This window comes from Erythrolamprus reginae, chromosome 5 (genome assembly GCF_031021105.1).
Source record: "Erythrolamprus reginae isolate rEryReg1 chromosome 5, rEryReg1.hap1, whole genome shotgun sequence".
Taxonomy (NCBI): domain Eukaryota; kingdom Metazoa; phylum Chordata; class Lepidosauria; order Squamata; family Dipsadidae; genus Erythrolamprus; species Erythrolamprus reginae.
In genome coordinates this window covers 18,202,971-18,347,149 of record NC_091954.1, presented here as the reverse complement: position 1 = coordinate 18,347,149, position 144,179 = coordinate 18,202,971, and the positions used below count along the sequence as shown (strand labels likewise).

The 144,179-nt window shown below is 40.5% G+C and overlaps 3 protein-coding genes across 5 annotated transcripts in view; 2 read left to right on the top strand and 1 right to left on the bottom strand.

Moving 5' to 3' along the window:
* Positions 1–24,779, top strand: part of PBLD (phenazine biosynthesis like protein domain containing) — a 25,366-nt gene extending 587 nt beyond the window's left edge. Inside the window, exons 2-9 of one of the 3 annotated variants that reach the window (XM_070753945.1) lie at positions 5,549–5,648; positions 15,213–15,308; positions 15,401–15,510; positions 16,150–16,179; positions 17,013–17,101; positions 18,223–18,401; positions 20,878–20,940; positions 23,840–24,779. In XM_070753945.1, the coding sequence (XP_070610046.1) occupies positions 5,549–5,648; positions 15,213–15,308; positions 15,401–15,510; positions 16,150–16,179; positions 17,013–17,101; positions 18,223–18,401; positions 20,878–20,940; positions 23,840–23,952 (780 nt within the window). In that variant the 3' untranslated portion in view covers positions 23,953–24,779. The remainder of the gene's footprint in view (positions 1–5,548; positions 5,649–15,212; positions 15,309–15,400; positions 15,511–16,149; positions 16,180–17,012; positions 17,102–18,222; positions 18,402–20,877; positions 20,941–23,839) is intronic. The other 2 variants (XM_070753947.1, XM_070753948.1) reach the window with 2 other exon arrangements.
* Positions 24,780–48,743: 23,964 nt separating this feature from the next.
* ATOH7 (atonal bHLH transcription factor 7) lies at positions 48,744–49,172 on the top strand. The gene has a single exon (XM_070753944.1). It carries the CDS (start codon positions 48,744–48,746, stop codon positions 49,170–49,172), a length of 429 nt encoding a protein of 142 aa, XP_070610045.1.
* Positions 49,173–65,490: 16,318 nt separating this feature from the next.
* On the bottom strand, positions 65,491–143,459 carry MYPN (myopalladin). Its single transcript, XM_070752178.1, has 20 exons — positions 142,609–143,459; positions 137,181–137,356; positions 135,019–135,070; positions 125,152–125,302; positions 123,110–123,181; positions 121,998–122,139; positions 116,153–116,176; positions 106,861–106,977; positions 99,455–99,824; positions 96,442–97,047; positions 92,403–92,547; positions 86,408–86,500; positions 82,915–83,136; positions 81,567–81,716; positions 76,328–76,410; positions 74,147–74,273; positions 72,675–72,882; positions 71,583–71,748; positions 67,607–67,740; positions 65,491–65,660 (listed from the first exon to the last, which is right to left on the bottom strand). The coding sequence occupies exons 1-20, from the start codon at positions 143,457–143,459 to the stop codon at positions 65,491–65,493; spliced, it is 4,059 nt and encodes a 1,352-aa protein (XP_070608279.1).
* Positions 143,460–144,179: the final 720 nt, after the last annotated feature.

Below are 144,179 nucleotides of genomic sequence, written 5' to 3'. Positions count from 1 at the left end.
TATGACGCCACTGTATATAGCCAAATATTTTGTGTGTATTCTGGGAAGGTTTCTGTGGTCTGTGGTTTCTTCCCCAAGCCCCCAAACTTTAACTTTAGACCAGGGCCGGGCTACCAATTTCAGCCCTACCGGAATGTGCCGGGAGCACGCCCATGTGTGAAGATGCATGTGTGTGTGATTTCTGGGAGTTTTTTGCTTCCGGAAATTGGAGACAAGGGCTGCCAGTTGGTCGTGACTGACAAAATAAGGTAAGAGCTGCGCCACCATCCCCTGCAACCTGCCCCGACGCCCTTTGTCCACTGGCTCCCATCTGCCCGCTGCGTTGCCAGCCGCTGCTCCACCACCCCGCTAACCACTAATGCCGCCATGAGCGGCCTGCCCGCTCCACTGCACCACGGCTCTTACCTTCGATCTCTGGTCGATAGGCCATGGTGCGGGGAGCAGGCAGGGCGGCCCCAAGCTCTGTGCTCTCCCACGTGTGCCGAGAGATGCCAGCGGCGCGGGACAGCAGAGAACAGGCCACCCGAGCAGAGCTCGGGCGGGCAGCTGTTACTTGGTGGCTCTAGCTACCGCTCTAGGTGCCACAATGAGATTTGGCTATTGCGTATGTGCAGCAGCTGAAATCTTGCATCGACCTCCTTGCGGCAGTGAGATTTGGGTAAAAGTTGCTGTTTCTTTGCTTCTGCGCATATGCAGAAGCAAAAAAATGGTAATTTTTACTAGAATCGCACTGGCTGCGCGTGCACAGCACGTGCACACCCAGCAGCAATGGAGCAAGCCTATGCGCTGCGTTGCCGCTGGCGGAATGGTGTTCCTGCTGTTCCAGGTAGTAGCCCTCCATTGCTTTAGACTGTCTACAGTTGACCTTACCCCATTCCTAAGGGGTGTGCATAAGCACACCATTGTGCCTACTGTCCCTATCCTACTGTTTTATTGTCCTAATTTATTTGTATCTAATTTGCTAATGTTTATGTTTATACAAATGCCTGCTATCTTGTACATGTTTGACAAACAAATAAAAAAAAAATAAAGGTTTTCAGTTCAAACTGAAATACAGCCTTGTGTTTAGTGTTGCATGATCTGTAACCAAGCTTTATTCATTTGTTTGTTTTGTCAAGTATGTATTGGTGGTATACAAAGATATAACAATATTGACTTTGAAAAAACTAAATTACTTTCCAAAACAGAACACGTATACAAAAGAATAATCATGGAGGCCATAGAGATAGAAAAACACCCCCTTAGCATGAACAAACAAGATGACACGTCCCGCCTACCAGAGATTTGGAAACCAGCCTTAAACAAAAAAACATCATAATCATCACCATGTCAATCCTTCAACTAAATGTGATTCCACCAACCAATCAAATCATTAAAACATAGCCACCCAATCTATTTGCTACATTCAAACCAAATCTCCACCCCCACCACTATTTATAAGGAACAAATGGCAGTTGCAAACAAACTATATTTACAGCAGCACGAAGCTTACAACTTCAGCCTGATGATGGTGAATGTGATTTCACCGAAACGTCACATAGACACTCAAAATATTACACGGGGCAAAACCCGAACACAGAACAATCTACATATAACAATATTTATATATACGATACTAGTAAAAGAGAAACATTTGGACAGGGGACGCAAGGCACCCTGGTGCACTTATGCACGCCCCTTGCAAAGGTAGAACTGGATTTTTTCAGATGTTTATGCAGATTTGTTTCTTTTGAGCCAAAAAGTTTGCCTCAACTTTGTATGAATAGTGAGTTGATTTATACAAAATTGAGAGAATAAAGACCACAGTGTTATATTTCAAAGTCAGCACAAGGTGGCGATGGTTAAAAACATACTGTACATTGTGGTTGCCAGGATATTTCTTTTGTTTTGCTGGGCTTCCAAAATAGAAAATTACAGTAGGTTGATAAATTCATGAAGATGATGCTTAGATGCCCATGTATCACTTCTAAGGTCCATGCCTCAACTGTTCAGAATTCAATTTTTTAGCAGATTTATTTTTGTTTGTCAACAAGAATAAAATACAAAACAGAAAAACAAACATCCAACCCTAACAATAAAAACAAAAAGGAAAAGTAATGTGTTAAAAAAATGGGGAGAAAAATGGGAGTTGAGCAACCTCTCTCTTTACAGCCAGTTTTTGCAGTGCAACATGACGGAGATTGTTTTATATTTAAACATTTGCTTATTTACGTTGATTGCATTTGGTAAGTTCAATAAATTTGGTTGAAACTGTCCATCTACCCAGAAGCAAAAGAAAGAAAAAAGAAGCTGGAGAACGGAAAAATTTGGGCATAACAAATATATTGTGTTTGATCACACTATCTATCTATCTATCTATCTATCTATCTATCTATCTATCTATCTATCTATCTATCTATCTATCTATCTATCTATCTATCTATCTATCTATCTAATCTATCCATCCATCCATCCATCCATCCATCCATCCATCCATCCATCCATCCATCCATCCATCCATCTATCTATCTATCTAATTTATCTATCTAATATAATGCCCTGCTCTGTGGACTCATGGCAGCTTACAAAATTTCGATAAAAAAGATACAATATATAAAACATTTCTAAGCCAATTAATAGAATAGTTAATTTAAAAAAATATCTTAAAAACTAAACATTTAAAATCGAATATTTAAAATATGCATACTATCACATCCAACACATTCACTGGGCAGAGGCTGGGGTCTAGGGACCCCAAGCTTGATGACATAAGTGCCGTTTTCAGATTCTTACGAAAGGCAAGGTGGGGGCACTGCGAATCTATTATTATTATTATTATTATTATTATTATTATTATTATTATTATTATTATTATTATTTATTGGATTGATATGCCGCCCCTCTCCGAAAACCCGGGGCGGCTAACAGCAATCATAAACAGTATACAATAATAATCCAATACTAAAAGCGAATTAAAAACCCCTTAATATAAAAAACCAAACATACAAACATACCATGCGTACAATTGTAAAGGCCTAGGGGGAGAAGGAATCTTAATTCCCCCATGCCTGGCGGCAGAGGTGGGTTTTAAGTAGCTTACGAAAGGCAAGGAGGGTGGGGGCAATTCTAATCTCTGGGGGGAGTTGGTTCCAGAGGGCCGGGGCCGCCACAGAGAAGGCTCTTCTCCTGGGTCCCGCCAAATGACATTGTTTAGTCGACGGGACCCAGAGAAGGCCAACTCTGTGGGACCTAACCGGTCGCTGGGATTCGTGCGGGAGAAGGCGGTCCCTGAATCTCTGGGGGGAGTTGATTCCAGAGGGCCGGCCCCCCTACAGAGAAGGCTCTTTTCCTAGGACCCGCAAAATGACACTAGCCATAGCAGCCCATTTGTTCCTAGCTAACATTTGGTAGCAATGATGTGTGTGTGTGTGTGTGTGTGTGTGTGTGTGTGTGTGTGAGAGAGAGAGAGAGAGAGAGAGAGAGAGACCATGTGTTCTCAACATTTCAGATGTACCCTAAATATCTCCTGAAATATAGTCTAAAGCTTATTTTGACACAATGTGTTTCCACTTTGGATAGTGGCAAGCAAATACTTGCTAGAGAGAATTAGGGGGAATCACCATGGCGTATGCCCCCCAAAACATGCATTGAATCTATTTCTCATAATTCCCAGAATTCTCCAGCCATGCTCCTTAAAGTTGCCAAGTTTGTGAAACATTGTTCTAGACCTGTCTCACATTTAACTATAGGGACTCTTGTAGTCCCATCCTAGGATTTAGTTCTAGGTCAGTTAAATTTTTGCCAAAGCTAACTATTCTTATAAAGTTGAGTCCAGGCTCGATGTTGGGAGTTCTTCTCTCCCACCAACTCTAAATGTATTTATACTCACTTAGGAGGCCATATACAATATAGATAACATTGTGAGGCATTGTGAGGCATACAAATCTAATAAATCATATCAAATTGTATATCACCCTCTGCAGGGGCCTCTTACAAAATAAAAAGGTTAATTATCTATATACAGTGATCCCTCGATTTTCGCGATCTCGATCTTCGCGAAACGCTATATCGCGATTTTTCCCACCCGATGACGTCACTCTCTTCCTTTCTCATCTTTCTTTCTCTCTCTCTTTATCTTGCTTCTTCCTCTCTCACTCTCTTCCTCCCTCTCTCATCTCTTTCTTTCCTTCTCTCTCTTTCTCTATCTCTCCCCCTCTTGCTCTCGAGCTGCGGGCGGGCGGGGCGAGCGGCGGGCGGGCAGCAGCGAGGAGCCAAAGATTGGGGTTTCCCCTTTGCGTGGGTGGCGGGGAAGACCCAGGGAAGGTTTCTTTGGCCGTCCAGCAGCTGATCTGCTCGGCAGCGCCGCAGCAGCGAGGAGCCGAAGATCGGGGTTTCCCCTTTGCGTGGGCGGCGGGGAAACCCCGATCTTCGGCTCCTCGCTGCTGCGGTGCTGCCGGGCAGATCAGCTGCTGGGCGGCCGAAGAAACCTTCCCTGGGTCTTCCCCACCGCCCACGCAAAGGGGAAACCCCGATCTTCGGCTCCTCGCTGCTGCGGCGCTGCCGAGCAGATCAGCTGCTGGGCGGCCGAAGAAACCTTCCCTGGGTCTTCCCCGCCGCCCACGCAAAGGGGAAACCCCGATCTTCGGCTCCTCGCTGCTGCGGCGCTGCCGAGCAGATCAGCTGCTGGGCGGCCGAAGAAACCTTCCCTGGGTCTTCCCCGCCGCCCACGCAAAGGGGAAACCCCGATCTTTGGCTCCTCGCTGCTGCGGCGCTGCCAAGCAGATCAGCTGCTGGGCGGCCGAAGAAACCTTCCCTGGGTCTTCCCCGCCGCCCACGCAAACTCCACCATCTGCGCATGCGCGGCCATGGAAAAAGGGCGCGCATGCGCAGATGGTGTTTTTACTTCCGCACCACTATATCGTGAAAAATCGAGTATCGCGAGGGGTCTTGGAACGTAACCCTCGCGATACTCGAGGGATCACTGTACACCATCAGGATAGACATAACCAGCTGAGGCTTCATCTAATGGTAGCAACATTTACCTCCAGTCCTGACCAGGATTAAAAACTGGGACCATGGGGAGGAGTAGCAGCTTCAACTACTCGCCGCGGCCACACAATGACAAGTGTGCAGCAGCCTGAGTAGGAACCTTCCTGGCTGTGGATGTGAGGCAGCCAGCTATTGGTTCATCACTAGTGGTCGGAATGAATCCTAGAAGGTGATTGGTCAGTGAGCATTCCCTGTGCCTCCACTCTTCTTGTCGCTGATAGCTGGAGGGATTGTAAGGGGAATGTTTATGTTCGGATGGAGACAGCTGGCGATGGGCCAGATAAATGGCCGCCGCGGGCCGTATCCGGCACGCGGGCAGTAGTTTGGGGAGCCATGTTTAAATTCCCCACGACACACCTGACCATGTCTCGCGGCACACTGGTTGAAAAACACTAGTTTGCAAGACACATTTAACACAAAATATGTATATTAAAAAATGTGAAACATATGCTTTCTGCAAAAGACATGGTATGCATTTATAGATCGCTGTTTACAGTAAATTGGTGGCTGTTCATTTTAGGAACTGGAAGAAGGCTGCCATCAAAAAATTGCTGCAGAAATGAACCTCTCAGAAACCGCATTCATCAGAAAACTGCACCCAACAGATGACTTCACCAAAAGTAAATAATAATACTGTATGTGTATTTAAATATAGATTTTGCTGAAAAATGAATTCTTAGAGGCACTTGTTAGATCGGAATAATGAGCAAGACACGATCTGGCCTGATTCGTTTTATAAGGAATCAGCCCGCGTTACCAAGTAGCAAACAGAATGGATACAGTTAAGATGTAGTGAAAAAGTAAGAAGGCGCATAGCCTGATTTCCTTATTTAAAGGGCTTGCTTAGTGTAGGCGCGGCTTTGACAGCCGTTTGGATTTTCCCGCCCGCTGGTTAGCCAATCAGCGGCTGGGTATGCAAATGAACTGGTTTAAATGAATATTAGCATACATCTATTTACATACACCATTTCCATGGATACATAACAGCACTTTTGATAAATTTGGTGTTACTGTGATAGATTATGAAATGAAGGTGAAGATCTACACTATAGCTAAATGGCATCGACAGGAGGTGCGAGAAATTGCAGATGGTGGATACAGCTATCGAGTTAAATCAAATCAGTCAAAATTTGTTTAATTTATGATATGGCATCATAGTCCCAGGTTTGTTGTTATGGGGAAAATAAGAGGGATATTAGCAACAGTGTTTTGCTCCTGGTTCGGCCCGATTCTGCAAACTGGTAGTGCCAGTGGTGGGAGGCACTGCCCACCCACCCAGGATGCTCCGCCCACCTACCCAGGAGGCTCCACCCACCTGCCTGGGATGCTTCTGCACATGTGCAAAAGTGTTGCATGCGAGTGAGCGCACGCGCGAAACGGTAGCAATAGGTTTTAGAACCCACTACTGACATTAAGCAGTGAAGCACTACTGACACACAATCTTGAACAACAAAAACCATGATCTTGACGAAACAATGAATCAGATAAACTTCCACGAGGCTAAATCAGAACGCTGCTCTTTTTATCTGTAGCCCTAATTACAGCAGCCCCACCCAACCACAGGTGGCCTCACTTATCTCCTGTAATAATCCTTCGGTTGTTCTCTCCTATGCATCAGTCTACGCATGCGTGGGTCTGTCATATGTTCTTGTTCAGAGTCCAGGGACGATAAGGATGATTGATCTCCTCCTGGGCTGTCTGCCAAACTCCCCTCTTCCCTGCTAAGTTCTATGGTTAATTTGTCCATTTCTGTGCAATCTTCTTGATTGTCAATTTTTTGATGGGTTTATTAGGGTTCCTCCAGCATTGTGCTAACTCAATCCTAGCAGCTCTTGTGATGTGCAAAATCATATACTTAGTACTTTTATCGTATTGCCTTTTAAATATACCTAATAAAAAGGTTCTGGGGTATAGATTCTACTGTTATTCCTATTATTTCCTGTAACCAATGGGGGTCTTTTCTCATATACCATGTAGGGAAGTTACAGGCAGGGGGCATCTCTTGGAAATGCCTTTCCTATTGACATAATTAACTCATCAAGTCCGCTCAGGGGAGAAATTATTCTCTGGATGGCCAAGTGATAATCAGCAGCAATTCTTCACATCTAGACATTCCATAGTGTCATCCCCAAACCCCCAACACTTTACCCTTAGATTATCTATGGTTGAACTATCCAGATTCCTAAGAGGTCATTCCTAAGAGGTCAGTAAGGGGCGAGTACAAGTGCACTAGAGTGCCTTCCGTCCCCTGTCCTATTACTCTCCTATATCTCCTATACCTTTCTTCTATTCCTATATCTCTTCTTCTATTCTTTCATTGATACGTTCTATTACTATACCTTCTTTTCTATTATTTCTTATATATATTTTACTATGAGTATCTCCTCTATAACCTTCATCATGTATTTTTCTATGTGTGTGTATGTGTGTGTATATATATATATATATATATATATATATATATATATATATATATGTAGATTGTTCTGAGTTCGTGTTTTGCCCCGTGTAATATTTTGAGTGTCTATGCGACGTTTCGGTGAAATCACATTCACCATCATCAGGCTGAAGTTTTAAGCTTCGTGCTGCTGTAAATATGGATATTTAAATATCCATATTTACAGCAGCATGAAGCTTAAAACTTCAGCCTGATGATGGTGAATGTGATTTCACCGAAACGTCGCATAGACACTCAAAATATTACATGGGGCAAAACCCGAACTCAGAACAATCTACATACATATACCCGTGAAAATCTACGAAAACATATTGCCCTGTGTAATGTTTTGCATGTCTATGCGACGTTTCGGCGAAATCACATTCACCATCTTCAGGCTGTAGTTCCAATCTTTGTGTTGTTTTAAATGGAATGTTAGCAACTGACATTTCTTCCTAGTATGTAGTGTGGGGGTGGAGATTTGCTTTGAATGTAGCAAATAGATTGGGTGACCACGTTTCAGTGATCTGATTGGTTGGTGTAATCATAGTTATTAGAAGGAATGACATGGAGATTTTTTTGAGGTGTTTTGTTTAAGGCTGATTTCCAAATATAAAATTCTAAAATCATAATTATTAGAAGGATTGACATGCTGATTATTATGAAGTGTTTATTTTGTTTAAGGCTGGTTTCCAAATCTCTGGCAGGCGGGAGGTATCATCTCTTTTATTTAGACAAAGGGGTCTCCTCTCAATTTCGATAGCTTCTAGAGAAATTCTTCTATATAAATTCTCTGTTTTGTGGAGTAATTTAGTTTTTTCAAAGTCAATTTCGTGCCCTGTTTTTTTAATGTGCTGGACAAGGGAGGAGGTCTTTTCTTGTTTTTTGACTGCATTCACATGTTCTGCTATGCGTTGGCTCACTCTTCGATTAGTTTGTCCAATGTATGTGGCTGCACATGTTTTGCAAGGGATTTCATAGATTCCTTGGTATTCCAATTGGATTTTATCTTTGGGGCTCCTTAGGATATTAGATATTTTTTGGTTAGTGCAAAATGAGGTTTTGATGTTATGTTTGTGCAGAATTTTACTAATTTTATCCGTGGTGCCTTTGATGTAAGGAAGGATGGTGGTGCCATTGTCCTGTTCTTGATCTTGTTTTTTGGGGGGTGTCTCTTTATTGATTAGGTTTGTTATTGTTTTCTCTTTGAATCCATTAGAAATTAGTACATCTTTGAGTTTGTTCAATTCAGTTTTTAAGTGCTCATGGTCAGCTAAGCGTTTGGTTCTGGTGATGAGAGTTTTGGCCACTGAGGTGATTTGTGCGGGCTGGTGGTGTGAGTGTGCATTTAGATAACGGTTGGTATGGGTTTTCTTTTGGTAGATAGTATGTCCTAGGCTGCCATAACATATCAGACAGGATACTCACCACTACAGAAACCAATATTCTTTCAAAAGGATTTAATTTTGCAATAACTCCAAGACGCATACCAACTGAAAACATCATATGTGGAATTGAAACAACTTTAAATAAAATCAACCCAGATACTGCTAACAAAATCAGACTTAAAGTCACTAATATTCTCTGCTCTAGTAAACCTCCTAAAAGCAACATACAACAGGAAGAAAGAGATGCACTTATCAATCTGAAGAAAAACCAGGAAATAATAATCCTCCCAGCCGATAAAGGAAACTCCACTATAGTGATGAATACAGCAGACTACAAAGAAAAAATGACAAATCTACTACAAAACCCGGCCTACAAACTCCTAAGCACAGATCCTACCACCTACCTAAAAAAACCCACCAAATCTAAAATCAAGGCCTCTCCCATCAGCGAAGAAATCCAGCAAAAAATCATCCCCAGAGAAAAATCTTCCATATGTCCAAAACTCTATGGCCTTCCAAAAATACACAAAGAAGGAATACCTCTCAGACCAATAGTCAGTTCTATAGGCTCCCCTCTACAAAACCTTGCCAAATTTTTAGCCAAATACCTTCAACCATATACAGAAACTATTACCTCATATGTTCAAAATTCATTCCACTTTATACAAATAATTAAAAAACAAAACCTACAACCCGATGACCTACTTGTAAGTTTCGATGTCGTGTCCCTGTTCACACAAATACCTATTAAAGAAGCCTTGACAGCTATCCAGGACAAACACAAACCACCCAAATATATCCTAGACCTTACCAACCACTGCCTGACCAATACATACTTCATCTATAATGAACAAAGATATAAACAAATAGAGGGAGCCCCCATGGGATCACCTCTATCACCTGTCATAGCCAACCTCTATATGGAATATTTCGAAAATAATGCTTTAGAGCAAGCCAAATACAAACCCAAACTTTGGCTGAGATATGTTGATGATACCTTTGTAATTTGGCCACATGGTAAAGAAAAACTAGACAATTTCCTCACACATCTCAACAGCCTACACCCCAAAATACAGTTTACTATGGAAACAGAAATCAATGATCAACTTCCCTTTCTAGATGTACTGGTCTATAAAAAACCCAATGGCAGCCTAGGACATACTATCTACCAAAAGAAAACCCATACCAACCGTTATCTAAATGCACACTCACCCCCCCCCCCCGCACAAATCACCTCAGTGGCCAAAACTCTCATCACCAGAACCAAACGCTTAGCTGACCATGAGCACTTAAAAACTGAATTGAACAAACTCAAAGATGTACTAATTTCTAATGGATTCAAAGAGAAAACAATAACAAATCTAATCAATAAAGAGACACCCCCCAAAAAACAAGATCAAGAACAGGACAATGGCACCACCATCCTTCCTTACATCAAAGGCACCACGGATAAAATTAGTAAAATTCTGCACAAACATAACATCAAAACCTCATTTTGCACTAACCAAAAAATATCTAATATCCTAAGGAGCCCCAAAGATAAAATCCAATTGGAATACCAAGGAATCTATGAAATCCCTTGCAAAACATGTGCAGCCACATACATTGGACAAACTAACCGAAGAGTGAGCCAACGCATAGCAGAACATGTGAATGCAGTCAAAAAACAAGAAAAGACCTCCTCCCTTGTCCAGCACATTAAAAAAACAGGGCACGAAATTGACTTTGAAAAAACTAAATTACTCCACAAAACAGAGAATTTATATAGAAGAATTTCTCTAGAAGCTATTGAAATTGAGAGGAGACCCCTTTGTCTAAATAAAAGAGATGATACCTCCCGCCTGCCAGAGATTTGGAAACCAGCCTTAAACAAAATAAACACTTCATAATAATCAGCATGTCAATCCTTCTAATAATTATGATTTTAGAATTTTATATTTGGAAATCAGCCTTAAACAAAACACCTCAAAAAAATCTCCATGTCATTCCTTCTAATAACTATGATTACACCAACCAATCAGATCACTGAAACGTGGTCACCCAATCTATTTGCTACATTCAAAGCAAATCTCCACCCCCACACTACATACTAGGAAGAAATGTCAGTTGCTAACATTCCATTTAAAACAACACAAAGATTGGAACTACAGCCTGAAGATGGTGAATGTGATTTCGCCGAAACGTCGCATAGACATGCAAAACATTACACAGGGCAAAACCCGAACTCAGAACAATCTACATACATATACCCGTGAAAATTTACGAAAACAAATATATATATATATATATATATATATATATATATATATATATATATATACACATACATATACATATACACACACACACACACACACATATATATATATGTGTGTGTGTGTGTGTGTGTGTGTTTTTATGTCGGATCACCCTGGTATATATATATGTCACATGTTTTTTTTGCTGAATTTGAAAATTAAGGGAGACTAGGATAGATCTATTTCGGCCTTATTTTGGCCTCATCAGCTAGCCGTACCCACTGGGACTTGAACCTGCAACCTTTGCCTTGTAAGGCAGAGAATTATCCTCTAGGTTATAGTATCCAATCCCTTAAGCTATATATATATATATATGTGTCACATGTTTTTTTGCTGAATTTGAAAATTAAGGGATGGTCTTGGTATATTCGGGTTTCTTCCCGTGTAGGATTTGGAAATTTCTGGCGACGTTTCAACAAAGAAACCCGAATATACCAAGACCATCATACCTGTACCCGTGAAATTAATATATATACATACACCCACTAAAACCCTCATTGTGTATTGGACAAAATAAATAAATAAAATAGGACTCCCCTTCCTTGAATCAGGTAACCAACCACCTGACCACTGCAGTTTGTAGTTTGGTTGGAAATTCTGCATATTTCTCAAGAGTTACTCATTGGAAAGAATGCTGCGGTAATCAAGGCAGATGGTCTCCAAGTCTGGTCAAGGTCCATTCACCAGATTGTACAATTTACTCCTTCCAACAGCTAACACCTGCAGAGTCAGTAACAAAGGCCCTTCTGAAACTGCAAATCTGCTGTTTTTTTGTGGTATGTGTAAATCCTAATCAAATAATTCTTCTAGTTTTCTCCGCATCACCAGAACCTTGCCCTTATTTAGGCTTAATTTCAGTTTATTCTCCCTCATCTTGCCCATTTTTGTGATATGGCAGTCTTGAAGGATACCAATTGTTTCCTTGGTGTTGGGTGGTAGGAGCATAAGATCCACTGGACTTTACTACAAAACTCCAAATGACCTCCTCCACTCCCCCACAGATTCATATGGGTATTAAATTAAGTAGGAAATCTATACAGATTACAGACCTCGAGGTTCGACTACTGCAACATTCTCTACATGTGGCTACCTTTGAAAAGTGTTCGGAAACTTCAGATCATGCAGAATGCGGCCGCGAGAGCTATCGTGGGGCTTCCCAGATTTGCCCATGTTTCTCCAACACTCAGTGGCCTGCACTGGCTGCTGATCAGTTTCCGGTCACAATTCAAAGTGTTGTTAATGACCTTTAAAGCCCTACATGACATCGGACCAGAATACCTCTGGAACCGCCTTCTATCGCACGAATCCCAGCGGCCGATAAGGTCCCACAGAGTTGGCCTTCTCTGGGTCCCGTCGACCAAACAATGTCATTTGGCAGGCCCCAGGGGAAGACCCTTCTCTGTGGCGGCCCCGGCCCTCTGGAATCAACTCCCCCCAGAGATTAGAACTGCCCCCACCCTCCTTGTCTTTAGCAAATTACTTAAGACCCATCTGTATCGCCAGGCTTGGGGGAACTGAGACATCTCCCCCAGGCTTTTACATTTTATGTATGGTATGCGTGTGTTGCATGGTTTTTAAATGATGGGTTTTTAAACTGTTTTTTAATATTAGATTTGTTTCCATTGTAATATTGTTATTATTATTGTTGTGAGCCGCCCCAAATTTTCGGAGAGGGGCGGCATACAAATCTAATAAATTATTATTATTATTATTATTATTATTATTATTATTATTATTATTAATATCCAGTGAGAGATTTCAGGGCAATGCTGTAGATATCAAACAATGACTTATACAAAACTGAACCTAACCCCAAAGACCTTTCCCCCAAAGCTGAGGTTATATAATGAGTCTGGCTCCTGTTGTGTTATGAGCCACCCAGTCCCAGAGTCACATAGATAAGATGTGCAGTGTATACATTTGATAAATAAAAAAAATGCCATATTTTTCAGAGTATAACACACACCTTAGTTTTGGGAAAGGAAAACTGGGGGTTGGGGAATCTACCTACCAGGTATTCATTCTGGCTAGCGTCCTTAGTCTAGTCATCTTTATTACATTATTTTATCCCTTGATTAGGACTGAAAAAAACCTTTTTTGGAGGGAGTAGTAATGAAAATAAACCTGCAAAGACTTAGGGCTGGAAAAAAACTTCGGAGTAGCAATGATAAAATTCTGCAAGCCGAGAAGATCATTAGCCTCTTGTTAGGGCTGGGAAAAAAAGCTTTGTAAAAGCTATATTTGAAGTATAAGATGCACCCAAATTTTCAGGTTCTTTTAGGGAGTAAAGGGGTGCATCTTATACTCCGAAAAATTTGGTAGACATTTCACTAGTATAGAATGCCTTTTTATGCAGCCCAATTAAATTCTATAAAATTTACCCTTTGAACAAATAACAGATTAAAAAATCCCACTAAGACCAGAACTCTTCCTCTTGGGGATAATTAGGCACAAAACCATCAAAGAAGATAGACAGCTAATATTATACTTAACAACAGCAGCTAGACTTATATATGCTTAAAATTGTAAGCAGGAGATCCCCCCTATGACATTAAACCTGATAACTAAAGTTCACGAGGTGGCAGAGATGAGCAAACTAACACAGGAAGTACAGGACAGAGACGATAGAGAATTCCATTGTACTTGGGACAGGTGGTATGTCTGGATAAATCCCCCCAAAATATTTAAAACTTTTGACACTGCATGAGTATTCAAAAGAAAATGGGGAAAATGGTAACAATTAAACTGTTACCAAACATAACCATCGACATTTATTGAACCACTAATTTGCAGTTTAATATAACCCTAGGAAAGAAGTATAGAGAGATAGAAAACAAGGTAATTTAAGAAGATTAATTTATAATGAAATTAGGAAATTAAATGGGTGTAAATAAATAAGATGTAAACAACAAGGTCTAGCCAAACAGCTGGCGTTTATGTTAAGTTCTGATACCAGTGTAAATTATTGTATAAAGCATTATGCTTTATGATGTGATGTTTCTTGTTTGTATGTTTGTTTATGTTCTTTTTTTCTATTTTAAATGTAAATAACTAATAAAAATATTTGAAAATAAATAAATTCTATAAAATTTACCCTTGATATTGTTGTGGTTGGCTCTGGCCCAGCTCCTGCCCCAGGGAATGGGGAGGTGGATGCAGGGGAAAATTCAACATGTCACAGGCCTGTGTTATTGCCAACAGAATCAGATCAAAGTTTAGTTTCCTTGGACAAAGAAGAAGGTGGGAGTGACTCGGCAGAGGAGGGCTTGGCACACAGCCAAGGCACTCAATCTTCCTTATCTCCTATAGCTTCAGATGATGACATTTTGGATCCACGCAAGCGCAGAATTATGCGTAGAAGAGACCAAGTAAGAACATTTTACAGAAAATAAGGGAGGCCACCTGTGTTTGGGTGGGGCTCCAGTAATTAGGGCTGCTGCTATAAATAGCAGCATGGGGTTTGGCCATTGTGGAAGAATATCTGTTGCAGTTTCGTCAGGAATCTTGTGTGCTGGACTTTGTTGCTTTTTCACGCCTTTGAAACCAAAGCAGAGCAGCGTGTGTGTGTGTCTCCCTTCGTTGGAAGAAGAAGGGGTGTGAAGTTTCTCCCCAGCTGCGGGCTAAGTACTTCATGACTGCTTAAGGGAAATTGTACAGACTACCTGGTTGTTTTGGGAAGAGTGCTCTTTGCAATACAAAAAGAGTGCTTAGTTTATTTTGCCTTTTGTGATAAAGAACATTGTTTTGAATTTTCAAACTTGTGTGTGTCTGAAATTTGTTTCCTTGAATTTTCAGGAGACTCCTATCAGAGAGCCCGACAGAACAGATATTATCCTAAATAGCTTAGAATAGCTCGCTCGAGGATGATCTTTTCCTATATATATCTTGTGGATTACCAGATTATCTTTAGAGGCATTTCCAAATATATGTAGCTTTTTCAGAATGTCCAAAAAGAACTCTGAGTATTCTGTCCCTTGTACCATTTTTGCTTCCTTGTTTAATATTTCTTCTACTGTTGAAATGTCATTTCCAATGGAATGATTTGCGAGCATCCTCTTTCAGGTTCCTGTTTTGGATTAAGATGGTTTACACCTACGAACGAGGTCCCTCTTTGTGGCCATGCTACCCTTGCATCTGCTGCTGTATTATTCCGTAAGAGTAAGTGGCATTTAAGTGTTCAGAGTTTGACCCAATTCCTTTTATTTTTTAAACCCTCTTGACATTTATACATTTCTGATTTTTAAAAACAGAAAATATGAATCCCACCCTCACTTTCAAAACTCTTAGTGGAGAATTAAAGGCCAGGCAAGCAGGAGATGAGATTATTTTGGATTTGCCATTGTACGTCACCTATCCACAGGTTAGCTTTATTTATTTATTTAATAATAATAATAATAATAATAATAATAATAATAATAGTTTATTAGATTTGTATGCCACCCCTCTCCGGAGATTGACTGATTGATTGATTTTATTTTATTTTATTTTTATTTTATTTTATTTTATTTTATTTTATTTTATTTTATTTTATTTATTTTATTTTATTTTATTTTATTTTATTTTATTTTATTTTATTTTATTTTATTTTATTTTATTTTATTTTATTTTATTTTATTTTATTTTATTTTATTTTATTTATTCATTCATTCATTCATTCATTCATTCATTCATTTATTTATTTATTTATTTATAATGCCGCCCTTCTCCTTAGACTCAGGGCAGCTTACAACATGTTAGCCAGAGCCAGCATATTGCCCCCACAATCCGGGTCCTCATTTTACCCACCTCGGAAGGATGGAAGGCTGAGTCAACCTTGAGCCGGTGATGAGATTTGAACCGCTGACTTACAGATCTACTGTCCGCTTCAGTGGCTTGCAGTTCAGCACTCTACCTGCTGCGCCACCCCATGGTGGTACCTTTTGAACATTTCCTTTGAACACTTTTTCCTAAGTGAAAAGCACCCATGATTTTCATCTGGTTTTCATTTTTTTAAATCTAGGATTTCCAGGAAGTAGAAGAACTGGTAAAGGTAATTTACACAGCTTCCCCTCCCCCCCAATTATAGACTAGAAGACCCCAAGCTCCCTTCCAACTCTGTTGTTTGTTTGTTTATGTTGTTTGTTTATGTTTTTGTTTATTTAGATTTGTATGCCGCCCCTCTCCGCAGACTCGGGGCGGCTCACAACAAAGTGCAAAAAGACAATTTATAACAAATCTAAATTTCTACTAAAAACATTTAAAAACCCCATTTCTAAACACACATACATACACACATACCATTCATAAATTGTATATGCCCGGGGGAGATGTCTCAGTTCCCCCATGCCTAGCGACACAGGTGGGTCTTAAGGAGCTTGCGAAAGGCAAGGAGAGTAGGGGCAGTTCTAATCTCCGGGGGGAGTTGGTTCCAGAGGGTCGGGGCCGCCACAGAGAAGGCTCTTCCCCTGGGGCCCGCCAACCGACATTGTTTAGTTGACGGGACCCGGAGAAGGCCCACTCTGTGGGACCTAATTGGTCGCTGGGATTCGTGCGGCAGCAGGCGGTCTCGGAGATATTCTGGTCCAGTGCCATGAAGGGCTTTAAAGGTCATAACCAACACTTTGAATTGTGACCGGAAGTCACAATTACTGCCATTAAGTCTCCTGATGTGCTTTGGGATCCTCTGCTTGGTGACTATTGGAGGTTTGGCAAAGAGTGCTTGAATCATGGACTAGAGTTAAGGCAAGTCCAGACTTCGGGGGACAGGGATAAAACTGGTGTTGCCAGATGTAGTAAACCACTAATGAAGACAACCTTGCTATGTGTACATGAGAAAAAATATGGTGGCTCTCTTTGGCTCATTCCATCCCCTTTTATCACTAGGCAGCAGTGGGAGATAGGAACATTCAAGAGGTCCGTTATTCTCCTGACACAAAAAAGCTACTTATCTGTCTCAGTGAGGTATATGAAAGGTATATACATTTCAACTGCACATTTCTTTAAAATAGTTGCGTGTAAATTTGTGCAATCTCCCTTGCTTAGTTGATTTCCTTCATTTTTGGATCCTGCATAAGCTATTGGGAGGAGACATTGCTCTTACCTCTCTCTGTTAATTTTTACTTTGCTCAACTTGCTTCAGCTTGATGCCCTCCACATGTTTGGACTATACCTGATACCTGGTTGGGAATTTTGCTTTCTGGAATTCCTAGTCTATTTAGGGCAGGGGTGTCCAACCTTGGCAATATGAAGACTTGTGAACTTCAATTCCCAGAATTCCCCAGGCAGCCATGCTGGCTGGGGAATTCTGGGAATTGAAGTTCACAAGTCTTCAAGTTCACAAGGAGTTGAAGTTCACAAGTCCACAAGTCATTGGACACCCCTGATTTAATTAATTAATTTTAATTTATTTATTAGATTTGTATGCCGCCCCTCTCCGTAGACTCGGGGCGGCTCACAACAACAATAGAAAACAGTTCATAACAAATCTAATAATTTTAACGATTAAAAAAGAAAACATTAAAATCCCCCTTATTAAAACATACATACACAGAGACATACCATACTTAAATTGTATAGGCCCGGGGGAGATGACTCAATTCCCCCATACCTGATGGCAAAGGTGGGTTTTAAGGAATTTACAAAAGGCAGGGAGGGTGGGGGCAGTTATAATCTCCAGGGGGAGCTGGTTCCAGAGGGTCGGGGCCGCCACAGAGAAGGCTCTTCCCCTGGGGCCTGCCAAACAACATTGTTTAGTCGACGGGACCCGGAGAAGGCCAACTCTGTGGGACCTAATCAGTCGCTGGGATTCGTGCAGCAGAAGGCGGTCTCGGAGGAATCCTGTTTGGGACAATCTTCTTATTATTGGCCTTTCCCCCACTTCTACTAAGCTTCCTATTTGGGTTTCAAATCTATATTTTGCATGGGAAATGTGCCATCAGTCAGAGCTAAAGCTTACAATTACTATTGATATTATAGTAATTTTAAAAATGCAATATTATTCCGTTCAATTGTTCTCATTGGTATTTTTAGTATAGCGTTTTCAAGGCTATAGACATCTGTTCGGAGTCCTTAACTGTGAATGTTTGTCACCAAGGTATGATCTAGAGAAATTAAAAGTGGATGCCCAGCGTCTTTTGTTGGCTGACAAGACCGGAAAAATAAAAGGCGTAATAATCACAGTTAAAGGAGATCATCCTAAAAATCAAGACAGCTATGATTTTTACTCTCGTTACTTTGCACCGTGGAATGGCATTTCTGAAGATCCTGTCACAGGTACGTCTGCATATGGAGGGCTTAACCTATTTTTATTAGATATAGGTAAATATTTCTTATTTACCAACAGTAAAATATGATAGCAGCAGAAGCCCCAAAATAAAATTTCAATTGTAAGTCGAACAAAACATTTTGGGAAGCATAACTTTTCATAAGCAACTTCTACTAAATAATAATAATAATAATAATAATAATAATAATAATAATAATAATATATTGGATTTGTATGCCGCCCCTCTCCGCAGACTCGGGGCGGCTAACAACAATAATAAACACAATATGTACAATCCAATAATAAAAAGAACTAAAAACCCCTATTATAAAACCAAACATACACACAAACATACCATGCATAACTTTTAATGGCCTAGGGGGAAGAGCTATCTCAACTCCCCCATGCCTGGCGGTATAAATGAGTCTTGAGTAGTTTACGAAAGACAGGGAGGGTGGGGGCAGTTCTAATCTCCGGGGGGAGTTGGTTCCAGAGGGCCAGGGCCGCCACACAGAAGGCTCTTCCCCTGGGGCCCGCCAAACGACATTGTTTAGTCGACGGGACCCGGAGAAGGCCAACTCTGTGGGACTTTTATCTGTAAAAAACAGTGCCTCAATAAAGTTAATTTGTCTTAACTGGAATACTGCCTCCAGTTTTAGTAATTAGGATATAAAAAATATGTTGAGACTGTAGAAAAAGTGCAGAGAAGAGCAACAAAGGTGATTGGGGGCTGGAGAATAAAATACACAAAGAATGGGTTACAAGAACTGGATATGTCTAGTCCAGGGGTAGGTAAAGATGGCTCTTCTATGACATGTGGACTTCAACTCCCAGAAATCCTGAGCTAGCATGATTGGCTCAGGAATTCTGGGAGTTGAAGTTCACCAGTCATAGGAGAGGGTCTAGTCTAAAGAGAAGGACTAAGGGTAACATGATAGCAATAGCACTTAGATGTATATACCCAGGCTGGGATTGTCGCTCCTGCTGCTTCTGGTGTGCTGTGTGTACAGTGTCGGATGTGTGGCATATGTGTGTGCCTCCCAGTGAGATTTTGCTTCTGCACACATGCAGGAAGTAAAATCTTGTGCAGGGACGCATGCGCGTGTGAGATTTTGGTAATTATTTAGCTTCTGCTCATGCGCAGGAGCAAACAAATCGCCAAAATCTCATGCACGCTGGGACAAGCGCAACTCAGCTGTGTTTCAGGCCAAATCCTGCTACTGAGCATACGCGGAAGCAAAGTTGCATGGCACACATGCATGCACGCAACATCACAATGCGAACCAATGGCGAAGGTAAGTGGAACCCACCCCTGGATGACACACTTGTAACCCAATACATATTTATGAAACTGTCCTGGAAGCAGATTTGATCCATTGAGAATGGTGGCCAAGGGAGCCTGGCTGGGAAGTGCCCCCCCAGTTTGAGAAGGACGCCCCAAGATGCGGGGGCTTAAGTCGGCATCCTTCAAGGGAGGACGCCGGGTTGCCCAAGGTGGGTGGCTCGAGAAGAGCGTGTGGATCCAGAGATACAAAGTAGGAGGGTGGGCCAGTTTCGAATGGCACCCTCGAAGTATGGGGCATGTGTGGGCATCCCTCGTGGGAGCATGTGTGGTGGCCCAATGCAGACAATACGAGAGGAACCTGCCAGGCCCAAGATGTGTACACTCTGTGGTACATGAGTGAGCATGGCGCCCTTTGGGTTTGGTCATCAGGTGGTCCTGGAGGAGCCGAGGCACCAAGTCTTTTTGGACCTGCAGAGGTACCTGCACGGTGGTGCAGGGGGTGGAGTGGAGTGGAACGAGCTACTTATAAGTTGTCCTCCCCTGCTGTGGCAGTAAGGGTCGGAAATAATTGGAAAAAACAACCGTGTGATCTCCTTTGGGCACCTATTGGAAGGTGATGGGCTGCTCCTCGCCATAATTATAAGGCTGGGCCGGCATGGGTTATGGAGGCGAGATGCCCTTGGGGCTCACTCATTACATGCCCAGAGATGACAACTTGGGTGGGTGGGCCTCCCCCCATGCATGGGTGTGGCAGAGAGCAAGGGAGGGTCAAGTTCAAGTCCAAGTTCAAGGTTAAGGGGACCCTTCCTTGCCCAGCAGGGGGCTTTCACCCTATAGTTGCCCAGGAATGTTTTGGAGAAGCAGTTCCACCCTCTTTCATTTTTACCTCTGCATGTCCTAGATTAAATTAATAAAATGACCCATAAATCCCCGTTCTGTGTCCGTTACTCCGTGTCCACCGCAATGGTAGGATTACAACACAAAATGGGAGACCAACAATTCAGAAATACAGCAAACAACTGAGGGAACATTTTCACTTTATGTATTTTGCTTGTTAGCTGATAGGAAATTTATTTCAGAAATGGCAGCAACTTCTGCTCATGCAATAATTACTACTATTAAAGTTAAGATAAAGTGCTTTGAACACTGATCTGCTATGACATTGTTATCACAGCTACTACGTCTTATTTTTTCTTAAGGGTCTGCTCATGCTGTATTAAGCAGTTACTGGTCACAGCAACTGGGGAAAAACAAACTATGCGGTAGGAATTCCTATGATTTTACAGTTTCCCTTCTTAGGCTTCTGAGTATAATCTGCCAACATTTTATTTACAATATCCTCCTGAACACTTGAACTCACACAAGAACCTTGGTTGTTTCATTGGGTAGCCCGGATACTGTACAGTTGGTACAAATTCAGCCATCTTTCCCTGCCAAATTTAATCAAAACCCAGGCATAATCTTTTCTTCAAGTTTGCCCACCCAATGAAAATACTGTAGCTTTAATTCTAAAATTAAGGAGTACTGCAAATTATTGGTACTTAAATCAGTGGCTATCTACAGGTAGTCCTCAACTTAAACATTTGTTTAGGCACTATTCAAAGTTACAAAAAAAAGTGACTTACAAACATTTTTTGCACGTATTACCACTGCAGCATCCTAATGGTCACATGATCAAAAATTGGATGCTTGGCAACTGATTCGTATTGATGGTGGTTACAGTGTCCTAAGGCCATGCAATCATGTTACTACAGAGCAATGCACACCAAGACAACTAGACACAAGAGAAGTTTCCCCCCCAAACACCATAATTCTACTAAACAAATAATTCCCACAACACTGTCAAACTTTTTACTAAATCTGCACTTCTATTTCTACTTGTTTTTTCTCATCATTCCTATCATCCTTTTCCTCCCACTTAGGACTGTATGACTGTAACTTGTTGCTTGTATCCTAAGATTTTTATTAATATTGATTGTTTTTTCATTGCTTATTTGACCGCTATGACAATCATTAAGTGTTGTACCACATGATTCTTGACAAATGTATCTTTTTCTTTTATGTACACTGAGAGCATATGGACCAAGACAAATTCCTTGTGTGTCCAATCACACTTGGCCAATAAAGAATTCTATTCTATCTACTTTTGGAGACTTTCTGACAAGCAAACTCATATTAATATTGATTGTTTTTTCATTGCTTATTTGACCGCTATGACAATCATTAAGTGTTGTACCACATGATTCTTGACAAATGTATCTTTTTCTTTTATGTACACTGAGAGCATATGGACCAAGACAAATTCCTTGTGTGTCCAATCACACTTGGCCAATAAAGAATTCTATTCTATCTACTTTTGGAGACTTTCTGACAAGCAAACTCAAGGGGATAGGCAGATCACTTTACAGTTGTATTGCTAACTTAACAACTGCAGCGATACACAGCAAGAAAAGTCATCAAATGGGTCAAAACACATCTTGCTTATCAATTTTGGGCTTAGTTGGGGGTTGCACACTGAGGATTGCTTGTATTTTTCTTGTAGTAATTTTTTTTTTGGTTTTGGTAGTTAATGTTGTTAAAATTGTTTCTATATTTCATCTTTCCCAGTCTGGCTTGTGTTTGTATTGTAGATAATTGTGTTCAATTCTCTTATCTATCTGCTCTTATTAATTTGGATAGAGGTTTTGGTAGTTAATGTAGTTAAAATTGTTTCTATATTTCATATTTTCCAGTCTGGCTTGTGTTTGTATTGTAGATAATTGTGTTCAATTCTCTTATCTATCTGCTCTTGTTAATTTGGATAAAGAGTTTAGCACCTTTTATTTGGTAAGGGGCGAGTACAAGTGCACTAGAGTGCCTTCCGTCCCCTGTCCTATTGCTCTCCTATATCTCCTATACCTTATTCTATTCCTATATCTTTTCTTCTATTCTTTCATTGATATGTTCTATTACTATACCTTCTTTTCTATTCTTTCTTAGGTATATTTTACTATGAGTATCTCCTCTATAACCTTCATCATGTATTTTACTATGTGTATATAGATATATACCCACTAAAACCCTCATTGTGTATTGGACAAAATAAATAAATAAAATAAATAAATAAAAATAAAAATAAAAATAAAAATAAATAAAAATAAAAATAAAAATAAAAATAAAAATAAATAAAAATTAAATTAAAATAAAATAAAATAAAAATATAAAATAAATAAATAAAATAAATAAACAAATAAATAAATAAAATAAATAAAATAAATAAAATAAATAAAATAAATAAAATAAATAAAATAAATAAAATAAATAAAATAAATAAAATAAATAAAATAAATAAAATAAATATATAAAATAAATAAAATAAATAAAATAAATAAAATAAATAAAATAAATAAAATAAATAAAATAAATAAAATAAATAAAATAAATAAAATAAATAAAATAAATAAATAAAACAAATAAAACAAATAAAACAAATAAAACAAATAAAACAAATAAAACAAATAAAACAAATAAAACAAATAAAATAAATAAAATAAATAAAATAAATAAAATAAAATAAATAAAATAAAATAAATAAAATAAATAAAATAAATAAAATAAATAAAATAAATAAAACAAATAAAACAAATAAAATAAATAAAATAAATAAAATAAATAAAATAAATAAAATAAATAAAATAAATAAAATAAATAAAATAAATAAAATAAATAAAATAAATAAAATAAATAAAATAAATAAAATAAATAAAATAAAATAAATAAAATAAATAAAATAAATAAAATAAATAAAATAAATAAAATAAATAAAATAAATAAAATAAATAAAATAAATAAAATAAATAAAATAAATAAAATAAATAAAATAAATAAAATAAATAAAATAAATAAAATAAATAAATAAAATAAATAAATTTCCCTAGCTGTTAGCAATATGAACTGCCAGCAGGGTGCAGAAATAAACCACTGTCAGGCTGGCTAGGCTACAGGGATTCCTATAAAGGAGGCATCTCTGTAGCCCAGCCAGCCACTGACAGTGATTTATTTCTCCCGCAGCTAGATTATCCAATCAGCGGTGGCTATGCAAATCTGTGCTCTGTACGTCCGTATTTTAACACAGAAAGAAGCCTATTTCCTGCCTACCTAACTAATTCTGTCATTGTTTAGCATTTCAGTGCTCCAGTCGTGGGGGAGAGTTGAAGATTCTGCTCCGGCAAGATGGACGATTAGACATTGGTGGACAAGCGTGCTTTGTGTTAGAGGGTTTTTTGGCTGTTTGAAAAAAATAATTAAAAGTGCTTAATTACTACACGTTTCTGTTTGTTTGAACCCACTGGTGATACGGATTTTTGTTTCAAAACTACAGAGCTACAGAGCACTGCACACCAAGACAACTAGACACAAGAGCAGTTTCCCCCCTGAACGCCATCACTCTGCTAAACGAATAATTCCCTCAACACTTTTTACTAAGTCTGCACTTCTATTTCTACTAGTTTTTTTCTCATCATTCCTATCATTTGGTGGGCCCCAGGGGAAGAGCCTTCTCTGTGGCAGCCCCGGCCCTCTGGAACCAACTCCCCACGGAGATTAGAACTGCCCCCCACCCTTCCTGTCTTTTGTAAACTACCACTCAAGACTCACTTATACTACCAGGCATGGGGGAGTTGTGACACCTTTCCCCCAGGCTTTTTTATACTTTGTTTTATGTTTGGTATGAATGTGCTGTTTGGTTTTTTAAATAATGATAGGGTTTTATATGTTTTTAATATTAGATTTGTTCCACTGCTATATTGTTTTTATTGCTGTTGTGAGCCATCCCAAGTCTTCGGAGAGGGGCGGCATCCAAATCTAATAAATAATAATAATCATCATCTTTTCCCTCCCACTTAGGACAGTATGACTGTAATTTGTTGCTTGTATCCTAAGATTTTTATTAATATTGATTGTTTCTTCCTTGCTTATTTGACCCCTATGACAATCATTAAGTGTTGTACCACATGATTCTCGACAAATGTCTCTTGTCTTTTTATGTACACGGAGAGCATAGGCCCCAAGACAAATTCCTTGTGTGTCCAATCACACTTGGCCAATAAAGAATTTTATTCTATTCTATTTGTGATTTACATCGAATATTATTGTTGGGCATTCAAATCAATTTTCTGGCAACTTTTCTTGGCCACATTTTCAAAAGTAGGTTGCCATTGGCTTCTTAGGTCCAAGAGAAAGTGGCTGATCCAGAGTTACCCATTTGAGAACCACAGGATTAGAATGTTCTTTAATATAAATATATAGTTATAATATTGTTATATTAGAAGTAATATTCATAATGAATGAATTGGCTGACTGATTTTAATATATTGGGATTTTAATTTGTAATTTTTTAATTAATTAGATTTGTTGTTGCCTTGTTTATATTGTGTCTTGTGAGCCACCCCGAGTCTTCGGAGAAGGGCGGCATACAAATCTAATAAATAATAATAATAATAATAATAATAATAATAATAATAATACTTCTAATTCTTAGAAGTAATTTTCCATGAGGAATCTGGGATTTAATAAGTACTGTGTCAAACCAGTTAAAGAGAAGGACTGTACATAGAATTAAACTTTACTAACTTGCAAAATTGTCTCATTATAATAGAGGTGGAATCTATTTCCTACCTTTCCTACCAGTTCGGAAGTGCACGCTTCTCTTTGGAGGAATTAGAGAGGGAAAGCCAAACCCCTGAGAGTTTATGGCTAGTAAAATGAGTCACTGTTGGAAGCTGTGTGTTTCTGCCTATAATTTAGCTATGTGAAAAGTGTGTAGCAGTAGTAGGTTGCTACCAGTACTCCCCGGAGCTCCATACAGGTAGCGGCTGCCAGATTGCGCAATTTTCTTTTTCTTTTTTAATAAACTTTATTGATTTTCTTAAAATTGACAAACATACAAACACACATTTAACATAAAATTGGGGTTGCAGATACCCCGCTTGTTCAAGAAGTCAAATTGCATTACAAAAAAAGAGAATACATTATTAATATGTTAAGGCAACCTATTACTTTAAGTGAAAAGAAGAAATTTTATATTACCTTATTATGAGAAACAAAACAAAACATAAACTTCATATCTAAGCAAAGTACAAACACAAAAATTAAATCCTAACCATACTACTAATATGCATTTTTAATTCTTCTTTTTGTCTATCCATGTATACGCTTTATTCCAAATCACATAAAATTCAGATTCTTCTTGGTTATTTAACCGTCTTGTCATCATATCCATTTCAGCGCAGTCTAATATTTTCTTAATAACCTCCAGATTGCGCAATTTTCATGCAACTGCTCCAGTGCTGTCTTTGCTGGTCCAGCGGCCAATGCCATCCTTTTTTAAAAAAGAATAATTGGGCTTTTTTGGCTTTCTGTGCATTCTCAGAAACAAAATTTTGTGGGGGGATACTTGCCCATGCACGGAAGCAATTACAGTGGTACCTCGAGATACGAGTTTAATTCGTTCCGGACCTGGGCTCTTAAGTCGAGCAGCTCTTATCTCGAACGACTTTTCCCCATAGGAATTAATGTAAATAATTTTAATTGGTTCCAGCCCTCAAAAAACTCACAAAGTTAGTCTAAATTATGCAGAAAGACAAGTTTTTAATGAAGAAATGTACATGTACATATAAATGAATAATGAAGTTTCTTTCACTTAACTTGTAAACTTTCTTAAACTTTTAAATTTACATATGTTCAACTTCTCTGCCACCCAATCCTGTAGGACAGAGGTCCCCAACCCTTTTTGCACCAGGGACCGGCTTTAAGCGATCAAGAGAGGAATGGGTGAATGAATGGACGGAGGGTGGGAAGGAAGGAAGGAAAGAGGGAAGAGGGAAGGGACAGGAACAGAGGAAGGAAGCAAGGAAACTTATGAAAGGGGAGAGTAAGAGAGGAATGAGTGAAGGGAGGGAGGGAGGGAAGAAGGTGGTAAGGAGAAAGAAAAGAAGAAATAGAGGAAGGGAAGGTAAAAGAGAGAAAGAAAAAGAGCTAACTTCCGCGTTCAGCTTCAGGAGACAGCTGCGAAGCCGCGCGCGTGTTTTAAAAGGTTGCAGCCGGCCTGGGGGTCTCGGGGGGGTGCTGGCAAGCCCCCCAGGCCGGCTGCAAGCCCCCCCCGAGCCCCCCAGGCCGGCTGCAACCTTTTAAAACACGCGCGCCGCTTCGCAGCTGTCTCCTGAAGCCGAACGCGGAAGTTAGCGTTCGGCTTCAGGAGACAGCTCCTTGGCGCTCGTATCTCGAATTTGGGCTTGTAAGTAGAACAAAAATATCTCTCCCCTCCCAGCTCTTATCTCGAGTTGCTCGTAAGTAGAGCAGCTCTTATGTCGGGGTTCCACTGTATTGTGTTTCATTTGTCCAGACCTAACAAATAGATGGTAGCGTATTGTTTCCTGTGGGAATAAATGCTAATAAGCATTTTCCCATCACAATTTTCATCATGAAACCAACATACTTGCTGTTGAATGCAGATTTCTTCTCACCTTCCTAGTGCAAATTTTTATTTTGGCGTAATTTATTTCTTTGTTGCCTCAAATTCTGTTCCAGGCAGCAAAGGTCTTTAGTGGGTCTGGGATGAGTGGAGGGGTTTGGAGATGCCCAACACTGGTGGGAATTCTGAGCCCCAAGTGTGTTTGTAATCAACAGATTAGCTAATCAGCCATGATTTATTAATGATGCATTAGTTATTCCTGATTTTGCATTTCTGCTGGCTAAATGGAGCCTTAAAGAGGTTCTTTTATTAATCATTGTGGTGCTAATTGCAGACACTTACAGAAGGACTGCTAATTAAACATGCAACCTATGCAGAATGAGTTCTTAGCTGCTGAGAATGGCAAGAATAGAAAGTCTTGGTTTCTGAGCTGTGAAACTTTATTCTTCAGAAAATATTACAATACTGATCCAACAAGTCAAGCATGTTATTTACTAAGAGTTCTTACAATGCCACCCCCCCTGCGCCACCTTTCAGCAATGAAAAAACATAATTGCGTTACATGTATTGAATACAAGTAATGACGTTAACCTAAGCAAAATTATAAAAGAATTAAATTGTAAAGGGATAATGAGAATAGAACAAGTATATGAGAAGGACGGAAGAGTTAGTAGAACTCGGCTGGAATGGTGGCTGGGTCAACAGAAATGGCTGCAGATTAACGCAATATGTAAATATTTAAATAAAAGTGAGAATAAAGAAGCCTTTTTGAGAGAAGAAAATTGCTTAGAGAAAATATTAAAAGAAAAGATTAATGATACAAAAGCACAGGCAAGTAATATATACAGAATATTATGGCAAGCAGAAGAGGGAATAATAAAAGGTTTGACAAGATGCTGGCAAAATGATTTACAAATTGATGAAAGAGAAATTAAAGAAATAGTAGAAAATATATATAAAACTAAGAATACAAGAGTTAAAGAGATGAGAAGGAAAATTTTACATAAATGGCATTATACACCAGCACAACTTTCACACTTCCAGAGGAAAGGGAAAGGTAATTGTTGGCATGGTTGCCAAAAGAAAGGAATCTTCATGCATATGTTCTGGGAGTGTGTTGAAGTTCAGAAATTTTGGAAGGAAGTGCAGAATGAAATAAATAAAATGTTAAATATTAAGTGGATAATTACAAAAGAAATAGCGATATTAGTTAAACAAAGAGAATTAAGAGACTTCAAAGAAATAAAAACTGCAGCATTAGAAAGAGCTCAAGCAGTAGTGGTATTGGGTTGGAAAGTGTCTAAAAATGGACATTACAGAACTGGTACTGGTACATGGTGGATCACATTCATTTTGAAATCATGGAAATAAGATTAAACAATTTTGACGAAAATAAATTGGAGAAGCTGATGGTATGATGGAATAAGGTGAAAGATTATATGCTGAGTAGAATTTGTGACGAAAATGTGAAAAATAAACTCCAATCACTCTTTCAATAATAAATGCAAAGTAGAGCTAAGGAAATAAAAGAATATAAACTAGTAATATTTGAACCCCTGCAATTGGTGGTGGTGGTGGCGGAATTGCCAGTCGGGTGATGGGCACATGCACTGTGCACTGTTTTATGTTTGTTTATGTTAATTTCAATGTGCAAAAACCAATAAAAATATATTTTAAAAAAAGAAAAAAGAAAAAACATAATTGCAAATGAGGTGTATATTTTTTCCGGGTTGTCCAGCCTTTGCCCAAAGCCCTGCGCCGGGAAGCCGAAGCAGACCCCAAGTTTGATTTTATGCCCCCCTCCAACCCGCACAACCTCCCCCGGAAGATTCTTTGCAGCAACACAAGCATTCATTGCATGAGTCTGGCCCAGGGGCCGTAGTTTGAGGACCCCTGATTTAATGCAATATCAAAAAATGCAAATAATTTTTCTGTGGACCACCAACATTTTCTTGAGGACCACCTGTGGTCCATGGATCACCGGTTGGTGACCATTGACCTAGGGGATTCCTGAAGTGTGTCTTCTTTGTTGGAGTGCCTAACCTCCAGAACAGCATGCCCCCTAGTGATTGAAATCCCTACAAGGATGAGCCGGGGTGGCGCAGCAGGTAGACTGCTGTACTGCAAGCCACTGAAGCTGACAGTAGATCTGTAGGTCAGCGGTTCAAATCTCATCACCGGCTCAAGGTTGACTCAGCCTTCCATCCTTCCAAGGTGGGTAAAATGAGGACCCGGATTGTGGGGGCAATAGGCTGGCTCTGTTAAAAAGTGTTATTGCTAACATGTTGCAAGCCGCTCTGAGTCTAAGGAGAAGGGCAACATTAAAAAATTGAATAAATAAAATAAATAAATAATAAGGGTTCTGCAAATCTTTGAAGTTGAGGCTTTGAGAGCCATCGTGGGGCTTCCAAGATTTGCCCATGTTTCCTCAACATTCCGTGGCTTGCATTGGCTGCCGATCAGTTTCCGGTCACAATTCAAAGTGTTGGTCATGACCTTTAAAGCCCTACATGGCTTTGGACCAGACTACCTCTGGAACCGCCTGTTACCGCACGAATCCCAGCGACCGATAAGGTCCCACAGAGTTGGCCTCCTCCGGGTCCCGTCGACTAAACAATGTCGTTTGGCAGGCCCCAGGGGAAGAGCCTTCTCTGTGGTGGCCCCGCCCCTCTGGAACCAACTCCCCCCGGAGATTAGAATTGCCCCCACCTTCCCTGTCTTTCGTAAACTACTCAAGACTCATTTATACCTCCAGGCATGGGGGAGTTGAGATATTCCTTCCCCCTAGGCCATTACAAGTTATGCATGATATGTCTGTGTGTATGTTTGGTTTTATAATAAGGGTTTTTAGTTGTTTTATTATTGGATTGTCACATGCTGTTTTTATCATTGTTGTTAGCCGCCCCGAGTCTACGTAGAGGGGCGGCATACAAATCCAATAAATTGTTATTATTAATTATTATTATTATTTGTTCCTAGTGCAGGTTTTGCATTGTGGATTGTGCATCTGCAGAATACAGTGTGACAGCCACTATGTAGGACAGTTTACAGAAGTCTAGTAGCCATTACAGTCCTTGTACTATATGTTGTAGATAATTTTTGTTTCTCCTCTGCAGAAGATTAGCACAGCGTATCCATAAAAACCAGCTATCAACCAGAAGGCAGGATGAAAACTGTTTAATTTCACAGCACATGGTCAGACTTGACTGTAATTTCAACCGGAAATGGTGAGCATCCTAGACCAAGCCAACTCCAAAAATGTTACCAAATTCCTGGAAGCCTGGTACTCAGACAAATTTGCCATCAACAGGCACAGTGAGATAAACAACATTTACATACCTTTCAAAAGAGAATAAAATGTCAAAAAGGAAACACAAAGATCGAAACATTGATAATCAGCAAGATTAACACTAGATCAAATATGTTAAAAAAAATAAACACTACGTCAATCAAACAACCATCAATGCAGATGAACAAACTAACAGAAAACAACCCAATCAAGGAACCACCAAGAACACTCCCCGCAACATTGATAAAGCAAGTCACTAGTGGACAAAAATAGAGAGCAAATCCCATTCCCTTCTAGCACAAATGATGTTACCTGGTTTGGTAATGAAAAGTCTGCAAGAAAATAACCACGTCAATGTGCACCAAGGATCTGCCTCTTTATTTCTGTATCTCTGTATTTCTCTCTCTCTCTCTCTCATCTCTCTCTCTATTTATCATCTATCTATCTATCTATCTATCTCTCTCTCTCTCTCTCTCTCTCTCTCTCTCTATCTATCTATCTATCTATCCATCCATCCATCCATCCATCCATCCATCCATCCATCCATCTATCTATATCTACTGCATCTATCTATAGTATCTACTTACATACCTACCTGTCCATTCATTCAACACCACTCTCTCTCCCCCCCCTTTATCATCAACCATTACTAGGCTAACCCAATCCAACTGTCTCCAAGATAACACCCATGTATGCTTGTCTACACTTCCCATCATCCAGAGCCAGCAAGATACAGTGGTACCTCCACCTAAGAACACCTCTACGTACGAAATTTTCTAGATAAGAACCAGGTGTTCAAGATTTTTTTGCCAGGGAGAAGCCTCCATGGGGCCTCTCTACAAATCTCCTGGGAGGAAACAGGGCCAGAAAAGGCAGGGAGAAGCCTCTGTGGGGCCTTTCTAGGAATCTCCTGGGAGGAAACAGGGCTGGAAAAGGCAGGGAAAAACCTCCATGGAGCCTCTTTAGGAATCTCCTGGGAGGAAACAGGGCCTCCACCCTCCCTGTGTTTTTTCCAATCGCACACATTATTTGCTTTTACATTGATTCCTATGGGAAAAATTGCTTCTTCTTACAAATTTAAGAACCTGGTCACGGAACAAATTAAGTTCGTAAGTAGAGGTACCACTGTAAGTATCTGTGTAGGTAGTTCTAACCACACTCTCACTCTTCTCTTAAAATAAAATGACACAATTAAAATACTAATAAGGATCCATCCAATAATGTTGATAATTAGCCAAGGCCATTTTTGAGAAAGTTAGCTTTTCAGCAAAATAAATAAATAAATAATAACAATTCAAATGAGCACCTGGATTTTTTAAAATAAAATCACTCTGCGGCAGGTCCTAAACCCCAGGAGAGGCTGCAGATGGTTTTACATTTGTAAGACTGACCTCAACAGCTCTTCATTAATCTTAAATCAAGTGATGCTTCAGGAAGCAGCCAGCATTCTGTTCTAGTGCGCTGCAATCTTTGCACATGGCTGTAAACCAGAAAGATAATTAATTAGGGATTTTACCTTCCAGGGTTTTTTTTAACTCTTCCAAACTTTTCAAGACATTGAAAAGATTTGGCTAATGAAGGGACTTATTTCTAGAATGAGAACTTCCTGTAACAGTAAAGCAGGGAGGAGCACCAAATCAGATCCACTAAATCGTTTTTTCTGCCAATGGGATTCCTCCACGTATTTTACCAGGAAATGAAGACAAGCCAGACTCGAAGTGTCCAGCATCTTCCAGTAGTGGGTTCTAAACCCTGTTCACTACCGGTTTGCTTGTGAGTGCACACATGCACTGGGTGGGTCGACAGAGCCTCCAGCTGCTGCTGCTACTGGTTCACAGAATCGGGCTGAACCGGGAGCAACCCATTGCTGGTGCCCTCCTAAACATTACCTGTTGTGTTTAGCTCTGGCCCTGCTCCTGCCCCAAGGACTGTGGATGTGGGGGAGACATCCACATGCTGCAGGCCTGTTTTGCTCCCGGTGGAATCTGCTGATGAAGGCTCCTCTGACCAAGAAGACATGAGTGACAGGGAGGAGGAGAGTGTGGCAGACAGCTCAGAAGGAGATCAATTCTCTAGCTCCTCCTTGGATTCAGAACAAGAGTTAATGATACAGCCACGCATGCGGAGAGCGATGCATAGGCAACAACAACTGAGAGATTATTATCAAAGAAAATGAGGCCACCTGTGGTTGGGTGGGGCTGTGGTAATTAGTGAGGCTGCTATAAATAGCAGCCTGTGGGTTTGGCCATTGTGGAGGATTATCTGATCGTTGTGTTTCATGACTGCTTTACTGGCTTTGACCTTTTGTGTGCTGATTTTTCCCAGCTTTGAAACTAAACCAGGCCAAAGTGTGTTTCACTTTGTGAAAAAAGGAGGACTGTGAATTGCCTCACAGCTGCAAGCTAAGTATCACAGAACTGATAAGGGACTTGTACAAATTACCAGTTTGTTTGGAGACGAGTGCTCTTTGCTATACCAAAAGAGGGCTTAGTTTAAGGGAATTTTCATTATAAAGAACATTGTTTTGAATTTTCAAACGTGTGTGTGTCTGAAATTTGTATCTGTGAATTTTGGGGAGGATTCTACCAGAGAGCCCGACAGAACATAGAGACCAGTGAAACATTGTTCGAATCACCAAATCAACTTTACAGTATGTTTCCCTTATAGCAATTTCACCCAGAATTTTAAATTATGTTGAGGAAGACACCTATATGTATTTTCCTATATACCTGGTGTGCTTTAATAAGAATCCTATGTATCTCAAGTACTTTTATAATGCTTTTATTAATCTTTAAGTTTTACTAAACTTCTAATCATTAGTTCCGCACTGTAAAAGATCATAACTGCATCGTTTGTATTTTACTTTTTATTGTATTTTATTTATTTATTTATTTGTTTGTTTGTTTGCTTATTTACTTACTTACTTACTTATTTATTTATTTATTTATTTAGGTATTTATTTATTTTGTCCAATACAAATTGAAAGTTAAGGAGAATAAAAACGTGTAGTAGTAAATATGAGATATGAGAATAGAATACATCAATGAAGAGTAGAGGAAGGATATATGGATGGGAGAAAAGATATATAAAATATAGGAGAGACAATTGGACAGGGTACACTTAGTGCACTTATGCTTGCCCCTTACTGACCTCTAAGGAATCTGAAGAAGTCAACTGTGGAAAGTCTAAGGGAAAAATGTTGGGGGTTGACACCATGGAATCTGGTAATGAGTTCCATGCTTCAACAACTCGATTGATAAAGTCATATTTTTTACAGTCAAGTTTGGCGCGGTTGATATTAAGTTTGAACCTGTTGCGTGCTCTTGTGTTATTGCGGTTGAAGCTGAAGTAGTTGTTGACAGGCAGGATGTTGCAGCATATGATCTTGTGGGCAATACTTAGATCATGTTTAAGGGGTCGTAGTTCTAAGCTTTCTAGACCCAGGATTGTAAGTCTATTTTCGTAGGGTATTCTGTTTCGAGTGGTGGAGTGAAGGGCTCTTCTGGTGAAGTATCATTGGACCTTTTCTAGGGTGTTGATGTCTGAAATTCGGTGTGGGTTCCAGACAGGTGAACTGTATTCGACGATGGGTCTGGCGAAAGTTTTGTAAGCTCTGGTGAGTAGTGTCAGATTGCCGGAGCAGAAGCTAGATAGGATCAGGTTGACAATTTTAGAAGCCTTTTTGGCGATATTGTTGCAGTGGGCTTTGGCACTTAGGTCATTTGATATTAGTATTCCAAGGTCTTTTACTGCGTGGGGGTTGTTTGTCAGATTTTGTTTATTTAGTTTATATACGAGGTTCGGATTTTTTTTGCCGATGTGGAGAACAGAGCATTTGCTAGATGATATTTGAAGTTGCCAAGTGTTAGACCAATCTTTACTTCCTCTTTCTCTTATCTCTCCCTTAAGCAACTTGCTTACGGAGACATACAGGCGATGGGAATTGGGAAGTGAAACTTAGGAAACATCTGAATGCTGAAGAATCTATATATAACTATCACGTATCACGTATCCCATATGCTGCGTTTGTACTTATTGTCATTATTTCACCATGTAATCATATTTTCTGTTGATTCTACTTTTTTACTTCCCTTTTTGTATGCGCACAAACATGTAACCAATATGATTGGTCCATGCAATGACATGCTTGTTCGTCCCACTTTTCTGAAAAGGTATAAGAATGTAACTAAAAGTGTTAATGGCCGTTCAGATTTTCTTGTGTTGTTTCTGAACCTTGCATGCAATAAACCTGAGTTACTCAATCTCCTTGTGGTCTCCATTCCCTTGACTGGTAACTGTTTTTTGCTGCAACAATGTTAAGGAAACTATGCTTAATTGAGGCAGAATTAAACAGGTACTCAGTGCAGAAAGTGTTTTATGATTCAGAACAAGACCAAATAAAACCATTAAAAACAAAATAATTATACAAAATTTAATCTAAGATGATTGAAATTTAATAAAGAAACCTGAGTGTTTTTCAGAGCTCCAGAGTGTTTCACCAGAACTGCTTAAAAGCTTTTAACTTGGGCTGAATGGCTGCAATTGTGTTTGAATGCAAAGGAAAAAATATTCGAAAATAATGCCGATTAGAAAGGCTGCACTAATCTCTCAGCAACAAAATGCCAGCATCTCTCAATTCAATTCAAACTCTTTATTTCTATTACTGTGTTTCCCTGAAAATAAGGCCCTGACTTATATTTTTTTGAACCGGACTTGGCCTTACTGCCATGCACTCAAAAACCTGATTGGGCTTATTATCAGGGGATGGCTTATTTTGGGGAAAAAAAATATTATTATTATTATTATTATTTAAGATTTAATTTTCAATTCAATTCACAGTCTGGGACTGGTAAAAACTTAACAGTTCAAGTCCTAATGAAGGAACTAAGAACTGTTCAGGTATATAGACGGTTCCGAATAGGATGATTTTTTGCAAAGTCAGGATACTCAAGTTGTTGTTGTTGTTGTTGTTGTTGTTGTTGATGATGATTGCTGTTCTGCTGCTGAAAGTCAAGTAAACATTACATGTCTACTTGCACAGCTTGTCTGCAAATGAAATAGCTCCGATGGACCAATTGTGTAATTCATAAAGCAATCAATTATTATTTAGATAACTGGTTTAATCCACTAGAAGTTTATTAAACATGCCTTTTTGACTTCAGGTCCACCTTTATCTAACTGTTTGCAAATGGGGCACCCTGTTCCTTCCTTCCTTCCTTCCTTCCTTCCTTCCTTCCTTCCTTCCTTCCTTCCTTCTTTCCTTCCTTCTTTCCTTCCTTCCTGCTTGCCTGTCTGCCTGCCTGCCCTTTGTTTTTCTTTTGTCCATCAGAAGACGGCAAAAATATTTGATTGGAGGCATTTATAATACCTTCTGGTTCATCTCAACCCATAATACTAGAAGCCCCTTCGGAGTTAATTCCCATCAGCCGGGCCCTCCCACCACCCAACATATGGGACCCACTTAGAAGCCTCCAGCCAAAGGTGGGGCTTCCCTGCTGAGAAAACCCTAAACGACCAAGCCGTGTCACTAGTGGAGGTCAAAGCAAACAGCCAAACAGCATCTGGCATACTGTGCCAATTGGAAATCAATAAGACATGCTGGGTGGAAGGTTGTAATTTTATGCCTGTTTGCACAAGGAGATAAATTGGAATTAAAAAGTAATAGGTCTGGTGTCATCTGCCAGCACAATACTGTTATGATCACGTGTCTCTGAATGACAAGCCAGGCATTGGGCCAGGGCAGTGCATAGAATGCTAAACTCTAATTCATAGATTAACTTTAGTTTTTGCATGAATCAGAAAGTCCAGTACCTGGAGGTAAATAATAATAGTAGTAGTAGTAGTAATAACAATAACAACAACAACAACAATAATAACAATAACAATAACAAATATAATAATAATAATAATAATAATAATAATAATAATAATAATACAATAGACATGATGCTGTGGCACAGATGATCCACTGGAACTTGTGCCGGAACTACCATTTACCAGTGGCAAAGAATTGGTGAGATTATAAGCCCGAAAAAGTGGTTGAAAATGAGCAAGCAAAACTACTGTGGGACTTCCGACTTCAGACTGACCGAATTCTGAAGCATAACACACCAGACATTGTGATCGTGGAGAAAAAGAAAGTATGGATCATCGCCATCGCAATCCCAGGGGACAGCAGAATTGAGGAGAAGCAGCTAGAGAAATTAGTGAAATACGAAGATCTAAAAATCGAGCTGCAACGACTCTGGCATAAGCCAGTGAAAGTGGTCCCAGTGGTACTTGGCATGCTGGGCGCAGTGCCAAAGGATCTCAGCGGACATTTGAAAACCATCGGAATTGACAAAATCTCCATCTGTCAATTGCAAAAGGCCGCTTTACTGGGATCGGCAAACATAATTCGCCGCTACATGACGCAGTCCTACGTACTTGGGAAGTGCCTGACTGGTGATGAAATACGAAATCCAGCATAGTGATCTCGTTTGCTGTGTTGTACTGACATCATAATAATAATAATAATAATAATAATAATAATAATAATAATAATAATTATTATTATTATTTATTAGATTTCTATGCTGTCCCTCTCCGAAAACCCGGGGTGGCTCACAACAAAGCTGCGACTGATAAAAACACTGACCAGACTAGGTTCGTCAAGTAGATGTATTGAGAACTGGAAGTAAAAATCTGATAAAGCACCATGGATGCAATTTATAGAAATGATAATGAAATTAATTGCTTTCTCTCTTTTCAACTCACCTTATAAGGCTGTTATGCAGAAAGTAGAGGATGGAGCATTGAATGTTGTTCTGCCAGGCTCTCTGGTAGGATCCTCCCGAAAATTCAAGGATACAAATTTCAGACACACACACGTTTGAAAATTCAAAACAATGTTCATTATCACAAAATTCAAAATAAACTGAGCACTCTTTTTGTATTGCAAAGAGCACTCTTCCCAAAACAACCGGGTAGTCTGTACAATTTCCCTTAAGCAGTCTTTAAGTATTTAGCTAGCAGCTGTGAAGAAACTTCACACCCCTTCTTCTTCCACGAAGTGAAACACCCACACACTTTGCTCTGTGTTGGTTTCAAAGACATGAAAAATCAACAAACAAAGTCAAGGCACGATTCCTGAAGAACTTCAATCAGATACTCTTTCACAACGGCCAAACCCACATGCTGCTATTTATAGCAGCAGCCCTAATTACTAGAACCCCACCCAAACACAGGTGGCCTCTCTTATCTCCTGTAATATGTCCTTACTTGGTCTCTTCTATGCATAATTCTGCGCTTGCGTGGGTCCAAGACGTCTTCATCCGAATCAATGGAAGATAATGGGATTGACTGCCTGGGCTGTGTGCCAAGCCCCCCTCTTCCAAGTCACTCCCACCTTCTTCTTCGTCCCTGGAAACTAAACTCTGAACTGACTCTGTCGGCAATAACACAGGCCTATGACATGTTGAAGTTTCCCCTGCATCCACCTCCACATTCCCTGGGGCAGGAGCTGGGCCAGAGCCAACTACAACAGAATGTATTGCCTTGAGCTGTGCAAACTAAAGATGGGATATAAATATAATCATCATCCTCGTCATCATCATCATCATGCATTTTTTCTGCAGGTCTAGAGTCTTTTTTTAGGATCAAAAACACATTTGTGTGATCAAACGCAGCATCCAGGTCTAACTGGGCATGTTTCACATCTGCATTTATTGACAGGTGGTTGCCATCTTTATTAAAGTGGAAGGCGATGTCAGCAATAGTGTGGCGTGCTGCCCAATGGGCTTACTATCGTAGGCACTTCTCACTGTATTGTATGTACTGCAGGGCAGGGATCCCCAACTTCTGGTCTGTGGCCCCATGGAAACAGGGTCGGATAAGTTGTGAGTGAGCCAACCAATACGAGAAATTTCATTTGCACAAATGGTGGGCGTACGTGCACAAAACCATCTTATTCTAACCCGACCTTTGCAGAAACAAGAAACAGATTCCTTGCAAAGAAAACCCCCTCTTTATTTACACTTGTGAATTAACTTCATTCACCCACAAAGTCTAGGCAAGAGCCCTGCAAGGAGTTAACCGAAGCAATAGGCCTGATTGGCTTGCTACGATAATTGCAAGGCTGAGAGCTCCCAGGCGAAAGGCTGCAAATCTAAGGTGACCAGACGTCTCACTTTTTAGGAATTTTCCCCGCGCCCCGCATTGTTTTTAAAAGGTCCTGCCTTTTTTCGGGTGGTCAGTTTGGAGAAGCACGCTCGCTCACTCCCACTCCAGAGTGCCCCGCCACCGCTGCGGCGATACCCCTCGCCCATCCAGCCCTCCTGCTGCTGGGCTTGCTGCAAGCCGGCAAGCTGACCCAAGCTGGCCCAGCGCCCCAAACTGATGGGCCAAACCTGTCCTGACGCTGCAGGACCCACAACTCCCGCTGCAGTCTCCCTCCAACCCTCCAAGGCCTCTAGTGACTCCTACAAGACAGGGGCCCTGCGGATGCTGTCGAAGCCGGCCCCCTGCACCAGCTGTGTCTTCATGGGGAAGAACAGGCAAGCTTTTTTGAGCGTTTTGAGTTTTGTCAATCATCCGTCCGTCCGTCTCCCGCCGATGGTGTCCCACCCTACCTAACTCATGATCTGGTCACTTTATGCAAATCAAACCTCAATTCTGGCAAGGCAGTCTTTGTCGACTGAATCACAATGAACAAAATCTCCAAAAATGTGAACTGCCACGACCACCACTCCCCTTTCCTCCTATTTATTTCCCAGCCAAGGAGGGGCAATTCTGTGTCCATGTTTGTTTTGCTTCCTGAGTCGACTCCTTATCCTCTGTTGTTCACTTCTCCTATCTGCTCTGCACATACATGGATCTGCAACAGGCCCCAGCTGCTCTTCCTCCTCATTCATCTCTGACTCCAAGGCAGCTGTCACTCCGGTGGCCAGCAAATGCTGGATGGCCCTGGCTCTATTTCTGTGTCTGACATTTGTTCTGTCAGGCTCTCTGGTAGAATCCTCCCAAAAATTCACAGGTACAAATTTCAGACACACACACATTTGAAAATTCAAAACAATGTTCTTTATAATGAAAATTCACTTAAACTAAGTCCTCTTTTGGTATAGCAAAGAGCACTCGTCTCCAAACAAACTGGTAATTTGTACAAGTCCCTTATCAGTTCTGTGATACTTAGCTTGCAGCTGTGAGGAAATTCACAGTCCTTCTTCTTTCACAAAGTGAAACACACTTTGCCCTGGTTTAGTTTCAAAGCGGGGAAAAATCAGCACACAAAAAGTCAAAGTCAGTAAAGCAGTCACAAAACACAACGATCAGATAATCCTCCACAATGGCCAAACCCACAGGCTGCTATTTATAGCAGCCTCACTAATTACCACAGCCCCACCCAACCACAGGTGGCTTCATTTTCTTTGATAATAATATCTCAGTTGTTGTTGCCGATGCATCGCTCTCCGCATGAGTGGCTGTATCATTAACTCTTGTACTGAATCCAAGGAGGAGCTAGACAATTGATCTCCTTCTGAGCTGTCTGCCACACTCTCCTCCTCCCTGTCACTCATGTCTTCTTGGTCAGAGGAGCCTTCATCAGCAGATTCAGGGGGCAAAACAGGCCTGCAGCATGTGGATGTCTCCCCCACATCCACAGTCCTTGGGGCAGGAGCAGGGCCAGAGCTAACTACAACAACATTGAGCATCCATCAGAGCCTTTCCCAGGCTCCAGAACTGGCCCAATTTCTTCCCCAGCCTCTTCATCGTATGAGTCAGCCAGCAGATCTGGTGGGCCACACCAACATCCTCTCCCCCGCCACTGCTGCCACTGCTGTTGCCAGTTCCCAGAACCAGAAATGTTGGGGAGTGCTTTTGTAAGGCATAAATCTTGTAATAAATGAAATTTTGTTAACTCCTGTAATGAGTTGGAGTGAAGATGAATAACGTTACAGGCTCAGCTGGAGGGCTATTCTGTAGAATCCTTGAATTCTTGGCAAAGACTTGGTTCTATTTATAGCAGAATGCCATAATTTTCCGGCCCTTAAGGCATTTAAGTGTGTCTTGGAATTATTGTTTAGGAACTTAAAATAGCCAAGCTTTCTCATACATCCGCTTGCATATCAATTCTAAATTTACCATGTTTTAATTCTGTATTTCTCACCAGCTATTGTGATTAGGATCTTCATTTTCCTATGTGTAGATCTCTCCTTTAAAACTTGGGGATTGTAGAATACTTGGGGATTGTAATTGTATTTACTTACTTATTTAATTAATTAACTTCTGTAGCTTCTTGCTCTATCTTATTCTATCCTTCCCCACCCCACCCACCCGCTGTTAGGATTTATTTATTTATTTATTTATTTATTTGTATGCCATCCATCTCCATAGACTCGGGGCGGCTAACAACAATAATAAAACAGCATACGACAAATCTAATATTTAAAATAACTAAAAACACTTATTAAAAGCCAAACATACACACAAACATACCATGCATAAATTGTATAGGCCTGGGGGGAAAGGAATATCTCAATTTCCCCATGCCTGACGACAGAGGTGGGTTTTAAGGAGCTTACAAAAGGCGAGAGGGTGGGGAAAATTCTGATCTCTGGGGGGAGCTGGTTCCAGAGGGTTGGGGCCACCACAGAGAAGGCTCTTCCCCTGGGTCCTGCCAAATGACATTGTTTAGTCGACCGGAGAAGGCCAACTCTGTGGGACTTAACTGGTCGCTGGGATTCATGCGGCAGAAGGCGGTCCCGGAGATATTCTGGTCTGATGTCATGAAGGGCTTTATAGATCATAACCAACACTTTGTATTGTGACTGGAAACTGATCGGCAAGCAATGCAGACTGCGGAGTGTTGGTGTAACATGGGCATAGTTACGGAAGCCCATGATTGCTCTCGCAGCTGGATTCTGCACAATCTGGAGTTTCCGAACACTTTTCAATGGTAGCCCCATGTAGAGAGCGTTACAGTAGTCGAGCCATTACAGTAAAATTAAGATAGCTTTCCCTTCATTTGATTTTTACAACAATAACAAGATGTGTGTGAAGCCCCTGAGTTCTGATCTCCAACCTTCCTGTACCTTAACATTTTCCTTGACACAAAATACAGGCATTTTATGGGATTGTTATCCAGGTAAATGGACAATTGAACTCCATGGCACCATTTTTTTCCAACCTGATGCTTGCCAAACATATTGAAATTCAAATTCCAGCATTTATAGCTAGTGGCATTGGACTAGTATTTCAATTTCAATATTCTGATCAGTCCTTGAAGCACAAATTATCCTCTTCTTTCTTGGTTTCCATAAGTCTTCTTTCTATGATAATTAAAATCTATGTTAACTAATAGATTGCTTCATTTATTTGTGGTTAATAATCATAACAATACATTCATAGCCTATCTTCTCAACACTTTTGAGAAGTGCTAGGATTTGATCCAGCAATTCAGCCTGTGCAGAGTTTCCATGAAAATATTATAAGGATATTGCATTCAGTTTTGGTTGCCACATTATAAAAATATGTTGAGACTCTAGAAAGGGTTCAGAGAAGAGCACAGTGGTGGGTATCAGAGCTGCACTTTTGGAAGCTAGCCAACCCAAGCATCAAACCAGCCCAACCAACTAACCAACCCAACCAGCCAGCCAGCCACAGACCAGTAGATATGAAGTTGAAGTCTTCAATGAAACACAGCAGCAGTAGGAAGTCTTGGAAAAATATATTTACAGTGTTCCCTTGCTTTTCGCGGGGGATACGTTCCGAGACCACCCGTGAAAGTCGAATTTCCGCGAAGTAGAGATGCGGAAGTAAATACACTATTTTTGGCTATGAACAGTATCCCAAGCCTTCCCTTAACACTTTAAACCCCTAAATTGCAATTTTCCATTCCCTTAGCAACCATTCAGATTATTACTCACCATGTTTATTTATTAAAGTTTATTAAAAAAAATATTTATTAAAGGCAGATGAAAGTTTGGCGATGACATATGACGTCATCGGGTGGGAAAAACTGTGGTATAGGGAAAAAACCCGTGAAGTATTTTTTAATTAATATTTTTGAAAAACCGTGGTATAAACTTTTCGTGAAGTTCGAACCCGCGAAAATTGAGGGAATACTGTATTTCTTATTTACACTACTACTGTATACTACTTTATTATACATACATTGCACTAGTATCTCACTAGTATCTCACTACAACTATCTCAAGTACAATAACTCACAGGAACCAATGTATCAATATAGCAACATCAGAGCACACTTCATACAGAGCAGGATCAGATATCAGAGAGAGAGAGAGAGCGAACAAACAGAACAGCACAACAGCGAGCAGAGCTTTTGCATATTTAAAATACTTTCACCTGATGAGGTTGCTGCATGCTTAATTGCCTCAGAATGACTTAGCATTCTCTATGTAGGCCTTTCTTCTGCATTGAGATATTACCTCAGGATATGCTTAATCCTGACAGTGGGCTAGTGCACAGACAGGGGGAATGCCGTGGGGTAGCGAAAATGGAACTCCACCCCAGAGCACCCAATTTGCACTGAAAGATATTGAAAGAAAATGCAGGGTATCCTGCATAAGCCACACCCACAGTGTGGTAGTAAAAACTTTGGTAGCCCTTCACTGGAAGAGCAACACAAATTATTACAGGACCAAAGGCTAAAACATATGACGAATGGCTGCAGGAATTGGGTATGTTTAGTGTAACAAAGAGAAGAGCTAAGGGTGCCATGATAGCAGCCTTCCAATATCTAAGGAGTGTCACATAGAAGAGGGGGTTAACCTATTCTCTAAAGCACCTGAAGGCAGGATAAGAAATAACAGAGGGAAGCTTATCAAAGAGAAATCCAACCTAGAAATTGTTGTGGTTAGCTCTGCCCCAGCTCCTGCCCCAAGGAATATGGAGGTGGATGTGGGGGAAACATCCACATGCCACAGGCCTGTTTTGCTCCCGATAGAATCTCCCGACGAAGGCTCCTCTGATGAAGGAAGCATGAGTAGCAGGGAAAAGGGGAGTTTGGCAGACAGCCCAGGAGGAGATCAATCATCCTTATCGTCCCTGGACTCTGAACAAGAACGTATGACAGACCCACACATGCGTAGAGTGATGCATAGGAGAGAACAACTGAAGGATTATTACAGGAGATAAGTGAGGCCACCTGTGGTTGGGTGGGGCTGCTGTAATTAGGGCTACAGATAAAAAGAGCAGCATGCTGATTTAGCCTCATGGAAGTTTATCTGATTCATTGTTTCGTCAAGATCGTGTTTTTTGCTGTTCAAGTTTGTGTGTGGACTCTCTGGACTTTAGAATTGGACTCAATTTCCCAGTTATTGGGTGAGCAATTGGATTGCATGTCACCTGTGCCTTGTGTGTACCAGAAAATCCCTTTGACATTTAAAAAGGGAGCTGTTTCTGTTTTTCTGCTTATAAAAACTTTTGGGTTTTCCTTTTATCATGTGGTGTGTGTCTTCCTGGACTAATTACCCTTTAATTACGGGCGGTTGAGACACACCGGCAGAACAGAAATAAGGAGAAATTTTTTGACAGAACAATTAATCAATGGCTTGCCTGGAGAAATTGTGGGTGCTCCATCACTGGAGGTTTTAAAGAAGACATTGGACAGCCCAGGCCTTTGATTTGATCAGGGGTTGGATTAGAAGACCTCCAGGGTCCCTTCTTATTCTGACATTTTCCATTTCTTCAGAAATAGTATGGCTTGAAAACTGATTCAAACAAAGGAAAGAGTTAAGTACAGTAAGATTTTTAATTTGATTAGCACATAATTAATTTGATTAGCACACATTTTTAATTTGATTAGCACATCTCAGACATCAACACCCTTGAAAATGTCCAAAGATACTTCACCAGAAGAGCCCTTCACTCCTCCACTCGAAACAGAATACCCTTCGAGACTAGACTTTCAATCCTGGGCCTAGAAAGCCTAGAACTAAGACACCTTAAACAAGATCTAAGTATTGCTCACAAGATCATATGCTGCAATGTCCTGCCTGTCGGCGACTACTTCAGCACAAGAGCACACAACAGATTTAAACTTAATATTAACCCCTCCAAACTTGACTGTAAAAAATATGACTTCAGTAACCGAGTTGTCGAAGCGTGGAACTCATTACCGGACTCCATAGTGTCATCCCCAAACCCCCAACACTTTACCCTTAGACTATCTATGGTTGACCTATCCAGATTCCTAAGAGGTCAGTAAGGGGCGAGTACAAGTGCACTAGAGTGCCTTCTGTCCCCTGTCCTATTGCTCTTCTATATCTCCTATACCTTTCTTCTATTCCTATATCTCTTCTATTCTTTCATTGATATGTTCTATTACTATACAGTGGTCCCTCGACTTGCGCGTTCTCGATTAGCGCGAAACGCTGCAACGCGGTTTTTCAAAAAATATTATTTAAAAAATAAAATATTAAAATATTATTTAAAAAAAATTTTTTTTAAAAAAAATTTTTTTTTTAATTTTTTTTTTTTTATTCTGTTCCCTGAATGGAGACCGCCGGCCGCTCAATCGGGCCGGCAGGGAACAGAATGGAGCCTTCCGCGGCGGGGCTGGTAAGGGGGGGAGCCGAGGGGGGAGCCGAGCCCAGCCCCGTGGCATTCGCTTTCCTCCCGCCGGCAGCTGACTGATCGTGGGCTCCTTCGCAACCTCGGAGAGCTTCCTGGTTTTCGTGAGCTTTCATGCCCCGGAAGCTCTCCGAGGTTGCGAAGGAGCCCACAATCAGTCTCGGCTGCGGGTGGGAGGAAGGCGAATCCCCCGTGGGCTCCGTTACATTTTCCGCTGCCAGCCAGGCCATGCTGGCGGCAGCGGAACAATCGCTGGGTGGAAGGCGTGCTCGGCTCTGCCGCTCCAGCCGCTTTCGGCCGAGCCTCCCTAGCCAAGCGACTGCCTTCCGTCGCAGCGGGGAACATCGGCGCAGGCCGCCGCCACGCCTGGCTCGACTTCCCTGGCTGCTCGGCCGAAAGGGGCTGGAGCGGCAGAGCCGAGCATGCCTTCCGCCCGGGAAGTCCTGCCCCTTCATCCCCACCCCTCGCCCCTGTGGCCGGCTCATCCAGGGGGGCGTGTGTGGACTGGCAAGCGGCAAGCGGGAAGACCAAGGGAAGGTTCCTTCAGCCGCCCAACACCTGATCCGCTCCGCAGCGCGGCAGCAGCAGGAGCCGAAGCTGGGGTTTCCCCTTTGCCTTTACCCCATCTTCGGCTCCTCGCTGCTTCCGCGCTGCGGAGCAGATCAGCTGTTGGGCGGCTGAAGGAATCTTCCCTTGGTCTTCCCCGCCGCCCACACGCAAACTCCACCATCTGCGCATGTGCGGCCATGAAAAAAAATGGCGCACATGCGCAGAAGGTTTTTTACTTCCGCATCCAGTATAACGCGGAAATCGGTTAGCGCGGGAGGTCTTGGAACGTAACCCCCGCGCTAATCGAGAGATCACTGTATCTTCTTTTCTATTCTTTCTTAGATATATTTTACTATGAGTATCTCCTCTATAACCTTCATCATGTATTTTACTATGTGTATATATATATATATATATATACCCACTAAAACCCTCATTGTGTATTGGACAAAATAAATAAATAAATAAAAATAAAATAATACTGATTCAAAAGGAAACAGGGAAGATTGACAGGCGTTTAAACACCAGTTTGAAGCTTCACAAAAATCAACAATTTTATGTCTTTCCGTTTAGACATAACCAACATGCCCAGCCATAGCTACAGATCTCATTGAGAAAATAATATTTATTTATTTATTTATTGGATTTGTATGCCGCCCCTCTTCAGAGACTCGGGGCGGCTAACAGCGGCAATAAAACAGTGTACAATAGTATGATATAATATGGAACCTAGAAGCAATTTTTTTTGGACTGGATAGAAGGCAAATAAATATAACCAGGAACATGTGAGTAATTTTGTGGGAACAAGAACAGTGCCATTCATAAATGGGAAAATGCTGCTGAAATAGGGAGATATTTCAGCCTTCTCTTCCCATTAACAAGCCCATTTAGGAAGCAGAGTATAAAGAGTGGGATAACTACGCCTAACAGGCTGGTCTCAACATCTGTCATGCTGGCGATCACTAATGTTCAATTGAATCCTATTGTTCTCGGATTATTCGACTCCATTCATTGTTATTGTGAAGGCTTAATCAACTGTTTGCAATCACGTGATGTTTTGGAGTCATAACTGGAACAATTGTCCCACAGTTTTAGATCAAAATACTGTGTTAAAAGACTGAATGAAAACATGACTTGCAAACAAATAGTAATAATTTAATTAGTCTTATATTCTTTCACCTTAAACGTACATCACATTTTCAAGTGGGAAAGAAGACCAATATATGCTGTGAAAGAACAAAATCATATATTCTCTTTCTTATTTAGAAAATCACATGCCGTTTGGAGCCAATACTTATCTGTGACAAATAGATAGTTCTTCTTTTTATATGTTGTAAGCCGCCCGAGTCTTCAGAGAGGAGCGGCATATAAATCCAATTAAATAAATAAATGAATTTGGAAAGCAGGCTGACAAATCTCCTTTTAATGCTTTTTGCAATACCATGAAAAGATACTCCGTATGGTTGCGGCCCGAATAGTATTTGCACAGAAATGGAAAGAAAAGACAATACCAAAAGATGCCGAAGTATTTTTAAAAAATTATAGAATGTGCAGAACTAGATATGAATAAATAAACTGAATAAATAAATGTTTGAATAAATAAACTGAAACAGAATTTTACAAAATATGGGACAAAGTATATGATTGGTGGAATTTTAAAAATAGTATTAATTAAACACACAAGAATATATAACTATTCGAAGAATTATAAGATAGAATGAAATAGTATATATTATTATTGTTGTTGTTGTTATTATTATTATTATTATTATTATTATTATTATTATTATTATTATTTATTAGATTTGTATGCCGCCCCTTTCCGTAGAGTCGGGGCGGCTCACAACACAATAAAAACAGTTTATAGTATAACCAACTTAGAAGTGTTTATTTTCTCTTTTTTCTGTATTACTAATACTTTGTTTTTTTTCTTTTTGTATAAGTACACAATATTTTAAAAGAAAGAAATTTAATTAATAGGTTTAATATTAAAAACATAGAGTTTAATTTAATAAGAATGTAATTTACACGTGTGGCCTTTCTGTATTGATCTGATAACAGTTAGGGTTTTTTAAAATATTTTTGTACTAGTTAGATTTCTACGACAAGCGGAGCAATGGTAGTAGCTCTTTAAATGTTTAATGTTGTATGTCTTTGTCTGTCTTTTTGAAAAACAATAAAATATTTTTTTTTAAAAGAAAAGATAGTCTGTAAAACTATTGTTCAGCTATTCTTTGTAAGTAAAAACTCCACTTATCTTCTCTCTTGGCTGCATTAAGCGAGTTGTGAGAATCTGCAGATTCTGATGTTTGTTTTGTTTTCTGCCTCTCTTATGTTCTCCTGGGTTCACGCATAATAGCCCCTTCTCCAACCCACCCCCTTCCCCCAACACCTTATGGCAAGTGAGCAACCCAGCAATGTGTCAGGAACGCTTTTTGCTGAGCTGATTCAATGGGAAAGGAAAATAGACCTTTGCTTCGTTGTGGTGATTTTTGTGGGGTCAGGCCAGACGCTGCTCCAGATGGCAAGTTGTCAAGTCAGACAGGGAGACTTTTCAAGAGACCCAGATTGCAATGTCAGGATTTTCCTGGCCATGCGCATGTGCATCCCGGTTCCCAGGGTGGCAAGGTGGTGGGAGAGAAGCAGACAGCCACCCATCCACCTGCTGCAACCTGTTCAGCTCCTACAGCTGCTTCTATAAAGTCTTCCTTGACTTGTGACTTGGGCTCAGAGCCCTGGAGGAAGATGCAACAGAGCTCTCCTCCTCTGCTGCTCTTTGCTTCAGGTCACCACAGATCTGAGATGATTGCTATGGAAGATTTCTGTTAGAGGTTTCTCCTACCTGGCCTTACCTTCATCATTACCTCCTTGTGGGACAGAGGAGCACCAAAAAACCTCTTTTGAGACAGTGAGCTCTTGACATGCACTGTAATTTTTCTCCCCATTTTAAGTTGCAACCTTTGAAGGCAAAGATGCCGCTTGCTTCTTTTCAAAGCGAGAGGAAATGAAGAAAACCCAGCAAATGCGGGGAGAACTGCAGGTTTTGTCCAAAACAGGGACAACTTCATATCTATTGAATTATGTCATTTGGAGAAGATGGTGCCTTTCGCAATAAATCCATCCTCTTGAAGTTGAGGAAGGTATTATTCTCTTAAAGGTTTATTGTTATTTTTTAAACCACTTCAGCAAAAGCTTCCCCCATGAAACCCTGCAAACCAAACCCTAAGGGGACTCCCAGTGCAGAGGATGACTTTGCCTGCAGCAGTGAGTCGGGCTGTGCAGCGAAAGGCAGCTTTGAAAGGATGGAGAACAACGCCAAGCGCAGGCTGGCTGCCAACGCCAGGGAAAGGAGAAGAATGCAGGGGCTCAACATGGCCTTTGACCACCTCCGCAAAGTGGTCCCCCAGTGGGGGCAAGACAAAAAGCTCTCCAAGTACGAGACTCTTCAGATGGCGCTAAGTTACATCATGGCCCTCACAAGGATCCTGGCTGAAGCCGAGAGGTTCAGCACGCAGAAAGGATGGATTGACCTTCAGGAGGAACATTTCCACGCTTGCGCGGGTCAGAAGGCAGAGACCGAGCCCTCCTACGCTCCCAGACTTTTCCACTTCCAGCCTGATCACTTCTGAAGTTATCAACCAGATCGCAGTGGATCTTGGACAAACTCATTTGCTCCTTCTTGTAAAACCTGGCAACCAGAACTTGAACAGCTGCATCAGGTAATCACCAGTTGTGATAACTCTTGATCTCATTTGATTTCATCTTTGGAACAAATTGATCCAATTCATCTGCTGCCTATTGGGGGAGATAATTTTCCCCTTCTGTGAAATATGTACAATATCTTCAGGTTGCATTATTTTGACGTTATGCAATTTTTTGGGGGTAGTTATACATGTCTGACCTACCACGGCTTCTGTTTTCACAATGATAGGTTGAAGAAAACAAACCTGGATTAATAGTAAGAAAACAGCAACAACAAAATTAATCCAGTTTTATATATGGCATGGACAAATTTGGTTATTGGAGAATGTAATTGACTTTTGAATCAGAATGGTTACATATTCAAATCTCCCATTAATTCTTAAATTGATGGTGTATTTTATTTTGTTTCCTCGGTGATGGTATATTATGCAACAGAAAATAGAAATGATATTCTTTAGTCCTCAAAGAAGTAACTTCCTTAAACTTTGTAAGTTTGTCCTTATAGGTTCTTCTAAACCAAACTGTGCAAGTTTCACTTACCTTACAACTTGCAATTTCTCAGAGTGTAAACCTAGAATGAAAATGATTTCAGTTATAGCCTTTAGAATGTTTAAATATTCTGTGTGCTGCTATGAAGTTTAAACAATGTTACATGGTGATATAAGATGCTTGCGTGAAAATAAAATTTTACAATTTGTGCTTCATAATAAGCCTGATTTTTTAAAACATTGTTTCATTTCTTTTACAGCGTAAAAAGTTCTTTAAAATATAAATAAACACATTTTTCACATACAATACGTCTGTTATTAAAAGTGGTGGGCACCCTATTTTGGGAAGTAGGTATGCTCCACCAGGGAAAAGGTTCTCCCTCTTTCTTTCTTTCTTTCTTTCTTTCTTTCTTTCTTTCTTTCTTTCTTTCTTTCTTTCTTCCTTCCTTTCTTTCTCTCTCTTTCTCTCTCTCTCCCCTCCTCTTTTCTCTCTCTCTCTCTCTCTTTCTCTTTTCCTTTTTCTCTCTCTTTCTTTGTCTCTCTCTCTTTCTTTCTCACTCTCTCTTTTCTTTCTTTCTCTCTCTCTCTCTCTTTCTCTTTCTCTCTCTCGTTCTCTTTTTCTCTCTCCCTCCCTCCCTTCTCTCTCTCTCTCTCCATTTATTTATTTAATTTAACTTCTATGCTGCCCAATCTTGAAGGACATAAAAGAGGAATGCAGGCATTATGGTGTAAACATTGGCCCAGTTTGGCAAACCAGTAATGGTGGCAGTAGGATGCTCCACCCACCTGCCCGGGACACTCCGCCCACCTGCCCGGGATACTTCTGCGCATGCAGAGAAGCATTGCACGCATGCAAACCAGTAGCAACAGGATTTAGAACTCACTACTGCATGTAAATGATTAAAGCCATGAACGAAGACTTAGATGATACAAAACTGAAATCCATCTTCATTCATGGAAACCAACCAGATGATTTTTAAATGGTCACCAACTGGTAGGGCTGTTGTTGTGGATAGATGTTGGAATAGAAGTTGCTGCATTCTCAGACGTAAAGCTTAAACTGAAATCTGAATTAAATCCTTGTCAGGGATATCTGCAGAGATGATAATCCTTTTGCTTTTGCTACAAGAATGGTGGAAGGTCTTAAGCATAAAACGTATCAGGAAAGACTTAATGAACTCAATCTGTATAGTCTGGACTGGAGGACAGAAGGAAAAGGGGGGACAGGATCGAAACATTTAAATATGTCAAAGGGTTAAATAAGGTCCAGGAGGGAAGTGTTTTTAATAGGAAAGTGAACACAAGAACAAGGGGACACAATCTGAAGTTAGTTGGGGGAAAGATCAAAAGCAACATGAGAAAATATTATTTTACTGAAAGAGTAGTAGATCCTTGGAACAAACTTCCAGCAGACGTGGTAGATAAATCCACAGTAACTGAATTTAAACATGCCTGGGATAAACATAGATCCATCCTAACATAAAATACAGGAAATAGTATAAGGACAGACTAGATGGACCATGAGGTCTTTTTCTGCCGACAGACTTCTATGTTTCTATTGGCTGGTTTGCAGCTCTATGATCAGGCCAATTGAATAACAAGCATTGGGTAGGACCATTTAGGATTTCCAGACAAGTCACTTCTATCTTGTTGCTGATGAAAATAGGTATTTATGCTAGTAGACAAGCTCAGCTTGGGGATTCTTTTCCCATGTCCCCTTAAAACCAATAACCACATGCCTGGCTGATTTTCATGGCCATCTATCTGAAGAAATTGATTTCATGGATTTTAGCTTGTGGAATGTGATGGGTATATTTCTGTCTGATGGAATATGAAAGAAAAAATTCATTTCTCTCTTGCTGTCCACAGGCACAGACATTACCAAAAGGCTAACCCAATATTTAAATATTTTAAAAGGAAGAGAAGAAGCTAGCGAAGTGATAGAGAACACACATTTGAAAACCAGAGTAAGAATCCATTTCTTTTTTTAAAAATAGAGTTTATTGAATATATACACATTAAAACAAAATGTTGAGAATTTTATCGTATGATTACATCTTCAAATGCATTTATGTCTTGTAGTACAAAGTGATACAACACAAAATACAGCCCTAACCCTCCCTCTGCCTGTAGCAACAGCGGTTATTTTCAATTTTTAAATATAAACATAAACATAAACATAAACATAAACATAAACATAAACATAAACATAAACATAAACATAAACATAAACATAAACATAAACATAAACATAAACATAAACATAAACATAAACATAAACATAAACATAAACATAAACATAAACATAAACATAAACATAAACATAAACATAAACATAAACATAAACATAAACATAAACATAAACATAAACAAACATAAACATAAACATAAACATAAACAACAACAACAACAACAACAACAATAACAATAACAACAACAACAACAACAACAATAATAATAATAATAATAATAATAATAATAATAATAATTTATTAGATTTGTTTGCCGCCCCTCTCTGCAGACTCGGGGCGGCATAGAAACATAGAAACAAAGAAGACAGACGGCAGAAAAAGACCTCATGGTCCATCTAATCTGCCCTTATACTATTTCCTGTATTTTATCTTACAATGGATATATGTTTATCCCAGGCATGTTTAAATTCAGTTACTGCGGATTTACCAATCACGTCTGCTGGAAGTTTGTTCCAAGAATCTACTACTCTTTCAGTAAAATAATATTTTCTCATGTTGCTTTTGATCTTTCCCCCAACTAACTTCAGATTGTGTCCCCTTGTTCTTGTGTTCACTTTCCTATTAAAAACACTTCCCTCCTGAACCTTATTTAACCCTTTAACATATTTAAATGTTTCGATCATGTTCCCCCTTTTCCTTCTGTCCTCCAGACTATATAGATTGAGTTCATTAAGTCTTTCCTGATACGTTTTATGCTTAAGACCTTCCACCATTCTTGTAGCCCGTCTTTGGACCCGTTCAATTTTTTCAATATCTTTTTGTAGGTGAGGTCTCCAGAACTGAACACAGTATTCCAAATGTGGTCTCATATAATAAAATCTATTATAGGTCTAATTTAACTTTGTTTCTAAGAATCCATTTCATTTGAAACATGATCGTATTTGGTATCATACCCTTGGTTACGACCAACATGTCACTTTATAGCAGGGGTGAGCAACTGTGGCATCTTTAAGACCTGTGATCTTCAACTCCCAGAACTCTTGAGCCAGCCATGCTGAGCCAAGCTGACTTAGGAATTCTGGGAGTCAAAGTCCACAGGTCGTAAAATTGCCTTGGTTCCCCACCCTGCTTTATAGAATAGTCTGTCATGAACAGGGATGGGCCACCATTCCCGGCACCACCGGAACAGGGCCAGAAGTGCGTGTGTGTCCATGTGCACAACGTGGGATCTTGTGCAAGGATGCAAAATTCTGCAGAAGCAAAAAAAGCTGAAAACAACGAAAATCAGGTAAGTTACCGCCGCCGCCTGCCCTGCCAGTTTGCCCGCCCAGTGCTTGCCCTGCCGCGAGCGGTGGCACCTCCGCGAGTAGCCTGAGTGCTCCCTTGCCTGCCTTGCCTTTCTGTCTGATGCTCGTGTGATGGCTTCTCCCTCACCATGCCGAGAAGATTGCATGCAGCATGGGGGGGGGGGGCGCGCAGCCGCGAGCTCCAGCTATGTGGCCTGTTCTGTTCTCTCCCGCTCCGCAGGTATCTCTCTGTACAGCAATGGCATCCTGAATGAATCGTGGTCTTCAGGAACACAATGCTGCTGCTCCCAAAGGCCATGACTCGTTCGAGGCACCATTGCTATGTTGAGAGCATGCCACCAGCGCGGGAGAGCACAAAGCTGGCTACGCGGCAGCAGCCGAAATCTCACACGAACATTATTATTATTATTATTATTTTTATTTATTAGATTTATATGCCGCCCCTCTCCATAGACTCAAGGCGGCTCACAACAATAACAAAGACAATGTAAGAACAAATCTAATGATTAAAAAACACACTAAAACCCCCATTATTAAAAGCAAGCATACACACAAACATTCCATGTATAAACTATATAGGCCCGGGGGAGATGTCTCAGTTCCCCCATGTCTGATGGCAGAGATGGGTCTTAAGAACTTTACGAAAGGCAAGGAGGGTGGGGGCAGTTCTGATCTCCGGGGGGAGCTGGTTCCAGAGGGTTGGGGCAGCCACAGAGAAGGCTCTTCTCCTGGGTCCTGCCAAACGACATCCTTCCGGCAGCGAGATTTGGGCAAAAATTGCCGATGTCTTTGCTTCCAGGCATACGTGGAAGCAAAAAACCGGGTAATTTTTACTGGAATCATGCCGGTTGCACATGCACGCTGTGTGCACGCCCAGTGGCAATGGAAACAGGGTACGCACTCCATTTCCACCACCAGAACAGCGTTCCCCACTGTTCCAGGGCCTGGCCCATCCCTGGTCATGAAGGATTTCAGTTTAGGCTCACTTAAACCAACAGCCCCTTCGTGGATTATTGCCTTGTTGTGGCATAGCTTAATGAAGCTATTAGCTATGCAATGCAGGGCCACTCAAGATGGACAGATCATAGCAGAGAGCTCTGACAAAACTTGATCTACTGGAGAAGGAAATGGTAACCCATTTATGTATGTATGTATGTATGTATGTATGTATGTATTTATTTATTTATTTATTTATTTATTTATTGGATTTGTATGCCGCCCCTCTCCGCAGACTCGGGGCGGCTAACAACAATGATAAAAAACAACATGTAACAATCCAATTTAATAAAACAACTAAAAACCCTTATTATAAAACCCAAACATACACACAAACATACCATACAAAACTTGTAATGGCCTAGGGGAAGGAATATCCTAACTCCCCCATGCCTGGTGACAAAGGTGGGTCTTGAGTAATTTGCGAAAGACAAGGAGGGTGGGGGCCGTTCTAATCTCTGGGGGAAGTTGATTCCAGAGGGCTGGGGCTGCCACCCGCCACAGAGAAGGCTCTTCCCCTGGGGCCCACCAAATGACATTGTTTGGTCGACGGGACCCGGAGAAGGCCAACTCTGGGACCTTTTCGGCCACTGGGATTCGTGAGAAGGCGGTTCCGGATGTATTCTGGCCCAATACCATGTAGGGCTTTAAAGGTAATTACCAACACTTTGAATTGTGACCGGAAACCGATCAGCAGCCAGTGCAGGCCGCGGAGTGTTGCAGAAATGTGGGCGAATCTAGGAAGCCCCACGATGGCTCTCGCGGCCGCATTCTGCACGATCTGAAGTTTCCGAACACTTTTCAAAGGTAGCCCCATGTAGAGAGCGTTGCAGTAATCGAACCTCGAGGTGATGAGGGCATGAGTGACTGTGAGCAATGACTCCCTGTCCAAATAGGGCCACAACTGGTGCACCAGGCGAACCTGGGCAAACGCCCTCCTCACCACAGCCGAAAGATGATGTTCCAATGTCAACTGTGGATCGGGGAGGACGCCCAAGTGGTGGACCCTCTCTGAGGGGGTCAATAGTTCTCTCCCCAGGGTAATGGACGGACAGATGGAAAAGTTTGCCATGAGAACTCCATGAACAGTACCAAGGGTGGGTTCTAACTTTCCTCACTGCTGGTTCACTTCCTCCAATGCCATGTGGGCATGCGCATGTTGCACCCCATGTGGTCGCTCCACATGGTGCATGGTGCGTGTATGCTGGGCGGCAGTGGAGCGAGCCCATGTGCTCCATTTCCACCACCAGAACGGCATTCCCGGCATTCCAGTTTGAGGCCCATCCTGCTTCTGGGCTTCCTCATGTTCTGTCGGACTCTCTGGTAGAATCCTCCCAAAAATTCACAGGTACAAATTTCAAACACACACACCTTTGAAAATTCAAAACAATGTTCTTTATAATGAAAATTCACTTAAACTAAGTCCTATTTTGGTATAGCAAAGAGCACTCGTCTCCAAACAAACTGGTAATTTATACAAGTCCCTTATCAGTTCTGTGATACTTAGCTTGCAGCTGTGAGGCAATTCACAGTCCTTCTTCTTTCACAAAGTGAAACACACTTTGCTCTGGTTTAGTTTCAAAGCGGGGGAAAATCAGCACACAAAAGGTCAAAGTCAGTAAAGCAGTCACGAAACACAACGATCAGATAATCCTCTACGATGGCCAAACCCACAGGCTGCTATTTATAGCAGCCTCACTAATGACCACAGCCCCACCCAACCACAGGTGGCCTCATTTTCTTTGATAATAATCTCTCAGTTGTTGCTGCCTATGCATCGCTCTCCACATGAGTGGCTGTATCATTAACTCTTGTTCTGAATCCAAGGAGGAGCTAGATAATTGATCTCCTTCTCAGCTGTCTGCCACACTCTCCTCCTCCCTGTCACTCATGTCTTCTTGGTCAGAGGAGCCTTCATCAGCAGATTCCACCGGGGGCAAAACAGGCCTGCAGCATGTGGATGTCTCCCCCACATCCACAGTCCTTGGGCAGGAGCAGGGCCAGAGCTAACCACAACACCTCAGCTGCTTGTAGAATCTGGATTATGAAGGTCAGGAAATGTAACTCCTTGTGTGATTCATACTTGCCACGAACCAGAATTTCAGACTGCAAGCAGATCAACTGCATCTAATCTTATAGGCACTGTAGGGGACATGTTGGCTCAATGGTTAAGACGCTGAGCTTGTCGATCAGAAAGGTTGGCAGTTTGGCGGTTCGAATCCTAGCGCCGCATAGTGGAGTGAGTTCCCGTTACTTGCCCCAGGTTCTGCCAACCTATCAGTTCAAAAGCATGTACAAAATGCAAGTAGAAAAATAGGGACCACCTTGGTGGGAAGGTAACAATGTTGCATATGCCTTTGGCATTTAGTCAGGTTGGCCATATGACCACAGAATCATCATCAGTCAGCGCTGGCTCTTTGGCTTAGAAATGGAGATGAACACTGCCACCTAGAGTCAGGAATGACTAGCACGTATGTGTGAGGGGAATCTTTAACCTTTGCCAATGTTGCTGTAAACATAACATGTACAGTAGTACCTCTAGATACAAGTTTAATTCGTTCCAGAACGGAGCTCGTATGTCGAACAACTCGTATCTGGAACAAATGGCTTTAGCCTTTGTTTTTCCCCTCTGAGATAACCAGAAGCAAGGATTCTTGCGCCACCTAGTGGACGCTCGGCTCGTATCCCGAATTTGAGCTCGGGTCTGGAACAGAAATTTCTCTCCCCTCGTGGCTCGTAACTTGGAATACTTGCATGTGGAGCAGCTCGTATCTAGAGGTACTACTGTATTTTGTCAGATACAATAGTGAGTTGCAAGTAAAGAGCAGCAGAAGTTCTGATATGGTGCTTTCAACACTTTGATGAAGAAAACAAACAGACAAATTGGTTTCTCTAATGTCAATTGTTTATTCCAAACAGATGTACTTAAGCTGAGCCGCTCCGAGTCCTCGGAGAGGGGCGGCATACAAATCTAATAAATTATTATTATTATTACTATATTGGGACTTTGAAGCTCAGAAGAGTTGCTCCTGTAACTACAAGGTTGGGTGAGACCTCCACAAAATTCCAGGGATAAAGGTTACAGTGAGAAACTGAAAATAATCTCTGGTGTAGGCAATCACACAACCCTTCTGAGCTATTGCCCCCAAACTTGTTTGGGTACGTCCATATTGTTACCAGAAATTGTGCTAGAGTCCAAGGAATGCTTGAATTTACTATGAAATAACATCAGGAAACTGATTTAAGCTTTGGCTGCTCTGTACAAGATAGAAGGGTACCTTGGACAGAGTCAAGATAATGCAGAGGTACAGTAGTCCCTTGCTATACCGCGCTTCACCTACTGCGGCTTCACTTCATCACGGGTTTCTGAGGAAGCCGATCGGCAGATTTAAACAGCCCGCCGAACTCGATCGGCAGGTTTTTCAAAAAAATAAAAATAAATCTAAAATTGTAAATACAGTACTGTATTTAAATACTGTATCTAAAATAAATACTGTGTGGGAAGGGTTTATAAACAGTTAAAACAATGAAAACTTACCAAACAATTACAATATAAATACTTAAATAAGTACTATCAGTCGATAAATTCCCCATCGCGAATTTCACCTATCGCAGCCAGGTCTGGAACGTAACACCAGCGATAGGTGAGGGACTACTGTAATTCCTCATACTTTACGTTGTTGGGAAAAAGGAGTTACTGATTTGCTAAGGACAGCAACAGAGAAGACAGATAGAGCACCATATTTTTCTGTCTATAAGCCCCCACACCCACCCCATGTATAGGATGCCTCATTTTTCTTACCCAAAATTCAGAAATGAACATTTTGAGCAATTAGAAGATTCGCTTGTGAGGCTAGTTCGCAGAGATAATGTACTGGCCGTTTCGCAACCATGGTTCTCCTCTCGACCCCCTGTGTATAAGTAGCCCCTCCATTTTTTTTAGGTAAACACTTTAAAGAAAAAGTGTTATTTTATACACAGAAAAATACGGTATATATGCTTTTGTGTTTGGATGCAGCTGTTCTTCTTCAAGGAGGCTATGAAGAGACTTTCTTGCAGAATGTCTCCAAATCTACATTCTGTAGCAAATCCAAGTATGAGGCCTTGAGGACAACAAGATGGAAACCATTTTTGGGGTGAGTCACCCTCATTAAGGGAGAACACAGGTATTCCATGCCAACTTCAATAGATGTCATCTGTTTTCATGACTTGCACTCTAAAGACAACTGGAATATATTGGATAACAGTTCCCCAGGGACACAGGCAAAGAGATATTTGTATAATGCCACTCTGAAGCATTTATTCAATGGATGAGGAAAAAACACATTTGCTGAACAGTTTGGCATTTTTTCTTTATATGCATTTAAAATATACTTTAGAACATACCGTTTATTCCCCTCCCTCTTTCCATCAAAGATATGTACCTTATATATTACTAGAATTAAAAACCCATTTTAATGGAAAAATAACAACTTCATATTGGTAGATTTATAAGGCCATTGAGTTGTGCAATACATACTTCATTTACAGGTAGGAAATTTCATTTGATTTTCCTGTTATATTAATTCAACTATTGATTAAAGTGGGCAGGTGAAGTCATTTCCCCCCCCACAGAACAGTGTCTTGTTGTGAATTTACAACAGTTCCTCGTATACAGTGTTCCCTCGATTTTCACTGGTTCGAACTTCGCGGAAAGTCTATACCACGGTTTTTCAAAAATATTAATTAAAAAATACTTTGTGTGTTTTTCCCCTATACCACGGTTTTTCCCGCCCGATGACGTCATATGTCATAGCCAAACTTTCGTCCGCCTTTAATAAATATATTTTTTAAATAAACTTTAATAAATAAACATGGTGAGTAATAATCTAAATGGTTGCTAAGGGAATGGAAAATTGCAATTTAGGGGTTTAAAGTGTTATGGGAAGGCTTGTGATACTGTTCATAGCCAAAAATGGTGTATTTACTTCCGCATCTCTACTTCGCGGAAATACAACTTTCACTGGTGGTCTCGGAACGCATCCCCCGCGAAAAGCGAGGGAACACTGTATATTATACTGTGTCTTTCTGTTACACAAATCAAGAGTTTACAACAATGCGGTTGTGAATCAATTGATCTATTTTTAAAAAAGAATATTTTTACATCAGAAATAAGAAGACAATGGTGCTATCATTTATTATATTTGTGCTTTGCTAACTTATATGAGAAACATGAAGATTCCAAGTGACTTCCCACTATTATTTGTGGTGAATCTATTTTTCAAATTTTCACTAATATTTCCAAAGAATATCCTCCTTGTTACATTTTTGAACTTGTGCTTTCACAGCGATATGCATAGTTTCACTGAAAAAGGATATCTAAGGTCCAGGCTGGTACACTGTAGCCCCTGATTTATAATAATCTCAAAACATGAAAACATTTTCTTTGCTTTGTAGTATCCTCTTATGCAAAAAAAAGTTTTAGAGTCCTTTGGATTCTCTTTTATTGGAATTTGGCAGTTTCAGAAAAGGAACCAGAATCCCAATAATTATGTTAATAGAAAAATGTGGACATGCTTTTCACAGTGTTTCACAACTTTAACATGTGGACTTTAACTCCTAGAATTCCCAATCCAGCATGCCTGCTTGAGGAATTCTGGGAGTTGAAGTCCACCTGTTTTAAGCCACCATGCTTGAGAGGCACTGCTTTGTAGAAGCTCTTGGGCTCTATCCAATCCCGAATGCACTTTCATTCAAGCCATGCATTTCTTGTCCCTGGCTGGAGAATTCTGGGAATTGAAGTCCAAATATCTTCAAGTTGCCAAGGTTGGGAAACACTGCTATAGCGCTCCATCTCTTTGAAGCAGATTGAATGGCTTATGAAAGAGATGATTGGATTATGATAGTGAATATTTCTCCAGGGATCAATGCAAGGGGTGGGTTCTAACTTACCTTGCCACTGCTTTGCTTCCTCTCATGCCGCATGGGTGTGCATGCAAGCATATGCGCAGAAGCAAAAAAAAAATGGCGCCGCCTATGGCTCCAAGAGAACCGGTTTGGAGAGGTGGCCAACTGGCGATTGCTCCCAGTTTGCCGAGCATGGGAAAATTCCCGCTACCAGTTCTATAGAACCGGTCAAATTGGGAGCAACCCATTTCTGATCTATACCCATTTATTCTAGCTTCCCTAGTTTGAAAGCACACATTTATTCACCATCTTTATTAAGTCGGCAGGGATTTAAAAAAGAAAATAGATTTATTTTGCTTTCATGAGTTTTCTTTCTGTATGGAAATTTGTATAGAAACATAGAAGATTGACGGCAGAAAAAGACCTCACGGTCCATCTAGTCTTCCCTTATACTATTTCTTGTATTTTATCTTAGGATGGATATATGTTTATCCCAGGCATGTTTAAATTCAGTTACTGTGGATTTACCGACCACGTCTGCTGGAAGTTTGTTCCAAGCATCTACTACTCTAGGAATGACTTTGGCTGCATAAAACGAAAAGAACTGGTTTCTAGTGCAAAGCTGAGGTTCTAGTTTATGAAATAAATAAAAAAGAGAAATGAAACTGTCTTCTGCAAGAAGAAAACTCTGGAAAGTCTGAAAGATATTGTCTTTCAGCAATATCAATAGCCACAGTGGCGTTCCCTCCCCCCAAAATCTACCTACTCAGTTGATTTTATATCCATTATACATATCAAAGAAGGGCTACTTTCTATATGCTAAATAAGCTGAATTAAAGTTCATCTTGGCTAACTTCTGCTGAGTCCAATGCTGATCAAATTGCATGGAATTGCTATTATGTAAATGTCTATGTTTTTCTGAATATTAAATTTGAAAACACACATGCATATTCTCTGTACTACAGGAGATATACTGTATATGTTTTCACAAACGTCCATCAATACATGACAATTATATGTACCTAATCAGTGATATTCATTAAGTTGTGTCTGATTTTTCTGGCATACTCAATTTTCCATATGAAAGTAGACTATTTTCCCCCCAAAATTTTGGGAAGTGGCATGATTTTAATAAATCCCTATGCCGCTGAAATGCATTATCATTGTCACATAATGCCTTCTATTTTCTCTGCCATTATATTTCTGTTTAATCTACCTGGATACAAGAATATTCAATGTTGTTTGTATGTTGTTTATATGTTGGTTTGTTAAATAAACTCAATAAAAATATTTTTTTTTTAAAGAATAACATTTCTTTTAATACTGAAGGGATTTTTCTTTATATGAACTGTCCAAAGTGATTCTTGATTTTACAATCCTGTTGGGGACGAGGTACTGTTCTCTTGATCAAAGTTTAGAAGAACCTTCTCAGGTTCTGCTCACTTGGGAAGATTCAATTGCCTCTGGAAGAGCATTTGGGATTTTAATGAATGAAACAGCTTGGTCTCAATAGCGCATTAATTTAGAGCTGCATTACTCAACCCTGACAACTTGAAGATGGGTGGATGCCAACTCCGAGAATTCTCCAGCTAGTTGGGGAATTCTGGAAGTTGACATTCACACATCTTCAAGATGCCAAAGTTTAGTAATACAGAGTTTAGATTCCAACTTCATTTATAACAAAGCAGAGAAGATGCTTTCCAGGGGCCTAGGCCTTCCTAGGAACAGGATACTGACCTCTGATAACTAGGAAGAAATGACATTCCCAGGGTCAACAGTTATCAGAAATCTCATACAGATAGTCTTTGACATATAACCACGCACTTAATGACCATTCAAAATTATGACGGTGCTGAAATAATGGTCTTATGGCAGCCCTTACACTTATGATCATCACAGTGTTCCTATGGACGAGTAATGAAAGTTTGGGCATTTGGTAACCAGCAAGTATATATGCGAGTCAACGGAGAGGGGCTGCATATAAGTCCAATTAATAAAATAAAATAAATAAAAATAAATATGCCAGATTAGGTCCCACAGAGTTGGCCTTCTCCGGGTCCCATCGACTAAACAATGTCGTCTGGTGGGTCCCAGGGGAAGAGCCTTCTCTGTGGCGGCCCCGACTCTCTGGAACCAGCTCCCCCCGGAGATTAGAACTGCCCCCACCTCCTTGCCTTCCATAAACTCTTTAAAACTCACCTCTGCCATCAGGCATGGGGGAATTGAGGCATTCCCCCCCTCCCCCAGACCTATACAATTTATGTATGGTATGTCTGTGTGTATGTCTGGTTTAATAATGGGGTTTTTTAATCTTTTAAATTTATTAGATCAGTTGTGAATTGTTTTATTATATGTTGTGAGCTGCCCCGAGTCTACGGAAAGGGGCGGCATACAAATCTAATAAATAAATAAATAGTTCCAGCATCTTGATGTCATGTAAATGCCATTTGTGTCCTCACACATGGCTTCCAACCAGTGGGGAAAGCCACATTTGTTTAATGGCAATTTGTTTCACAACTGTGGCAAAAAGGTAATAAAATCAGCGGTGACTTATTTAATGACCGCATCACTTAGCAACAGATGTACTGGTCCCATGTGTGGTCATTTGTTGAAGTCTACTTGTATTATTTTGATCAGATCACTGATCTTCATTCACATTTATTTTTAAGGCACGTACCTCTTATGATGGTTTCTACAATCTGGAATTCCCCAGCTATGTGAGGATTATAACTTTCAGCATGCTGTAGCCCCAAACACATGGAAGACGCTAGTGAGAAAAACTATTTAAACCAGGTTTCCTCTTTCTGAATGTATGGTGACTACAGCTTCCTAGAAAAATCTCCTTTTCTGCCTCACCCTCAAACACTCCCCAAAAGAAAATAGTTTGGCTATTGTGGAAGGATTGGATAATAGAAAGCTTTAATTAATGCCAGTGAAGTGCTAGTACTAGTGCAAAATTCAAAATATTTTAATCCTGAGTTGGATTTAACTTTGGTTATAGTTTTTCAGAGGATTGAGATTTTGTTTAAAATATATTAAAAGAATATTCACTGCTAATAATACCAGTATTACAAAGGTCTTCAGCAAATCTGATGGAAATAAGTGTATTCTTTCACAGTGAAATTAACATCACATATCTGAATTATAATCTAAGCATAAAAATGCTAATATGTATTTCAAATATTAACGAGTCCTCATTTAGTATATTGAATAAAAGCAGAATGCAATAAAACTGGTTAATTGCACATACTAATTTTTATCATATGGCATATGCTAAAAAATCTCTTTATGGCTGAATAATTATTTCAAATAACAAATAATTATTTGTTTTAAATATGGGAGGTCAATCAATATCCAACATGAATGAAGTTTGATTGTTAAGTTTGGGCTAAATTCCTTTTATTTTAAATAGTGTCATCTATGGAATAATTTTATTCTTGATACAATGACCTCTGGATGCTCAAAATGGGAAAAAAATAGAGATGAGGTTGATGTAAAGGAAGTAGGATTATTTCCAAGTAGGGAAGAAAACGGCTATAATTTAAATCAGAAATCTTCAAACTTGACGACTTTAAGACTTGTGGACTTCAACATAGCTGGCTGGAGAATTCTGGGAGCTGAGGTCCACAAATCTTAAAGTTGTCAAGTTTGAAGACTTGTGATTTAAAGGGAATATCCTAACCCAATTTGATAATAGGGATGTATATACGCAAGTTACATAGAATTCTGAAGATAGGGTAAAAGTCCTGTCTAAAGGCCAAAGGAACAAAAACAACACGCAGGGCATTTTTGTTTTTGTTCAAATGTTGATTTTTAAATATGGAAAAGAAAGAAAATAAGCATGCTTCAAAATGTATATACCATTGGGAGCTGTGGTATGACTATAATATGGGCTTTGTGGTACATAAGCTGCTTTATCACTAATTGCAGTATGATCCTATACATATTCCTCAGAAGTAAGGCTCTTATAGTTGAGTGGACTTACTTTAAGGTAAGTGTATGCCTGCCGCCTAACAACAGGGCCCCTTAACACTAATATTAAGAGCCCTGCTTGGATGCAAGTTTCATGAGTATAAGAAGTACAGTGGTACCTCATGATACGAACCTAATTGGTTCCAGGAGGAGGTTCGTAAGGTGAAAAGTTCGTAAGATGAAACAATGTTTCCCATAGGAATCAATGTAAAAGCAAATAATGCGTGCAAATCCTTCAGGAAAATCCCAAACTTTAGAAGGGAGGCGAACAGAGGGCAGAGAGGAGCAGCTAAAGGGGGCAGGTGGAAGAAGCAAGGCTAGGCTAAAGGGTGAGTGGGAAGGAAGAAAGGCAAGGGGGGCACCCCTCCCTTTTCTTTCTTCAAAAGACACCATTTCAGTGCTTGCAAACAGGCCATTCTCCTAGTTAATTGAATGGAGTCTTTTCCCCACTCCAAGCCACCCCTCCCTTTTCTTTCTTAAAAAGACAGCCCCCTCATTGCTTGCAAACACGCCGTTCTCCTAGTTAATTAAATGGAGTCTTTTCCCCACTCCAAGCCACCCCTCCCTTTTCTTTCTTAAAAAAAGGGGGGGAAGAAACCCCTTCATCTTAGCAGCTGCGGCTTGGGTTTGTAAGGTGAAAATAGTTCGGAAGAAGAGGCAAAAAAATCTTAAACACTGGGTTCGTATCTTGAAAAGTTTGTTAGAAGAGGCGTTCGTAAGATGAGGTACCACTGTATTGTTTAGAAGCAGTTTCTATCTGAAATGCTATGCTTATCTATTTTGGGGTTGGCTAATTATTTCATTGGTATGAATTCTTAGCAAACTGATCAGTCACAGTTTCATTTATTGGCATTGGATCCGTGTTGTTTGACTACCAGCCACCCTTAAAACACTGTATTCAAAATAAGGGATTTAGGGGTGTATATAGAAAATGGTGTCATGTGAGAGTGGTGGAAACCGTAATCTTGATTTTTTTTCAAGCATCTTTCTCTTTCCAGCTGCCCCTGCATTTTGTTACTCCTTCCTTAGATTGATTACACCGCAAATGTCCTTCTTGGTACCTTTCAGATGACTATCCAAATCTTAACCAAGTGCCTGTTTATCTGCCTTAAAATCTCAGCAGGAAAATGGGTGCATCTTTTTTTTTTTTAACTTAACAGCTGAAAACTAGGTCACTTTTCTTCATAACCCGTGGAACAAAAGTAACACAGTACAAAATTTGTCGCAGTATATCCTATACCATAACAGCTGCATGGTATGATGCTGCCTTGAAATCTTGGCACTCAATAACTTTACCGTTCATCAATTATATTAGCTGTAAACCTTAAATGTTCCAGTGTGTCTCTTCCGTTCCTTTTCACAGTTCCAGTTATTTCTTTATTTTCAGGGAAACCTTTTTCCCCCTTACAGTTCATCACTTTCTACCACAGAGTGGGGGGATGAAGAAAAGCGTGCTGGATTCTCAAGAGGGGAGAAGGCAGAGAAAATGTCGAGTCCTTGTCCCATGAGGTGTGTATACCGGGTGCTGCTTGAGCGAAACTTGATTGGCTGAGATATCTGTTGATGCCACTGAGCTGGAGCAAAAAGAAAATGGCATGGATGTAGGATATGACTATTGATCACCTCTTCCCCCCGCCCCCAAGTTTATTTATTGATTTTCACAGAATATGAAAAAGAACGAAATAAATCTGATAATCTGTATCTATTACGTTTTGTATTTGTAAATCATTTTGGAGTATATTCAATTCAATATCACTAAACAATGTCGCTTGGCGGGACCCAGGGGAAGAGCCTTCTCTGTGGTGGCCCCAGCCCTCTGGAACCAACTCCCCCCAGAGATTAGAGTTGCCCCCACCCTCCTTGCCTTTCGTAAGCTACTTAAGACCCACCTCTGCTGTCAGGCATGGGGGAATTGAGATCTTCTTTCCCCCTAGGCCTTTACAATTCTATGCATGGTATGTATGTATGTATGTCTGTTTTTTATATTAATGGGTTTTTAATTGTTTTTAATATTAGATTACTATTGTACACTGTTTTATTTATCCGAGTCTCTGGAGAGGGGTGGCACACAAATCCAATAAATAAATAAATATATGATATCATATATATAAATTAACTGCCTTGGAAATGGTCCTGGGTTGGGCCGAGAGACAAATAAGGAGCTGTGATGTTCCTTCAATACACCAGGGTGATTTGACACAAAAATATGTAACCCTTTCCTGGTGCAGAGCTGAAGAGATTGGATACTGTAGCCTAGAGGATAATTCTCTGCCTTACAAGGCAAAGGTTGCAGGTTCAAGTCCCAGTGGGGTATGGCTAGCTGATGAGGCCAAAATAAGGCCGAAATAGATCTATGCTAGTCTCCCTTAATTTTCAAATTCAGCAAAACAACATGTGACACATACAGATAGAATTGTCGGCTATCAATAAAATTAACTGCCTTGGAAATGGCCCTGGGTTGGGCTGAGAGGCAAATAAGGAGCTGTGATGTTCCTTCAATATACCAGGGTGATTCGACACAAAATATGTAACCCTTCCCTGGTGCAGAGCTGAAGGGATTGGATACTGTAGCCTAGAGGATAATTCTCTGCCTTACAAGGCAAAGGTTTCAGGTTCAAGTCCCAGTGGCTATGGCTAGCTGATGAGGCCAAAATAAGGCCGAAATAGATCTATCCTAGTCTCCCTTAATTTTCAAATTCAGCAAAAACAAACAAACATGTGACATGTGACTCAGAACAATCTACATACATATATATATATATATGTATGTATATGTATGTATATATATATATAAATATATATATACATATATATATATATATATATATATATATATATATATATATATATATATATATATATATATGTAGATTGTTCTGAGTTCGGGTTTTGCCCTGTGTAATATTTTGCATGTTTATGCGACGTTTCGGTGAAATATATATATATATTAATGAGATAATATATTGAATCGAATATACTCCAAAAGTATATTCAAGTAACATTTATGTTAATATCTCTTATTGTATATCAGTAGAAGGTTCGCCATATTTTTAATTACTTCTTTCATCCATTAATACTGCCTTATTGGTACTGTGTAGTTGTTTTTATATACACTAACACTAAACAATGGATGGAAACTAGTCAAGGAGAGAAGCAACCTAGAACTTAGGAGAAATTTCCTAATGGTGAGGACAATTAACCAGCTGGATGTCTTGGTTTTAGATGTTGTGGGTGCCCCATTGCTGGAGGCTTTTGGAAGACACTGGACAGCCACTTTGTGAAATGATATGGAGTCTCCTACTCATGCAGGGGGTTGGACTAGAACACAGAGGTTATTCTCTGTTATTCTAAGTTCTGTGTTCTAATTCAAGAAAAAGTCAAATCTGATAAAGATAGCATTCAAAAGAAAAAAAAACATGTCATAATGCGAAGATAGAAGAGATGTCAAACACAGAATTGAGACTGATCACACATATAGCATATATTTTGTTCATTTACCCCCAAAATTTTGGCCACTTACCATATATGTCAAGTCTAGCAGTGCAAGAGACAATACCGGCTTCATTTTTCGCAGACAAAGTGTACCAACCAGCATCTACTTTTTTGGCAGGCTGAATCAAAAGGCAAACATATCCTGTAGCATCTTGGTGCATACTAAGAAGAAATAAAACGATTTCAGTGTCATTTGTGACATACTGGAAGATTTTAGTGAAATTATTCAAGGAAACAATGGAAACATGATACAGTTTGTCTTACGAACGCCTCTTCTAACAAACTTTTCGAGATACGAACCTGGTGTTTAAGATTTTTTTGCCTCTTCTTCTGAACTATTTTCACCTTACGAATCCAAGCCACCACCGCTGGGATGCCCTGCCTCCAGACTTCCATGTTTTTGCAATGCTGCAATTTCCCTGAGGCTCCCCTCGCTGGGATTCCCTTCATTTTTGCTGGCGCTGCTTTGAATCCCAGTGAGAGGAGCCTCAGGGAAATCGCAGCATTGCAAAAACATGGAAGTCCGGAGGTTGGGTTTCCCAGGGAGGGGAGCCTCAGGGGAATCCCAGCAGTGCAAAAACAGGCGTTTTGTTGGCAATGGAAGTCCGGAGGTGGGGTTTCCCAGGAAGGGGAGCCTTAGGGGAATCCCGGCAGTGCAAAAACGGGCACTTTGGCTGGCAACATAAGTTTGGAGGTGGGGATTCCCAGGGAGGGGAGCCTCAGGGGAATCCCAGCAGGGCAAAAACAGGCATTTCGTTGGCAATGGAAGTCCGGAGGTGGGGTTTCCCAGGGAGGGGAGCCTCAGGGGAATCCCGGCAGTGCAAAAACGGGCACTTTGGCTGGCAACATAAGTTTGGAGGTGGGGATTCCCAGGGAGGGGAGCCTCAGGGGAATCCCAGCAGGGCAAAAACAGGCATTTCATTGGCAATGGAAGTCCGGAGGTGGGGTTTCCCAGGGAGGGGAGCCTCAGGGGAATCCCGGCAGTGCAAAAACGGGCACTTTGGCTGGCAACATAAGTTTGGAGGTGGGGATTCCCAGGGAGGGGAGCCTCAGGGGAATCCCAGCAGGGCAAAAACAGGCATTTCGTTGGCAATGGAAGTCCGGAGGTGGGGTTTCCCAGGGAGGGGAGCCTCAGGGGAATCCCGGCAGTGCAAAAACGGGCACTTCGGCTGGCAACATAAGTTTGCAGGTGGGGATTCCCAGGGAGGGGAGCCTCAGGGAAATCCCGGCAGCACAAAAACAGGCACTTCAGCTGGCAACATAAGTCTGGTGGTGGGGATTCCCAGCACCATAAGGCAAAAGGGGTGAGTTTTGGGATTGCACGCATTATTCACTTTTACATTGATTCCTATGGGAAACCTTGTTTCATCTTATGAACTTTTCAACTTATGAACCTCGTCACGGAAATAATTAAGTTTGTAAGATGAGGTAGCACTGTATTTATATTCCCTCCTGCTTCCTCCCTCCTTCCCTCTCCCCTCTTCTCACTCTTAATTTTTGTGAATATGTGTGCTTATGCATAGAAGGACTTGCTTTTCTCCCTTCCCCCTAGGCTTATAGAATTTATACATGGTATGTTTGTTGGTATGATTGGTCTCTTAAATTGGGTTTTTTTAGATTACTTTTTAATATTAGATTTGTTACATTGTTTTTTATTGTTGTTAGCCGCCCCGAGTCTTCGGAGAGGGGCGGCATACAAATCTAAATAAACTAAACTAAACTAAACTAATCACCTTCGAGTTCTGCAGTGGAAGATCTTAAGGACTCTTGAACTATTTGATCAAGTTCTTGTTTCAAACAAATTTGTTCATTGTGTGCAGTCAATAACCACAGTAATTTTAAGTAACATTGATATACAGTGGTACCTCTACCTTAGAACACCTCTCCTTACGAACTTTTCTAGATAAGAACCAGGTGTTCAAGATTTTTTTGCCTCTTCTCAAGAACCATGTACAAACCCAAGCCTCCGAAACTGTAACCAGAAAAGGCAGGGAGAAGCCTCCGTGGGGCCTCTCTAGGAATCTCCTGGGAAGAAAGAAGGCTGGAAAAGGCAGGAAGAAGCCTCCATGGGGCCTCTCTAGGAATCTTCTGGGAGGAAACAGGGCCTCCACCCTCCCTGTGGTTTCCCCAATCACACACATTATTTGCTTTTACATTGATTCCTATGGGGAAAATTGCCTCTTCTTACAAACCTTTCTACTTAACAACCTGGTCATGGAACTAATTAAGTTCGTAAGTAGAGATACCACTGTATTTTAAAACTTTTTAGTCCACTGTAACTTACAAAATCATGCGTACTTGATTTTTATCTCCCTATAATGTGTTTCCAGTAGGACTTTAAAGTTGATCTGTGGTAATGCATAAAAGCTTTACCTGCTTTGGGGGATTCTGCATTTTGGCAGAGAGATTTTCCCCCCCAGATAAAGGAATATTTATATGCAGTACATACCCTGAAAGCATTGAATTGTGCTTTATAGGAAGAGATATTGGCTACAGAGAAATCATGTTTAAATGTTTCAGAAGTTGGTTGTGAACTGCTTCAAGAGTTATGCATGCTAAAAGGTGCTATATTTATTTATTATTTATTCAGACATAGGTTAGGGCAACCTTCTTGTGATGCTCAGCGGCATTTCTTTCGGGAACAGAGCAGCCTCGAACTCAAGCAATCCATGCCAGTCTCAGCCTCTGCAGGTTGGATTACAGGCTCGATTTCATGAAGGACCACATCAGGGTTGAGTTTGATCTTGCGGGGCCAGGGTGGACATGTCCAGCTCAACATCCCTTGAATTGGAGGCACCTGTGTTGGCCCAAGTGCTCAAGCCAGAGAAAACAGGCTCCTGAGTTCCATTTTTGCCTGCAGTGGCCTCCTGCAACACTCTACCAGTGAAAATGGAGCCTTCGTGGACAATATGGTAAGTTGGTGCAAAAATATTGGTAAAGAAATTGATATAGATACATGGGAAAATGTCTGGACTTCAAATTGGAAAATGACAAAATCAGTTTCCCTTAAAGAAAACCAAATTAAGATGTTTTACAGGTAGCACCTCCCACCAAATACGATAGCAAAAATGTTCCCTAAGACCTCCCCATTATGTTGGAAATGCAAGAAAGAAATAGGGTCCTATTATCATCAATGTTGGACGTGTAGTAAAGTTAAGCTTTATTGGAAGATGATAGAAAGAATAATAAAAGAAATAGTAAAACAGGAGATAGAAATAACCCCGGAATTTTATTTACTGGGCATAACTAATCAGAAATATAAGAAAGAAATTTTACACCTAGTTATTCATATTTTAACTGCGGCCAGGATAATTTATGCGCAAAATTGGAAAGGGGAAAATATCCCCAAAGAAGAAGAAGTTATTAAGAAAATATTAGACTGCGCTGAAATGGATATGATGACAAGACGGTTAAAAGATCAAGAAGAAACAGAATTTTATGAGATATGGAACAAAGTGTATATATGGATAAAAAAAAAAGTAAAAGTAAAAAAATAAGACAATTGTATTAGTAGAAATATGATTTAAGAGTTATGTTAGAATTAGTTTATGTATGAAGATTTACTATTTAAGGTAAAACAAATTTCTTCTTTTCATTTAAAGTAATAAGCTGATTTTAAGTATTTTTGAATGTATTCTTTTTTCTGTATTGAAATTTTACTTCTAGAATAAGCGGGGAAGATACAACCCCACTTTTATGTTAAATGTATGTTTGTCAGTTTTGTCTATTTTAAGAAAATTAATAAAATATATTGAAAAAAAGAAAAAAAAGAAAATGGAGCCTTCGTGATCTCTATTTTTCCTGGCAGAGGCACTGTGGGCTGGTCCTTCACAGTTCCAGGGCAGCCCCATGGGTCAGATCGAAGGACCCTGCAGGCCAGCTCTAGCCTCCGGACTTTGAGTTTAAGAGTCCTGTGCAAAATAAACTAAAACTTTGCGGCCATTAAATCTCACAACTCACATTTTAGACAATCAAAAAACACTTCCCCCAAAACCTGTGCTAACCTCATCCTCTCCCTGCGGGGAGGTATGGTTTCATTGTCCTTCTTCCAGAAAAATATTGGGGGTGGCATCCCAATTACCCTACATTCTAACCGGACAGGATGTCCTTCTGGTACCCCACAGTTCTGTAGTCTCTCTAGTATCACTGGGGCCTTTTTAACTTCTTTTTCTGAAAAAAAGAAGAAAGAAAAGATAGATTTATTGAAGAAGCTCTGGCTCTTGAATTCAATCAAACTCTCCATTCATGGTACACAATATCATTATGAACATTTTCATGTGATTCTATTTTCAGCCTCCAGGGTTCTAGTTAACGAAGTACACAAATGGTCTAATAGGATGGATGAAGAAACATAGAAACATAGAAACATAGAAGACTGACAGCAGAAAAAGACCTCATGATCCATCTAGTCTGCCCTTATACTATTTTCTGTATTTTATCTTAGGGTGGATATATGTTTATCCCAGGCATGTTTAAATTCAGTTACTGTGGATTGATCTACCACGTCTGCTGGAAGTTTGCTCCAAGGATCTACTACTCTTTCCGTAAAATAATATTTTCTCACGTTGCTTTTGATCTTTCCCCCAACTAACTTCAGATTGTGTCCCCTTGTTCTTGTGTTCACTTTCCTATTAAAAACACTTCCCTCCTGGACCTTATTTAACCCTTTAACATATTTAAATGTTTCGATTATGTCCCCCCCCCTTTTCCTTCTGTCCTCCAGACTATACAGATTGAGTTCATTAAGTCTTTCCTGATACGTTTTATGCTTAAGACCTTCGACCATTCTTGTAGCCCGTCTTTGGACCCGTTCAATTTTGTCAATATCTTTTTGTAGGTGAGGTCTCCAGAACTGAACACAGTATTCCAAATGTGGTCTCACCAGCACTCTATATAGAGGGATCATAATCTCCCTCTTCCTGCTTGTTATACCTCTAGCTATGCAGCCAAGCATCCTACTTGCTTTCCCTACCGCCTGACTGCACTGTTCACCCATTTTGAGACTGTCAGAAATCACTACCCCTAAATCCTTTTCTTCTGAAGTTTTTGCTAACACAGAACTGCCAATACAAGAAGAACATCTAATAAAGACTTACCTACAACAGACAGTTCCAAGCTGAAGGAATTTTGTCCTGTTTTGTTGGTGGCTACGCAGGTGTAGATCCCAGCATCATTTTGTCTGAGAGGATCAATAAGTAAAGAATGTACTCCATTTTCTCTGATCAGCATTTTGTGAGTGGCATCTGGTAACACAGGCTTGCCATTCCGAAGCCACATCAGATCTGGGGGTGGTAAGCCACTTACCTAACAGAGGAGAAAACAATTGTTAGCAAGTGACATAATTTTTCATATTGGTGACATCCATTCCAAATTCATTGTTCTTGTAGAACAAATGATGTATGAAAAATTGGAGAAAGTAAATGGTGTTATAGGCCTGCATCAAAGATTGTTAGAATTAGAATTCTTTATTGGCCAAGGAATTTGTCTTTGGTGCATATGCTCTCAACGTACATAAAAGAAAAAGATACATTTGTCAAGAATCATGAGGTACAACACTTAATGATTGTCATAGGGGTCAAATAAGCAATGAGGAAACAATATTAATAAAAACCTTAAGGATAGAAGCAACAAGTTACAGTCATACAGTCATAAATTGGAGGAAATAGGAAATAGGTGATAGGAATGATGAGAAAAAAACTAGTAGTAATAGTAGTGCAGACTTAGTAAATAGTTTGACAGTGTTGAGGGAATTATTTGTTTAGCAGAGTGATGGCGTTTGGGAAAAAACTGTTTTTGTGGATAGTTGTCTTGGTGTGCAATGCTCTGTAGCAACGTTTCGAGGGTAGGAGTTAAAACAGTTTAGGTCCAGGATGCAAGGGGTCAGTAAATATTTTCACCGCCCTCTTTTTGACTTGTGCAGTATACAGGTCCTCAATAGAAGGCAGGTTGGCACCAAATGTTTTTTCTGCAGTTCTGATTATCCTCTGAAATCTGTGTCAGTCTTGTTGGTTTGCAAAACCAAACCAGACAGTTATGGAGGTGCAGATGACAGACTCAATGATTCCTCTATAGAACTGTATCAGCAGCTCCTTGGGCAGTTTGAGCTTCCTGAGTTGGCGCAGAAAGTATGGTGAAACATTATTGGTTGTATAAGCCTAAAATAACCATGGTTTATTAAACAATAGTTGGCTTGGATACAAATGCACCAAATAAACCCCAAGCGTGCTCCATGTGATGTGCAAACTGAATGTCAGAGAAAAACAACACAATTCAAAACTTACATTAATATTAAAACTTTAAAATAAAAAATAAGCACATGCATTATCTAACAGCTGAGACCCATCTTAATGAGAGTCACCAAGAGATGTTTTTCATGATACTGTTTGACATCTGTTGTTAAATTACCAATCACCTTCCTTAACTTGTGTCAAACAAAAGCTAACTGGTTGCACTTGTGTTGTTAGAGAACATGAGCAAATAGTAATTCAAATAATAATGCACTACTCTGCTAGTGTACTCTCTGCACCCCCTATGCTGGTGAATAAAGAAAGCCCCCTGGCCCCAATACCTTGCAATCGAGTCTGCAAAGCCGGCCTTCATGGGCTACCATGTCTCCAGGTGCCTGCAGGAAGTATGGCCGAAAAAACCGTTCCTGCAGAGGCTCCCGATCTCTTTCTGATACACGAGACCTTGCCCTGCATTTGAAACACATCAGAATATTGTATATGTGGACAGAAATAATAATAATAATAATAATAATAATAATAATAATAATAATAATAATAATCCTCCTCCTCCACTGGAACTTGTGCCGGAACTACCATTTACCAGTGGCAAAGAACTGGTGGGATCATAAGCCCGAAAAAGTGGTCGAAATGAGCAAGCAAAACTACTGTGGGACTTCCGACTTCCGACTGACCGAATTCTGAAGCATAACACACCAGACATTGTGATCGTGGAGAAAAAGAAAGTATGGATCATCGACATCGCAATCCCAGGAGACAGCAGAATTGAGGAGAAGCAGCTAGAGAAATTAGTGAAATACGAAGATCTAAAAATCGAGCTGCAACGACTCTCGCATAAGCCAGTGAAAGTGGTCCCAGTGGTACTTGGCACGCTGGGCGCAGTACCAAAGGATCTCAGCGGACATTTGAAAACCATCGGAATTGACAAAATTTCCATCTGTCAATTGCAAAAGGCTGCGTTACTGGGATCGGCAAACATAATTCGCCTCTACATCACGCAGTCCTAGGTGCTTGGGAAGCGCCCGACTGGTGATGAAATACGAAATCCAGCATAGTGATCTTGTTTGCTGTGTTGTACTGACATAATAATAATAATAATAATAATAATAATAATAATAATAATAATAATAATTATTATTATTATTTCTTAGATTTGTATACCGCCCCTCTCCGAAGACTCGGAGCTTTCAAGAAGAGTTTTCAGCTAAGAAAACATAGTCTCCTGAACGTCACAGCTTGGAAGTCCTTAATTTCTAAACACACAACCTGAATTTGCCAAGTAAAACTCATGCTTACCGCACAGAGGTGTACTACAGGTTCTGTGGGCGTGGCTTATTTTCTGGGTGTGGCTTGATGATCATGCGCTGATGGGCATGGCTTCCTGGTCATGTGACTTGGGCGTGGCTTCCTGGTTGTGTCACTCAGTAGGTGTAGCTCACTGGTCATGTGATTGGGTAGGCGTGGCCAACTTGACATCACTCACATAAAAGGTTAGGGTGCCTGGTTTCTCCTCGCCTCAAAGGCCTCAATGAGATACAATTTCCCTGTCTATTTATTTACTACTACTGAACATTCTAAATATACTATTTAATCCTATGTAGTGTTGGGTTCCTCTGCCGTTCTGGTAGCTGTTGTGAGTGCTCCTTGTCCACCTCAGGTCATGCCTGATTCTGAAGAGGATGAACCAGGCCCCTCAGGATATCCTGGGCCAGGGGGGCTGCCAGAGGAAGCTGAGAGCGAGAGTGAGGCAGACGGTGACTGGGGAGAGCCAGAGGGGGCTGATGTGACAATGGGAGAAAAAAAATTTAGATTTTTTTTAAAAAAGAGGGCGGCGTGGTAGCCAGCTTCTCCTGAAGTGCCATCCAAGCGATGGTCTCCACGGTGTCGGGCTCAACCAGCGTAGTGGAGAGGCTATAGATCGTGGGGCCACAGTAGTTCAGGAAGATAGCACGCTTTCTGTCATCAGAAGCGTCTTGCTTGAAGAAATATTCTGAATTTGGACATATAGGTCATCCAAGTGTCTTGATCAGGGTTAAAGAAAGCCAGCGCTTGTGCCATGGAGGAAGCCATCGGGGACGCGTAGGTCGGGCACCCTCGTCGCCACTGTTAAATTGGGAGACTTGAGACCACGGGCTAATAATCAGCTCTTTATTAGCACAGACAAGTAGAAGTGATCAGCTCAACTCTCAGTCTCCAACAGAGAGACTGGCTTGAAACCGTGGCTATTTATACTTTTCGGGAAAGCGGGAAAACTTTGGCAGTTCGTTAAAATTGGCGGCAAGTCCATTTGACTTGTCGCGTCTTAGCCAATCAGCGTTCGTTTTCAAAACGGCTTACAGAGACATAACAGCGTTCACAACTGACACCAACTAAACCAGTTCTTTGACATCATCATGCCGTCATCACCGGTTTGGGCAAACTGGACCAAACTGGGAGGAATCCACCTCTGTTACTGCATAATCTATATTTGAGCATCAGATCCTTTTCTAATTTTATTTTTTTACCTGTGAGACTGGATTGTTGTTGATACTCTACCCCGCAGTGAAGGAGTCTGAATCATCAAACGGCCGGAACAGCTGATTCTTCCCTGCCAGAACATACAAGAGAGAAGAAACATTATTGTTCATTCACCACGCATTGGTCGTTCTTTATTGCTAGATCTCATTGGAGATACATTGTTGTGGTTAGCTCTGGCCCAGCTCCTGCCCAAGGACTGTGGATGTGGGGGAGACATCCACATGCTGCAGGCCTGTTTTGCCCCCGGTGGAATCTGCTGATGAAGGCTCCTCTGACCAAGAAGACATGAGTGACAAGGAGGAGGAGAGTGGGGCAGACAGCTCAGAAGGAGATCAATTATCTAGCTCCTCCTTGGATTCAGAACAAGAGTTAATGATACAGCCACGCATGTGGAGAGCGATGCATAGGCAACAACAACTGAGAGATTATTATCAAAGAAAATGAAGCCACCTGTGGTTGGGTGGGGCTGTGGTAATTAGTGAGGCTGCTATAAATAGCAGCCTGTGGGTTTGGCCATTGTGGAGGATTATCTGATCCTTGTGTTTCGTGACTGCTTTACTGACTTTGACTTTTTGTGTGCTGATTTTTCCCCGCTTTGAAACTAAACCAGAGCAAAGTGTGTGTCACTTTGTGAAAGAAGAAGGACTGTGAATTGCCTCACAGCTGCAAGCTAAGTATCACAGAACTGATAAGGGACTTGTACAAATTACCAGTTTGTTTGGAGACCAGTGCTCTTTGCTATACCAAAAGAGGGCTTAGTTTAAGTGAATTTTCATTATAAAGAACATTGTTTTGAATTTTCAAACGTGTGTGTGTCTGAAATTTGTACCTGTGAATTTTTGGGAGGAGTCTACCAGAGAGCCCGACAGAACATACATAAGGCTGATTTTCTTTTTTAGAAGTAAGACAAAAATCTTATTACCCTTTTACAACTATAAATCTTATACTGCAGTTATTGCCATTGTGGCTAAGATTCAAAATCAACTGATACCAATCAATCCATCAATCATGAAAATGAACTTTCAAAATGCATGCATCCTGTTTTTAAAAAAACTCTTTATTAATTATTTACATTTAAAATATATAACACATGCTGACATATATATATACAAGCTATGGACAAATACAGAAATATAGTACGATATACAGTATACAGTGTCCCCTCGATTTTCGTGGGTTCGAACTTCGCGAAAAGTCTATACCACTGTTTTTCAAAAATATTAATTAAAAAAATACTTCATGGTTTTTTCCCTATACCACGGTTTTTCCCGCCCAATGACATCATATGTCATTGCCAAACTTTCATCCACCTTTAATAATTTTTTTTAAAAATAAACTTTAATAAATAAACATGGTGAGTAATAATCTAAATGGTTGCTAAGGGAATGGGAAATGGTAATTTAGGGGTTTAAAGTGTTAAGGGAAGACTTGTGATACTGTTCATAGCCAAAAATAGTGTATTTACTTCCACATCTCTACTTCGCGGAAATTCGACTTTCGCGGGCAGTCTCAGAACGCATCCCCCGCGAAAGTCGAGGGAACACTGTATATATAATGTTGGCTTTGTTAAAAAGGGCTATTGCTAACATGTTGTAAGCCGCCCTGAGTCTAAGAAGAAGGGCGGCATAAAAATTGAATAAACAAACAAACAAACAAACAAACAAACAAACAAACAAATAAATAATAATGGATATATCTCTATCTTTGTCATATCAAAGAAATAACCATAAAACACACAAACATACAAACGAGACAAGACGTTAACTACTGAGCTGACTATCGTTTTGAACAGCCTATGTATATATTATACTCCTCCCCCTTTTAATGTGCTTATCTATCTATCTATCTATCTATCTATCTATCTATCTATCTATCTATCTATCTATCTATCTATCTATCTATCCATCCATCCATCCATCCATCCATCCATCCATCCATCCATCCATCCATCTATCTATCTATCTATCTATCTATCTGAATGCCACCCCTCTCTGAAGCCTCGTAACTAATTTATTACTTAGATATTTGTTTTATCCATTCTGCACTAACTGTGGTATAAATAAATGTGTTGGTTTAAATTTAACAACAACAAATAGTAGTGTATGTGAATTAGTTATAAGAATTGTAAGATTACATATCATTGTTCCTTTTGATGATTCTTTTCAAGCCGTACAGAGATTTGTAACACTATTTTTTTCAGATATTTGAGATAGCCTTTTTGGCTAAACCATTCATACCACTTGTTCCAAGTTTTATAATATTCCGATTCGTCCTTATCTTTAAGCTCCAGTGACATTTTATTCATTTTGGTCACTTCATATATTTTATTAATGAAATTTAGTATTGTCGGTATCTTATCAGTTTTCCAGAGTTGGGCGTATATTAGTCTTGCAGCAGTCAGTGTATGTATGATCAGATAGCTATCTTCTTTTATCATTTTTTGCAAGAAAATACCTAACAGGAATAATTCTGGTTTAAGAGGGATTTGTTTGTGTATAATTTGTTCCATACCATTTTTAACCTGGACACAGAATTCCTTTACAGCAGGGCATGTCCACCATAGGTGGTAATATGTTCCTGGAACCTTTTTACATTTCCAGCAAATGGGTGAGATGTTAGGATACATTTTGGCCATATGTGCAGGGGGCTAATGCCAACAACAATACATTATATATATATTTTCTTTATATGATGTAGAGATTGTCAATTTATAGTTAATATTCCAGAGCTGACTCCATTCTGAAAGATTTGATTGTGTGGCCAACATTATGTGCCCATGCTATCATATTTTTAAAACTTCATCCTCAACCAGATTGCATTGCAGGAGATATTTATACAGTTTAGAGATTGTCTTCTCTCTGGGGCCCAATAAAATTTTGTCTAACTCATTTGTGTTTTGGAATCCTTGTTTATTTTTATCTTCAATATATTTTGTTCTGATCTGAAAGTATTGCAACCAGTCTATATTGATTCCTTTATCTAATAGGTTTTGTTTTGACATAAGTTGATTTTGATTGTCCAATACTTGATTGTATGTAAATATTTTACTTGGGTCTAGTGCATTGGAGTACGTCACTGCTTCTGATAGCCATCTAGGTATCTGAATGCATAGTTCCCTCTAAGCTGAGCAGTGAGCAATTGCTCACTTAAAAATAATCATCAACTCAGAGTTTTCCAAACCTGCCCAGAAGCCGAGAGGGAAAGAGTGAGAGGAAAGGAGAGAGAGAGGAAGAGAGGAAGACAGAGAAACAGATAGAAAAAAGAGAGAAAGGAAAAGAGAAAGAAAAAGAATGGGAGTAAGGAAGAGAGAAATCAAATCAAAATCTAGTTTGAAACTAGCTCAACTATTTAAGTGGCATTTTGATATTGATAGAGTTGCCCTATCATGAGCTCACTGTTATAGACACACAGTACAGTATTTTATTTTGAAATTCTCTGAGGCAAAACAGGGTGGGTTTTTTATTTATTTGTTTGTTTGTCTGTCTGTCTGTCTGTCTGTCTGTCTGTCTATCTATCTATCTATCTATCTATCTATCTATCTATCTATCTATCTATCTATCTATCTATCTATCTATCTATCTATCTATTATTTCTGTGCCGCCCAGTCCCGAAGGGACTGCTGCTCAGACACTATACTTTTCCGCCCACCCCCCCAAAAAATTATAGGGAACACTGTCTGAATGTAATGTTTTTTTAAAATTTTCTGCCAGGATTCTATTAAGATTTTTCTTATGTAATGCTATTTAAAGTAGGGTTGTGTTTTATTCGTAGGAAGAAATAAAAAGTAATGCCAGCCTGATTGTAGATTAAAGCCTTCTAAAGTTAGCAATCTTCTATTTCTTAAAGTTATCCAGTCCTTCATCTAACTCAAATTTGCCACTAAGTGATGAAATTCCCAATTTGGTAAGCCTAGACTGCCCCTTGTCCTGTGATCTTGCATATATGCAATTTTTATTCTAGCTTTTCTTTGTACCATATGTAGTTTTGTGTGATTTTTAAATAAGTTTTCTAGATCTTCACTTATTTTTTGTACTGTTTAATCGTCATTTTATCTTTCTTTATTCAGCAATTATTTGGAAGTTAATATCAGTCCTAAATGTTTTACTTTTCTGGTTATATCTATACTCAACAAATTTTTCAGTTCCCTATTTTGGTTGTCAGACATATTTTTAGTTAATATCTTCGTTTTAATCTTATTGCTTTTAAGTTCTGTTACCTTTCCGCATTTCCCTATTTTGTCGAATAAAATTGGTCCAGTCTTTAGCGGATTTTCAATTATAAATGCCATATCGTCCACATATGCCTGTACTTTGTATTTCTCTTTTCTCACTTTTAAGCCCCTGATTTCTTTATTGTTTCTGACATTCCATGAGGTTTTCCAGAGTGAGAATAAATATTAAGGGGGCTAGGGGACATCCTTGCCTCACCCCTTTTTAAATATATATTTTATCCATTAGGTCTTTGTTTATTATTACCTTCACTGTTTGCTGGATATAAATTGTGTTAATTAAAGTTGTGAATCTTTCACCAAATTTAATTGTTTGTAGTTGCATTTTAAAATATTGCCAGTTAATTTGGTCAAAGGCTTTTTCTGTGTCTAAAAAATGTATGCCGCCTGTTCTCCTACCTGGGTATCATAATATTCCATAGTATTGAAAATTATTCTAGTATTATTTTTAATTTGATGGTGGGGGAGGAAGCCGTTTTGATCTGGATGTATAAATTTATTAGTTCTTTTTAATTTTGGGGTCATAATTGCTGGCATTGTTTTGTAATCAGTATTGAGTAGTGAAATAGGCCTATAGATTTGGATATAGTGTCTATTTGCTTTCTCTTTGGGGAGTCAGTGATATATAGGCTTCTTTCCAGGATTTGTGGATCTCTCCTTTCTCCAATATTTTATTAAAAAGTTCTAACTTGGTAGATTCTAATTGTTTACGTATTGTTTTGTAAATTTTGAATGGGATGCCATCAGAGCCATGAGATTTATTGTTTTTTTTTTATGGCTGTTCTTAATTCTGTTAATGTAATCTTACCATTTAACATTGTTCTTTCTTCTTCGGAAGTTGCAGGCAAATTACTTTGTTCCAAGTATTCTTTGATCCCTTTATCACCTATGTCCTTTTGTTTGTATAAATCTGAGTAAAATTTTTCAATGATGTTCTATTTATCTGTCTTCATCCTCTTAAATGTAAACAATGTATGCATGGATATAGGAATTTGTACCTGGGGATTTGCAGCCATGAATGTATAGTTTCCATCATCATCATTTGTAGTAGCTTCAATATGTAAATAACAAGTTCCATCACCATCTCGAATCATTTTGAAATGTCCATTCTTCTTTGAAATCTGTTTTCCATCCTTAAACCAGTATACCTGGGGTTTTTAAAGAAAGATCTATTGTAACCTTGTATTTATTACTATAATTCAGTGGTTGGTTGCTACTGGTTCGCCCCGGATAGGGTGAACTGTTATCAGCAGCAGTGGGAGACTCCACCCCTCTGTGCATGTGTAGAAGTGCCATGTATGCGTGCTCCCAGTAGCAAACCAGTAGCGATGGAATTTGAAATTTATCACTGCTGCAATTCTATGAATATTGGCTTAGAAGAAAATCGCATCGAATTAATTGGGATTATTCATTTGATAGTAAAAAGACTGCATGAAACAATGCAGCAATTAGATTCTCAATTCAAGTTTTGAATTTTGGAATAAACTGGCTGCATGACAGACAGACACCATTCTCTGAAACCAAGGGGCAATGCAGTCCATAAATCAGGATTATACATGACCATTTATTTGTGCCACACACAGAGCTCCCTGATCTGCTTGTCCCATGTTTGGGAGTAACTTTAAGGGTGGCAGTGGTATAGTGAAAATGGAGCTCCACCCCAGAACACCCAATTTGCATTGAAAGATGTTGAGACAAAATGCATAAACCACGGCCACATTGTGGTAGTAAAAGTTTTGGTAGCCCATCACTGCCCTCAAGCCTCCAAAATAGGGAATTTGGGGGAGTGTTATTCAAAGCAACCATTCCTTGCTTTCTGCAAATACAGTGGTACCTCTACTTACGAACTTAATTCGTTCCATGACTAGGTTCTTAAGTAGAAAAGTTGTAAGAAGAAGCAATTTTTCCCATAGCAAATAATGTGTACAATTGGGGAAATCACAGGGAGGGTGGAGGCCCTGTTTTCTCCCAGGAGATTTCTAGAGAGGCCCCACAGAGGCTTCTCCTTGCCTTTTCCAGCCCCATTTCCTCCCAGGAGATTCCTAGAGAGGCCCCACAGAGGCTTCTCCTTGCCTTTTCCAGCCCCGTTTCCTCCCAGGAGATTCCTAGAGAGGCCCCATGGAGACTTCTCCCTGTCTTTTCCAGTTACAGTTTTGGAGACTCAGGTTTGTAAGTGGAAAATGGTTCTTGAGAAGAGGCAAAAGTTTGTAAGTAGAGGCGTTCGTACGTAGAGGTACCACTGTACAAATGTCATGGGGGCAAAATTCTTTTTATAGGACTGGATGAAAGCAACTGACATGAGATATTGCCGAGAAGCATTTGTGTCCTGCTCTTCGGAGGCCCTACCTTGGGTATGGGGATACCAACAATTTTGCAAGTGAATGTAGCTGGGTATCCTTCCGGGACACGGAAATGCTTGAGTCTCTTGTCAAAAATTGGAGCAATGCATTTGCCGGTAGGGATCTCGTCATGTTCGATCTCATCGTCTGATTCATCCACCGGGGTACGTTCAAGCCGAAATTCTATTTCGTTCATTAATCTCTGCTCAAAGTTGGAAATTTTATATTCCTGCAAAACAATCGTTGAATCAAGTCTACTTATCTCACTGGAGCCTAATAAATATTTCTCTGTACATAGGGCTTTTTCTCTCCAGGTAATGGCTCCTATATGGCCAAAAACAATAATAAAAATATTTAAATTATTAAGGATTCAACAAATATAAATCATAAGAACAAGCAGTGTGGGGCTAAGTAGGAGGGGAAATCTCTTACTCTATTCATTTGTGCTCCAAACAATAGGAGGAATCCCCTCCTTAAACATTTGTCATACAGTAGGATTCCATCAGAGAATAAACACAACTACAGGACATTTGGCTCTGCTCCGGGGGTAGATTCCACTTACCTTCCCTACTGATTCGCATGCCTTGGAAATGCGAGTTTTGCTACATCACATTGGAGAAGTGACCCTCTGCGCATGTGCAGAAGCCTTTGTGCATGTGCAGAGAGTTCTTTGCCAGCCACTTTCATGGAGAGATAACCGGAGGACCAGTTCGGGGCTGTAGCCAACCAGCCATTGCTGCTGGTCTGGCGAACATGGACAAATTTCTGCCACCAGTTTGGGCCAATTGGTCTGAACCAGCAGCAATCCATCACTGCTCTACTCTCCATCTGTCACAGTATTAAGGGTGCGATTAGAAAAAGGAAGGAGGAGGAATTCTGTCCCCTGACACTGCTGCTTCTCTGTTTACTGTGGTCTAGGAATGATTTCAGATTAGATTTTTAAATAGGGATGCTTCTAGATGCAAGATTATCCAACAATCAACCGACCATTTCAGAGTGCGGAAGAAATTGTGCCTTCTTCTCTTGCCAATAGGCAACACTACTTCTGCAGTAATAGCCTAGATAAAGATTTGGAGATGACTGTAGGTCTCACCCACCATTATTGAAGAGGTTTCCAATCTGGCTACTTTTTGCAATCAAAAAAGCACTTGCTGATTTAAATTTGCTGGACATCTAGTCTCTCTCTCACCATTTTGAAATGAAAACTCATGAAATGGTTATACTACCATGTTTCCACGAAAATAAGACATCCCCTAAAAATAACCCCTCTTCTGAAAATAAACCCTCCTCCCAAAATAAGCCCTCCCTTCAAAATAAGCCCTCCTCAAAAATATTTAAATGCATGCGCAGTCGGTCCCCGCCATTTCCTCTGGCTAGGGTTTGGGAGACAGAGTTGGAAATCCGGTAAGATGGCAAAAGGAGCCCTGTCTTGCTTCATGCCCCAAAATAATAAGACCACCCCAAAAATAAGGCCAAGCGCTTATTTTGGGTTTCAAAAAAATATGAGACAAGGTCTTATTTTCAGGGAAACACGATATAGTTTTATTTCTTAAAACCCATGATCCCTCACAGCACGCGTGAAGTGGCCTTTGCAGCCTCCAGCATTTTGGAATAAATCTTGAAACCAAAAAGCAATTCTCCTTTATTTCAGGACAAACTTGTATCAGAAGTGTAAAAAAAGTGTGAATTTATTATGGTCTGCCCTTTAATCACTTTATTTGATAATAATAATTCAAAACAGGATCCTGATTGAAAGAAAATAGACATCATTATTTTTGTTTTGTTTTTTCAATAAACGAAGAAGCACAGTAGAATTATCAGGCTGAAGATACACCAATATTGCAAAATAGGAATTCAAGAAACTTAAATGACTTAAAAAAATAATGGTATTTCAAAACAATAGATGAAATATTTAAAGAAATATTTAATTCTGAGCAACAATGAGACAATTACATCACTATTTACACAGATTTTAGTGCAAACACTGATGTTTTTGAAAGCATATAAAAGGGTTGCTTTTTGTCCAAGGTCACAAAGACCCTATAGGTGGAAAATAACAACAAGCAACTTCACTCAAGCATGATAACAAGAACAATACACAATCTGAGTATTGTATTGGCAGTTCTATGGTAGCAAAAACTTCAGAAGAGAAGGATTTAGGGGTAGTGATTTCTGACAGTCTCAAAATGGGTGAACAGTGCAGTCAGGCGGTAGGGAAAGCAAGTAGAATGCTTGGCTGCATAGCTAGAGGTATAACAATCAGGAAGAGGGAGATTGTGAGCCTGCTATATAGAGCACTGGTGAGACCACATTTGAAATACTGTGTTCAGTTCTGGAGACCTCACTTATAAAACGATATTGATAAAATTGAATAAGTCCAAAGATGGGTTACAAAAATGGTGGGAGGTCTTAAGCATAAAACTTATCAGGAAAGACTTCATGAACTCAATCTGTATAGTCTGGAGGACAGAAGGGAAAAGGGGGACATGATCAAAACATTTAAATATGTTAAAGGGTTAAATAAGGTTCAGGATGGAAGTGTTTTTAATAGGAAAGTGAGCACAAGAACAAGGGGGCACAATCTGAGGTTAGTTTGGGGAAAGATCAGAAGATGCTTGGAACAAACTTCCAGCAGACATGGTTAGTAAATCCACAGTAACTGAATTTAAACATGCTTGGGATAAACATATATCCATCCCAAGATAAAATACAGGAAATAGTATAAGGGCAGACTAGATGGACCACGAGGTCTTTTTCTGCTGCCAATCTTCTATGCTTCTATGTTTCTAAGAAACCTGGGCAGTTATAATGCTCATGCAATGATTTCTGCAATATATAGATTTTATGTCCAGGAATTAGAACATTTTTGCTCTATAGAAAAAGTCAAAAGAACAGTTATAGGACTGATCCAGGATGGGGATTATTAACTGCAGTGAAAGCTGCAAGATAAAAATATGTAAACTGAAAATGCATTACAATAAAATATGGAAATGTTACTTAACTTTAAAATGTAATGGATTGTGAATCTTGAGTTAACAACATTATTAGTTGAATTAACAACAGTTAACTCCTAAGCTGCTAGAATGTCTTCTAGTCAGAATGCAAACAAACTAAACCAGTGTTTCCCAACCTTGGCAACTTGAAGATATTTGGACTTCAACTCCCAGAATTCCCCAGCCAGCATTCGCTGGCTGGGGGATTCCGGGAGTTGAAGTCCAAATATCTTCAAGTTGCCAAGGTTGGGAAACACTGGACTAAACCATGTTCCAATCTTTTTTTGTAGTTTACACAATACTTTTGGTTTTTACATATTTCTTGTAATTAACACTTTTGGTTGCTGCTAAAATACTTACCATGAATAATCCAGCATGATCACAACCCATTTTAATGTAAGGAAATATCCAACCTTGTTTTACTGGCAGAAGTTAAATTTCAGGTTTTGCATTCTACTGAACATATGTACATATGAGGCACACATGTGGGGGAAAGGAAGGCTGTACCTGGGATATTTCCTCAGCGGCAAAGTTGAAACTTGGGGAATGAGGGCGGAGTCCCTGTAGCCCGCGAGCCAGATTTTCATCATAGGCTGTTTTCTGGCGGAGGGAACGAGGAATGAGGAAAATTGCATGAGGAAAAAGTTATGATGACATTTATGGGCATTATTTTATTGAATAAAAAATGAAGAACAGAAGGTAGCTTCAGAGGTAAAAGCAAACTTAGGACTTAATTGCACCTACATAGTATAATTTATTTAGGTTAACTGAGATAGCATATAATATTTTACAGGTTGCATATTATATATGTGCAAATGTTTGTGTACAGTGGTACCTCGACATACGAGTTTAATTCGTTCCAGACCCGAGCTCGTAAGTCGATCAACTCGCATCTCGAACGAATGCCTTTAGACTTTGTTTTTCGCGCCGAGATAACTGGAAGCAAGGAGATTCTTGCACCACCTAGTGGAAGCTCGGCTCGTATCCCGAATTTGAGCTCGGATGTCAAAGAGAAATTTTGCTCACGTGGCGGCTCGTAACTTGGAATACTCGCATGTGGAGCAGCTCGTATCTAGAGGTACCACTGTATATGTATACAAACAAATGGATACACATACTTGGTAAGCAACTGTGGGCTGCTATAAGAGAGCCATAGTGGCACAGTGGTTAGAATGCAGTATTGCAGGCTAATTCTACTGACTGCCAGCAGTTTGATTCTCATCGGTTCAAGATTGACTCAACCTTCCCTCCTTCCGTAATCAGTAAAATACAGAGCCAGATTGTTGGAGGCAATATTGTGGTTTAATAAACTGCTTAGAGAGTGCTGTAAAGCACTGGGAAGCAGTATATAAGTCCAAATGCTACTATTATTATTTTTTTGGCTATTTGTATTATTAAACATGAGATATTATCATAGATTTTAAAAATAAGAGCTGTAACTGTAAATAAATAATACATGCACTATAAATAAACACAATCTGTTTGCTCCCATATGTTTCTTAAAAGATATAAATTTTGCTTTTAATTTTTTAAAAATGTACCATCAAGTTGTTGCTTGATTTTCTCCCTGAAGGTCTATACCTAATGTGGTCCTTGAGGTCTTCCAATTATAATCACACATTACAACTTGTAATTGTAAAAACCTTATATATTTATATATAAACTTTTATACAAACACACACTTTAAAAAATGGGCCTGCACGTTCTCCAAAAACTGAAAATAGGTCCCAGATCTTTCCAGTTCAATGATTTCTTTTTACAATGGTTTAAAACAAAACAAAACAAAAAGAACAGATAGTTTCTCTTTCAGTGGGATTAAAAATTGGAACCAAGTATCTCTGCGGAAAACTATAGGATCACAATCAAAATTTGGAAATATATTAAGATTGCAAAATATTAGAAAAATGCATTATAATATAAACAATATCCATCTATCCTTTTAAAAGTAAAGCATATTTGGGACGCTTTTTCAGTTTGTACCTAACTATTCACCACTTCTGTTTTCCCAACCTTTGCACGCTCCCTCCTTCACAAATTGTCCTTCACTTTTTTCCAAAATAAGATCCTCCACCATTTTTTCTCTCTCCATATTACTAGTAATCCATCAAGTAACAGGTAAGATTCTCCACCATTATTGTTCCACCTTGCTTGGGATTTGCAATGTTTGGTTTTTCATATCCTCGGTGCTTCTCAGATAATATCTCAGATAGCATCTGGATAGTAATCTTCTTTCCCACTAGTATTTTAAAAATACTATTAAGCACATTATACCATTGCAGAATGTCATTACAGTGTTCCCTCGATTTTCGTGGGTTCGAACTTCGCGAATAGCCTATACCACGGTTTTTCAAAAAATATTAATTAAAAATACTTTGCGGTTTTTTTCCTATACCACGGTTTTTCCCACCCAATGACGTCATATGTCATTGCCAAACTAATAATTTTTGCAAATAAATAACAAAAAAATAATTATTGTTAATAAATAATTATGTTTATAAATATCAGGATCACTAAGTGTCTTATTCAATGGTGAGTACCAGTAATAATGGTGAGTAAATGGTTGTTAAGGGAATGGGAAATGGTAATTTAGGGGTTTAAAGTGTTAAGGGAAGGCTTATGATACTGTCCATAGCCAAAAAGGGTGTATTTACTTCCGCATCTCTACTTCGTGGAAATTCGACTTTCGCGGGTGGTCTTGGAACGCATCCCCCGCGGAAATCGAGGGAACACTGTATTATCTATCCTATCCATTCCCTTCCCTTCAATAGACTAATGCTTTAGATGGGGCAAAAAGATCGTCACTCAATTTTCTTAAGTGAACAATTTTGGACTAGCAAGGATTCCATACCCAGATGCGCCAGATCATTTAATGTCTTCTGCTTGTTTAATGTCTTTGTCAACTATTCCTATTATGATGTGCAGCATGCTGACACATTCATTTTCCTCTTGGCATTTACTCTTCTAAAGGAATCATTTTCCCTGGCAGAATCGCATTTACTTCAGTGGCCATTACTTTACTGAACAAAGCAAAGAAAAAGTAAAACTAAATTTCCCACAAATCAGGCTCTCTCCTTATGATGGATTAGGAATCTCCTTGACAGCAACGTGGAAGGACTAGATATCTTTTTTGGGGATTCTTGCAAGTTTTCCAGTCTTTCCTACAATCCTGGAATTTTCTAATGGTTTCCCATTTACCCAGGTCCGAAACCGGTTAACTTTCTGATGCAAGCCTAGATGGGCTTCTTTTAGTAAAAGAAGAAGTGAGAAGGATACTGTTGTGTTTAGCTCTGGCCCAGCTCCTGCCCCAAGGACTGTGGATGTGGGGGAGACATCCACATGCTGCAGGTCTGTTTTGCTCCCGGTGGAATCTGATGATGAAGGCTCCTCTGACCAAGAAGACATGAGTGACAGGGAGGAGGAGAGTGTGGCAGACAGCTCAGAAGGAGATCAATTATCTAGCTCCTCCTTGGATTCAGAACAAGAGTTAATGATACAGCCACGCATGCGGAGAGCGATGCATAGGCAACAACAACGGAGAGATTATTATCAAAGAAAATGAGGCCACCTGTGGTTGGGTGGGGCTGTGGTAATTAGTGAGGCTGCTATAAATAGCAGCCTGTGGGTTTGGCCATTGTGGAGGATTATCTGATCGTTGTGTTTCGTGCCTGCTTTGCTGACTTTGACTTTTTGTGTGCTAATTTCCCCCCGCTTTGAAACTAAACCAGAGCAAAGTGTGTGTTTCACTTTGTGAAAGAAGAAGGACTGTGAATTGCCTCACAGCTGCAAGCTAAGTATCACAGAACTGATAAGGGACTTGTACAAATTACCAGTTTGTTTGGAGACGAGTGCTCTTTGCTATACCAAAAGAGGGCTTAGTTTAAGGGAATTTTCATTATAAAGAACATTGTTTTGAATTTTCAAACGTGTGTGTGTCTGAAATTTGTACCTGTGAATTTTTGGGAGGAGTCTACCTGAGAGCAAGACAGAACAGATACTTATTTATTTATTTATTTATTTTATTTATTATTTAGATTTGTATGCCGCCCCTCTCCGCAGACTCGGGGCGGCTCACAGCAAGTGAAACAATTTACAACAAATCTAAATTGCAGTTTAAAAATATTTTAAAACCCCCATTTTCTAAACAAACATACATACGTACCATTCATAAATTGTATATGCCCGGGGGAGATGTCTCAGTTCCTCCATGCCTGACGACAAAGGTGGGTCTTAAGGAGCTTACGAAAGGCAAGTAGGGACAGTTCTAATCTCCGGGGGGAGTTGGTTCCAGAGGGTCGGGGCCGCCACAGAGAAGGCTCTTCCCCTGGGGCCCGCCAACCGACATTGTTTAGTTGACGGGACCCGGAGAAGGCCCACTCTGTGGGACCTAATCGGTCGCTGGGATTCTTGCGGCAGCAGGCGGTCTTGGAGATATTCTGCTCCAGTGCCATGAAGGGCTTTAAAGGTCATAACCAACACTTTGAATTGTGACCGGAAATTGGTCGGCAACCAATGCAGACTGCGGAGTGTTGGTGAAACATGGGCATATTTGGGAAAGCCCATGATTGCTCTCGCAGCTGCATTCTGCACGATCTGAAGTTTCCGAACACTTTTCAAAGGTAGCCCCATGTAGAGAGCATTACAGTAGTCGAACCTCGAGGTGATGAGGGCATGAGTGACTGTGAGCAGTGAGTCCCGGTCCAAATAGGGCCGCAACTGGTGCACTAGGCGAACCTGGGCAAATGCCCCCCCCCCCACAGGCCATTTTCAAATTTCAAATGGTTTATGACATCTTATAGCTTCACTCAGACACATGATAAAAATTCAGGTGTTCAGCAACTGGCATTTATTTATTTATTTATTGGATTTGTATGCCGCCCCTCTCCAGAGACTCGGGGTGGCTAACAGCGACAATAAAACAGTGTACAATAGTAATTTGGTATTGATGATTAAAAATCAATTAATATAAAAACCAAACATACATACATACATACATACATACCATGCATAGAATTGTAAAGGCCTAGGGGGAAAGAGGATCTCAATTCCCCCATGCCTGGTGGCAGAGGTGGGTTTTAAGTTGTTTACGAAAGGCAAGGAGGGTGGGGGCCGTTCTAATCTCTGGGGGGAGTTGGTTCCAGAGGGCTGGGGCCGCCACAGAGAAGGCTCTTTCCCTGGGTCCCGCCAGGCGACATTGCTTAGTTGACGGGACCCGGAGAAGATCCACTCTGTGGGACCTAACTGGTCGCTGGGATTCGTGCAGCAGAAGGCGGTCCCTGAGATAATCTGGTACACCCCTTACTGACCTCTTAGAAACTGGAGAGGTCAATCGTGGATAGTCTAAGGGAGGATGTTGGGGGTTAGGAGTTAACATTATTGAGTCCGGTAATGAGTTCCACGCTTCGACAACTCAATTGTTAAAGTCATATTTTTTACAGTCAAGTTTGGAGTGCTTAATATTAAGTTTGAATCTGTTACCCTGTCAGGGCAGAGGGATGAAAGAGTCATCATCCTGTCATAGGAGTGGCATGGCCAGAGCCTTAGTGCAGGAGCAAAGCACTCCTCTATTTGCCTTTGCACAACAACAGCATTATTCCTTTGTTGTAGTATATTTGCTGTAGCTGCCAGCAAAGAGGGCCGAGAAAGAATGGTAGGGGTGGATCTTACAGGGTGGGGGCCATCCCCCAAACCTGGCCTTTGTCTTCCCTTGTCGGTGGGGGCCAAGAGGAAGAAAAGGGCAGCACGGGGAAATGCTCCCCTATCCCACCAAGCACTGAGCACAACAGCCCAGTGTGTGTGTGGCGAGGAGAGGGGCCGCCACAGAGCCGGGGTGGCGCAGCAGGTAGAGTGTTGTACTGCAGGCCAGTGAAGCTGACTTGTAGATCTGAAGGTCAGCGGTTCAAATCTCATCACCGGCTCAAGGTTGACTCAGCCTTCCATCCTTCCGAGGTGGGTAAAATGAGGACCCGGATTGTGGGGGCAAAAGCCTAGCTCTGTTAAAAAGTGCTATTGCTAACATGTTGTAAGCCACCCTGAGTCTAAGGAGAAAGGCGGCATAAAAATTGAATAAATAAAATAAAATAAATAAATAAAATCATGCTTTAGATCAGGGGTATCCAACCTTGGCAACTTTAAGACTTGTGAACTTCAACTCCAAGAATGCTGGCTGGGGAATTTTGGAAATTGAAGTCCATTAGTTCATAGGATACCTCTGCTTTCAACAAATTGTGAAATCCTACAAATGGTGATTATAAGCAAGAAACATTTACATACACTTTGTATGAGTATTCTATAAAACCATTCCCCAAATTTGGGACTTTGGAACAGGGCGTGGGACTCTATGTCTTGGATAGAATTCTACCTCTTTTTTTCTGCTCAGTGGGTCCATTCGATGCAATCAACCCCTTTTGGCCATTGAATGCCACACTAGCTTTTCCAGGTGTAACACCCCCAGGTTTTGACATTTCAGCACCACGTACAATTTAACAGTAGCCTGCAAACTGACCTGTTGACTGTGGAAAGTTTCGTCATTCCATAAATGCAGCCGTTTCTCTAAACCTTTAATAACAGCAGCTTTCTGATCTCTCATGGAATCCTCTGTGGATGACTGCAAAGGGTTGAGATTTTTCTTCAGCATTCCATGGCTTCCCCTGTGAAATTGAGACTCAGTTTAACACCTGCTTAAGTACTGAATTAATCCATCATCTATTCCGAGGGATAAAAACAAGAAGGCTTAAAAGTGCTGGAAGCTGACTCACTATCTCAGATGGTCTCCGAATCCTGTGCTATCTCTGAGTCTTTATAGATCTCCTTTTTCATATTGCTTTTTGTTAAAAAAAATCTATACTGCTTTTGCTGTTTGGTGCTGGGAATTCATATACGTACAATCTGGTTTAGGCATGCTGAAGAAATTTATACTAGCAATACAAATATAGAATAGAAACAGAATCTAGGCATGCTAGAAAAACCTAACAACAAAATATTATACTAGAAAATATAACACGATTTGAGTATTACCCACAAGATCATATGCTGCAATGTCCTACCAGTCAAGGACTACTTCAGCTTCAACCGCAATAACACAAGAGCACACAACAGATTCAAACTTAATACGAACCGCGCCAAACTTGACTGTAAAAAAATATGATTTCAACAATCGAGTTATCGAAGCGTGGAACTCATTACCGGACTCAATTGTGTCAACCCCTAACCTCCAACACTTCTCCCTTAGACTCTCCACGATTGACCTCTCCAGGTTCCTAAGAGGCCAGTAAGGGGCGTAAATAAGTGCACTGGAGTGCCTTTCGTCCCCTGTCCAATTATCTTTCCTTTCCTTCACCTATCTTATATATTCTCTTCCTTTCATATATCCTCTCCTTTAAGTTCACTTTCACCTTCTTTTATATTATCACATGTCTATTTTTCTTCCTATGTATTTGTATATTGGACAAATGAATAAATAAAATAAATAGAACAAATGTCTACAGCAGGGGTAGGCAAAGTTGGCTCTTCTATGACATGTGGACTTCAACTCCCAGAATTCCTGAGCCAATCATGCTAGCTCAGGAATTCTGGGAGTTGAAGTCCACATGTCATAGAAGAACCAACTTTGCCTACTCCTGGTCTAGAGCAACACAATATTATACTAGAACAAAAGCAATACAGTATTATAACAGAAGAAATCCCTGTTTTATCATTATTGTTACACAGACTTGATTTTTTGTTGCTTTTTATGGTTGTATAAAAAGCCATACAGCTTTATGAGAGAGGTTGTGTTGACGTATCATGGAATCCTCCTCATGGATTTGAAGCATGGACTTTTAAAACATAGAGCTCAGAATCACTTTGGAAGGGACCTCAGAGGTCATCTTGTACAACATCCTGCTTAAGGCAGAAGACCTTATACCAATGATGGCGAGTCTTTTTTTGCTCTGGTGCATAAAAGGGTGTGCATGCGCACCCACACCCATAATGCAATGCCCACCCCTGCACATATGCGCATAACGCTTCCACACACACATGTGCACAGGTCTCATTGAAGCCTCCGGACCTCCAGTAGGCCTGTTTTTCACCCTTCCCAGGCTTCAGGAATGCCTCTGGAACCTGTGGATGGTGAAAAATGGGCCTAATGGGCCAACCATAATTTCATTTCTGAACTTCTGATAGGCCCATTGGGTCTGTTTTTCACCATCCACAGGCTCCTGTGGCTTTCCTGAATCCTGGGGAGGGTGAAAACAGCCTGGATGTCCCAATCTAAGTCTGGAAGGCCCAAAATCAGCTGACCAGCATGCACATATACACAAGAGCTGACATAGGGCAATCATGGCCTTATATCATCCCAATCAAATGGTTGTCCAGTCTACTTTTGAAAACCACCCACAACTCCAGAATACAAGCTTTCCCATTGATTAATTGTTCTCATTCAAGGTTGGATCTCTCCTTAACAAGCTTCCACCCGTTAAATCTTGTGCTGCCCTCTGGTGCCTTGGAGAATTAGTCAATTCCCTCTTCTCTCAAACAGCACCTCAAATACTAGAAGACTGCTATCATGTCCACCCAATCCTTCTCTTCACTAGGTTAGGTATACTGAACTCCCTCCACAGTTCTTCATACGATTTAACTTCTACACCCCTCGTCATCTTTGTTTCTCTCTTTCTTCTCTTCTTTGTTTCTCTCCTCTTTTATATTATCACATGTCTATTTTTCTTCCTATGTATCTGTGTATTGGACAAATGAATAAATAAAATAAAATAAATAAACATTCTGAGGTCTCAGCATCTTTTTTGTATTGTGGCGATCCGTTTTTAATTGTGGGCCTAGAACTCCTGTGACTTTAATTATAAATAATGAAATCACACTATTGCAACACAACATTATCCTCTCTTCAGTCAAGCCAATTTCAGGCAACAACCAAAAAGCAAAGATGATCCAGAGGTAAGCCTCAGATGTTAAGAAAATTAAGTAAACCAGTAATCTGAGAGAAGAAGGAGAAGAATGCAAGGGAGAAGGAGAAGACAGAAAAGGAGGAGAGGACCTAAGAACATAAGAAGACCCATGCTGAATCAGGCCAAAGCCTATCGAGTCCAGCATTCTGTGTCACACAGTGGCTCACCAATTGTACATGCGGGTCTTGAGCAGAAAGAGAAGGCAAAACCCTCCCTTTCCCTTGACCCCCAACAAATGGTACTCAAGGGAATCCTGCCTGCCTCAACCAACATAGAGGCGGCACATGGACATCCGTTTCAATAACCACTGATACACTTGGCATCCATGAATCTGTCTAACCCTGCCTTGAAGCTATCAAGGCTGACAGCTGTCACAACCTCTTCTGAAAGTGAATTCCATAAACCAACGACCCTTTGGGTGAAGAAATATTTCATTTTATTTGTCCTCACTTTCTTTCCTGTGAGCTTTAGGGAGTGCCCCCTCGTCCTAGTATTGTGTGATAGAGAAAAGAATTTTTCTCTATCCACCTTTTCTATCCCATGCATGATTTTATACACCAATCAAGTCACGCCTTAAATGCCGTCTTTCAAGGCTGAAGAGACCAAGGCATTGCAACCTGGTTTCATAATGGAGGTGTTCCCCTTGGAGGTTTACTTTAACTTGTTCAGTGAACAGGTAGCCAGGTCAATAGAAACATAGAAACATAGAAGTCTGATGGCAGAAAAAGACCTTATGGTCCATCTAGCTTGCCCTTATACTATTTTCTGTATTTTATCTTAGGATGGATATATGTTTATCCTAGACATGTTTAAATTCAGTTACTGTGGATTTATCTACCACGTCTGCTGGAAGTTTGTTCCAAGGATCTACTACTCTTTCAGTAAAATAATATTTTCTCATGTTGCTTTTGATCTTTCCCCCAACTAACTTCAGATTGTGTCCCCTTGTTCTTGTGTTCACTTTCCTATTAAAAACACTTCTTTCCTGGACCTTATTTAGCCCTTTAACATATTTAAATGTTTCGATCATGTGCCCACTTTTCCTTCTGTCCTCTAGACTATACAGATTGAGTTCATTAAGTCTTTCCTGATATGTTTTATACTTAAGACCTTCCACCATTTTTGTAGCCTGTCTTTGGACCCGTTCAATTTTGTCAATATCTTTTTGTAGGTGAGGTCTCCAGAACTGAACACAGTATTCCAAATGTGGTCTCACCAGCACTCTATATAGTGGGATCATAATCTCCCTTTTCCTGCTTGTTATACCTCTAGCTATGCAGCCAAGCATCCTACTTGCTTTCCCTACCGCCTGACTGCACTGTTCACCCATTTTGAGACTGTCAGAAATCACTACCCCTAAATCCTTTTCTTCTGAAGTTTTTGCTAACACAGAACTGCCAATACAATACTCAGATTGAGGATTCCTTTTCCCCAAGTGCATTATTTTACATTTGGAAACATTAAACTGCAGTTTCCATTGCTTTGACCATTTATCTAGTAAAGCTAAATCATTTACCATATTACAGATGCCTCCAGGAATACCAACCCTATTGCAATAGATTTTTACTGAGTGATCATTCAAAGCTTTGCATTACTTACATGGCAGGTGCACATTTAGGCAGACCCATGGCATTTGTTGGGGGCGTAGAAGGAAGTGCAGGTAGAACAGCACTCAGGAAAGCTACAGGATTCTGGATCCGACCAGTAGGAGACAGGGGTGTAGGAAACACATTTTGGGGCTGGAACTGGTTCATGTTAGACACAGAGAGCAGAAGTGGTGGCAACACATGTTCTCTGGGATTTGGAAGAAGCTGGTCCATTGGGTTTGTCAACCCTCCTTGAGGTTTTGATTGGGTGGGTGGAGGAGATATGAAGAGGCTTTCCTTCTTTGTTGCTTTTTGGGTTCCTTGAGGTACGTTGCTGAAAGAAGACGCAGAGGAACTAGAAGGGCTACTGGCTGCTGAGGTGTTTGGAGATGCCAGGAACTGTTTAGGTCGGGTGTAGGTGAACGTCTGTGTAGAAGACACCTTGTTCTGCTTGTATGTAGCTGATGAAGGCTGCTTCTGGTGCTGAATGGGCAAAGTAGCAGATTTCCCTGGGCCAGTATTGAATAATGACTCTGGTGGAACTGGGTGAGATGGTTGATGGATTTGCTGTTGCTCATACAACACCTGATTGTGTAGTTGTTTCAACTGGGTGGCATCCCTTTTGTACCCCCGAAATAAAAATAGATACAATTTATATTACATAAATGCTTGAACAGGCTTTAAGCTCTGCTTTTGAAACCAAATCAAAATTACCGTATTCTTCGGTGTATAAGACGCACCTTTTTCCTCCTCCAAAGAGGCTGATAATTAGGGTGGGGCTTATACTCTGAATGTAGCTTTTTTCTCAGCCCTAACTAGCTGCTAACAATCTTCCCAGCTCTTACCTTGCAGGCTCTTTCATTGTTTCGCTCTGCGAATAATGTTTTCCAAGCCCTAAGTCTTTTCCCCTTTACTCTAACTTGCTCCCAAGAAGTTTCTTTCCAGCCCTAACCAGGTGCTAACAACGTTCTCATCTTTTTACCAAATTGCAAGCTCTTTCATTTACTCTCTGAGAAGAAGAATGTTTTCCAAACCCTGTCTTCGTAGGGTTGTTTTTCCATTGCTTTACTTGCTCCAGATGTTTCTTTCCAGCCCTAACCAGGTGCTATTAATGTTCCCAAGCTATTTCATTGTTTCTCTCTGTGAAGTATGTTTCCAAAGCCCTAAGTCTTTGCAGGTTTTTTTTAATCAACTTGCTCCAAATGTTTCTTTCCAGCCCTAACCAGGTGCTAATGATGTTCCCAGCTCTTACCAGCTTGCAAGCTCTTTCATTGTTACTCTCTGCAAAGAAGAATGTTTTCCAAGCTCTAAGTCTTTGCAGGGTTTTTTCCATTGCTCCACTTGCTCAGACTGTTTTTTTTCCAGGTGCTAATGATGTTCCCAGCTCTTACTGGCTTGCAAGCTCTTTCATGGTTACTCTCTCAGAATAAAGTTTTTTAAAAGCCCTTAATCTGGGGAGAAAATAATGTGCTGAAGCTGGCCGGACTAATGATGCTAGCCAGATGAATACCTGGTAAGCAGATTCTTTCCCCTGTTTTCCTCCTCAAAAACTAAGGTGCGCCTTATACTCCGAAAAATACGGCATACATTTTGTCTTGCATCTTGCATAAAAGCCCTTTTAGAGCAAGTGAGAAATGGAAGAAGGTACCACAAACAATCCAAAATCAGATCCCCACCTACAGAGACCTTATCAATTCCTTCTAATAAGATATTTTTAATTTTTTTCTTTCCAGCCAGAAAGCCTAGTAATCAAATTTTGTCTCCCCTTTCCCCACCCTGTCAAACTCCCTAGAAGCAGCTACAAGAAGCATCCTAGCTTTGTAAGTGTCCTTTATTCTTTGGGTATTACCAAAGAATCTGGAGACCTGATATTGTTCTACAGCAAGGATGTGCAACCTTGAGAACTAATGAGCCGGGCTGGCGCAGCAGGTAGAGTGCTGTACTGCAGGCCACTGAAGCTGACTTGTAGATCTGAAGGTCAGCGGTTCAAATCTCATCACCGGCTCAAGGTTGACTCAGCCTTCCATCCTTCCGAGGTGGGTAAAATGAGGACCTGGATTGTGGGGGCAATAGCCTAGCTCTGTTTTTAAAAAAAGTGCTATTGCTAACATGTTGCAAGCTGCCCTGAGTCTAAGGAGAATGAATGAATGAATGAATGAATGAATGAATGAATAAATGAATGAATGAATAAATAAATAAATAAACAAACAAACTTTAAGATCTATGGGCTTCAACTCCCAGAATTCCCTGGAGTTCTGGGAAATTCTGAGAATTGACATCCATGGGTCTTAAAGTTGCCTAGGTTGGACATCCCTGTTCTATAGCAAAATAATATTTCCAGATTGACAATATATTTCACTTCCTACAAGCTTGATACTTAAGTATTTATTCACAAGTAACTTCTCTATTACTCTGTGTCTTGATTGGCTTCAAATGTACAAAGTTATTGAAGAAGTTACAAAGAGTAACTTAATAATTAATCAATTAATTATTAATAATAATTTATTAGATTTGTATGCCGCCCCTCTCCGCAGACTCGGGGCAGCTCACAACAATAATAATAACAATGTGACAGTTTAACAAATCTAATATTTAAAAGAAAGCGTCTAAAAACCCATCATTTAAAAACCATGCAACACAAGCACACCACACACAATGCTGTATTAATTGTATGAAGTAATAAGAGATAAATTGAACTTATAACGGGATGTTCCTCCAACACTAAATAATTGCCCCCACCCTCCTTGCCTTTCGTAAAGTTCTTAAGACCCATCTCTGCCATCAGGCATGGGGGAACTGAGACATCTCCCCCGGGCCTATACAGTTTATACATGGCATGTTTGTGTGTATGCTTGCTTTTAATAATGGGTTTTTTAGTGTTTTTTAAATTATTAGATTTGTTCTTACATTGTCTTTGTTATTGTTGTGAGCTGCCCCGAGTCTACGGAGAGGGGTGGCATACAAATCTAATAAATAAATAAATAAAATAAATATATAAATGTGCCAACCAATATTTTCTTACTTACAGTTTAGGCTTAGCCAGGACAGGTGGTGGCTCTTTGGAGGGTGAAGAAGGCTCCTGAAGTTTAAAAGCCTGTCCGTTGATTTTATTTGGAAAACTGTTTGGTCTGGCTTGATTTTTAGGTCCGCTTCCATCTTCTGATGATGCTTCACTTCCCTTCTCATCTTCAGGGAGTTTAAAGTGCACACGAAGGCCAATTTTAGAACTTGACCGGGGCTCATTGTGATTTACCAGAACACTTTCCAATTTAGGTTTTGGGGGGTTATCTCCCAGTAAAAGTGAAGGGGTAGATGATGAAGGCTGGTATTCAGAAGCTACTAAATTGAGAGAACTTATGGTATGAAGAGCAGCGTTACTTGTCTGGTCCACAGGCCCTACAACAGAAACATTGCATATTTATTGATTGATTGATCAAAAATGCATGCGAGGCAGCTTACCGACATTGAATAACATACAGTGTAAAACATTAAAACAATAAATAAAGATCTTAAATTAAAGAATTCAATTTAGATAAAACTAAGCAGGATGGAGAAGGTAGAAGCAAAGCGCACACACAGAGGAGGTGGGGTACGGCATGGGGCAGCAGGTAGAGTGCTGTACTGCAGGCCACTGAAGCTGACTGTAGATATGTAGGTCAGCGGTTCAAATCTCACCACCGGCTCAAGGTTGACTCAGCCTTCCATCCTTCCGAGGTGGGTAAAATGAGGACCCGGATTGTGGGAGCAATATACTGTGTTAAAAAGTGCTATTGCTAACATGTTGTAAGCCGCCCTGAGTCTAAGGAGAAGGGTGGCATAAAAATCAAACAAATAAACATGGGTGGAAAGATGCTAATAAATGGACGATAAAAAATTGGTGCAGGTACATGGTGGATCACATTCACTACGAAATTATGGAAATTAGATTACATAATTATAATGAAGAGAAATTAGTAGCAACAATGAGGCGGTGGGAAAAGGTTAAAAATCATATATTAATATTAGTAAGCGATGCAAATGTAAAAAATAAAATTCAATCACTCTATAAAAAATGAGCAATGTAACCCGGAGCTGAGGTAAATGAAAGATACAGAATTGAATCTTCCCTGGTGGAGGGATATATGATTTTGTTTGGTGATGGTACAATCATTTATGTTTTGAATTTATGTTTTATCTTTTTGTTAAAATTTTAAAAAATCAATAAAAAATTATTTAAAAAATAAAAAATAAACAATAAACGAATAAACGAATAAACGAATAAACGAATAAACGAATAAACGAATAAACGAATAAACGAATAAACGAATAAACGAATAAACGAATAAACGAATAAACGAATAAACGAATAAACGAATAAACGAATAAACGAATAAACGAATAAACGAATAAACGAATAAACGAATAAACGAATAAACGAATAAACGAATAAACGAATAAACGAATAAACGAATAAACGAATGAACAAATAAAATCTACTCCATTAGCCACCTCCAACATGCCACAGACCCATTAGGGACTCAGGCTAGTTGGCAGTCATGTCTTCAAAGCTTTTGACCCATGCCAGGAGAGGCTCTTCTTCTGGACTTCCCCAGCCAAAATTCCTTGGTTGAAAGAGTCAGCAGGCATGGCCCTTCTGCCAGCACAGATGTGGCAGCCGAATTCCATCAGGGTGAGACCGTTTCTCAGATAAGCAATATTTTGAATTGGACTAAAGTGGATTGGCAGTTGGTACAGTTTGCAGAACATCATGTAACATGGACTATCCTGGGGGCCCGAAGAACTGCCAAATTATGCTTATATAGACATGCTTAAATATATCAATAGCAATAGAAGGAAATAAATATGGTTGGGTGATAATAATGTACATTTTGGGCACAGATCGGGAATATTGAAATGATCAGTTTGGCCTGAAAAAGTGGTCGGAAATGAGCAAGCAAAACTACTGTGGGACTTCTGACTTCAGACTGACCGAATTCTGAAGCATAACACACCAGACATCCTGATTGTGGAGAAAAAGAAAGTATGGATCATTGACATCGCAATCCCAGGGGACAGCAGAATTGAGGAGAAGCAGCTAGAGAAATTAGTGAAATACGAAGATCTAAAAATCGAGCTGCAACGACTCTGGCATAAGCCAGCGAAAGTGGTCCCAGTGGTACTTGGCACGCTGGGCGCAGTGCCAAAGGACCTCAGCGGACATTTGAAAACCATCGGAATTGACAAAATCTCCATCTGTCAATTGCAAAAGGCCGTTTTACTGGGATTGGCAAACATAATTTGCCGCTACATCACACAGTCCTAGGTGCTTGGGAAGCGCCTGATGGCTGATGAAATCCAGCACAGTGATCTTGTTTTCTGCGTTGTGTTGACATAATAATAATAATAATAATAATAATAATAATAATATATTAGACTTGTATGCCGCCCTTCTCTGAAGACTCGGGGCAGCTTCTGGAGTTGTACCAGAAGTGCATATTTTGCATGCATGCCCACGTCGCTCCTGGGTTAAACTGGTCTGGGCATGTGCAGAAGGTTTTGCACATGCACAGAGCATTATTTTTATGTAAATTTGGCTCCGGTGGATGGATTTCATGTTGGAAGACCGGTTCAGGGGCGTGTCCAGCTGGCCATCACTGCCAGTTCGGCGAGCAGGGGGAAATTCCCACTACTGGTTCTATAGAATTGGTCCAAACTGGCAGGAACACAGAGGAGAAAAAAAGTCAAGACGACATCTTTGATTGGAATGCCTGAAGTCCCACCTCTTTTTTTACATGCATGGTGGCCCCTAGATTAATATAGGGCAGGGTTGTCAAACTCACGGCATTGTCACATGACGTATCGGGACTTCCCCCCCTTCGCTAAACTAGGCGTGGGCGTAATAGGCACATGATGCATCCAGCCCTCGGGTTACGAGTTTGACAGAATGAGAGATTAGAGAAATCCCTATTGATCTTGTCAATTTTTATTTGGCCTTTTTATTTGAATTTTTTTTTAAAAAAAACCCCAAAGGTGATGGTGAACCTTTTTTTCCTCGGGTGCTGAAAGAGTGTGGGCATACACTATCGTGTATGTGCGAGTGCCCACGCCCATAATTCAATGCCTGGGGAGGGCGAAAACAGCTTCACCTGCCCCCCCAGAGGCCCTATGGAGGCTCTCTGGAGTCCAGAAACGGCCTATTTTCCAACTTCTTGTGGTCCCAGTAGGCTCGTTTTTCACCCTCCCCAGGCTCCAAAGGCTTCTCTGGAGTTGGGGGAAGGTAAAAATGACCTCCCCACGCCCCAGAGGCTCCTTGGAAGCCAAAAACGGCCTCCCAGGGTCTCTGTGAAAGCCAAAATTCAGCTGGCTGGCACATACATACATGCTGGAGCTGAGCTAGGGCAACGGCTTGCATGCCAGCAGATATTTATTTATTTATTTATTTATTCAATTTTTTTAATGCCACCCTTCTCCTTAGACTCAGGGCGGCTTACAACATGTTAGCAATAGCACTTTTTAACAGAGCCAGGCTATTGCCCCCACAATCTGGGTCCTCATTTTACCCACCTCGGAAGGATGGAAGGCTGAGTTAACCTTGAGCCGGTGATGAGATTTGAACCGCTGACCTTCAGATCTACAGTCAGCTTCAGTGGCCTGCAGTACAGCACTCTACCTGCTGCGCCACCCCGGCTCTTAGATATGGCTTGGTAGGGCCACCTGTGGTACCCATGCCATAGGTTCGTCATCACTGCACTATATCATACAAACCCATTGATGGACTGCAACTTTTCCTAAATTCAAATCATTTGTATACCATTTTCTAATCATTTTTTTCTAAAAGTAACTATGGCTTATTTGCATTTTTCATGCACATTCCCCTCCCCCTCCCCAAAATGGCTCTTTCACAAATACATGGTTTCTTCTGCAATTTTTTAATTGGAGAAAATAGTCTAGCAGGCATCTCTAATTGCTGCTGATGGAGCGACTGTTTCGACAGATTGTGTTTGGGGAGCATTTTTTCCCTCCACTAATTTTTTTTCCCTCCTGTGCCATCTGTGACCCAAATATATAAATTAGATCAGAAGATGGATACAAATTGAATAATCAACGAGTAGTGAAATACTCTGATGCCTTAGAAAGTGGCATCGTTGTTGGAAACAATAGACAGAGAGCATCTATAGTTAGTTAATCTCTCTGTAGCTCACTAATCCTGTGGGAAGACTGAAACAGAAATCAAAGTTCTTTATCCTAATTGACAGAAAAAATAAGTTGGATCCTTATTCTTTCTTCAACCAAAAAAAGACAAAAGAACTCCACGGATAATGATAAATGTTTTAATCAAACAGTTTAATGTTGACCTATTTTCTTTTGTCTCGTGCTGCTGAAATTTTGGGGTCAACCATTCTTCCCTATTTGCAGAAACCTCTTTCAGCAAAACAATTTCCACAGTTCTGGAAATGTTTACTAAAATCTGGGTTAGGGTCAATTTTTTTTCTGAAACGGGAGAACAGGCCGAGAGCCATTGTTTCTCAGGGGTGAAATCTACTTACTTTCCCTACAGGTTCGGAACAACATGCTTTTTCACCCTCTTCACATGCACAGAAGGCTTTGTGCTTGTGCAGAGGGTGACAAACAAGAAAATTGCAAGGTCTGGGCATGGGGGCAGAGCCACACACTACTGCAGCTACCGATTCTCTGAACCACCGCTGTTTCACCACTGCTGTTATTATATCCCAGAATGTCAGGGATGATTTGATATTGGCAACACATACTCATTTGATTTGATTTGATTTATTGGATTTGTATGCCGCCCCCCTCCGGAGACTCGGGTCGGCTAACAACAATAATAGAACAGTATACACAATAATCCAATAATAAAAACAATTAAAAACCCATTAAAGTAAAAACCAAACATACATTCAGACATACCATGCATACAATTATAAAGGCCTAGGGGGAAAGAGTATCTCAATTCCCCCATGCCTGATGGCAGAGGTGGGTTTTAAGTAGCTTACGAAAGGCAAGGAGGGTGGGGGCAATTCTAATCTCTGGGGGGAGTTGGTTCCAGAGGGCCGGGGCTGCCACAGAGAAGGCTCTTCCCCTGGGCCCCGCCAAACAGCATTGTTTAGTTGATGGGACCCGGAGAAGACCCACTCTGTGGGACCTAACTGGTCGCTGGGATTCGTGCAGCAGAAGGCGGTCCCTGAGATAATCTGGTCGGGTGCCATGAAGGGCTTTATAGGTCATAACCAACACTTTGAATTGTGACCGGAAACTGATCGGCAACCAATGCAGACTGCGGAGTGTTGGTGTGACATGGGCATATTTAGGGAAGCCCATGATTGCTCTCGCAGCTGCATTCTGCATGATCGGAAGTTTCCGAACACTTTTCAAAGGTAGCCCCATGTAGAGAGAGTTACAGTAGTCGAACCTCGCGGTGATGAGGGCATGAGTGACTGTGAGCAGTGACTCCCGGTTCAAATAGGGTCGCAACTGGTGCGCCAGGCGAACCTGATCAGGGGTGGGCTTCAAATTTTTTTAGCCCTAGTGGGCATGGCCTATTGGCCTTCTGCACCAAAGCAGGGAGGTATTTTTGCTCTCCCTGGCCTCTGCAGGTTTTCCTCAAGCCTCTGGGAGGGCAAAAACGGCTTCCCCAGGTTCCTGAGGCCCTCTGGAGGCCAGAAACAGGGCTGTTTCCAGTCTTCTTGAACTGTCAGTAGGCTTATGTTTTTGCCCTCTCTGAGCTTCTGCTTGTGCACTGCACTTATTTGTATCCAAAATGGGCTGCATGGGGACTCATGGGAGAAGCACGATAAGATGTGCAGGGCCAGCCCAGAGTGGGATTTGGGGGTTCTTTGAACTGCACAGAATCTTAGCTAGAGGTTCTGCAGAACCCTGAGAATCCTCCACAGCCCAATCCTGCATATGCGTCTTCTGCCGCATGAACCCCAGCGACTGATAAGATCCCACAGAGTTGGCCTTCTCTGGGTCCCGTCAACTAAACAATGTTGTCTGGCGGGCCCCAGGGGAAGAGCCTTCTCTGTGGTGGCCCCGGCACTCTGGAATCAATTTTCCCCAGAGATTAGAACCGCCCACACCATCCTTGCTTTTCACAAGTTACTTGAGGTATCCCCAGGCTAATGTGATTTACTTATGTATGGTATGATTGAATTGTATGGTTTTTAGTGATATGGGTTTTTAGATGTTGTTTTTTAAGTATTGGATTTGTCACATTTGTCACGAGTCTTCGGAGAGGGGTGGCATACAACTCTAATAAATAGAATAGAATAGAATTTTATTGGCCAAGTGTGATTGGACACACAAGGAATTTGTCTTGGTGCATATGCTCTCAAGGTACATAAAAGAAAAAGATACGTTTGTCAAGAATCATGTGGTACAACACTTAATGATTGTCATAGGGGTCAAATAAGCAACGAAGAAACAAACAATATTAATAAAAATCTTAGGATACAAGCAATAAGTTACAGTCATATTCTATTCTAAATAATAATAATAATAATAATAATAATAGTAATAATAGTAATAATAATAACAACAACAACAACAAAACACCACCACCACCACCAATAATAATAATAATAATAATAACAACAACAAAACACCACCACCACCAACAACAACAATAATAACAATAACAACAACAAAACACCACCAAAACACCACCACCACCAACAACAACAACAATAATAACAATAACAACAACAAAACACCACCAAAACACCACCACCACCACCAACAACAACAATAATAATAATAATAATAATAATAATAATAATAATAATAATAATAATATGTCTTGAACACCCTTTAAACAGCCCTGCCCCTGCCTGTCCTAGGAATCCCCATGCAGCCTGTTTTGGATGCAGTAAGTGCAGGGGGTGAAGGAGGTCCCGGGAGGGTGAAAAACGAGCTGATCAGAAGAGGGCTCCAGAGCACCTCCGGAGCCTGGGGAGACCATTTTCACCCTCCAAGAGGTGCGAGGAAAATCTCCGGAGCCTGGGGAGGGCAAAAATGCCTCTTCGACATCCGTGGTGCAGGAGGCCGACTAGGCCATGTCACCATGGTCACTCCCACCTAGCAACAGGCTAGGGAACCCCTTGCTAACATTTCTGAAGCCCACCTCTGGGCCGATGCCATGAGAAAAAAAGATTTGCTTCCTGGGTCCATCAGACAGCACTGGTGAAGAGTTGGGTTAAACAAACAAACAAACAAACAAACAAACAAACAAACAAACAAACAAACAAACAAACAAACAAACAAACAAACAAACAATAAAGGATGTGTGGAAACAAGGAAAAGTGGTCTCTTGGATAACCGGGATCTGTGCCTGGTTAGACTAAGCTGCTTTTAAAACCATTAAAATAATGCAACAATTAAAAAAATCACAATAAAACCAAATGTCTCTCTGATTCAGTTGCTTCAATTAAAGCCTTACCTTTAACAATTAGACGAGCTGAGCTGGAGACAGTTCCATATTTATTGCTCGCGGTGCATGTAAAACTTCCTGAATCTTCTGAAAAGATTTCAGCGATGACCAAAGTGCAGATCTCCTCTGAAAACCATTGTAAGAAAGTTAGCACTTTTTCATAAATAACACGAAATAAACCTACAGTTAACCATATCATACCATGATCTCTGGATATTTCATGCCACAAGTATCTCATTATACATATTCTCACAACAGCAAGAATTATCTATGCACTATTTTGGAAAAGTGTGGATATACCTAAGGATGAAGATATAATTAGAAAGATAATGGACTGTGCAGAAATGCATGTTAACTAAGGAATTAAAAGAAAAAGAGGAAATTGATTATTATAATGTATGGAACAAATTTTATGAATGGTAGAGCGAGAGAGAAAGAATAAATAAATAAATGATGATGTATAACTGTTAATTCTCAAACTATCCAAGAAGGGACTGCATAGTTTGAATTATTTATATGAATAGAATAGAATAGAATTTTATTGGCCAAGTGTGATTGGACACACAAGGAATTTGTCTTGGTGCATATGCTCTCAGCGTACATAAAATAAAATATACATTTGTCAAGAATCATGTGGTACGACACTTAATGATTGTCATAGGGGTCAAATGAGCAATGAAGAAGCAATATTAATAAAAATCTTAGGATATAAGCAACAAGTTACAGTCATACAGTCAACATGGGAGGATATGGGTGATAGGAATGATGAGAAAAACTAGTAGAATAGAAGTGCAGATTAAGTAGAAAGTCTGACAGTGTTGAGGGAATTATTTGTTTAGTAGAGTGATGGCGTTCAGAAATAAACTGTTCTTGTGTCTAATTGTCTTGGTGTGTAGTGCTCTGTAGTGACGTTTTGAGGGTAGGAGTTGAAACAGTTTGTGTCCAGGATGCGAGGGGTCAGTAAATATTTTCCCCGCCCTCTTTTTGACTCGTGCAGTATACAGGTCCTCAATGGAAGGCAGGTTGGCAGCAATATATAGAAAAATTCAAAATATTATATATATGTAAAGACCAAATAAACATATAGGAACATTAATATATTTATTTATAGATAATATAATCTATCTGATGAAAGTTTACTGTACATATGGGGCTATAATATCCCCAATTGTTTGTTTTGTGTTGTTTCTGTTGAATGTTTTTTTTTTTGTGTGTGTGTGTGTGTTTAATAAAAACTTTTTTAAAACAATAAATCAGGAATGTTTAATTCAAATCCTGTTTTAGGCATGAAATCAGCTGTCACTCTGCTCAGTACAACTCATTTACAATTATAGAAAAAAGAAAAGGAAGATTCCTCTCCTTTACTGGGATACAGTTTTAGGAAAGACTGACAGACTGGCAGAATAGCCAATTTTTTCCCTCCTTGCGTAACTTCCCTAACTAATCTGAAGATAAAGTAAGATTTTAAATTAAAGAAAATATGGGATTAAAGACCTATACAGTAGTACCTCTAGATATGAGCTGCTCCACATGCAAGCATTCCAAGTTATAAGCCGCGACGCGAGCGAAATTTCTGTTCGACACCCAAGCTCAAATTCGGGATATGAGCCGAGCTTCCACTAGGTGGCGCAAGAATCTCCTTGGTTCCGGTTATCTCGGCGTGAAAAACAAAGTCTAAAGGCATTCATTCAAGATGCGAGTTGATCGACTTACGAGCTCGGGTCTGGAACGAATTAAACTCGTATGTCGAGGTACCACTGTACTGCAAATCTAGCCTCTCTTTCTTAGTATGCTAATATGAAAGTTATCAACTCTGAGGAGCACATTGTTGATTTTTAAAAATTTATTTAGCATATAGCATCTATAGATGTCATGCAACCACTGATATACAAATATGCTTAAATAAAGCAATATCTGGGTGACCCTTAAGTATGAACAAAGATTAAGGATTTCTGGGTGTTTCCTTTCAAGCAATGACCATGAGTATAAATAATTAAATTTCCCCAAGTGATTATGATTCTAGCTCTCACCATATCAACAGAGGATATTATTTTATTTTTATTTTTATTTATTCATTTGTCCAATATACACAAGTACATAGGAAGAAAATAGACATGTGATAATATAAAAAGGGTGAAAGTGGGCTTAGAGGAGAGGATATATGAAAGGAAGAGAATATATAAGATAGGTGAAAGAAAGGAAAGACAATTGGACAGGGGACGAAAGGCACACCAGTGCACTTATGTAAGCCCCTTACTGGCCTCTTAGGAACCTGGAGAGGTCAATCGTGGAGAGTCTGAGGGAGAAGTGTTGGGGGTTAGGGGTTCACACAATTGAGTCCGGTAATGAGTTCCACGCTTCGATAACTCGATTGTTGAAATCATATTTTTTACAGTCAAGTTTGGAGCGTTGGTATTGAGTTTGAATTTGTTGCGTGCTCTTGTGTTGTTGCGGTTGAAGCTGAAGTAGTCATTGACTGGTAGGACGTTGCAGCATATGATCTTGTGGGCAATACTCAAATCATGTTTTAGACGCCATAGTTCTAGGCTTTCTAGGCCTAGGATTGTAAGTCTATTTTCGTAGGATATTCTGTTTCGAGTGGAGGAGTTCTTCAGTAACAACGTTTCTTAAGTTCATAGAGAAGTTGTGAGAAACTAAGTACAAAAAGTCTCCTACCTATGTCCTTCTCCTGTTTATTGAGAGATATTGGCTCCAAATTGAATGTCATTTAGTAGCTGGAATTTTTGTAACCCTATCCCTTTGGTAGATTTGACTAACTTGGTGAGAATCTGACTAACTTGGTGAGAATGCAATCATATTATAAGCATCTGTGTCTTCTTCGCTGATGACGTAAAACTATTTAACACCACCGACAATACTGCTGCCCTACAAAGCAACCTTGACTATGTGTCAGAATGGTTGAACAATTGGCAACTCCAAATCACAACTAACGAATGCTCTGTCTTACACATTGGCAACAAAAATCAGAGCACCAGATACAAATTGGGCAGATATGACCTCGTAGACCTCATAGTCCATCAAGGACCTAGGAGTACTCATCTCAAATGATCTAAGCTCCAGAGTTCATTGTAACAGCATTGCCAAAAAGACTTTAAGAGTTGTTAACCTAATTTTGTAAAGCTTCTTCTCCGGTAACACTACTCTAACTAGGGCATAAAAAAACCTTTGCCAAACCAATCCTCGAACATAGCTTGTCTGCTTGAAATCCACACTGTATATCAGACCTTGATACAATTGACCAGGTCCAGAGATACAGTGGTACCTCATGATACGAACCCCTCGTGATACGAACACTTCGAGATATGAACCAGGGGTTCAGAAAATTTTTGCCTCTTCTTACGAACTTTTTTCACCTTATGAACCCACCGCAGATCGCAAAATGGCATTCTGCTGGGCGCCTCCGCCCGGCTGTCACCTTCTTAAACAGCAGGGGGGCTTCTCGGCGTTCTCCCGAATGCTGAACCCGGAAGTTTGGCAAAAGTTCGGGTTCGGGTTCCGGAGGCCGCTGAGAAGCGCCCGGCTGTTTCAGAAGGTTACAGCCGGGCGCCGCCGCTCATTGGAGCACCGTTTTTGCGATCGGCGGCAGCGTTTTCGGCCGATCTGGAGGCTGAAACAGAGGTGGGGAATCCCAATAGGGAATTCCATGGGTGGAGCTTTGACGTCACGAAGACGTCCTTCTTGGAGGCCACGTTTCGGCCGACCAGGAAGGACGTCTTCGTGACATCAAAGCTCCGCCCATGGAATTCCCTATTGGGATTCCCCACCTCCGTTTCAACCTCCAGATCGGCCGAAAACGCCGCCGCCGATCGCAAAAACGGGGAAGCTCACAACAACAATAAAAGCAATATAGGTACAAATCTAATAATTAAAACTATGACTAAAACCCATTATCTTAAAAAACAATCGATATTACACAAACAATCAGTATTAAAAAGCCTCCCTCCAAGGCCTTCCGGAGGCCAAAAATGCCCTCCCAGAATCTCCATGCGAGCCCAAAATCAGCTGGCCGGCACACACATGCACACAGGAGCTGAGCTAGGGCAACGGCCTGCGTGCCAGCAGATATGGCTCTGTGTGCCACCTGTGGCACACGTGCCATAGGTTCATCATCACGGCCTTATAGATTCCACCATCACGACTAAGGGTTTTATTTATTTATTTATTCATTCATTCATTCATTCATTCATTCATTCATTTATTTATTTTGTCCAATTCACAATGAGGGTTTTAGTGGGTATATATCTATATACACATAGTAAAATACATGATGAAGGTTATAGAGGAGATACTCATACCCTGTTTCCCCGAAAATAAGACGTACCCCGAAAGTAAGGCATGTCAGAGGTTTTGCAGAATTTGCTGATATAAGGCACCCCCCGAAAATAAGGCCTAGTCAAGTTTACATACGGTATGGTGGAAAAACATACGATACCATTCAAAGCTGTTCATAGCGGTACCATAATAATGTGGCGTCCCCTGCTGGCCCCTTCCATCGCTTTGTACCATCCAGTACAGGAGACACAATCTGTTGCTGTCTCACCGCCATTACAGTCTCCACTACAGTGCGTAGACTGTAGTTCCTCTGGTGGCCGGAAGCTGCAACAGCGGGAGTATACTGTTGTACCATATAAGTGCCGTCGTTTGTTGTGTGGGTGCCATACTGACAGGTACCGTATCGTAATCAGTGTACCGTACGGTACACTTTCTTTGGGGGTGTCAGCTTTTCTGCCTGTGAATTTGTCTTATTTGAGAAATATAAGGCACCCCCCGAAAATAAGACGTAGCACAACTTTTGGAGCAAAAATTAATATAAGACAGTGTCTTATTTTCGGGGAAACACGGTAGTAAAATATATCTAAGAAAGAATAGAAAAGAAGATATAGTAATAGGACATATCAATGAAAGAATAGGAGAAGAGATATAGGAATAGAAGAAAGGTATAGGAGATATAGGAGAGTAATAGGACAGGGGATGGAAGGCACTGTAGTGCACTTGTATTCACCCCTTTGAGTTCCACAGAAACCAAATCTGCTCACCTGCTGAGGGAAAGGGCAACCTATGCACTTTAGAAGGAAATTGTAACCCTAAGGATGAGTCCCCTCAACGTTTTGGCAAGTGGGCAGACCCTGAGCTATTGAGGAGCTGGCTATTCATGCCAAGCCGCAAAAAGCTCTCCCACGAAAGGTACAGTTGAACGTGCTTTTGTTCCTCTAAAACTATTTATAGGACACACTTAGTGTGCCTTAATCATGGTGTCGCTACTCCACAGTCCCTGGATGAGGCCCTTGTGCCCTTTCATCTAGCACTGACTCAGACCCACTGTTTTGATCCTGAAGTCACTGAAAAAATAGTCACAGTCAGGGTTCCCCCTTGGAGGGAGAATGCCTGACGTGGCCTTCTCCAATTTCGGAGCTGGAATGCCTGAAGCGACTTTCTCATATTTCATGAGTGAGAGCATTGTGGAGCACGGAGGGTTAAGAAAAAAAAATTTGGCAAAGGTCGAGGTGTGACAATATATGTCCACTGGCAAGTTGGATAAATATAGTGCAATCCAACATCATCTGGTGAGCATTTGACTTCCAAGAAAATAAGGGACATAATAAGGTCCGTTTCATTCACACCAAGGCTGGAAAAGACTAGAAGTCCCAGTTTTGAAATAAGGACCATTTTAGTAAAAATGGAGAATGGAAGGATAATTCAATCACTCCTTGAATATCTTCATGGTCAGCGTTAGTCCTTTCTAAGCTTTCAGTGCTAATGATTGATTGATTGATTGATTGATTGATTGATTGATTGGTTTATTTATTTATTTATCAGATTTGTATGCTGCCCCTCTCCGTAGACTTGGGGCAGCTAACAACAATAATAATACAATGTAAACAAATCTAATATTTAAGTTAATTTAAAAAACCCCAATTTAAGAAACCAATCTTACATATTGACATACCATGCATAAATTTTATAAGCCTAGGGGGAAGGGAAAGTCTCAATTCCCCCATGCCTGACGACAGAGGTGGGTTTTAAGGAGCTTACGAAAGGCAAGGAGGGTGGGGGCAACTCTAATATCTGGGGGGAGTTGGTCCCAAAGGGTCAGGGCTGCCACAGAGAAGGCTCTTCCCCTGGGTCCCTACGCTATAGGGAATGGGCTCCTTTTATTTAAGTGGGCCTCATTAGCAAATGAAAGCATAATGCTATATACCTGACTATTCTTGAACTTATTTGGAGGGACCTGGAATAACTCTTCTTAAAATCAGTGGGACTTTTCCAGAGGTAGGTATGTAGATTGCTATTTGTAGCACTTCTTGCTTTTTTCACAGATTATGTGCATGTGTGTCTGCCAACATATTCTCCAAAGCACCTGACGGCAGGAGAAGAATGAATCTTGGAATGGATGGAAACCTATCAAGAAGATCCAACCCAAAATTAAGGAGAAGTTTTCTGACAATGAGAACAATTAGCCAGTGGAATGACTTGCGTGACATCCTAAAGTTGTGAGCACTCCATCACTAGAGGTTTTTAAGAAGATATTGGACAACCATTTTTCTGAAATAATATATAGCTGTGATGGCGAACCTATAGCATGTACACCACAGGTGGCACGCGGATCCATATTGGACCGCACGTGAGACTTTGTCCTATGTTAGATCCAGCATACATGTGCGTGCTGGCCAGCTGATTTTCAGGCTTGATAAAGGCTGTTTCTCCCTCCCAATGCTTCAGAGAAGCTTTCCTGAAGCTCTGGAGTACAAAAAAAACACTGAATGGACAAACCGGAAGTTCAGAAAACGCACCTCCGGTTAGACCATTGGGCTGTTTTTTACACTCTGGAGCAGACTTGGGTAAGGGGCGGCCCGCGGGTCACATCCAGCCCGCCCACTGTCTGTGACTGGCCCATGGAGGTCAGGGTCCGCTCCAGTGCAAGGATGAAAGAGCTCACCGCGTCTGCCGTGACTCCTCCGGTTCCTGCTTTCCTGATGAATCATGGTTCGCCATTACTGATATACAGTGGTACCTCTGCCTAAGAAAGCCTCTATTTAAGAACCTTTCTAGATAAGAACCGGGTGTTCAAGATTTTTTTGCCTCTTCTTAAGAACCATTTTTTACTTAAGAACCCGAGCCCGGAAAAATTTCCCAGGAAATTTGAGAGCGGCAAGAAGGCCCGGACAGTTTCTTGCCATTCCCCCTTTAATCCCGGCCATCTCGGGCTTTTCTGGGCTGCCAGAGGAGCATTTCGGTGGCGCTTAAGGAGGCTTTGGCAGTCCAGAGCGAACGAAGCATTTTCCTTTCTCTGGGCACTTGGAGAGGGAATAAACCACTGTTCTCCTTCTCTTTTATTTTTTGTATTGTTTTGATACAAGTATTCTACTAGTTTTTCTCATCATTCCTATCATCAATTTCCTCCCATGTTGACTGTATGACTGTAACTTGTTGCTTATATCCTAAGATTTTTATTAATATTGCTTCTTCATTGCTTATTTGACCCCTATGACAATCTTAAGTTTTGTACCACATGATTCTTGACAAATGTATATTTTATTTTATGTACATTGAGAGCATATGCACCAAGACAAATTCCTTGTGTGTCCAATCACACTTGGCCAATAAAAATTCTATTCTATTCTATTCTATTCTATTCCCCTCACCTCACCTTCTTCCTTCGCCAGTGACTGTCCTCCTCCTTTTCTTTCTCCTCCTCCTCCCACCCAAATTCCGAGTTTTTATTTTTTTCCTAATGAGTTTGCATGCATTATTTGCTTTTACATTGATTCCTATGGGAAAAAATGCTTCTGCTTAAGAACTTTTCTACTTAAGAACCTGGTCATGGAACGAATTAAGTTCTTAAGTAGAGGTACCACTGTATAGTGTTTCCTGCTTGGGCATGAGGCTTACTTATTTATCACCCATCTTAACACATTTATTACCCACCCATCTTACCACAGGGTAACTCTGGGCCAAGTAACTCAGGGTAACTCTGGATTGGACTAGAAGATCTCCAAGATCTCTTCCAACTTTGCTACTCTATATTTCGCATTCAGATGAAATTGAATGGAACATTTCACAATTCATAACCCTTACTTCATTTATTCATTTGTCCAATACACAATACATATGGAAGAGAATAGACATGAAGTAATATATATAAAGATAATATGTAAAAATAGAGGAGAAGATATATGAAAGGAAGAAAATATATATGATATATGAGATAAAGGAAAGACAATTGGACAGGGGACGAAAGGCACACTTGTGCACTTATGTACGCCCCTTACTGACCTCTTAGGAACCTGGAGAGGTCAATCGTGGATAGTCTAAGGGAGAAATGTTGGGGGTTAGGGGTTGACACTATTGAGTCCGGTAATGAGTTCCACGCTTCAACAAGTCGATTGTTAAAGTCATATTTTTTACAGTCAAGTTTGGAGCGGTTAATATTAAGTTTGAATCTGTTGTGTGCTCTTGTGTTGTTGCAGTTGAAGCTGAAGTAGTCATTGACCGGTAGGACGTTGCAGCATATGATCTTGTGGGCAATACTTGTAGTCAAGAATTTTAAGTCAGAGGAAAGAGCAGTGGTCTTGTCTGCCATGTCGAATGGCAAACATGAGTAGCAGTCTTCTTCCAGGTTTCAATATACTAATAATTTAGCTTCATGTTATGGAAAATGCTCATGCTCATGGATACCTACAGGTAATATTTTTTAGCTTAAAATTGTAATTGGATTGGTGGGTATTGGATTTGTTATTATGTATTGTTTTTACCATCGTTGTGAGCCGCCCCAAGTTTGCGGAGAGGGGCGGCATATAAATCCAATAAATCTAATCTAATCTAATCTAATCTAATCTAATCTAATCTAATCTAATCTAATCTAATCTAATCTAATCTAATCTAATCTAATCTAATCTAATCTAATCTAATCTAATCTAATCTAATCTAATCTAATCTAATCTAATCTAATCTAATCTAATCTAATCTAATCTAATCTAATCTAATCTAATCTAATCTAATCTAATCTAATATCAAAGCAGTCAAGGTGACCATTGCAACTGTGTGACTGAGGTTATGTCCCTTTTTATATGTTTGGAACAGAATTTTCTAATATAGCCCCCCTAAACAATATGATCTCTTTGCTTTATGTGTATAGGATATATTGATGAGAATACCTCGATATGTGTGAAGCATGAACTGCAAGAATACATTTTTTGAAAATAAAAATCAGCTTGCTTGTTTTTAATCACAGAAACATGTTGGTAAGAGAGAAGCAATTTAGTGACATAAATATACTTACCCGGTTCAGCCATGGAGCGAGGCTCTAATAAAAAAGAAAGAAAACCACATTACTTTAATTCTGTATTTATTTTAACACACCATGTTTTTTCAAAGTTTTGCATGATCAACTCTATATTTTGGGGGCAATTTGTATCACTTATGGTAAAGGTAGAAGATTCCCTTGCACAAATGTGCTTGTCATCCCCGACACAAGGGGGCGGTGCTCATCTCCATTTCAAAGCCAAAGGACCAGTGCTGTCCCAAGACGTCTCCGTGGTCATGTGGCCATCATGACTAAATGCTGAAGGCTCACGAAACGCTGTTTCCTTCCCACCAAAGGTGGTCCCTATTTTTCTACTTGCATTTATTACATGTTTTTGAACTGCTAGGTTGGCAAAAACTGGGAGAAGCAAAGGGAGCTCACTCCGTTTTGTGGCGCTAGGGATTCGAACCACTGAACGGTCAATCTTTCTAATCAACAAGCTCAGCGTCTTAGCCATTGAGCCACCGTGTCCTTTTGTATCACTTAAGGTTCTTTAATTCCAGATAGATGGATCCTTAAACTGCTGGAGTAATACGGTTACTTTTGGTCCTGTTCCTAATCTCTGATTCATCTTGAAAAGGAGAATGAGGAAGACGAGGAAAAGGAAGAGGAGGAGTCAAAAATCCAGCTCCAATTACAGTTGAGAACCAGGATAAAGTCCAGAGGTAGGTTCCTCCCAGTTTGGACTGGTTCACCTGAACTGGTAGCAACCCACTGGTGATGTCACGGTGATGTCATCGAAGTGGATCGGTCGGTCTGTGGGCGCCGCCATCTTTTTTTTTGAATGTTTTCTCCCTCCCTTTAATTTTTCTTCTGTGCATGCACAGAAGCAAAGATTCCAGCACTGCCCATTTGTTGCCATTTTGTTTTTGGCGGTTTTTCTTTGGAATTTTTTTTGGGGGGGTTACACTGCATATACATGCACACACATGTGGTGTACCCATGTGGCAGGGGTGGGCAGCAGGCAGGATGGGGTGGAACGCAGTTCCATCGGCAGAAATGAATCTGTGTGCTCAGCACCAGCTGACTATCCCCTTTGCGTGGGCGGCGGGGAAACCCCGATCTTCAGCTCCTCGCTGCTGCGGCGCTGCCGAGCAGATCAGCTGCTGGGCGGCCGAAGAAACCTTCCCTGGGTCTTCCCCGCCGCCCACGCAAAGGGGAAACCCCGATCTTCGGCTCCTCGCTGCTGCGGCGCTGCCGAGCAGATCAGTTGCTGGGCGGCCGAAGAAACCTTCCCTGGGTCTTCCCCGCCGCCCATGCAAACTCCACCATCTGCGCATGCGCGGCCATGGAAAAAGGGTGCGCATGCGCGGATGGTGTTTTTACTTCCGCACCACTATATCGCGAAAAATCGAGTATCGCGAGGGGTCTTGGAACGTAACCCTCGCGATACTCGAGGGATCGTTGTATAGGCCAGAATATGCATACAATAGTTATAGCCACAATATTTTCATTTCATTCCTTTTCTCTCTTGGTGAAACCCAAACCTGAACTTGCTTCAAGATTTACGGGCAGAGTTTAAATGTTTTACCCTAGGTGCAGAGGTGGTATTCAGCCGGTTCGGACCAGTTCCGGTGAACCGGTAGTAGCAATCTGCGGGTGCCGCCCTGGTGCTATGCCATTCTATTTAGGCATATTTTGAAGCCCTGTGCATGCATACAAGTTGTGCACTCTCACATTTGCGAACCAGTAGGGAAAGTAAATGAATATCACCCCTGCCAAGGTGGGCAAAGGGTAACAATCCAGAAAATTACCAATTCACCAAAACATTATTTGCTGTTCTGTGCAGAATATTGTTCAAGAAAGCCTATGATGGAACTGTGTGTAACTTTGGGAGTTTCAAAACAAAATTCTCTTAGTTGTATCAATTTTTTTATACAATGCAAGCGGTTGTATTGTTCATATTGTACCAACAGATATGATGGTTTGAGGCTGCTTTAAATCATTCTTCTCCCTGCTTTATCACTTTGATCTGTAACGTGGAGACAATATTAATATCGGTCCGTCTGATGTGCTTTGAGAAAAGTAGCAGTCCCAATTATTACCACTAATTCTATAGTGCACGAGATACAGAGATACCTCGTCTTACAAACACCTCGTCATACAAACTTTTCGAGATACAAACCCGGGGTTTAAGATTTTTTTGCCTCTTCTTACAAACTATTTTCACCTTACAAACCCAAGCCGCCACCACTGGGATTCCCCGCCTCTGGACTTCGATTGCCAGCAAAGCACCCGTTTTTGCACTGCAGGGATTCCCCTGAGGCTCCCCTCCATGGGAAACCCCACCTTCAGATTTCTGTGTTTTTGTGATGCTGCAGGGGAATCCCAGCAGGGAAATCCCAGCAGCACAAAAATGGGCGCTTCACTGGCAATGGAAGTCCGGAGGTGGGGTTTCCCAGCAAGCGGAGCCTCAGTGAAATTGCAGCTTCACAAAAACACAGAGGTCCGAAGGTGGGGTTTTGAGGACTTTGGTGTTTTTGCGACGCTGCAATTTCGCTGAGGCTCCCCTCGCTGGAAACCCCACCTCTGGACTTATTCTGTAATATTCTAAAGTGCAAAAACTGGCGCTTCGGCTGGCAAAAGAGATTAATTTTGGGCTTGCACGCATTAATCGCTTTTCCATTGATTCCTATGGGAAACATTGTTTCGTCTTACAAACTTTTCACCTTAAGAACCTCTTCCCAGAACCAATTAAGTTTGTAAGATAAGGTATCACTGTAATGGTACAGTGGTACCTCTACTTAAGAACTTAATTCGTTCCATGACCAGGTTCTTAAGTAGAAAAGTTTGTAAGTAGAAGCAATTTTTTCCCATAGGAATCGATGTAAAAGCAAATAATGCATCTGAACCCATTAGGAAAGAAATAAAAGTTCAGAATTTGGGTGGGAGGAGGAGGAGGAGGAGGAAGAGGAGGAGGAGGACAGTTGCTGGCGAAGGAAGAAGGTGAGGTGAGGGGAATCAAAAAAATACAAAACTTTTAAAAAAGAGGTAGTCTGAGGTGGCGAGGAGGAGCACGCGCCTCCCATACACCCGGAGCGAGACTGCCTCCCATACGCTGCGCCAGAGAGAGAAACCCAGAGGGAATGGCAGGAAACTGGCTGGACCTTCATGCTGCTCTCAAATTTCCTGGGAAATTTTTCCAAGCTCTGGTTCTTAAGTAGAAAATAATTCTTAAGAAGAGGCAAAAAAATCTTCAACACCTAGTTCTTATCTAGAAAAGTTCTTAAGTAGAGGAGTTCTTAAGGAGAGGTACCATTGTACTTTAAAAATGCTGTTTTCACAGAATTTATTTACAAACATTGGCTTGTCGCATGCAGCAAAAAAATAAATAAATAATCCCATCTTCTGTAATACTACACTACAGGTAGTCCTCGACCTAAAACCGTCCATTTAGCAACAGTTCAAAGTTACTGCTGACCGTTTTTCACGACCTTTCCGGCATCCCCAACAATCGTGTGATCAAAATTCAAATGCTTGGCAACTAGTTCATATTTAGGAACATTGCTGTGTTCCAAGGTCATGCAATCACCTTTTGTGACCTTTTGACAAACAAAGTCAACATTCCTTAACCGTTAAGTTACTAAATTATCAGCTGCAGTGATTCAATTAAAAACTGAGGCCAGAAAGGTTGTAAAACAGGGCAGGGTCCACTTAACAAATGTCTCACTGAACCAGGGGTGGGTTCCTCCTGGTTCAGACCAAATCGCCAGCGAACTCTTGGTGCACTGCATGTGCAGCTATGGGTCTATGGAATGCGCTCAGGAAGCAAAATCTTGCAAGGGACGTGCGCAAGAGATTTCGGTGATTTTTTTTGCTTCCATGCATGTGCAGAAGTAAAAAAATCACCAAAATCTCACACGTGTATCCCGTTGCACAATTTTACTTCCTGTGCATGGGCAGAAGCAAACTCTCACAGGAACACGCACATGCGACAAACCAGAAGCCCAAAGCTGTGCACGCATCTCTAGTTTTACTACTGATGTGGTGTCCTCCTCTGTACCACTAGGAACCCTGTTGTGATTCCGTCTGAGGCCCCTCAGGGAACGGCTGATCCTCTACCGGCTTCCTGCTCAGAGGGGGAGGATGAGGAACAGGAGGTTCAGGCAGACGGGGAGGAGGAATCTCAGGCTGAGGGAGAGGGAGGACAGCCAGAGTCCCCCGAGGGGGAGCTCTCCCCAGCAAGCAGCCTGGATTCCTTAGATGAAAATGCACAAGCAATCATCGATCTCCGGCAGAGAAGAGCAACACAACGAAGGGGACAATTAGCCAGGTACTTTCAGCACTAAAGAGGCAACAGCTGGGTTTGGGTGTGGTGCTCTCCGGAAAGGCTGAAAAGGCAGACCCACCCTTCCTGGCTTGTGGAGTATTATCTTTGGGAGTCCTGGGACCTGGCTGTGATCTTTGGCGTCTTGGAATTCTGGTTTGTGACTTTGAATACTGAAACCTTGGGGGGAAAAGGTGTGGGTCTTATTCTCTACAGTGGTGGGTGTGCCAGCAAGAAGTCTGCTGTATTGTTTGGCCGTCAGGACTCTGCTGTGAAGTCTCATAGCCTGCCTGTTGGGAAGAACAGGTTTTTCTCTGTGTTTATTTTTCAAACTATAAAGTGCCTTTGTTTGTACCAGTGTGTCTGGCTGTTTTTTCCAGTTGGTGTTGAAGTCTGGGGGCACCCAGACAGAACAGAACCCGATACTGTTAGCGACTTTCTGATTACGTAATTTTGGCATCACGGATTCTATCTGTGTCTGTCCGTGCATGCTGCCATCTTTTTTTGGTAATTTTTGGCGATTGTTTCATTATGTTTCATTATCCTCATCTTCTTCCATGTAAAAAGCCTTCCAATCTGCCCATGGACGAAAACTGTTGTGGTTAGCTCTGGCCCAGCTCCTGCCCCAAGGACTGTGGATGTAGGGGAGACATCCACATGCTGCAGGCCTGTTTTGCCCCCGGTGGAATCTGATGATGAAGGCTCCTCTGACCAATAAGACATGAGTGACAGGGAGGAGGAGAGTGTGGCAGACAGCTCAGAAGGAGATCAATTATCTAGCTCCTCCTTGGATTCAGAACAAGAGTTAATGATACAGCCACGCATGCGGAGAGCGATGCATAGGCAACAACAACTGAGAGATTATTATCACAGAAAATGAGGCCACCTGTGGTTGGGTGGGGCTGTGGTAATTAGTGAGGCTGCTATAAATAGCAGCCTGTGGGTTTGGCCATTGTGGAGGATTATCTGATCGTTGTGTTTCGTGACTGCTTTACTGACTTTGACCTTTTGTGTGCTGATTTTTCCCCGCTTTGAAACTAAACCAGGGCAAAGTGTGTTTCACTTTGTGAAAGAAGAAGGACTGTGAATTGCCTCACAGCTGCAAGCTAAGTATCACAGAACTGATAAGCGACTTGTACAAATTACCAGTTTGTTCGGAGATGAGTGCTCTTTGCTATACCAAAAGAAGGCTTAGTTTAAGTGAATTTTCATTATAAAGAACATTGTTTTGAATTTTCAAACGTTTGTGTGTCTGGTACCTGTGAAGTTTTGGGAGAATTCTACCAGAGAGCCCGACAGAACAAAAACCGACCTTTATTTCTTCATCCGAAGCACAGCTGAGCTCCTCAGCAGTGTTTCGGCCTGAAACCACCTTCTGAGCATGTACGGAAGTGAAATTACTGGAAGGCGTGAGCGCAGCATGCGCAAAATGTCACAATGCTCATCGGTAGTAGAGGTAAGCGGAACCCACCCCTGCCCTTAACAGCAGAAATTTGGGGCACAGTTGTGAGGACTCGAGGACTACCTGCAGTCCATAAAAACTAAAAAGCATACTTTTCTGTAATATTCTAAAGTCTGGAGAATCTTCTATCAATGTGCCTTCTCTGTACCACTCCACTTTTGGAGAAGGAGCTCCTTTCACCCGACATTCAAAGACAACCAGCTGACCCTCAGAGGCTGATATATTTTGTAGCATCTAAAACAAAAACAGACATGATGATCTTTTAAGGTTTTCAAGAAGATTACATAGGTGTGAATAAAGTGAAGTCAGCTTTGCGTGAACTTGCTTCTGGTCACCGAGTGGATACATCTGTGTTGTTTTCCTGTCATGATTTGCCATTGGTCAGTTTCCTACTTTAATTTACAGCCCAAGATTTCAAACATGGTTCCACCTAAGTACTGACCTGAGGAATCCCTGCTTATCTTTCTACATTAACCCAGGTTGGCAGTGTACTACTTACCTGTTAAAGCTGTCAATGGAAAATAGTAGGACAGAAGTTTTAAACTGCAATATACTACGACATCTTGAATAGAATAGAATGGAAGGGACCTTGGAGGTCTTCTAGTCCAGCCTTCTGCTTAGGCAGGAAACCCTACACTACTTCAGATAAATGGTTATCCAACATCTTCTTTAAAACTTTCAGTGTTGGAGCATTCACAACTTCTGGAGGCAAGCTGTTCCACTGACTAATTGTTCTGTCAGGAAATTTCTTAGTTCTAAGTTGCTTCTCTTCTAGTTTCCTCCCATTGCTTCTTGTTCCACCATCAGGTGCTTTGGAGAATAGCTTGACTCCCTCTTCTTTGTGGCAACCCCTGAAATATTGGAGCACTGCTATCATGTCTCCCCCTAGCCCTTCTTTTCATTAAACTAAATTTTCATTAAACACCTTTTTCCTAATCTGTTGTTTTCTAAATGAATTAGAATCTACTACCAATTTTATCTTCACTGACGTTGCTATTAAAAGATGGGAGATTGTCATCTGGAGAACTTCCTTAATTTGCACAGCAGAAATATCTAATATTTTCAGATATTTGTGCTTAAGATGTACGGATGTAAAAGGACACGCACGTTGATGCTACCATCGCTAAGCTTTTGAAAGGTATTTTAGGATTGGGTCATCACATCTAAAATACTTATTTCCCATTATGAGAAGAGCTCAAATCACCTTGGTGAACACAGGAGCAGCTATTAGGGGTCTTCCGTCCAGTCCTTGTAAATAATTAGTAGGGCTCTGATTCTAATAGTGAAACAGAGAAACAAAAGTTAAGGCATATAATATATGGTAGGCATGACATTTTTGCTTGGACAAAAAGCTGATGAATGGAGAGAACTATATGAAGAAAATATTTTCAAAATTGTGTAGACGTTGCAGGAGAACATCTGTAAGCATGAGATCAAAGTCTAGGTGATATGGATTCCAACCTTGTGGCAATTTTCAAAGGATCGCTGAACATAAGGGTTAGAAGGAAACATGTATTTGTTCATTTGTTTCCTGCTTCTATTGCTTTTACAAATAACTAATCGGGTGCCCTAAGCACTATACACTGTTTCCCTGAATATAAGTCACTCCCAAAAGTAAGACATAGGAGAGGTTTCGTAGAATTGCCTAATATAAGGCATCCCCCCAAAAGTAAGACCTAGGAGACGTTTCGTTTCTCAGCATTCCCGAACAGAACATATATAACACTTCTGTCCATAAATTGCATCTCAAAACGCTGCATCAATCAGATTTAAAACACATCCAGCACGCACCCAACATGTGTATTTGGATGCGTTTTTGCTGCAGCAGGATACAGGATACAATTCATTGAAAAAAAATAAGACATCCCCTGAAAATAAGACGTAGCACATCTTTGGGAGCAAAAATTAAAATAAGACGCTGTCTTATTTTCGGGGAAGCAGGGTACCAAACTGATAAACAGGGAAACAAGGATGGAAACATAAAAGTGTCATTAGATGGGCACTTTCAAAAGGGACAGATTATATAATAATAATAATAATTATTATTTATTAGATTTGTATGCCGCCCCTCACAACAATAACGAAGACAATATAAGAACAAATCTAATAATTTAAAAAACACTAAAAAACCCATTATTAAAAGCAAACATACACACAAACATACCACGTATAAACTGTATAGGCCTGGGGGAGATGTCTCAGTTCCCCCATGCCTGACGGCAGAGATGGGTCTTAAGAACTTTACGAAAGGCAAGGAGGGTGGGGGCAGTTCTAATTTCCAGGGGGAGCTGGTTCCAGAGGGTAAGGGCCGCCACAGAGAAGGCTCTTCTCCTGGGTCCCGCCAAACGACATTGTTTAGTCGACGGGACCCGGAGAAGGCCAACTCTGTGGGACCTAACTGGTCGCTGGGATTTGTGCGGCAGAAGGCGGTCCCGGAGATATTCTGGTCCTATGCCAAGAAGGGCTTTATAGGTCATAACCAACACTTTGAATTGTGACCGGAAATTGATCGGCAACCAATGCAGACTGCGGAGTGTTGGTGTAACATGGGCATACTTTGGGAAGCCCATGATTACTCTCTTAGCTGCATTCTGCACGATCTGAAGTTTCCGAACACTTTTCAAAGGTAGCCCCATGTAGAGAGTATTACAGTAGTCGAACCTCGAGGTGATGAGGGCATGAGTGACTGTGAGCAGTGAGTCCCGGTCCAGATAGGGCCGCAACTGGTGCACCAGGTGAACCTGGGCAAACGCCCCCCTCGCCACAGCTGAAAGATGATAAGATAGATGATTTCATATTTAATTAGTTGAAAGTGGAGGGCAAGGGGTGCAAAAAGACAAATGAATCAGAAAATGGTTTGATTGAAGAGGGGGTTGAGGGTCACATCCTTGATAATGATGATTATTTTTTTTAAAAAGCACTAATGAAACTGAGAATAGGTGTGATCCGAAATCCTGGAATAGGCAGAGTAAGAAAAGAACTAGAACGGAAATAAAAAAGTTTGGAAAGATTCTATACTTGAGTAGAAAGAGAGGAAAGGAGAAATGGATTACAAAAAGAGAAGAACAAAAATCCTTGGGGATTGTTAAAGATGGTATCTTTGAGAAGGGATAATAGATTATTAAATATGCATTGATTATGGAATGATATAATTAGATCCATTTAGGGGTTGTTTTAAGATATGTATGTTTTTATGAAATTTTATTAAAATATAGAACTACAGTATATAGAAAGAGGCAGACTTACCTGATACACAGGAACTGAGACAGGATATTTCATCAGAGGTTGTGGTTGAATGGCTTCTTGATGGGTTGCAGAAGAATTAGTAAGAAGAGGAGCGGGTGGAAGAGGAGCAGGAGGAGGTGCAATGGGTGAGGTCTTAGTCTGGTTTTGATACCTGGGAAAAAGTCGGAAAAAGCTAATTGACAAAAAAAGAAAACAACATGAGTTTGTGAAGGCTGAAACTACCTTTATCCATTGAGCTTGAGTGATTTTTTAAAAAAAACCTACCTTGATAGATTGGGAAGTTCTGTCATACAAACTTTATTTATTTATTTATCTATCTATCTATCTATCTATCTATCTATCTATCTATCTATCTATCTATCTATCTATTTATCTACCTACCTACCTATTTATTTATTTATTTATTTTGTCCAATACACAATGAGGGTTTTACTGGGTATATATCTATATACACATAGTAAAATACATTATGAAGGTTATAGAGGAGATACTCATAGTAAAATATATCTAAGAAATAATAGAAAAGAAGGTATAGTAATAGAACATATCAATGAAAGAATAGAAGAAGAGATATAGGAATAGAAGAAAGGTATAGGAGATATAGGAGAGCAATAGGACAGGGGATGGAAGGCACTCTAGTGCACTTGTACTCACTCCTTACTGACCTCTTAGGAATCTGGATAATCTAAGGGTAAAGTGTTGGGGGTTTGGGGATGACAAACCCAGTAATGAGTTCCACGCTTCGACGACTCGGTTACTGAAGTCATATTTTTTACAATCAAGTTTGGAGCGGTTAATATTAAGTTTAAATCTGTTGTGTGCTCTTGTGTTGTTGTGGTTGAAGCTGAAGTAGTCGCTGACAGGCAGGACGTTGCAGCATATGATCTTGTGGGCAATACTTAGATCTTTTTAAAGGCGTCTTAGTTCTAAACTTTCTAGGCCCAGGATTGAAAGTCTAGTCTCGTAGCGTATTCTGTTTCGAGTGGAGGAGTGAAGGGCTCTTCTGGTGAAGTATCTTTGGACATTTTCAAGGGTGTTAATGTCTGAGATGCGATATGGGTTCCAAACAGATGAGCTGTATTCGAGGATGGGTCTGGCAAAAAAATTTTAAGCTCTGGTAAGTAGTGTGAGATTGCCAGACCAGAAGCTATGTAGGATTAGGTTTACAACTCTTGAAGCCTTCTTGGCTATGTTGTTGCAGTGGGCTTTGGCACTTAAATCTTTTGTTATTAGTATACCAAGGTCTTTAACCGAGTGGGGATTATCTGTGATAATTTGATTATTCAGTTCTTATTTGGAGTTCAGATTCTTCTTCCCAATGTGTAGGACAGAGAATTTGCTAGTTGAGATTTGGAGTTGCCAAAGCTTCTCAAAGTATCCTTGCCCCTGTTCTGTCTGGGTCCCCCCAGATGCCAACACCAACCAAAAAGAGTATCCAGACACACTGGTAAAAAGCAAAGGCAGTTTATATACTTGAAAGCAAACACAGGTAACAAAAACTGTTCTTACAGACAGGAACACGATGAAGCTTCACAGAGGTTTCACGAAGGCCAGGCAATAAAACAGGATTCTTGCTGGCAAAAACAACACTGGAGATAATAAAACCCACGCCTCCCCCAAGTCTTCCAGACTTCTAGGCCACAAGCCAAGATCAGAGACGCCAAGAATTGAAGCAAGGTCACAGGACTCCCAGTTGATAACTCTCCACAAGACTGTAAGGGCGGGCCTGCCTTTTCAGCCCTGCTGAGGAGAACCACACCCAAACCCAGCTGTTGCCAATTCAGGGATGGAAATACCTTTCTAATTGGCCCCGTCTTTGAGCTGCACGTCGCTGCCTCATGTCTATTATAGCCTGTGCGTCTTCATCCAATGAATCCAGGCTACTAGCTGGGGAGAGCCCCCCCCGGGGGTCTCAGGCTGCTCTCCCTCCTCCTCTTCCTGACGTTCCTCTCCCCCGTCTGCCTGGTCCTCCCCCTCCTGTTCACTGTCCTCCTCCTCTGGGCATGGATCCGGCAGAGCTCCAGCCGGTCCCTGAGGAGCCTCAGGCTGAATCACAACAGCCCCCAAATGTGTCTCCTCCTTTTTGTCTTTATTAAACATTACAAGGAAGTTCTGTGGTTTGATTCCTTGCTCTGTGTGGGAAACAGGAATGAGGAGCAATTTTTTCCTCTGCTTGAGAGGTGAAAGATGTGATGTTCCATCTGCTCCTGAGGGAGTTAAAAGCAAGGATGCCCTTCAGGGGTGACATTCTATTGTTTCCCCCTACCGGTTCTGTAGGTGTGGCTTGGTGGGTGTGGCTACATGGGAGGGAGTCATGTGACTGAGCTGGCATGGCCAACTGGATGTCACTTACAGTCACAGCACCATCCTGCCAAGCCACACCCACAGAACCGACAGAAAAGTTCAGCCAAATTTTCTACCATTCCATCTGTATAGTCTGGAGGACAGAAGGAAAAGGGGGGACATGATCGAAACATTTAAATATGTTAAAGAGTTAAATAAGGTCCAGGAGGGAAGTGTTTTTAATAAGAAAGTGAACACAAGAACAAGGGGACACAATCTGAAGTAAGTTGAGGGAAAGATCAAAAGCAACATGAGAAAATATTATTTTACTGAAAGAGTAGTAGATCCTTGGGACAAACTTCCAGCAGATGTGGTAGATAAATCCACAGTAACTGAATTTAAACTTGCCTGGGTTAAATATATATCCATCCTAAGATAAAATACAGAAAATAGTATAAGGGCAGACTAGATGGACCATGAGGTCTTTTTGTGCCGTCAGATTTCTATGTTTCTAGCTATTTCTCGCTTCCTTCTTATATTTGCTCTGTGTGTATGAGCCAAAGAAGGAGGAGAGAAGGAGTGAATGGGAGAGGCGGGGCATAGAAGAGTGGGGCCAATCAGTGGTGCAGTTTACTGGTTCTCCGAACTACGTATGATTGCCATCACTGGTTCTATAGTTCTAAACCTGTTGAATTTTGCCTGGATGTCCTTGAATTAGATTCTGCTCCAGGTGATAACATTCATGTCTCCTCAGAAGATTATGATTATGGTTTTATGATTTTTTCCTCTGCTTCCCAGTCCAGCCCTGGGATTTTGAGGAACTCACCTCAGTGTACTAATGTAAACAATAGAATGTCAATAATTTTAGAAAAAATCAAATATTTTGAGTGTTGCTTCAAAGGCTCAGAAATTACTAGCTGATTTCTTCAAGTTCTTCAAGTTTCATAGAAACATAGAAGTCTGACGGCAGAAAAAGACCTCATGGTCCATCTAGTCTGCCCTTATACTATTTTCTGTATTTTATCTTATGATGGATATATGTTTATCCCAGGCATGTTTAAATTCAGTTACTGTGGATTTATCTACCACGTCTACTGGAAGTTTGTTCCAAGGATCTACTACTCTTTCAGTAAAATAATATTTCCTCATGTTGCTTTTGATCTTTCCCCCAACTAACTTCAGATTGTGTCCCCTTGTTCTTGTGTTCACTTTCCTATTAAAAACACTTCCCTCCTGGATCTTATTTAACCCTTTAACATATTTAAATGCTTCGATCATGTCCCCCCTTTTCCTTCTGTCCTCCAGACTATACAGATTGAGTTCATGAAGTCTTTCCTGATACGTTTTATGCTTAAGACCTTCCACCATTCTTGTAGCCCGTCTTTGGACCTGTTCAATTTTGTCAATATCTTTTTGTAGGTGAGGTCTCCAGAACTGAACACAGTATTCCAAATGTGGTCTCACCAGCACTCTATATAGCGGGATCATAATCACCCTCTTTCTGCTTGTTATACCTCTAGCTATGCAGCCAATCATCCTATTTGCTTTCCCTACCACCTGACTGCACTGTTCACCCATTTTGAGACTGTCAGAAATCACTACCCCTAAATCCTTCTCTTCTGAAGTTTTTGCTAACACAGAACTGCCAATACAATACTCAGATTGAGGATTCCTTTTCCCCAAGTGCATTATTTTACATTTGGAAACATTAAACTGCAGTTTCCATTGCTTTGATCATTTATCTAGTAAAGCTAAATCATTTACCATATTACAGACGCCTCCAGGAACATCAACCCTATTGCACACTTTAGAGTCATTGGCAAATAGGCAAACCTTCCCTACCAAACCTTCCCCTATGTCACTCACAAACATATTAAAAAGAATAGGACCCAGAACAGACCCTTGTGGCACACCGCTTGTAACCTGTCTCTGCTCAGAATACTCGCCATTAACAATAACTTTCTTCAAGTTCTAGGCATCCTAGTGGTCCACAAACTAATACAAGTCTTCCATATTTTCCCATTATTGTTAATCTGCACGAGTGGTTCTTTGCAATGATCAGAATATATGTGAGTGGAGAGATGGCTACGTTCAGGCATTGAGAATTAAAAAAGGAAGACCCATTAAAAGTGGGAGCTCATATTTGGGGATTGGGCTGAGAATGGACCTTCACTGGCTAAGTCATTCTTAGAGCCTGGAAATAGGAATGGGGAAATATCACATAGCAGTGACTGAACAGACAGCTGCAGAGATCAGATTTTCTGATTGGCAAGACTTGCCACATTTTTGGCAAACATAATACTCATTTTCAATATATGAAGAATATTAAAGTTTATCAAGTGACAGGTGGATCTTTAGCAGCAAGAAAGGGAAACTCTAGTTAATTGAGACCTAATCCTTTCTAATCCTGTCCTTTGAGAACAAAAGTCTGAGAACAAAAGTTCTCAAAAGTAGTCTATTAACATTCACTTTTTTTCTTCTTGTGACTTCAATGAAGTCTGAGAAAGACACATTTCTACTTGGCCAGCCTTTTGAAGCAAATCTTACAAATTTGTTGGAATGAAAACAAACAAACAACCGCTTTCAAATGTTGAACAGAAGAGCTAAGAAAACCTTGTCTCCATTGTTCTGCCGGGCTCTCTGGTAGGAGCCTCCCAAAAATTCAAGGGTACAAATTGCAGACACACACACACGTTTGAAAATTCAAAACAATGTTCTTTATCACAAAATTCAAAATAAACTAAGCACTCTTTTTGTATTGCAAAGAGCACTCGTCCCAAAACAACCGGGTAGTCTGTACAATTTCCCTTAAGCAGTCATTAAGTACTTAGCTAGCAGCTGTGAAGAAACTTCACACCCCTTCTTCTTCCAACGAAGTGAGACACACACACACACACACACACATGTTGCTCTGCTTTGGTTTCAAAGGCGTGAAAAAAATCAACAAAGTCCAGAAAACAGCAACACACGATTCCTGAAGAACTGCGATCAGATACTCTTTCACCACGGCCAAACCCACACGCTGCTATGTATAGCAGCAGCCCTAATTACTGGAGCCCCACCCAACCACAGGTGGCCTCATTTTCTCTTGTAATAATCCTTAGTTGTTGTCTCCTATGCATCACTCTACGCATGCGTGGATGTGTCATTAATTCTTGTTCAGAATCCAAAGATGATACGGATGATTGATCTCCTCCTGGGCTGTCTGCCAAACTCCCCTCTTCCCTGTCACTCATGCTGCCTTGGTCAGAGGAGGCTTCATCAGCAGATTCCATCGGGAGCAAAACAGGCCTGTGGCATGTGGATGTCTCCCCCACATCCACCTGCACAGTCCTTGGGGCAGGAGCTGGGCCAGAGCTAACCACAACATCCATAAACCTGAAAATTTATCCTAAAGCCTTTGTGACTTTAAATATTGGAACAGTGCTATCATAATCACCCCAGTCATTCTCTTCATTAGACTAGACATACCCAATTCCTGCAACCATTCTTCTTATGTTTATCATCAGCCCCCTAACCATCTTTGTTGCTCTTCTCTGCACTCTTTCTAGAGCTTCAGCATCTTTTTATATCATAGCAACCCAAACTGGATGCAATATTCCAAATAAGGTCTTACCAAGGCAATATAAAATGGTATTAACACTTCACGTGATCTTGATTCTATCCCTCTGTTTATGCAGCCTAGAACTGTGCACATGTTGCACATGGCTGGCTCATAGTTAAATGGTTGTCCACTAGAACTCCAAGATCCTCTTGCAGTTACTACTGTTGAGGCAGGTACCTCCTATGCCAGTGATGGTGAACCTTTTTCCCCTCAGTTGCCGAAAAAGCATGTGTGCGCACTATCGCACATGTGCAAGTGCCCACACCCATAATTCAATGCCTGGGGAAGGTGAAAACAGCTTCCCCCGCCCCCTGGAGGCTGGAAACAACCTGTTTTCCAACTTCTGGTGGGCCCAGTAGGCTTCCCTGTAGGGTAAAAACGCCCTCCCCATTCCCCTGGAGGGTCTCTGGAAGCAAAAAACACCCTCCCTGAGCCTCTGTGCAAGTCAAAAATCAACTGGCTGGCACACATATGCATGTTGGAGCTGAGCTAGGGAAACGGCTCATGTGCCAGCAGATATGGCTCCAGGTGCCACCTCTGGTACCCATGCCATATGTTCGCCATCACTGACCTATGCTATACCTGTGCATATGATATTTCTTGCCTACATGTAAAACCTTGATTTTCTCTACATTGAATTTTATTTTGTTAAGCCAGGGCCTGTGTTCTAGACTGGCAAGATCCTTCTGTATTCTTCTGGAATATTGACTATTCCTGCCAGCTTGGTGTCGTCTGCTAATTTGATGAGTTCGCCTTCTATACCCTTGTCTAAGTGATTGATAAAGATGTTGAAGAGTATTGGGCCTAAGACAAAACCTTGGGGTATAGATAATTTTCTGTTAATCACCATCATCATCAGTAGCAGCAGCAGATGTTTTTGTTGTTTCACAGGTGATGACACCTAATCAATCTTTATATATTTGGAAGCTAAGTAATAGGTTACAGGGCTTCTGGTTGGGTAGGAAAGTTAAAAAGAGATCTCAGAAGAAGACAATGGCTAACCTCTTTGGCAGGGGTCCCCAAACCTTTTACACAGGGGGCCAGTTCACTGTCCCTCAGACTGTTGGAGGGCCAGACTATTAAAAAAACCCTATGAACAAATCCCTATGCACACTGCACATACCTTATTTTAAAGTAAAAAACAAAATGGGAATGTACTATTTAGAGGGGGGGAGAAGTCTGAAATTCATATATGTTTATGTTTTGTTTTTAATTTTCTTTTTACTTAACATCTGATTGTAGGTTTTCTTGGCTTATAGAAAAATATATAAAGAAAGAAGGAAGCACTTTGGCATAATGATTAATAAGTTAGAATCTAATTGGTGTATTTTTTGAAGGAACATTAAGGAGGGAATTTAATTAAAATAAAATGAATGTAACTGGATGACAAAATTAGAAAAAAAACTTTTGCAACTTTTTTGATGATTGATATGAGTTACTAACAAAATACCGCATTTTAGTCATAGAAAATTAGATGGAACCCTGTGTTGTGTCACTCACCCACGGGCCAGATAAATGGCCTTGGCGGGCCACATGCGGCCCACGGGCCGTAGTTTGGGGACCGCTGCTCTTTGGTATTGAGCCATGGTGGCACAGTGGTTAGAGTGCAGTACTGCAGGCTACTTCTACTGACTGCTGGCTGCCTGCAATTTGGCAGTTCAAATCTCACCATACTCAAGGTTGACTCAGCTTTCCATCCTTCCGAGGTGGGTAAAACAAGGACCCAGAGTTTTGGGGCCAATATGCTTTTCCTCTGTAAACTGCTTAAAGAAGACTGTAAAGCACTGTGAAATTGTTTTTATAAATGTAAATGTTATCTCTAAGTGCTTTTTAAAATTTGGAATCAGAACTGGACAAATTCATGAAACAACTTTTGTACCTCTAGTGATGGTTTTTTTCTTATAAATCATGGTTCCAGAAATACACTTCATCACTTTATATACAATGTCTGAATTTGAATCAGAAAAGGAGAGATATACAAAAGGAATATAATCTATCTAGATCGGGGGTGCCAAACTTGATTCCATTGAGGGCTGCAACAGGGTTGTGTTTTACCTTGGGAGGGCCAGTGGTGATGGCCAGGGGTATGTGGCCAGCTTGATGTCATTCATGTTGGGGGTGCCTGGGATGGCCCAAGCACTCTGCCAACAGAAACAGGCTCCCAAGCTCCATTTTTGGCTGCAATGGCCTTCTGTAACCCTCTGTCAGTGAAAATAGAGATCACAAGGGCTGTCCACAAGGACTCCATTGGAAATGGGAGGCGAATTTTTCTTGAAGAGTGGCCCAGGCGATGGTTTCTATGGTGTCTGGGTCGACCAGTGGAGAGGCTAGGCCAGTGATGGGCAACCTTTTGAGCTTGGTGTGTCAAAATTCATCAAAAAACCCAGCATAACTCGGGTGGTGTGTCACCTTGAGAAAAAAACCATAATTTTGTGCTAAAAGTGTCTGGTAACCGATTCCAGGCACTCCAAATTTCCTGTTCATAGTGGCACTCCCTCTTGATTCTCCAAGCGGCACCTTTCTAGATTCTCAAGCTTTGACCTCAAGTCAACAAACAAGCTTCGCCGAGTCTTACTTTCACTTTGCAGAATAGTCCCCGGACTCTTTTTTAAAAAAAAACTCCTGTAGGAGAGGGCGGGGCGCCTTTGCCCCAAAGACTCACTGAAACGGCGAATTCTCACGTGAATTGCAGGTTATTTCCAGAAGCCTGGGACAGATATCCTTGCAAAGGTTTGACAGAAAAAGCAAGCAAAGAGCAAACTTCAAAAGAAGGGAAAAGACGGGAGGGAAGGAGGAGGCAAAAGGAGGAAGGGAGGGAAGAAAGAAGGAAGGAAGGAAGGAAGGAGAGAGAGAGAGAAAGGGGCTCTTTGGAAGGAACAGGTTTCGTTCTAATGGAAAGAATCGGCTCACCCAATGAAAGGGAACACGAAGCGACGATATTTCTTCATCTGGAAAAATGGACACCTGACTTCCTTAACGGCCGCGTGTCACTGAAAATGGCTATGCGTGTCAGTGCTGACACGCGTGTCATAGGTTCGCCATCACTGGGCTAGGCTATAAATCATTGGGCCGCAGTAATTTAGAAAGATTGCTCGCTTTCTATCATCGTCAGCGTCGTGTAGATTGCTTGCTTGTAGGAAAATGCGGAATTTTGCCATGTAGGACGTCCACGATTCTGAGTCCGGGTTGTAGAACGCTGGTGCTTGAGCCATGACGGAGCTCATGGTTGCTTTAGCGGGAGTTCGACCTCCTCGTCGCCACTGTTAAATCTGTGCTAGGAGGCTGCTTCAGTTCAACAGGTTCCTTTTATTCATCTTGGTCGTACGAAACGCTCTCTACAACAATCAACTCCCAACAAGGGCAACGGCTAATCTGTTGCCCTATTTATACATTTTTGTTAGGCGGGAACGTTTTCAGACAACTGTTTAATTTTGGCGGTTCTTTTAATTCAAGCCATGTCTCAACCAATCAGCAATTTTACTGCTTATTTCTTTTTAGACATAACAGTGCTGTTTCACTGTTTCCAGGGCGGCCCCTTGGGCCAGATCCAAGCATCCCATGGGCCTGATCTGGCCGGCGGGCCTTGAGTTTACCCCCCTAGTGTGTAACTGCTTAGAGAGGGCTTTAAAAGCACTATGAAGTGGTGTATAGGTGCTGTTGCTATTGTTTCCTGCAATACCTACATAAAAACATTTGTTAATTCATCAGAGAGATTTCCAAAGAACCTGCTGCATCATTTTTCAAATAAAATTAATCCACTAATTTCTTTTTGGCTGATCCATAACATATCAATTCATATAACTAGCATATTGAAACCATAGATTGGGAAAATGAGGTGGGAGAGGTGGTTATTCCCACTCTTCTGATTCAATTCCCACTCACCCCAATTCCCTGCAATTGTTTTTTTTTAAATATGTAACAAGTTGGGAAATCTAATCCAAGAAGAGTCCACAAGTGTCCAAAATTCACACCATACTTACCGATCCATTTCTTCTTTGCTGTTGTCACTTTCAGATTCTGAAGATGAGGCCCCTGTGGGAAAACAAAGATTACTTCCATGGGGCACCAAATTTATTAATTTACTTATCTGAGTACAATGTAGACAGTTTGATGTTCGTTGTTGATGTCGCAATGATTTGGTGCAACTCGTTTGATTTATGGGTCTGGATCCTAATATCTTTGGAGACTTTCTTTACCAATTATATCTGTATAAGAAATGTAGTTTCCCCTTTGGGAGACACATTCAACAAACTCAAACTCAACCCGGATAAGACGGAGTGGCTGTGAGTCTTGCCTCCCAAGGACAATGAAAGAATATCTCAGTTCCCCCATGCCTGACGACAGAGGTGGGTTTTAAGGAGTTTACGAAAGGCAAGGAGGGTGGGGGCTATTCTAATCTGTGTGGGGAGTTGGTTCCAGAGGGCCGGGGCTGCCACAGAGAAGGCTTTTCCCCTGGGTCCCGCCAAATGACATTGTTTAGTTGACGGGACCTGGAGAAGGCCCACTCTGTGGGACCTAATTGGTCGCTGGGATTCGTGCGGCAGAAGGCAGTCCCGGAGATAACCTGGCCTGGTGCCATGAAGGGCTTTATAGGTCATAACCAACACTTTGAATTGTGACCGGAAACTGATCGGCAACCAATGCAGACTGCTGAGTGTTGGAGTAACATGGGCATATTTAGGGAAGCCCATGATTGCTCTCGCAGCTGCATTCTGCACGATCTGAAGTTTAACTACTTTTTTCAGTCCCTGCTAGGAAAATCAACTAGATTAAAACTGACTATCAGTTGTGTTGTAATAGAAAGTTTCAGTCCTCAGTGTAGTTAAGTAGAAGCCCCATAACATCATGTTCATTTTGTTGTCATCATACAAATGAATCAATTATGTTGCAACTCACATACATTATATCGTTTTATGATTATATTATAAAGCATAAGACGTCACATCTTCAGACTCCTAAGGGAAATATTTTAAAACTTGTTTGGCAACAGATATGGGTATAACGATTGTTGCTTCAAACAGACTTTTAAAAAAGATCAGGCAATATCCTCAAAATTGGATATTCCATGGTTAATTAGGTAAATTAGGTAATAGATATATGCTTTACAGATAGATATAGATGTATGTACACATACGCATGCATGCATGCACACACATTCTATAGGTGTATATTCCATATATCTATAGAATAGAATATCTATGTTTGCTTCTAGCATGAATGAAAAGCACAATGCCATAAAGAGATTGTAGTCTAGTGAGTTATTATTATTTATTTTATTATTATTATTTATTAGATTTGTATGCCGCCCCTCTCCATAGTGATGGCAGCTAGTTTTAACTTCTTCCAATTTCTCCCTATTAATAAAACCGAATTATGGTTCTCTTTCCTTTCCCTTTTTTTGATGTCTGCCATACAATTGTTGCTTCATTTATGTACTGAGACATTATGGCCAGTGGTGGGTTTCAATTTTTTTTACTACCGGTTCTGTGGGTGTGGGTTGGTGGGCATAGCTTAGTGCAGTGTTTCCCAACCTTGGCAACTTGAAGATATCTGGACTTCAACTCCCAGAATTCCCCAGCCAGCGAACGCTGGCTGGGGAATTCTGGGAGTTGAAGTCCAGATACCTTCAAGTTGCCAAGGTTGGGAAACACTGGCTTAGTGGACATAGCAGGAAAATAATTTTGTAAAATCTCCATTCCCACACTACTCCAGAGGAAGATTGCTGCAAAATCCCTATTTCCTCCCTATTAGCTGGGACTTGGGAGGCAGGGAATAGATAGGGGCGGGGCCAGTCAGAGCTGGTATTTACTGGTTCTCTGAACTACTCAAAACTTTTGCTACCGGTTCTCCAGGACTGGTCAAAACCTGCTGAAACCCACCTCTGGTTATGGCCATTGGCAATTGGAAAGAAAATGGGAAGACATTGACTGATCTTTGCTTTATAGTCAGGAAGACAACTATCATTATCCTTCAAATTTAGTGGTTTCATGTATGTTTTAAATAAGAGTAAGAATTATTTCTTAAATCTTGGAAAACCTGTTTCCATATCTCAGAACTTCATTTGAATTAAGGAAGCAGCAAATATATATTTTTAAAAGTTTTATATGCTGCTTTCCCTAGTTCAGTTTCAATCTACTATTACCTTCTACATAAATCTCTGCAGATGTTGAATCTGTCCCATAAATATTGGACGCAAAGCAGGAGTAACGTCCAGTGTCTTCTTCAAAAGCTTCAACAATAATTAGTGAATGCAGCTCTCCTGATTGGTTGATCTGAATATACGGTGAATTTTCAAGCTCTTTCCCTTCACAATACCACCTGCAAAACAAGGCAATGGTTTACCATCCCTTGACAGATGAATAGGAAAACATATTACAACAATATCAACAACTTACTAATCATCTTAAGCAGACTTTTCACTTAAATGAAGATAAAACAAAAGGTTAAATAACTGCTTGTACTTAGCTGTGGTTAAAAACTGAGCTGCATTATGTTCCAAGTACAGACATACTTGTTGAACAATGCAATCTGGAACCAGGGTCAGATAATAGTTAAATTGGTTGAAACTACAGATTCAAGTTTACATGTGCAAAATGGCATGAAATTCAGAAAATAATCATACTGTAGATCTATTACTATTTATTTATTAATTAAATTTATAGGCTGCCCAAACTCCTGGACTTTGTAACAGTTCTGGTATTAGCAGATTGATTTGGAAACATTCATATAGCCTTCCAAGAAAGACGGATTCGATCTTCATCCTTAAACAAAGATACATATGTATTGATCATATACAGTATACCTATAGAATATTTGTAGTTATGATTATAGGACAAACACATACACATAGATACATATTTTATGGCTGTATTTTTTATGTGTTAATTATAATTACTTACGTGTAAAATAGAGCAATTCAACTGTAGTTCACACACTGGAATAATAGATAAGAACACTGAAAGATCTACCATACTTTTCTGATATAAGACGCATCTTTTTCCTTCCTAAATATTAGGATACATCTGATACTCTGAATGTAGCTTTTCCCCCCCAGCCCTAACTAGCTGCTAACGATCTTCCCATCTCTTACCTTGCAGGCTCTTTCATAGTTTTTCTCTGTGAAGAATATTTTCCAAGCTCTTTGCAGGTTTTTTTTCATTGCTCTAACTTGCTCTGAGTAAGTTTCTTTCCAGCCCCAACCAGGTGCTAACTATGTTCCCAGCTTTTACCAGCTTGCAAACTCTTTCATTGTTACTCGCTGCCAAGAATGTATTCCAAACCCTGTCTTTGTAGAGTTTTTTTTCATTGCTTTACTTGCTCCAGATATTTCTTTCCCGCCCTAACCAGGTGCTATGAATGTACTCAAGCCCTTTCATTGTTACTCTCTGCAAATAATGTTTTCCAAGCCCTAAATCTTTGCAGGGTTTTTTCTCCATTGGTCTAACTTGCTCCAAATGTTTCTTTCCAGCCCTAACCAGGTGCTAATGATGTTCCTAGCTCTTACCCGTTTGCAAGCTCTTTCATTCTTACTCTCTGCAAAGAAAAATGTTTTCCAAGCCCTAGGTCTTCGCAGGGTTTTTTCCATTGCTCTACTTGCTCAGACTGTTTTTTTTCCAGGTGTTAATGATGCTTCCAACTCTTACTGACTTGCAAGCTCTTTCATTGTTACTCTCTCAGAATAAAAAAAAATTAAACCCTTAACCAGGGGATAAAATAATGCGTTGAAACTGACCAGACTAAGGACGCTAGCCAGATGAATATCTGATAAGCAGATTCGTTTCCCTATTTTCCTCCCCAAAAACTAAGATGAGTCTTATATTCCAGTGGGTCTTATACTCCGAAAAATATGGTATGTAGAATATAAATTTCGACACTGTTTACTGAATTATTCTGCTTATGAAAACAATGCTCAAAATAATGACAGTTAAGATACTGTCTGCATCCATGCGGTTTTTAAAAACAATCTACACTGAAGTTTAAAACTTGGGGAAAACATTTTTTTCCAATTTGACACTGATTTTGATTCCTCTATTGCACATCTTAGATGAAACTAAATTATTAGTTTTTTGAGTTTAATTGTGCAGTCCTCCGATATCTGTCCACTTCAAGAAAAAAATAACCAAAAAAATCAAGATGGTATCCCAAATCCATTGGAAATGGGTAGTTTAATAATTCAAATAAAGAAAACTCCATGATCAAAGCACAACAAATGTAACAACACACACACACACACACACACACAAACACAATAATAAAAAATCATAAAAATCATAACATAGAAACATAGAAACATAGAAGTCTGACGGCAGAAAAAGACCTCATGGTCCATCTAGTCTGCCCTAAAAAATAAAAAAGTCATTTCAATCATAGATCATAAAAATAATAAAAATAATAATAAAAATAATAAATAATAATAAAAATAATAAAAATAGTAAAAATAGTAAAAATAGTAAAAATAGTAAAAATAGTAAAAATAGTAAAAATAGTAAAAATAGTAAAAATAATAAAAATAATAAAAATAATAAAAAAATAAAAATAAAAATAATAATAAAAAATAATAAAAATAATAAAAATAATAAAAATAATAAAAATAATAAAAATAATAAAAATAATAAAAATAATAAAAATTGCACCAACAGTTTTGGTGTTTTTGACCCCTCCCAGATACCCCTCTATTGTAGCATTATGCTGATGTCCTATCCTTAATCTTCTTTTCAACAGACTTGCTTGGGATCTCCACCTGTAAAGTTTCTGTAAAAAGTTTTATTCTTTTGTTAACTTCTTTTCCCCATTTCCTTTTGAGAAAAGATCTTGGGTTCTTATCTACAAGGTTTTTGCTCATTCATAATTAGCACCATTCACAAGAAGTGGAAAACTTGCTATGATCAGAATGGTGTACTACTTGTTTTTGATGTAAACGCAAGCATTTCTCACATGAAACAAAATCCCCATAGTCACATAAGTAATGAATCAGACATGATAATATGCCACTTCGACAGGGTGCATTAATCTGTGTATCCTCCCTTGAGTAAATGCAGCTAAACTTTTTGTTAGTCTTTTATCTTACTGATGTAGTGTGTCAGACTTGGAAAATAATTAAGTCAATGTGATTAGGTAGCTAGGGGATAATTTGTGGTTAACAAAAAAAAAAGTTTCTGGCTGCTAATTTAGGGCAGAGATTTCATGGGTTCCTACAGTGTGTGTGTGTGTGTGTGTGTGAGAGAGAGAGAGAGAGAGAGAGTGAGAGAGAGAGAGTGAGTGAGAGAGAGAGAGAGAGAGAGAGAGATTCTCTCTCTCTCTGTGTGTATTTGTGTGTGCATGTATTTTTGTATGTGTATTAAAAGCCAGGATAGTAGCCACACAATTAAAGCCCCATTTCCCCTTTAAATGTATTGCACCTGCAACGACCAACAAAGGGATTGATTATCAATAAATATCTTGATTTTTTTTTAAAAAATGTCTTATGGGTGCCCCTGCAAGGATGGAAAAACATTTTCAAGTATTTTCTCTTTTACTGAAAGGGTTTTTTTTTAAAAAAAAATTGGAATGGAATGGAATGAAGCAAGTTTGCGCAAGGAAAACTGCTTCCATTTCCAATGTAAAAAACATCCCAAATGATTTTAAAATGGGTTACATATGCCAAGAAAATTTATCCGCAAAATGGTTGAATTTCTGCTGTATAATTTCAGATTTGGGGGATTTGGAGAGGGCTTAATATTTGCCTTCCACTCCTCTTCCACTGTTTTTGTTGAAAAAGAACATCACGAAGCTGAAAAATAGCCATTTTGCCACCGAATTTTCACCGAATGGTCTCAGAATTTTGGGGAAATTTATTTATTTATTTATCTATCTATCTATCTATCTATCCATTCATTCATTCATTCATTCATTCAATTTCTATGTCGCCCTTCTCCTGCGATACAGAGTGGCTTACAACAAAGTAATACAAACATATAGAAATTCAAATAAAACTACAGTCTAAAAATTCCCATAGCTAAAAGTCAAACAAGCAGATTCATACATCAACATTCAAGGAGCAAGGTATTAAAACTGCAGTGGTCTCATATCTGCTGGCAGCGGTGGGTCTTTAAAACTTTAGAAAAGATAGGAAGAGTGGGGGCAGTATGGATCTTTGGGGGGAGTTCATTCCATAAAGCTGGGGCCACCACAGAGAAGACTCTTCCCCTAGGTCCTGCCAGACAGCATTGTCTGGCTGACGGGACCTGAAGAAGACTGACTCTGTGGGTCATGACCTGCCGCTGGGGTGTATGAGGTAGAAGAAGGTCCCGTAAGTAATCTGGTCTGATGCCATGTATTAAATATAAGTCATGTAAGTCTGGGGTCTGCCCATTACTATCTTAAAAACAAAGGCACATGAAAGTTTTTTGCCTAAAAGTTTGCAGAACAGGGAGCAGGGGTCAAATCCCGTAGGTTCTGACAAGTTCTGGAGAACTGATAGCTGAAATTTTGAGTAGTTCAGAGAACCAGTAGTGGAAATTTAAAGTAGTTTGTAGAACCGGAAAATACTACCTCTGGCTGGCCACAGAGTGGGGTGGGAATGGAGATTTTGCAATATCCTCCCCTTGCCAGGCTTGGTGGGCCTGGCAAGGGGAGGATATTGCAAAATCTCCATTCCCACCCCACCAAGCTATACCCACCAAGCTATACCACGCCCATCAAGCCACGCCCACAAAACCAGTAGTGGAAAAAATTGGATTTCACAACTAGAGCGGAGACAGAACTAATGGAGATGTCGTTCATAAGTAACTCTCCCTTTCTAATAATCCGAAAAGGTACTGAAATACTGAAACAGAATTGTGTATGAGCAATGGTGGGGTCCTAGCATAGAACTGACCAAATAGTGAGGGTACTTAAGTACGATCACCCATTCCATGAAGACTTATTTTCAGTACATAAACATAGAAACATAGAAACATAGAAGTCAGACAGCAGAAAAAGACCTCATGGTCCATCTAGTCTGCCCTTATACTATTTTCTGTATTTTATCTTACAATGGATATATGTTTATTCCAGGCATGTTTAAATTCAGTTACTGTGGATTTACCAACCACGTCTGCTGGAAGTTTGTTCCAAGGATCTACTACTCTTTCAGTAAAATAATATTTTCTCGTGTTGCTTTTGATCTTTCCCCCAACTAACTTTAGATTATGTCCCCTTGTTCTTGTGTTCACTTTCCTATTAAAAACACTTCCCTCCTGGACCTTATTTAACCCTTTAACATATTTAAATGTTTCCATCATGTCCCCCCTTTCCCTTCTGTCCTCCAGACTATACAGATTGAGTTCATGAAGTCTTTCCTGATACGTTTTATGCTTAAGACCTTCTACCATTCTTGTAGCCCGTCTTTGGACCCGTTCAATTTTGTCAATATCTTTTTGTAGGTGAGCTCTCCAGAACTGAACACAGTATTCCAAATGTGGTCTCACCAGCGCTCTATATAGCGGGATCACAATCTCCCTCTTCCTGCTTGTTATACCTCTAGCTATGCAGCCAAACATCCTACTTGCTTTCCCTACCGCCTGACTGCAACAAAATAGCAACATGTTTACCTGATTTCAGGTGTTGGTATTCCTACTACAACGCAGTCCAACTGCACTTTGGTTCCTTCGGAGACTTCTCTGCTTTTCAGTTTCTGAGTAAAATGTGGCGGCTGACTTATTGGCTCCTCAGAATAAAAAGGCGCGGCAGCCGGTGTTTCTGGGCTTAATTCTGTATTTTCTAATGTATGGACCACTTCCACATCTGACTGTTGAGGATAAGCTGGGTTTTCCAGAGACGTCTGGATTTGATCTGACTCTTGAGATATTGGAACGCAAGGCCTTTCCCTGTTTTCAGACAAATTGTCTTGGTTGGCCTTGTGTTTAGATTCAAGTTTGCTCCTGTAGTTTTTGCATGACCTGGGCCTGATTTTTTTTGAACTGTGTGCTTTGAAAAGAGAAGAAAGTTCCTCAATAAAATCGGCAGCCTTGTTGAGCAATTCCTTCTTTGATTCTGTCTCCGACCCAAGCGGCTGCTTCTTTGAAGTCGGCGAAGTTGTAGATTGGCGCTGCTTCTTCTTTGAAATAATATTTTCAGTGTTTTTCAATTCAGAAGGTAAGAACACGTGGACCTGCTGTTCTTCCTCTTGGCTGTTCTCAGGTGGCTCTTGATTGATAGCTTGTCTGGCCAAATTCACACTCTCGTCTAGTTCTTCTTGGCTCAAAAAGGCAGAAAGATCCGAAAGTTCATCCTGGCCAGTTACCTCATCGGAAACCCTGGAGGTACACGCAGAAGGGACAGAATTCAGAGAAGATTCTGATCTATTCCTTTCGCTATTACTTTGACGGCTGTTTTCAGCTAAATAGCTCTCTCTCAGAAGTTGAGTTATCGAAGTTGAAGATTCAGAAGTATTGTCTTGCATGCTGTTAATAAAAAGTACAAATAGGACTATAACCTCATAAAATACATATTTTTCGAATACTACTGAGTTAAAGAAATGGACAGAGGTGTTTTTATTGTAGCTTTGCCCAATCAACAACTTTCATCGACCCCCCTCCCCTCGAGAATTAAGTTATCTCCAACAATCTGGAGCAATCAGGCTGACGAAACTGTCTTCTGGAATTGATCAATAAATACTGTATATAGTCCCTCTTTTGCTCCAGATTTAATTGTGATCTGATAAGGCTAGCATCTCTATTATTTGGAAGTACAGTGGTACCTTTAAAGAACTTAATTCGTTCTGTGACCAGGTTCTTAAGTAGAAACGTTCTTAAGTAGAAGCAATTTTTCCCATAGGAATCAATGTAAAAGCTAATAATAATAATAATAATAATAATAATAATAATAATAATAATATTATTATTATTATAATTATTATTATTTATTAGATTTGTAAGCCGCCGCTCTCTGTAGATTCGGGGCGGCTCACAACAGTGATAAAAACAATACATGGTAACAAATCTAATAATTAAAATCTAAAATAACAGTTTTACATTACAAAGTCTAAAAAGAAAAAAAACCCAATAGATAAAATACATACACACAGTCATATCATGCACAAAATTACATAGGCAAGAGGGGATGTCTCACTTCCCCCAAGCCTGATGACAGAGGTGGGTTTTAAGGAGTTTACGAAAGGCAA

Bases quoted from the DNA above. Each gene is read 5' to 3' on its own strand.
- ATOH7 (XM_070753944.1), top strand. From the start codon at position 48,744: ATGAAACCCTGCAAACCAAACCCTAAGGGGACTCCCAGTGCAGAGGAT.
- MYPN (XM_070752178.1), bottom strand. From the start codon at position 143,459: ATGCAAGACAATACTTCTGAATCTTCAACTTCGATAACTCAACTTCTG. The intron at 106,978-116,152 runs GTAAGTATATTT...AATGGTTTTCAG, and splicing joins TCGCTCCATGGCTGAACCGG to AGGAGATCTGCACTTTGGTC. The intron at 65,661-67,606 runs GTAAGTGGCCAA...TTTTTGCTCCAG, and splicing joins TGCTAGACTTGACATATATG to CTCAGTGGCATCAACAGATA.